Below are 115826 nucleotides of genomic sequence, written 5' to 3'. Positions count from 1 at the left end.
AGCTGGGTAAAGCCGTTTGCACCTGTCATCCCAGCTATGCAAGAAGGGTAAATGGGAGAATCAAGGTTCAGGCTCGCCCAGGCAGAAACATAAGAACCTATTTGAGAGAGAGGGGGAAAAAAAAAAGAGCTGGGGAATGACTCGGGTGGTAGAACATCTGCCTAGCAAGCACCGGGCCCTGAGTTCAAACCCCAGTGATGCCAAAAGTAAAAAGGCAGCACTGGGCATGGTAGTGCATGCCTGCGATCCCAGCATTTGGGAGGTAGAGACGGGGATTGGGAGTTGTAGAGCAGCTTGGGCTACATAGAGAGACCGCATCTTAAACAAAGAAAAGAGACAGGCAGGAAGGAATGGGATGTGGTGGGGGCGGGTGGGGCTGGCCTTGCTCAGACCAGAGGCCACCTAAGCCATGGGGAGCCATGTGACCACAGCTGCTCCCTCCCCCCCCCTCCCCCACCACTGCCCCCCCCCCCCCTCCCGTGACCAGGCCTGGCAGATCCTCCCTTGAGCCTCTGATTTCACACAATGATGCCAATCTCGTTTCTGGTCTCCAGCACTGCAGGAGAACAAATTTCCGCTGTCACCAGACACCGAATGTGTGGTAATTCGTTCTGGCAGCTGCGGGTAGCTCAGAACACAGAGCACCTGTCTGTACCTGAGCATTTCTCCTTTACTGTGCAACACCCCTCCCAGAGCTGAGTGCCAGTGGGCAGGGCATTCATTTCTGCAGGTCAGTGGAGGGGGGGGGGTCCTTGGAGAGGGGGCGTGACTGGCAGGTGCTGGGGAAGGGAGGGAACTGCTGGGAGGGAGGTCTGTGAGCTCTGGGGGAGCTCAGTGGTATGTGTCTGTGTCCCTGGGCGTGGGCTACAGATAAGCAGGTACAGGCACACCTGGTAAAGACTCAGCAGGAAACGCAGTTGTGCCAGCAACAACCAGCTTCTTTATTTTCCTTAAATGAACTTATACCCACTCTCCTCAAGCTCCCATATTTCCACTGGCTGGTGAGAGAAATCAAAACCTCGGGCATTATTTCAGTCTCCATGATTATTTTTTATCACCTTGAGCCATGCAAAGGTCCTGGGGTTGCTTCCTCTGGGAGGACTAGAGAGCAGGAGAGATGACTGCCCCTTACTGACAGGGAGGGGCAGAGAACTCCCTTAGGAAGGTATTGCAATGGGCTAGAGCTAGAGGAGGAAGGAGGTGGGGAACAAAAGCAGAATTATTATCTAGTAATTAGGAACCCCAGAACTTAGCCCCTCAGTATGACTGTCACATGGGGCCCCTTACATTCCAATACACTAAAGTAGATGAAAGTTGAAAATTTTAGTCATACGAGCCACACTTCCAGAATTTAAGAGGCACATGCAGTACACTGGGGGCGGGGGTGGGGGGTGGGTGGGGGTCACAGAAAGTTCTATGGTCTCATGGCCAAGTCTCCTATATTGACCAGCATGGGGTGTGTGTGTGTGTGTGTGTGTGTGTGTGAGAGAGAGAGAGAGAGAGAGAGAGAGAGAGAGAGTTGCAACTCAGAGTCATTTTTTTGGGGGGGTCAGTCATGGGGCTTGAACTCTGGGCCTGGGCACTGTCCCTGAGTTCTTCAGCTTAAGGTGAGTGTGCTACCTCTTGAGCCACAGCCCCATGTCTGGTTTTCTGGTGGTTAGTTGGAGATAAGAGTCTCACAAACTTTCCTGCCTGTGCTGGCTTTGAACCATGATCCTCAGATCTCAGCCTCCTGAGATCCCTGGGATTAGAGGCGTGAGCCACTGGCTCCCAGCTTCAGAGTAATTTTAAGACCAAGATCTAGCCCAACTTCCTGCCTCCTGCTACGTGAGCCTTTCCACCATTGTTGGCAGTCTTCACTTGAATACCACTCAGGATGGAGACCTCATTGTCTGCTGCCTGCTCCTGCTGGGAGAGGGAAAGCAGGTAGACAAGACAAAGGGAAGACCCGAGCAATCCCAGATGAGTCCTGGTTTAGATCTAGGGCAGGCAAGTACAGGGGGGGCCTTTCTCGGCCCAGCAGACCTGGGTTCAAATTCAACCCTGTGGGCAATTCATTGTATGACCCTGAGAAAGGCAGCTTTCATGAAGCCTCAAATTTACCATCTGGAAAATGGGTTTTCTGGCAGTAGCCCTCTGATAAGGACATCACAAAGGTGAAGCATGGATGAGGTCCTCAGTATACTCAAGACCCCAGTCTTCATGCAAATGGTGGAAGCAGAAGTTCCAGACACCACAGCTGCTGGCCAGGAAAGTCTGTGAGATTCTTCTCTCCAACTAGCCACCAAAAAAAAGCTAGAAATGGAGCTCTGGCTCAAGTGAGTCAGCACCAGCCTCGAGTGAACAAAGCCAAAGTGAGAGCACAAGGCCCTGAGTTCAAGCCTCAGGACTGGTGCATGCACACACACACACACACACACAACACAAACCACACAAAAAAGTTCCACACACCACTCAGACGGGTTAGGGGCCGACGTGGGGGCCGCTCCACCACACACAGTTGGCTTCCATCCTTCCCTCTGGCTGGCTGTGCTCATAGTCAGGAAGTGGGAGCTGTCTGTTGTCATGACAACAGGGGCTGGTTGGGACCCTGGGTCCATCAGTCACTGAGCCAGGCCCACTGTCCTGGGGGCTGTGTCCACCATGGAAGTGTGGGGAGACTTTCCAGGTGTGCTAGGTCACACCCGTGTGTGAGAACAAGATTTTTAGTTGTGCGGGGGCTGTGCTGGTCCTCCAGTGTGAATGGGATTCCTGCCCATGCACAGCTGGTGGGCCTTTGCTGTGGGCATCAGTCTGTGGCTGTGGTGTGTGGTGTGTGTGGTCTGCGTGTTGGTGGGGTTGTGTGACACTGGCACAGGGGCAGGGTGGGTAGAGGGTGGCCTGGGGATAGAACATGGCCCTGGGTGGGCTACTGCACCTTCCGGTCTCCTCCTCTGTCATCACAGTGACACTTCATTTCATCTTCCGATGAGTCCAGCAGTTATTCATTTACCACACATTTGTTGAGGTCTAGCTGTGTGCCAGGCCCTGGGGTGTAGCCGCCAATACAGTTCCCTCCCTTGGGGATCTTGGGTTTGGCAGGAGATAGATGATACACAAATCAGTAAGTCAAACCAAGAGAAGCTGCGTGATTGTTGTGAGCAAGAACCACAAAAGGAGGGCAGAGGGGCTGGGGTGTGGCTCAAGGGTAAATGCTTGCCTAGCTTGCGCAAGGACTTGGGCTCCATCTCTAACACCACCTAAAAGAAGAGAGAAGTTTGACGCCTGTCATCCTAGCTCCTCTGGAGGCTGAGAGCTGAGGATCAAGATTTGAAAGCCAGCCCAGGCAGGAAAGTCCTTGAGACTTATCTCCCAGCCAAAAGTCAGAAGTGGAGCTGTGGCGCAAGTGGTCGAATGCTACCCTTGAGTGAAAAAATCAAGGGACAGTGCCCAGGCCCTGAGATCAAGATCTAGGACTGGCACAGAGAAGGAGAGAAGTGCGGGGAAAGGGAGGGGGGAGAGAAGGGGAGAGAGAAGGACAGAGGGAGAGAGAGAGAGAGAGAAAGCTTGGAGCTACTGAAATCCCAGCTACTCAGGAGGCTGAGATCTGAGGATTTTGGCTTGAAGCCTGCCAGGGCAGGAAAATCCATGAGACTTTTTTTTTTTTTTTTGGTTGGTCGTGAGGCTTGAACTCTGGACCTGGGCACTATCCCTCAGCTTTTCAGCTCAAGGCTAGCACTCTACCACTTGAGCCACAGTGCCACTTCTGGTTTTCTGGTGGTTTATTGGAGATAAGTGTTTCATGGACTTTCCTGCCCGGGCTGGCTTTGAACCATGATCCTCAGATCTCAGCCTCCTGAGTAGCTAGGATTACAGGCGTGAGACACTGGCGCCCAGCTTCCCTGAGACTTTTATCTCCAATTAACTAGCAGAAAGTTAGAAGGGGAGCTGTGGTTCAATGATAGAGTGCCAGTCTTGAATGAAAACATCAAGGGACTCAAGCCCTGAGTTCAAGCCCTTATACAAGCACAAGAGAGAGGGAGGGGGCATAGAATGTGGTGTGGATGTTAAAAAGGTTGTAGGTGTGTGGTCAGAGTAGTTGTCTATGGACAGAGCTTGGAGGAAGAGGAGACAGATCATGGGCAAAGAGCACTTCAAGCAGAGAAGACAGTAAGTGAAAAGGCCATGGGATGGGCCTGGATGCAGGGCATCATGGAGAGGTCATGTGCTGGAGGAAGTTTGCCTCCAGCATTTGGATGATGGAGCTGGGCCTCAAGACCAGGTTTTCTGGATGTGGCTTCAGGGAGATGGAAGGAAGAACCGTCAGGATGGGAGTGACAGCTTAAGCCTGGTTTCACTCAGCCATCACCACGCTCTTATCTACTGAGCACCAGGCTCTCAAATGGGCTCTGAGACACAAAGATGGAGGAGCCAGAGCCCTACCATGAGCTAGTGTGGGAACAGGGAAGTGTGAAAACTCATGGACTATGATCCTCCTACCTTCATCCCCTAATAGTTGAGATGAAAGATATGCACCATCACATCGAGCTTTGAGTCCTGATGTGTGTGTGTGTGTGTGTGTGTGTGTGTGTGTGTGTGTGTGTGTGTGTGTCCTAGGGCTTGAACTCAGGGTCTGAGCACTATCCCTAAGCTTTTGTGCTCAAGGCTAGTGCTCTTCCAATTGAGTTATAGCGCCACTTTTGTTTCTGTGTTGTTGTTTTTGTTGCTGTTGTTTTGTTTTTTTGCCAGTCCTGGGGCTTGAACTCAGGGCTTGGTCACTGTTCCTGAGCTACTTTTGCTCAAGGCTAGCACTCTTTCACTTGAGCCACAGCGCCACAGCCTTTGTTTATGCGGTACTGAGGAATTGAACCCAGATCTTCATGCATGTGAGGCAAACACTCTACCACTAAGCCAAATTCCCAGCCTTATTTCTGGCTTTTTAGTGGTTAATTGGAGATAAGAATCTTTTGGGTTTGTCTGCCCAAGCTGGCTTGGAACTGTGATCCCCAGTCTATAGCCTCCTGGGTGGCTAGGATTGAACCACCAGCTCCTGGCTGACTCCTGATCCTTTGTTTGAGATTTTATCCTTCACTTTATCCCCCTCTTTGGGAGCTCCAAGGAGTTTCTTTGTTCCCAAGAGTCAAGATAATTGCACTTGGATATGAACCTGTTTTCATCCATTGTCTGGGTTCCCATTGACACTTTCAATGTGTAGTCTGGAGCCAGGCGATGGTGGCTCAAGTAATCCTAGCTACTGAGATCTGACGATCATGGTTCAAAGTCACCCAGGCAGGAAAGTTAATGAGACTCTTATCTTTAATAAACCACCAGAAAACTGGAAGTGGTGCTGTGGCTCAAGTGGTAGAGTGCTAGCCTTGAGCTGAAGAGCTGAGGGACAGTGCTCAGGCCCAGAGTTCAAGCCCCATGACCGGCCCCCCCCCAAGAAAAACAAACCCCTTCAATGTGTAGTCTTTTTTTTGTGGTTGTGTAGTCTTGTCCTCTGTCCTGGAACATCTTGAATGAAATGATTGGCAATTCCTCCCTTCCATCTTCTCTGTTGAACGTGAGAACTCGGTGATATTGGGCTTTCAAAATGGATCTGTCTTCTTCTATTTTGTAGTTCATTTTTTTTTGGGGGGGTCCAGTCGTGGGGCCTGAACTCTGGGCCTGGGCGCTGTCCCTCAGCTCTTCAGCTCAAGGCTAGCGCTCTACCACTTGAGCCACAGCGCCACTTCCGGCTTTTTTTCTTTTTGCTTATGTGGTGCTGGGGAATCGAACCCAGGGCCTCATGCATGCAAGGCAAGCGCTCTACTACTGAGCCACCTTCCCAGCCTCATTTTTCTTAAGATCCCTTTCTTCCCTTTCTTCCCTTCCTTCCCTTCCTTCCTTCCTTCCTTCCTTCCTTCCTTCCTTCCTTCCTTCCTTCCTTCCTTCCTCTCTCTCTCTGTTTCTTCTTTCTGTGTATGTGTATGTGTATGTGTATGTGTATGTGTATGTGTATGTGTGTGTGTGCTTGTTCTAAGGCTTGAACTCAGGGCCTTGTGCTGTTCCTTGGCTTTTTGTTAAGATTGATGCTCTACCACTCGAGCCATAGCTCTACTTCTGCCTTTTGTGCTGGTTGGAGATAAGTGTCTCACAGATGTTTTCTACCCTGGTAGGCTTCAAACAAGATACTCATTTTTTGAGTAGCTAGGATTACAGGTGTGAGGCACCAATGTCCAGATCTTCACTTAATCTTAACCACTTCTTTAAGGCACTGTCTTCTTACGCAGGCACTCTCTGATACACTGAGGGCTAGAACCTCAACATAGGAATTTGGAGGGGAGACAGGAACACTTCCCATCCTCCCTAACCCCCCAGTTCCCACCTGATCCAGTTTCCATCGACTCATCCAAGTCACCAGTGATTTTATTGTCTCCTGGCAAGTTGTTTTGTCATCTCATTTGGGTAGAATAGGAAGGGCCTGACCTTCCTCCAAAAGGTGTTTTCTGTTGTTGTTGTTTGGTTGGTTTTGGTGCTGGTATTGGGGCTGAACTTTCTGGGCCTCATGCTCTTACTTGACTTCTTCCACTCAAGGCTGGCACTCTACCACTTGAACCACCACTACGCTTATAACAATTTTGTAGTTTAATTGGAGATAAGAGTCTCATGGACTTTCTTGCCCAGGTGGGCTTTGAAGCACCATTCTCAAATCTCAGCCTCCTGAGTAGCTGGGATTACAGGCACATGAGCCACAAGCATCCCGCATATGGGTAGTGTTTTTGTTTTGTTTTTGCCTTGTTTTCCTTGGAAGCAGGTCCATTGTGTGGTTGGCCCAAACCAGTCAGGGCCAGCTTTGTCCCTCACCTGATGGGCATCCCCCTCAGTCCCCAGTGTGGGCTGCCTGTGGATTCTGGCCATGGGGCAGCAGGAATGGGGCAGAGAGGCCACATCAGAGACCTACATTTCCTGACCAGGCCACCTGTGCTGCTGGGGGAAATACTGCCTCCCTCCCCCACCCCATTCAATATCTTGGTCACTGCTGCTTCTCCTTGGCCATGGTCTCTGGTTAGCAGCGGTATTTTTTCCCACAGCCTCTGTGGAAGGACAATAGTAAGTCCCCTTGGACAACATTCCCTCCTCCCCACCCCCAGATGCATCTGAAGCAAAGAGCTTCATGGTGGTGCAGAAAGCCTGAAGGCTCACACCAATAATCCCAGCTACTCAAGATCTGAGGATCTTGGTTCAAAGCAAGCCTGGGCAGGAAAGTCCCTGAGACTCATATCCAATTAACCACCAAAATGCTGGAAGTGGAGCTGTAGCTCAAGTGGTAGAGTGCTAGCCTTGAATACAAAAGCTCAAGACCAACATGCAAGTCGCTGAGTTCAAGCCCCAGGAGCAGCAAGCAAGCAAGCAATCTCAAAGAACAATGCCTGCCTGTCTCCTTTGCACCTCCGGGAGGATCTGTCTGTGCTGTGCGCCCTGCCCTCCCCACCGCCCCCCTCCTTCTCTTAGAGCTTGAGCCTGAGTCTCAATAAAGCCTAGTCTAGATGCTGCTGCTTTGCCTTTCTGTGATCTATGTCTCAAGGAGAGCAGAAGAGCCTCTGTCTGAGCTGGAGGCACTGATGGCTGATTAGAAGAGCTGCAACTTGCTTTTTTTCTTTTCTTCTTTTTTTTTTTTTTTTTGTGCTTGTACTCAGGGCCTCATGTTTCACTTGGCTTTTTTGGCTCAAGGCTGTGCACTTTACCACTTTAACCATGCTTCCATTTCCAATGCAGCTTGTATTTTGAATGGAGCAAGATGCAGCTGATGACAATACTTTTGGAGCCACTTTTCTCTCTCTCTCTCTCTCCTTACCTCTCTGCTCTATCCTACTCACTTGGACTTTGTATCCTCAGCTCGTTCCTGAAAATCTGGGCATTTTCAGGACTCCTTGGTCTCACCCCTCCAGTTCTGCTGAAGGTCTCTAGCTCTCTCTAAGCAATCAAAACCCAACCCCCTAGAGTATGTGTATGTGTGTGTAATTATTTATTTATTTAGTGCTGGACTTGAGGCTTGAACTCAGTGCCTTGCATTCTCACTCAGCTTTTTTCACTGTCGGGGCTTTACTACTTAAGCCATGGCTCCAGTTCCAGCCTTTTGGTGGTTAATTAGAAATAAGAGACTCTTAGATTTGTGTCTTTCTGGGCTGATTTCGAGCTGTGACCCTCAGATCCCAGCCTCCTACATAGCTAGGATTTCAGGCGCCTAGCTCTCCTCCCCACCTCACTGCCCCTTGGTCCTCTAAGTCCTTGGACCTTTCCCAACCTCCAAATCCTGCCATGCCATTTCCCTGCTCCAGACACACCATGGCTGATGTGTTGGCATCAGATCTGATTCTAAATCTCTCTTCTGGCACTGAACCACACACCAGCCCTCTCTCTTTCCAGCCAGTTCAGAAAGACCTCTCCCTGCTTCAGGCTTGAGCAGCTCCTCCTCCTCCCTTTCTCTTCCTTCTTAATGGAGATGAGACTCATCGGATACAACATTTACCATTTGAATGCGCACGAGTCAGTGGTTTTAAGACAGTCGCAGTGCTGTGCATCCAGCATTATGGAGGTTTGAGAATGAAAGGGAGCCTGAACCTCCTCCCTCTCCTCCCCTTCTTCCTCCTGCCGGTGCCCCCCTTCCCCCCAAGCTCCTGGCAACTACTAATCCTTTTTCCATCTCTGCATTTGCCTCTTCTGCGCGGTTTGCGTGAATGGAATAGTGCAATACACGACCTTTTGTGTGTGAATTTTCACTTAGGAAAAAATGCTTTCAAGGTTGCTCCACTGTCACAGCCTGGATGGGGGACTGCATTCCTTCCTCCTGCTGAGTGCTGTATCCATTGATCGCTTGGTGGCCCTCCACCCCACCCCACCAGGAACTGTCATGTCAAATGCTACTGTGGACACATGTTTTCTGTGCTTATACCCAGAAGTGGAACTGCTTCATAAGGTAACTCTGGCTTTAGCTTTTTGAAGAACCAATGTGTGTGTGCACGGTGGCCCCCAACTAACAGCCCCCTCCTTCAGCAATTCTTATTTTCTAGGTTTTTTTTTTTTATCATCAGTATCTAGTGGGTGGAAAGTGGTGTATTCCTGTGTCAGGCAACGCTTCCTTCTCCTCCAAAACTTCAAGCTGGTGGCTCACGCCTGTAACCCTAGCTACTCAAGAGGTTGTGATCTTGAGGACTGTGGTTTGAAGCCAGCCCAGGCAGGAAAGTCTGTGAGACTCTTAAATCCAATTAACTAACAACAACAACAACAACAAAAGGCAGAGAAATGGAGCTGTGGCTCAAGTAGAGAGCAATAGCCTTAAGCATAAAAGCTAAGGGACAGCACCTAGACCCAGAGATCAAGCTCGCACTAATACCAACATACATACACACACACACACTCAGCTCATTGCTAGACCAAATACCTTCTGATTCTTGTCCTGAAGTCTTTTTCTGCACAGTCCAGTGGAGACACAGCCCTACCCTGCCCCACTGTGACTTGGTTAGGGTCAAACAAACAGATGCAGCATTTATGGACCATCTGCTATTAGCTATTGTGCCAAGGGACCTGCACTCAGCAGCCAGCACAGCAAACAAAGTCCCTGACCAGAGAAGTTCATGGTCAGGATAGAGTAGTGGGTAGGAAAGAAGGGATGAGTGAATGACCACATCCCTGGCTGTGTCTGTCAGTGAGCTTTAGCCCTGAGTGGTCAGGGAGGGCTACACAGAGAGGTGGCATCTGAGCTGAAATCTGACAGTGAGAAGATTCCAGGCATGGCAGGTGTTGGGGGAAGAACCTACCAGCTGGAAGAAACTGCATAGACTTGTCCCTTTCCTTCACATTCCACCCTCTATTATCATCTCTCAAATGAATCAGAGAGACCCAGGCTGAGGAGCCTTGTGGAAAATGACCACTCTACTCTATCCCAAGGGCAGTGATGAGCCGCTGAGCCTGCAGGAGACTTGTGCCATCTCTTTTTGATCCTGAGGGACTGACTGAAGGAAAAGGAGATCGGTAAGCTCTTCCTGAAGTAGGAGGAAGAGCAGACCGTGGCTATTGCAAGGAAATAGGAGGAAGTACTTAGAAATGAACACAGTGAGTGATTCTGCCTTTGGCCTTGAATTTCTTAGGCACTTGGCAACCATTTCCCATCAATAAATGGTGATTCCTGTACTCATCGTGTCCTCCACCAGGTGGCACTGTTTGCCTGGTGTTGGCTGACTCCCATTCCTTCAAACCTTTGTAAAAACTGATGGATTGGGGAGATAACCTGGATTCCCAAGGCCCAAGCATGGTGTGTGTGTGTGTGTGTGTGTGTGTAAAATCCTTGCAGTCCACCACCCATGTGCTCAGATGGTGCATGGGCATTTTCTGGCTTCAAACAAGGGTCAAAACCGACCAGTCTCCACCCTGACAGCTTCTAGTTGTGTGACATTGACAAAGTCATCTCTCTCAGTCTCAGTCCTCTCCCCATTCCACCCCCTAGGAAACTAGGAGCTGATTAATCAGGATTAAAAATAATCTGTAGCCAGGCACCAGCAGCTCATCCCTATAATCCTAGCTACTCAGAAGGCTGAAATCTGAGAATCATAATTCAAAGCCACACCTGGCAGTCTGTGAAACTCTTATCTCAAAGCAACCATCAAAAAGTCAGGAGTGGAGGTGTGGCTCAAATGGTAGAGCCCCAACCTTGAACAGAAAAGCTAAGCAAGAGGGCAAGGCACTGAGCACAAGCCCCAAAATGGGCATAAAACCAAACAAACTACAAATAACCACATGTCTGTGTCTGGCAGGGAGCAGCTAGTTAAATGAAACAGGACAGCTCTGGTTAATAGGTTAAGACCTCCCCACCTAAGTGGTTCCCAGGAGTCCTTGCTCCCTGGTCCCCGTCAGAGTTAATGGTGGGTAGATGATCAAGCCTCTCTTACTCCCTTTTGAAGTCTGGATGGTTCTCAAGGGCCAGCAGGCTCCAGTAAAGTTAGGGTGCCTTCTTTCCCATGAGGCTTCCATACTACGTTTTTCCTAGCACCAATTCCTTGGAAATCAGTGTTTTGGGAAAATGGCATATTTTCTCTTCATGACTTAGATTTCTTATTTGGTTGTTGATAAGGTCAATAAACGCTCTTAACTCCATCAAAGGAGGTGGCTCATCCTTGTAATCCTAGCCACTCAGGAAGCTGAGATCTGAGGATTTCGATTGGAAGGCAGCTCAGGCAGACAAACTCAAAAGATTCATCTCTAATTAGCAAAAAACTGGAAGTGGAGGTATAGGTCAAGTATCAGCTAAGCAAGAGCATAAGGTCTTGAGTTCAAGTCCCAGTATTCACACACACACTCTCCTCCCCCACCCCCCCCAACCTTCAAATGTGTTTACTGTAGAATGGGAAGGTGTAAGTGCTAGTAGGAATTGGTGTGGATTCCCTAGGATTTTTTTTTTCCAGTCCTGGGGCTTGAACTCAGGGCTTGAGCACTGTCCCTGAGCTGCTTTTGCTCAAGGCTAGCACTCTACTACTTGAGCCACAGTACCACTTTTGGCTTTTTCTATTTTTGTGGTACTGAGGAATCAAACCCAGGACTTCATGCATGCTAGGCAATCACTCTAGTACTAAGCCACATTACCAGCCTCCCTATGAATTTTTTTCTAAGCATATACCTAAGTCTACATTTAATTTTATTTATTCTTATTTTTTGCAGACCTGGGGTGTCATATGTGCTAGGTAAGTGCTCTACTACTGAGCAACCTCCTTGCTAAAAAACAAGGAACAAACATTTGTTTTTTTTTTTTTTATTTTTTTTTAAGTTTTTTTATTGTGAAAATACTGTACAGAAGGGTTACAATTACATGAGCAAGGTAATGAGTACATTTCTTTTCTTTTTTTTGGGGGGGGGGGGGTCCAGTCGTGGGCCTGAACTCTGGGCCTGGGCGCTGTCCCTCAGCTCTTCAGCTCAAGGCTAGCGCTCTACCACTTGAGCCACAGCACCACTTCTGGCTTTTTTCTTTTTGCTTATGTGGTTCTGAGGAATCGAACCCAGGGCCTCATGCATGCAAGGCAAACGCTCTACCACTGAGCCACCTTCCCAGCCCATGAGTACATTTCTTATCAAGCATTGTTGCCTCCTCCTTTCTTTTTCCCCTACCATCCCTGCCCTCCCATCTCCACAACTAGACCCCCGCCCTCCCCTGCCCCAAGCTGTAAAGTTCATTTTTCGACATAGCATCTTATACAGCTCATTGTTGCAATGATGGGTCCACCTGTATCCCTGTTTTTTTCCCTTCCCCTCCCCAAATTATAGCAACATCAAATACAGTGAAAGCAGGGGTTATACTGTGGGGGAGGGATTTTTTTTTTTTTTTTTTTAAATCCTGCCTCTTTCTCCTGAGTAGCTGCACACCACCATGCTTGGATTTTTTTTTTGGGGGGGGGGGGGGGCGGTCAGTCTTTGGGCTTGAACTCTGGGCCTGGGCACTGTACCTCAGCTCTTCAGCTCAAGGCTAACACTCTACCAGTTGAGCCACAGTGACACTTCCCATTTTCTGGTGGTTAATTGGAGATAAAAGTCTCACCAATGTTTCTGTCTGGGCTGGCTTTGAACTGCAATCCTCAGATCTCAGCCTCCTGAGTAGCTAGAATTACAGACATGAGCTACCTGCTCCTGGCTATGCTTAGCTTTTATATTAAAGTTACCCTTTTTTGAAAAATGGCCAAGTATTGATCCTTTTACTTTTTCTTTTGCCAGTACTGTGGCTTGAACTGTGGCTAGAACTTTCTAGCTCAGCTTTCTTACTTAGTGCTGGCACTGTACCATTTGAGCCATACCTTTAGTCCAGCCCTGCTGGCTAAGTGGATCTCACAGATTTTTCTGCCTGGCTTGCCTTTGATTTTTTTCCCCCTGGGGCTTGAACTCGAACCCTGAGTGCTGTCCCTGTGCTCCTCCCCTCCCCCTCCCCTGCTCCCCTTTCCTAGGGCTTGAAGTCAGGGCCTGGGCACTGTACCTGAGCCTCATTGTCCTCAAGGCTAGCACTCTATCATGAGCCACAGCACCACTTCTGGCTTTTTCTGTTTATGTGGTACTGGGGAATCAAACTCAGGGCTTCATGCATACTAGGCAAGCACTCTACCACTAAACCACATTCCCAGCTCTCCCTGAGTTTTTTTTTCTCTCAAAGTTAGAGCTCTAACACGAGTCATATCTCTACTTCTGGCATATTTGGTAATTAATAGAAATAAGAGTCTCATGGACTTTCTTGCCAAACCTGTCTTCAAACTGTGATCCTCAGATCTCAGCCTCCTGAGTAGCTAGGATTACAGGTATGAACCACTGGTACCTGGCTTCACCCTCTCTCTGATCTCAACAAAAGTAGCCAGGATGATAGGCACAAACCATGGGCTCCTGGCTCCATTCATTCTTTAGTCATTTGTACCTTCACTGCGAGGGCACTGCTAACTCAGTGAAAATCAAGGGCTGAAAATCCTGCCCTTATCTAACACAGAGTTTGTGTTCTAGGTGGAAATGATGTTCACAGAATACATGACTAACACACATGACAGTATTTCTAAAACAATACTGTTTTAAGTGTGTTTGTTGGGTTGGGGAATTGACTCCGTGGTAGAGCACTTGCCTAGCATGCAAGGCCCTGGGATGTTTCCCAGTACTGCAAAATAACAAGCTGTCACAAACAACAGAAATTTATCCTCTCGGTTCTAGAGGCCAGAAGCAGGGAATTAGTAGTACTGGGCAGAAAACAAGGTATCTGGGGCCTTGCTCACCTGTGGCTGCCCAGGACAACCTGCCCCAATTATCCAGTTTCCTCTGGCCACAGCCTTCCTTGGCTCCTGGCCATGCTGCTCTCCACTTCAAGGCCATCATCCCTGTAGCCCCTGCTTTCCCTTGAAAGGATGCAGGTGATTTCAGGCACCACATAAAGGAAACTTCTCAGGTTTCAGGATTAGTACATGGATTCATTTTTCTCTTCAGTGTGCTTGAGGTAGAAGCAAAGTATTCTACTCCTGAGCCCATCCCCATCTAGCACATGGACTGTGTGTGTGTGTGTGTGTGTGTGTGTGTACACTTGTGCGTACACACTGATACTGAGACGTGAACTCAGGGCCTTTTACTCTTTTTCCTCCCCCCCCCCTTCCTCCCCCCCCCCTTTCTTTTTCTTTTTTTGTCGGTCGTGGGACTTGAACTCTGGGCTTGGGCGCTATCAGCTCTTCAGCTCAAGGCAAGCACTCTACCACTTGAGCCACAGTGCCACTTCCAGTTTTCTAGTAGTTTATTGGAGATAAAAGTTTCATACACTTTCCTGCCCGGGCTGGCTTTGAACTCTGATCCTCAGATCTCAGCCACCTTAGTGGCTAGGATTACAGGCGTGAGCCACCAGTGCCTTTCTTTCTTTCTTTTGGTTCGAGACTGGGACTTGAACCCAGTACTCAATACTTTCACTTATTGGTTAGTGCTCTACCAACTGAGCCATGCTTCCAACCCAGGGCCTCTCACTTTCACTTGGCTTTTTTGCTCACAGCTGGAGCTCTACTACTTGAGTCAAACCTCCATTTCTGGCCCTTTACTGGTTAATTGGAGATAAGAGTCTCTGGGATTTTTCTGTCCCAAGCTGGCTTTTCAACTGTGATCCTTAGGTCTCAACCTCCTGAGTACTGGGATTACAGGCATGAGCCACTGGTGCTCCACTACATGGACATCTCTTTTTTTTTTTTCCTTCAGTTCTGGGGCTTGAACTCAGGGCCTGAGCACTGTCCATGAGCTTCTTTTGCTCAAGGCTAGCACTCTACCACTTGAGCCACAGTGCCACTTCCAGCTTTTTCTGTGTATGTGGTACTGAGGAGTCAAACCCAGGGTCTCATGCATGCTAGGCACACACTCTACCACTAAGCCACATTCCCAGCTCCTGGACATATTTTTAAATTGTTATTATAAAGGTGATGTACAGAGGGGTTACAGTTACATAAGTCAGGTAGTCTTTTTAGACAATATCACCTCTTCCTTTGCTCTCTCCTAGTTTTTCCTTCCTATCTCTACCCACAAGTTATATAGTTCATTTTCAACATAGTGCCTAGTGAGTACCACTGCTGCATTTGTTCACCCTTTGTCCCCTCCATTTCTGTGAACATGGATGTCTTTTGAGAATCATTTTTTCTGAGAGTGCCCAAGGTGAGAAGTACAGGAAGATGGAGGCCAGAGGCCTGCAGCCACTGACGGATGGCTGAGCAGGCCCCAGCCCAGCATCTGACACATAATGGTGATCACAGATGACAGTTTATTGCTTAATCAATAAAGAACAGGCTGCTGATGGATCTCTGAACATAAACACGTGCTGGGACTGGCGATGCCATACAGACTCACATCCCCAACAGCAAGGAATGCACAGCACAGCCAGGACTTGGTGCTGCTACGTTTTTCTGACCAGCGCCAAACACTTGATTGATTAGTCATCGTTCCCCTTCCCCCCTGCCCCTCACGCACACATAAATGTTGCTGCTTGCCAGTGGCTGCTCCCCACTGCCAATGGCTCCCCAACCTAATCTTGCACAGTAAAGCAGGTGCCCCCAGCAGGCATGCTGTGCCAGGGTAAGAATGCGTGAGAAGCCTGGAGCCAGGGGCTCACATCTGTAATCCTAGAAATTCGGGAGGCTGAGATCTTAGGATTGAGGTTCAAAGTCAGCCTGGGCAGAAAAATTCTTGAGAGTCCTAGCTCCAATTAACCAGCAAAAATCTGGAAATGGAGGTATGGCTCAAGTGGTGGAGCACTAGCCTTGGGAAAAAAAAAAAAGAAAACAAGGGAGAGTATGAGTTTTTGAATTAAAGCTTCCGTACTGACACTAGAGTGAAAGAAAGAAAAAAAAAGAAAGGAAGGAAGGGAAGAAGAAAGAAAGAGAAAAGGAGAGAGGAAGAAAGAGAGAGAGGGGGAAGACTTTCCCTCTTGGCTCTATAGTAAGAACTTTCTGGAACTTTCACCTGATTCCCAGGGATTCACTACTTCACTCAGCTACTTGCTTTCCAGGTAGCTTTCCTTTTGACAGGGACAGCATGTGGGGTGATGCTGGAGATGAACAGCCCAGCAGCTAGAGGGCCGGGCCAGCCTGTGACCAGTGTCTCCCTGCCTGCAGACCTTGAGCCTGGAGTCGAAAGCCAAGGCTCTGCCCTTGGGATGTGATTCCCCAACTCGCTTCCAGCTTCTCTTTGCCAGTGTCACATGCTTGAGCCTGTAGCTTTGGCTTATCTATGGTTTTTTGGGTTATCATAAAAGCCAAGATGTATTGGCCATAACAGGCAGACATAATGGGCACTTTCCATGGGCTGCATTTTTTCTCACTGCAGCTGCTCTCCTAATCCAGGCATCTGCGATTTTGAAATGAAGAAAGGGATGTGAAAATGGTCACTTCTTTACTCACTGTCACCAGGCAGGATGTGCAGAGTTGGAACTTGGCTCTGGGCCTACCTGGGTCCAGGGCTCATCTGTAACACAGTCCCTCGAACCCATCTGTGCACCTGCAGCTCTTTCCTGCTGTGGGAGGGACAGATTCAAGCACCCCAGGCCATGGTGGGTGGCTGACGGTTGTGTTCCACACTGCCCTCTGCTGGCCCACTGTGGGTAGATTTCCCCCAATTGCTCCCAGCAGTACCTGGCTTGAGGACAGTCCCCTTCCGTGTCATGTTTACTGATGCTTGGGAGCAGGGGTTGCTGGGGCACCTCATAAATTGACCACTGCCCTGGAATTATCATCCTAGCGTCTGTTCCTGGAGACTCCACTGTGCCTACCATGAGCCAGGAACTGTGATCCCATATCTGTTGGCTGTTCACTTAATCATTCATGAACCCTGGATGGGAGCATTTCTCTCCTTTTGTTTCACAGGAGGAAATGTCCTGAGTTCCTAGCTGGACTTGAGTCACATTGTTGGGCCACCCTTTGTTTGCTGCTGGTCGTTGGATAGGTTTTCCCAGAATGTGTCCGGAATGCATGGCTCAGAGACCATCTTCTAGCCTAGTGAGCGCTGTCTATGCAGGACCATGGAGTAAACCCACTGAGTTTCATACCCCTGAAGGCTGGGCCTTCCTGTCCTGTCCAGGTCAAGCTATCCCAGGGCTCTGAAAGGGGTGAGACCTGGAAACCCATGTTCCACTTTCTTCCAAGCACCTCTTGACAGGTGCTTGGAGGCAAGGGCAGCCCAGACAACACTGAGGATGAGTCCCGAGCCTCCCCTCACCACTTGTGGTTCTTGGGCCATCGCATTCCAGCTGAGAATCATTCTGCCATCCCTGGCCACCATACTCCACGGCCCGTCACACAGAGCCCTGGCCTCTTGGCTCCATTGGTGCGAGGTTGCAAGTTGCTGCTCTGGAGGTCTGCTGAGCCTCTTGGGAGCAGAGTTGTTAGAGCAATTCCCAAGAGACCCCAGTCCTATGCCACCTTGCCCTGAGCATCCTAGGGGATGCTGGTGGTCAACACTCACCTGGGGATGACCATGAGAACACAGAGAAGAAAAAGAAAACACCATGGCTGAGTGCTGGTGGCTCAAGCCTGTAATAGTAGTTACTCAGAAGGTTAAGATCTGAGGATGGAGGTTCAAAGCCAGCCTGGGCAGGAAAGTTTGTGAGACTCATATTTCTAATGAAACACCCTAAAAGCCAGAAATGGAGCTGTGGCTCAACTGCTAGAGTACTAGTCTTGAGTATAAAAGCTCAGGGAAATCATCCAGGCCCTGAACTTAAACCCCTGGACCAGCATCAAAAATAAAAAACAAAAACAAAACAAAACCTACCACAGGGCTCCAGTGGTTCAAGCCTGTAATCCTTGGTACTCAGAGACTGAGATCTGAGGATCAAAGTTTGAAGCCGTCTAAAGAAGTAAAGTCTCTGAGACTCTTATCTCCAATTAACTACCAAAAAGCTGTAAGTGGAGCTGTGGCTCAAGCAACAGAGCACTATCCTTGAGCAAAATAGGTAAAGGACAGAACCAGACCCTGAGTTTAAGACTCAGGACCATTTTTCATATTCTAGATTGAAAAAAGAATTAAGAAGTCTGCTAGGCATCATTGACTCATGCTGAGTCAACTTAGGAGGCTGACAATAACTGAGGTTTAAAGTCAGGCCCAGCAGGAAAGTCTATGAGACCCTTATCTCCAATAAATTACAAAAAAAAAAAAAGAGTCAGAAGTGGAGCTGTAGCTCAAGCGGTAGAGTGCTAACCTTGAGCACAAAAGCTAGGACTGTGCCCATACCTTGAGTTCAAGCTCTAGAACCACCCTTCCCTTCCCAAAAAAGTGGAGCTGTGGTTCAAGTGGAAGGACACTAGCCTTTAGCAAGGAAAAAAAAAAAAGGCCAGGCAAGAGTGCTTCAGAGCAAGCTCCCCAACTTTCCCCCACCCAAATCAGCTGTATAATGACACGATGTTTGTTCCCTCCAGAAGGCACAGCATCCAAGACGCCATCTTGGAAGCAGAGCCCAGGACTTTTAACAGACACCAAAGCTGCAGGTGCTATGATCTTGGACTCTCCAGGCTCCAGGGCTGAGCGAAATCAGTGTCTCCCCTCTACATATTACCCAGTCTCTGGTGATCTGTTATAGCATCAAAGGGCTAAGACAACTATGGTGGAAGTCAAACTGGGCCTTTACTGAGTGTGGCTGCAGCTGTGCACTTCTGCTTCTAGGCATGGAGCCCAGTGCAGGATCTGCCGGCAAAATTTGCACACGGTCTCTTGGGAACCTTGCTGAGATTTATGTCTTTTGCCACCAGGAGGTCTCAGTAAGCTGGAGTCATTGTCCCTGAGCTGATGGTTTGGGCGCTGGGATTTCCACACAGGTGCCCTGAGTTCCATCTCTAGGGTCCATACAACACTGCTGTGACAACACAATCTAGAAACCATCTGAACTGTGCCTCAGTTACACAATGGAGTGCTGACAGCCAGAGAGGGCCTGGCAACATGGCAATCTCTGATGAGCTGGGGAGAGAGCCATGGGTCAGGCCAGCTCCCCTCTAGGCTGGAATCAGCATACCCCTTGTGGCCCACAGAGAGCCTAATGGTACAGGGTAGAGTCCCCAGTAGAGGTGAGACCCTGTAACCCTGCCAGCCAGGCTCCTGGTAACGGCAAGATCTGGAACATTCTAGTTGCTCATGGTTGCTAGGTAAAGGCTGACTGTGAGGGTCTTCAGACCACCCATTGTGCTAGTGACCCTCCTCAATGGCATCTTGGTTCGAATCTTTGCTCTGCTGTGTGACTGGATACAAGCTGCAGGGTGCAGTTTCCTCATCTGTAAAATAAGGACAGTTGAGCTAGGCCCTGGTGGCTCAGGCCTGTCATCCTAGCTACTCAGGAGGCTAAGATCTGAGGATCATGGTTCAGAGCCAGCTGGGGCAGGAACATCTGTGAGAGACTCTTATCTCCAACTAACCACTAGAAAATTTGAAGTGGAGCTGTGGCTCAAAGTGGTAGAACATTAGCTGTGAACAAAAGGACTCAGGAACAGCACCCAGACCCTGAGTTCAAGCCCCACAACAGACAAAAACAAACACACAAAAACTGAGGACAGTGTATTCTTTTTTATTTGTGGGGCCTGTCACATAATGGACGTTTTCCTTAGAGACAGATACAGTGTCTCAGATGTCTTTATACAGGGGATCCAGGCACAAGCTGAATCCTGGGCTGAAGAGGCCCTGATGGGTAAACTGAGGATTGTGTGCATAGAAATGATGCACCAAAGTTTCTGGGCCTTCTTTGTTCCCTTGTCCTTAGGCTGGGTGAATTTGGGCATCAGAGCCCGTGGAACAGCCTGGAAGCCGTAGGGAGCTAGGTTTGCTGTGAGGAGGACCCCACCTCCCCCAGATGACCTCTCAGAGGGAAATGGAGATCAGCAAGGAGAGTGATGAACAGAGACTCCCCCCCCCCCCCCACTTCAGGGCAGATTGGCTGGGGTTATGGTTTCCTCAGTGGTAGTTACCTCCTCAGAGAGGTTTTCTCTGGTCATCTGCCTCAAGCTACCAGCTAGTCCCAACTGGAAAAGCAGGTTGGGGGAAGAGGGGAGAGGGAGTGAGAGTGAGAAGGAGAGAAGGGGAGAGGGTCTGGGCTAAATTCAGTCAACAGGAAGAGGGCAGGCAGCTGGGGTGCCAGGCTGGGTCTGAGAGGGATCATGCCCTCTAGTGGCATGTTGGCCAAGGCTGTAGACTTCCTGGCAGCTGCAAAGGAAGGGAAGGGGCAAGCATTTCATCACTGGGCCTGTCTGGGGCTGGGGCTGAGCCTGGGCTTTTGGCCAGCATGGCCACAGGGAAGTGGTATAGTCTGGTCAGGGCTTTTTGTGTGGGGCTGGCCATGTGGGGGTAATGTAGGGGAAAGATCCCAGGCCAAGCAGGAGTGTCTAGGGGCCCACTGGGGAGAGTTGCCAAGTTGGCCCTTCCCAGGTCCCATTTCAACATCCTGGTTCCCGAGGTGCCATTTCCCAAGGAAAATGAGTGCTGGTGTGATTTCTCACTCAGGGGCATTGTGAACCTTCGTCCCTATTGGGGCATATAAGAAACAGCCTTGTTCACCCAAATCCGGATCCTCCTGTTTGAGATCTTCAGACTCCTGTCTTGCATTTAGCTGGAGCCCCTCTTCCCAAGAGAGGCTGGGCTTCCATTTCTTCCTTAGGCCCATGCTGGGGTTGAGTCTTGGCCACCTGTCATTACTGATGCATTTGGACCTGCTTCTCATTTTATTTGATTTTGCAAACGTCTAGTCTTCACTCCTGTCCCTTCCCACACCAAGGCCCTGTTCAAAGGGTCTAATCCTACCTACTCAGGAGTCTGAGAGCTGAGGATCATGGTTTAAAGCCAACCCTAGCAGGAAATCCATGACACTCATATGTCCAATTAACTAACAGAAAACAAACAAACAAACCAGAAATGGAGCTGTGGCTCAAAGTGGTAGAGTACTAGACTTGAGCAAAAGAGCTCAGGGATAGTGCCCAGACCCTGAGTTCAAGGCCCATGACCAAAAAAAAAAGTGTGTGTGTGTGGGGGAGGTCCAGTATTTGCTGGATGTTTTGTAATATTCATGTCCTTTGAGGATGTGCAGTATGGCTTAAAGCCACTTTTGTGCTTGGTGTCATGATGGCTCTGCCCCTGGTACTGGTAGTGCCCTGGCTTACTGTCTCTTGCCACTACAAGGAACCTGCAAGGGTCACCCCTTCTGACCTCTCTACTCACCTAGAGATGGAAATCTTGTTGGGACCCCGGACTAGGGAAGGATGGTTGGGTTGATGATGGTGATGGTTTGCTCTGTGGGCAGGTAGTGGACCTCATCTCTCACACACACAGAGGTGAAGGAGGAATTCCAGTAAATAAAGATCTAACCTCACGAGATAAAAGAATATCTGAGATAAAGCAAATAGGAATAACTGTTGGCCCATATCTATGAGACCATTGGGAGAAAAAATGTCTGAAGTGATGTCACATGTCCCATACATAACATGTAGTGTAAGTTACATGCGTAGAAGGAGAGAACTCTGGGCTAGACCATACAGATATGAAGGGTTTCTGCCTTATGAAGGATGTTACATGTTGAGGTATGGATAACAAAGGCCCATATGTTGAAGCTGCAGTGAAATCCGCTTTCTTTCCCACTGGGATGGCTATAATAATAATTATCTTCTCAAGACAGGATCCTGTGATGTTGCCCAGGTTGGTCTTGATCCTCTTGCCTCAGCCTCCTGATTGCTTGTATTATGGATGTATGCTACCACGACCTGCTTACAAAAAGGAAAATAGCTAGGTGCCAGTGGCTCATGTCTATAATCCTTCAGCTACTCAGGAAACTGAGATCTGAGGATCATAGTCAAAGCCAGCACGGTGCGGGGGGTGGAGGTGGGGGACTATGAGTCTCTTATCTCCAATTAATCATTGAAAAGCTGGAAAATGGAGCTGTGGCTCAAGTGGTAGAGCGCTAGCCTTGAGCAAAAAAGCTCAGGGACAGGCCCTGAGTTCAAGCCCCAAGACGGGCATGCACAAAAAATAGTCCTCTCCACCCCCATCTTCATCCTTTCCCACACCTGTGACTCCCATGGTCCTCTGGCTTGAGAGGTAGACCTTGCTCATGCTGATCAAATGGGGTGCTTTAGGTGGAATCACCACAGCTGGCTACTACCACCACCTGCATTCAGATGGGCAACACCTGGCTTGTTCTAGAATGTTCCTGTGTGCTTATGATTATTCCTAACCTGAAGGTCAGGCTATTTGTGTTCTAGTGCTTTCTGTGGCTGCTTGATACTCCTTCAAGGCTTTACCCACAAGTTACCTTCTCATGAGAGTGGCCTTGATGCTGAAGTCAGCCCTGCTTCCACTGACTCCCCTGTCTTATTTTTTCCAGAGCAATAAAAGCCGTCTGACATCTTCAATGCTTTAACAGTATTTGTGTCCTGATGAAGAGAGGAAGTCTGTGCTCACTCTTAGAGTGACGTTTTTATTTTTTATTTTTGTCATTCCTGGAGCATGAACTCTGGGCCTGGGCTCTGTCCTTGAGTTTCTTTTGCTCAAGGCTAGTGTTCTACCGCTTGAACTTCTGGCTTTTTACTAAGTAGTTTATTGGAGTTAAGTCTCATGGTTGCCAGGTGCTGGTGGTTCACACTTGTAATACTAGCTACTTAGGAGGCTGAGATTTGACAACCATGGTTTGAAGACAGCCCAGACATTAAAGTCCCCATGAGATGCTTATCTCCAGAAGTGGAGTTATGGTTCAAAGTGGTAGAGTGCTAGCTAGCCTTGAACAAAGGAGCTCAGGGACAGTGCCCAGGTTCTGAGTTCAAGGCCCACAACCAACAACAAAAAGAAAAAAAAAAGTCTCACAGAGTTTCCTGCCCAGGCTGGTTTCGAGCCATGATCCTCTCAGGTCAGGTTTCAGCCTCCTGAGTAGCTAGCATTACAGGCGTGAGCCATCAGCACCCAGATAATGACACCTTTTTTTTGCAGTGGTTATTTTTGGGACAGGATCAAGACCTAGCCTCAGCCTCCCAAGATGTTAGGATTGTAACATGAGCCTGTAATCTGCCTACCAGTGTGTGTATGTGTGTGTGTGTGTGTGTGTGTGTGTGTGTGTGTGTGTGTGCATATGTGTGTATGTGTTGCTCCTGGGGCTTGAACTCAGAGCCTCAAGCTCTTGCCAAGCTTTTCCATTCACTGCTGAGGATTCTGCCACTTAAGCCAGGCCTCCATTTCCAGCTGGTTCATTGGAGTCTCCAGTATTTATCTGCCCAGGCTAGCTGTAAACCTAGATCCTTAGATCTCAGCCTCCTGAGTATTTAGGCTTACAGGCTTGAACAATCAGCATCTGGCTTTAAAAGACAAAAATAAACAAAAAAAAACCCACCCATAACCAAACCTTAGTTCCTTAGGATCATTGAAAAGGTCTTTGAGAAATCCTGTTCTCCAAATTGGCACACTTGCACACACACACACACACACACACACACACAAATGCACACATTCATGTACACACATGTGCACACACACAAACACACAGTGGTCCAATTAAGGCCCAGCACTATAATCTGTTGATGAGGGTATGTCATTTAATCTACAGTCTCTCTGTACATCTCTCTTTAGTTCCTTGTCATTTGCTTGTTGAGGAAGTCAGCTTTCACTCCTGGAGCCCCCACTATTGCATTTATGCTGGTTGTGCCCTGTGGTGCTGTTTCTCCTGCTCCTCTGTCTCCTGTATTTCCTGAAAATAGGTGGTGGTTCAGGTTCTTGCCCAGATGCAGAATGTGTTGTTGTTGTAGCTTGAGGTAGTGCCATGTCTATTCACCAGGGGGCGCCCAACACCTGGATTTTCTCTCTGATGTTTGCCTCCCATGCCTTCATTCCTGCCCCTTGACTGTAGGACCCTGGGTACTGCTGGCTGTAGGTTCCTGCAGGATGGCAATAGGGCAGGTTTCTAGAGGCAACGTTGTCCCATCTTCCCACCCCTAGTGTTGCAGATTTCCAAACTTAGTGACCAGGATAGATGGTAATGACTGTGCCTGCTGTCCTCTTTCCCTGTGTTCTGGCCTTGCTTTTACCTCTGTTATCCTAGTGCCCTTTGCCCTTTACGTTGGTGGCTTCCAGTGTTTTGATCTTCTTGGAGAGATGTGGCTTTGAGCCCCATGGTAGGAACCAGTATGCAAGTGTCACATGCAGGAGAGAACAAAGAGGCAGGTGACCTAGCATCTTAACAACCAGTTCTCATGGTAACTAACCCAGATCTAAGAGACCTAACCTACCCCTACAAGAGTGGCATTAATCCCTCCAGAAGTGCACCTTCATTGACTGAGGAACAGCTCACACAGTCACTGCATGTACAGGACTGGAAACCAAGGCAGACACTGTTAGGGTTCCTACTTTTGGTTTCTTTGTGTTAACACAAAGGGATTCTTTGGCCAGTTACCTTTCTAAACCACTCTCATTTTGTTACCAAATCTCTCAGCTTCTCCTGTTGGACCTTTGACCCAGTTCCAGCCAATCAATGGGACAATCTGGGGATTGCAATGATAGGTTTTGTGTGTGTGTGTGTGTGTGTGTGTGTGTGTGTATGTGTGTGTGTGTGTGTGTGTGTGTGTGTGTGTGTGTGTGTGTGTGTGTGTGCTGGTACTGGGTCTTTTTTTTAAACTCAGGGCCTGGAAGCTATCCCTGAGCTTTTTCTTTCTGTCTTTCTTTCTGTTGGTTGTGGGGCTTGAATTCTGGATCTGGGTGCTATCCCTGAACTCTTTTGCTCAAGGCTAGTGTTCTACCACTTTGAGCCACAGCTCCACTTCCGGTTTTCTGGTGGTTAATTGGAGATAAGCGTCTCATGGACTTTCCTGCCAGGGCTGGCTTTGAACTATAATCCTCAGATCTCAGCCTCCTGAGTAGCTAGCATTATAGGTATGAGCCACTAGCACCTGGCTTATCACAAGGTTTTGAGCTGAGTGGTTATCTGTTGCTGAGTGGAGGACTCTTTGGAAAGGTGGCAGCTGGGGAGGCCAGCTGTTACAGCTGTCCAAGTGGGATTGGATGAAACCCAAACTATTTCCAGGGAACTATTATGGGAGTTGACCACTGGTAAGATTTGGCAGGAAGGGAGAGGGAGAAGGGAGAGTCCCTGGTCTGGCATGGATGGCTAAGACCTTGAGGGAGGGCAGGGCTGGAGTCACGGAATGGAGAACCTTTTCCCCTGCTAAGAGCCATTTAGTACTGGCCATAGGCAGTCTATGAGAAGCATCCATGTCTGTCCTGTCCCTCACCCCAGCTAGGGAGTAGAGGGGATTGGGTAGGAGGATGGGGGGTGAGGGGACAAGGTGCCATGACTGGAAGAGCCAGTAGGTAGATGGAGCCAGTAAAATGAGGGAGGAATCTGAGCAGGAAATAGAAAATCGGGGGTGGGGTGGGTTTATGTGTAGTGACAGAGGGAATAAAATACATCACTCAGGCCGGGTGTCAGTGGTACATGCCTGTAATCCTAGCTACTCAGGAGGCTGAGATCTGAGGATCTCAGTTCAAAGCAAGCCCAGGCAGGAAACTCTGTGAGACTCTTATCTCCAATAAACCACTCAGAAAACTGGAAGTGGCGCTGTGGCTCAAGTAGTAGAGTGCTCGCCTTGAGCTGAAGAGCTGAGGGACAGCACCAGGCCCAGAGTTCAAACCCATGACCAACCAAAAAAAAAAAAAAGTCACTCAGTTCTTAAGAAACTGGCTGTCACTGTGTCCGCATAGACACAGGTAGCAACAGTGATGTTTGTGGAATAAACTTTAAATGTCCTTGACCTGGTGAGGTCAGGCATTAGGGTTGCCTGGAAGCCACTTGGCAAGGGAGTGAATGCCCTGTTTTCCCCCTAGATGGGCATAAGGTCACACTGTGCTGTGAAAAGCAGAGACAGAGCCTCTGCAGGTGATAGGAGATAGGCCAGAGAAGCTATGAGGTGTGCCATTCCTGGTTGTGTGTGTGTGTGTGTGTGTGTGTGTGTGTGTGTGTGTGTGTGTGCATGTGCACGTGCTGGTAGTAGGGGTTTGAAATCAAGACCTTGAGCTTGCAGTTGGCACTCTACCACTTGATCCATTCTGGCTTCTTGCTAGTTGATTGGAGATAAGAATCTCTTGGATTTGTATGCCCAGGCAAGGTTTTGAACCTTGGATCTCAGTCTCCTGAGTAGCTAGGATTATATTTGGGAGACTCTGGCACCTGGCTTATAGTTGTTTTCGTTTTACCTTGTACCTGGATCATTCTCCAACATGTGCTTCCCCATGTGGCTGGGATGCCAGTCATGTGCTACTGCACCCAGTCCTCATGCTTTCCCCATAGCTTAGATAACAGATATGTGATACTGTGCCTAGCCATTGGTTGAGTTGGGGGGAAAGGTTCCCTCTGAACTTCTTTTATTTTTTTTTGGTCCGGTCATGGGGCCTGAACTCTGGGCCTGGGTGCTGTCCCAAGGCTAGCGCTCTACCACTTGAGCCACAGCGCCACTTCCGGCTTTTTTCTTATGTGGTACTGAGGAATCGAACCCAGGGCCTCAGGCATGCAAGGCAAGTGTTCTACCACTGAGCCACCTTCCCAGCCCCTCCCTCTGAACTTCTATGCCAGGCTAGCCTGGATTTTTCCATTCCCCAACATCTGCTGCCTAAATATCTAGAATTATACCACTGTGCCTGGCTCCTAAAATTCCATTTTAAATATTACTGAAGGTGTGGGTTGCCCTGCTTTTTTGGGGGGAGTGGGGCAGTTGTGGTGCTTGAACTCTGGTCCTGGACGCTGTTCCTCATCTCTTTAGCTCAATGCTAGCTCTCTACCACTTGAGCCACAGCGCCACTTCCTGTTTTCTAATGGTTACTTGGAGATTAGAGTCTCATGAACTTTCCTGCTTGGGCTTTGAACTGTGATTCTCAGATCTCAGCCTCCTGAGTATCTAGGATTACAGGCATGAACCAACAGTGCCTGGCTGCCCTACATTTTAGAATGTAAGAGTCAAAAAGTAAATAAGCCAGTGACAAATGGACAAGGCATGGAGCAAACATTTCTCTTAAGCTACTGAGACGGCCAACAGTTCAGGGAAAGACTTTCCATGTATTAGCCACCGGGAAGGAAGTTGGAAATCTGGGAGAGGCCATCTCTCTTCTGAAGGATGGTTGGCTGTCAAAGAGGCAAAAGATGAGGATTTTATTGTGGCTCGATGATTGGGCCTTCCCTTGTATGCCTGAGACCCCGACTTCAAGCCCAGCATTGCAATAAAATAACTATAAATATAAATATAAGCAGAAGATATCACAGCCAGAGAGGATGTGGGAAACACCCCTATGTGTGTGCAAACACTTCCTGTGGTGGGATTGTGAGCTTGCACAGTCATGGGGGAAACCAGCTTAAACATTCCACCAGGGCTGAAGAACACTTGTGACTCAACAATCTCACTGTTGAAGAATACCTTGAGAAATGAAAATGCCTGAGATCTGGAGGCCAGTGGCTCACACCTTAATCCTAGGAACTAAGGAGGCTGACTTTTTTTTTGTTGTTGGCCATGGGGCTTGAACTCGGGGCCTGGGTGCTGTCCCTCCGCTCTTCAGCTCAAGGTGAGCGCTCTGCCACTTGAGCCACAGTGCCACTTAGATTTTTCTGGTGGTTAATTAGAGATATGATTCTTATGGCCTCTCCTCCCCAGGCTGGCTTTGAACCACGATTCTTAGATCTTAGCTTCTTGAGCAGCTAGGATTACAGGTGTGAGCCACCGGTGCCTAGTCAGGAGGCTGAGACTTGAGAATCAAAGTTTGAAGCCAGCTTAGACAGAAGAGTTCATGAGTCTTTATCTCTAGTTTACCAGAAAAATTCCAGACTGGAGGCATGGCTCAAGTGGTAAAGTGACAGTCATGGCGGGGAGGGTGTGTGTGTGTGTGTGTGTGTGTGTGTGTGTGTGTGTGTGTGTAACTAAACTAAACTAAACAAGATGTCAAGGCTTCAGTCCAAACCCTGGTTCTAGTACCCAAAACACAAAGTATATTATCTGTATTTTATTATACTTTTTTTTGTTTGTACCTATCTGGGTCTTCAACTCAGGGCCTAGGTGTAGTCCCTGAGCCTGTTTTGCTCAAGGCTAATATTCTACCACTTGAACCACAGCTTTATTTCCAGCTTTCTTAGCTGGTTACCTGGAGATTAGAATCTCATGGGCTTTCTTGCCTGTGCTGGCTTGGAAGGTGATTCTAAGATCTCAGCTGCCGGAATAGCTAGGATTACAGGCCTGAGCTACCAGCTTCTGGCTCTATCTATCTATCTATCTATCTATCTATCTATCTATCTATCTATCTATCTCTGTTATTGTACAGAGGGGTTACAGTTAAATAACTAATGAATATATTTATTTCTTGTTTCTTTTTTTGGTGCCAGGTCTGGGGCTTGAACTCAGGGCCTGGGCATGGTCCCTGAGCTGCTTTTGCTCAAGGCTAGCACTCTACCACTTGAGCCATAGTGCCTCTTCCAGCTTTTTCTGTGGTACTAAGGAATAGAACCCAGGGTTTCATGCATGCTAGGCAAGCACTCTACCACTAAGCCACATTCCCAGCCCATGAGTACATTTCTTTTTGGACAATGTTACCCTTCTGGGCATATACTCTCTCCCAGTTTTTTGCTCCAGTCCCACAAGTTGTATAGTTCATTTTCAACATAGTGAGTACCACTGTTGCATGTATTTGCCCTTTGTCTCTCCATTCCTGTGCCTCCCTTATTCTCCTAAAGATAGATAAATGAACAAATGAAACAAAAAGACACCAAAATGACAACAAAGAAGAAACCATCCATTTCCATATTCAATATTATTTTATATGCTCAGAGGCACATAGGCATTGTGTCTTTGTCTCCTTCCCTAAGAGTATCTTCCTTTGGTCTCACTGTGCATGAATAATTTTTTTTCCCCAAACTTAAAATGCTCTAAGGGATTGGAAGCTTGGCTCTGGTCATAGCATGCCAGACAATGAATGAAAGTAAGCATCAGCACAAGACACTATGTTGAAAAACTTTACAATTTAGCAGCGAGGGTGGGGGCTAAGTGTAGTTGTGGAGGTGGGTGGGAGGGAAAGAATGGTAGGGGAAAAGCAAATGAAGAGGTAACAATGCTTGATAGGAAATATACTCATTACCTTGCTCATGTAACTGTAACCCCTCTGTACAGTATTTTTACAATAAAAATATTTTTTAAAAAGTAAGCATCAGATATCAAGTTCAAGCCCCAGTCTCTAACAATAAATAAATAAATAAAAAAGCAAGCAAGATCTAAAAAAATAGGTTTAATAAGGAAAAGAGCAAAACCAAAGCCGGGCACCTGTGGCTCATGCTTGTAACCCTAGCTACTCAGGAGGCTGAGATCTGAGGATAGTGGTTCAAAGCCAGCCCAGGCAGGAAAGTCTGTGAGACTCTTATCTCCAATTAGCCACCAGAAAACCGGAAGTGGCGCTGTGGCTCTGGGCCCCACAGCACCCTCTGCAGGCCATGTGATGTTGGGATGCTCCGTGTAAAATTCCCACTTGCTGCCATTTTGCCCCTCCTCTCCTCTGTCTGACCAAGGACTCCATGCTTCTCACAGAGTCAGTAGAGGTCACCTGCCAAGACGAGGTCAAGAACTGGCTGCCTTTAGCCCTCATGACATCCCCAGGAGAAAACAGGGGCTCTGAGAGGTAGGCACAGTTGTCAAGGTTGTCAGAGGCAGAAATGGAAGGGAGTGCAGGTGTGCAGGGTGGAGTGCAGGTAGGGAGCAGGGTAGTGGAGTCACCTCCTGGTTGGCAAACTTTTGTGTATCTGAGGATACACACACTGACACAGACACGCACACATATTGGATACACACATACACAGGTACACACTGACACTGAAGGGCCCAGAGAGACTGGCAGAGTGTTGCACACTGACAGGTAGAGCCAAATCCTGACTCTCAACTTAGCAGGGCTCCTTTGTTAAAGCATCACTTACATAAACCCTGAGTTGCTGGAAGGGAAGCCAGTTGGAAGGGGCAGGGCTGGTTTAGTGTTTCCTGAGCCTTCTGGGTCACTTTGACCAGGCTTGACATCCCAGTGAGGTACTTGGCCATCTGGTGCCCAAATCCCATCCCCGAGGGTGGGTGGGGCCTGAGCCAGTGTGAGTCAAGGGACAGAGAGAAACTCTGGGACCAGGGCAAGGTGCTCCAGGGCCAGCCCCCTTAAGGGCTAAGTCCCTTACATTCAGTCACATGGGACCATCAGAATTTTTGAATGGAAGTGGTATTATGGGAAATTCAGCACAGCTAATCAACATCCATTCTGGCACAAGAATTCAGGCAAGATGAGAATGTAGTGAAACTGATGGAAAAGTTCATTTGGGGAAAAAAGTATGGGCTGGGAGCCGGTGGCTCAAGTCTGTAATCCTAGCTTCTCAATAGGTAGAGATCTAAGAATTGAGAATTGAAGCCAGCCCAGGGCAGAAAGTCCATGAGACACTTTTTTTTTTTTTTTTTTGGGGGGGGGGGTCCGGTCGTGGGGCCTGAATTCTGGGCTTGGGCGCTGTCCCTAAGCTCTTCAGCTTAAGGCTAGCACTCTACCACTTGAGCCACAGCGCCACTTCTGGCTTTTTTTTTCTGCTTATGTGGTGCTGAGGAATTGAACACAGGGCCTCATGCATGCAAGGCAAGCGCTCTACCCCTGAGCCACCTTCCCAGCCCCTCCATGAGACTCTTAACTCCAATTAATCAGCAAAAAGCTGGAGTTAGAGGTGTGGCTCAAGTTGTAGAGTACCAGTCTTGAGTGAGAAAGCTAAGGGACAGCATCTAGGCCCTGAGTTCAAGCCCCAGTACTGGCATACACCAAACAAAAGGAGAGAGGGAGACAGAGAGACAGAGAGAAAGAGAGAGTGGGGGGTGGGGGAAGAGAGAAAGAGAGAGATTATTTGACATGATGCCACAGAAAGATGGCCATCTTCAGCCACCTTCAGGGTATGGGCATGAGCATTAGAAGAGAGGCAGGGGTCCAAGTTATGCATAGTCTGTTTGAGTTCCAGTTACTACTGTGGCCTGCCTGGTCATCATTTAATTCTTATTCTCCTGTGCTCTGGAGAAGTTTTTGTTGTTGTTGTTGGGTATGGAGCTTGAACTCGGCCCGGGTGCTGTTCCTGAGCTCTTTTGCTCAAGACTAGTGCTCTACCACCATAGCTCCATTTTGTTTCTGAGTAGTTAATTGGAGGTGAGTTTCAAGGGGACTTTTCTGACTAGGCTGGCTTTGAATTGCAATACTCAGATCTCAGCCTCCTGAGTAGCTAGGATTACAGACAGGAGCTACTGGTGCCCAGCTGGAGTAGTTTTTTTTTTTTCAATTGTTATCATTACTTGAAACAGCAATCTGGTCTCATGAGGTGGCTTCTCTAGCTTCAGGGTACAGCCTGTTCACTATAACTATCCTCATTTGGGGTGATCTGTCCTGTAAGGCTCTAGTCCTTGGCATAAAGATACTATGGATGTTTTTATTTTTTATTGGAACCTAAGGTGATTGCATAGTGCTCACACAAGGAACGGCTTACAGCAAAGTCAGACACAGAATGGAGGCAGAGATGCCAGGCATTTCTCTTGCTTTTAGTTAATTTATGGCAGCAAAGTCCCAGCTTAAGTCCCTCTTACAGACACACTCTCAATGGATTGAAAATGGGTTGTCTCTAGAGTGAGAACAGCATCAGCCTGGGGGGTCTGTGTATTTACTGAGATTGCCTGTGAGAAAGAACTATCCCCAGAGACAGTCTATAGGGCTGAGGTTACCTATGAGTTGGGAAGTTTAATTACAATATTTTATCTCAGAGACCTTGTGATCTCACCCTCCATTTCAGTCCTCTCTCCTTTTTTTGTGCCAGTCTTGGGGCTTGAACTCAGGGCCCGGAAGCTGTCCCTGAGTTTTTGTGCTCAAGGGTAGAGCTTTAGCACTGAGTTACAGCTCTACTTCTATTTTTTTTTTTTTGGTAGTTAATAGGAGATAAGAGTCTCACAGACTTCCCTGCCTGGGTTGGGTTGGAACTGCAATCCTTAAATCTCAGCTTCCTAAATAGCTAGGATTATAGGCGTGAGCCACCGGTTCCCCTTTGTATTTCCCATCAATCAGGGCTGGTTGCTACCTGGACCCTGAGGTGAGGAGGAAATGGAACAGGAGCAGTGTGGTGATGGTCAGAAGACTTTACCAAGTACTTTGCATGCCAGGCAATGCACTATGAGCACTTGCCCTTCCTGTCTTCACCACAAGCCAATCAATGCCACTATTGTAGCAAAGCAACCCCCTCACCCAGGCTCCGTCAATCAGGAAGTGGCCGTGCTGGTCTCAGGACTCAGGAGCAGTTTTATCAGTCAGGTATCAGGGCAGTACCACTGTGTAATAATCCCTCTCCCCACTGGCTGACAGCAAGTGTTTATGTTCATGCTTATGGGTCAGCAGGGTGAGTGGTACTGGCTGATTGACTACAGGCTGCATAGCGCTGCTGTGCTTGCAAGCCAGCTAGTCTCCTCACAGTCTTGTTCTGGGTGCAGGCTACAGGTACTGTGGTCACTTGGGATATGTGCTCCTCCTGGAGGTCTCCAGAGCACAGATGCCACACCAACCCCACTAGTGCATCTAAAGCCTCAGAATGAGGTCAGGTGCCACTGGTGCACACCTAAAATTCTAGCTGCTCAGGAGGCTGAGATCTGAGGATTGTGGTTTAAAGCCAGCCTGGGCAGGAAAGTCTGGGAGACTCTTATCTTCAATTAACTACTCCAAAGCCAGAATTGAATGTATGTTCAAAGTAGAGGAAAGATAGCCATGTGCAAAATAAAAGCTAAGGAACAGCACCCAGACCCTGAATTTAAGCCCCAGTAGTGGCACCAAGAAAAAAAAAAAGTGTTGAGCTGGGTGCTGGCAGCTAATGCCTGCAATCCTAGCTACACAGGAGGCTGAGATATGAGGATCGAGGTTTGAAGGCAGTCCGGGAAGGGAAGTCTAAGACTCTTAGCTCCAATTAACCACCAGGAAATCTGATGTGGAGTTGCGGATCAAAATGGCAGAGTGCTAGCCTTGAGCAAAAAAGCTCAGGGACAGGGCTCAGGCCCTGAGTTCAAGATGTTGCTCAAATCTGCAGCCTTTAAACAGATACCTGTAATCCCAGCCACTAGGGGTGGCCCCAGAGAGGCAGAGGCAGGAAGCCATGGGCACTCCCATCCTCCTTCCTTCCTTCCTTCCCTTCTTTTTCTTTTTATGACGCCACTGGGGCTTGAACTCAGGTCCTGGGCACTGTCCCTTGGCTTTATTGCTCAAGGCTAGTGCTCTAGCACTTGAGCCACAGCTCCACTTACCACTTTGTAGTGGTTAACTGAAAATAACCATGATCCTCAGATCTCAGCCTCCTTAGTAGCTAGGATTACAGGCTTGAGCCACCAGTGCCCAGCTCTACTTTTCTAAACTCCCGTTTCCCTCCAACTCATCCACCTCTATCACTACTCAGAGCTCACCAGTGTTTTCTTCACTCCCGAACTTCCCCCAATGCTGCTCTATCTCCTGGCCTTTGCACATGTTATCCCCTCTTCCTAGTTTATCATACCCTGGGCATCTCCTCTGAACATCCTAGGACAGTGTCCCTTGACATAACCTGATCGACTTCCCGTCGTTCCCATCACAATGCTTATTTCTTTCCATCTACATTGGAGACATGGAGGCAGGGGTCTGGCATTGCTGTTCGTAGTACCCTTAAGTTTACAGACATGCCCAACAAACACTTGGATGTGAATGAACGAGAGAATGGATGATCGAGTGAGGACAGGGTCACTGGCTGAGCGAAAGGTCTTGTGGGCCGCAGGGCAGGAGCTCAGCTTTGCGGGCCAGAAGCTGCACCTCAGCCTGCACTACCTTAATGCGAATTTCAGAAGGGGGCAGAGGGCACTGCCTGCGGCAAAATCCGTGACTGCCTGGGGGTGGATCGGGAAGCTATTTAAAGCAGGTGTCTGTCAGATTCTATCCCACCTCCGACAGCCCAGGGATAGGAGGCCAAAAGAATTAGGTGGGAGAGTGAGTCCCAGGGACACTGCCTTTCGGCCACCTCGCAACCTGCGGGTTCTCCCGCGACCGGCACTGGGACTTGTAGTCCTCGGTTTCTAGACCTGCCAGTGTGGGCCCCGCGAGGAAGGGAATGGGGAACTACATTTCCCAGAAGACCAAGAGGAACTGGAGTCACAGAGAAAGCGTTCCGGCCGGCTGCGCTTCCCCAGCGCGATGGAACCGACTCTGGGGCCGAGTGGCAGCGCGAGTTACCCGCGCGGTGCCTCCTGAGTGGCCCATCGGGCGGAAGGAACTGCAGACCGGGTCGCCGAGCTATGATCAGCTCGGTGGCGGGGCCAGACTGCTGCGGAGGCCTCGGCAATATCGATTTTAGGCAGGTACTGGTTATGCGGATGCCTGGGTGTGTATACTCTGAGAGGAAGGGGTAAGACCGGCCGAGTGCGACAGGCCCCGCCCACCAAGCGTTGGAGGCGGGACCACTCTGTTGCCCGGCAACGGGGCGTGGTGTGCCCTGGAACTCCCCATTGAAGTCGTGTGTGTGTGTGTGTGTGTGTGTGTGTGTGTGTGTGTGTGTGCGCGCGCGCGCGCGCGCACTCTGGTGGGTATCTGGGATTTTTGCATGTGGGTGAGGAATTGGGTGGTTACAGTTGCTCTGGGAGTGTGTGTGACTGCGTGTGCAATGAAGGAGGCTGAGCTGGCATAATTAGGGACATGCTGTGTGGATGTGTGGGAGCCCTCTAGGCCTTCTGTGTTTGCACTTGGTAACTTTATTTATTGTGAACACGCAAAGCGAACAGCCCCTGGAGCCTCCCTGAGGACCCTGCCTTGGAAGGATGATCTTGTCTCTAGAGCTGATGGAATCTTTAGCATTTTCTGCCCTCCATGGTATTAAAGGAAACGCTAGACCCAAATGATCAGCATCAAGGCTGTGACTCATGTTTCCCTTCCTTCCTCTCTCTTCTTCTTCTTCTTCTTCTTCTCCTTCTCTTTCTTCCTCCTCCTCCTCCTCCTCCTCCTTGTTGTTGGTTGTGGGGCTTGAACTCTGGGCCTGGACACTGTCTCTCAGCTCTTCAGCTCAAGGCTAGCGCTCTACCACTTGAGCCACAGTGCCACTTCTGGTTTTCTGGTGGTTTATTGGAGATAAGAGTCTCACAGTTTTTCCTGTCAGGGCTGGCTTTGAACTGCGATCCTCAGATCTCAGCCTCCTGAGTAGCTAGGATTACAGGCGTGAGCCACCAGCAGCCATCTTTTCTTCCTTCTTTTTTATTGTCCGTCTTGGGTTTTGAACTCAGGGCCTGGGCCCTGCCCCTGAACTCTTTTGCTCAAGCATGCTATCACTTTGAGCCCAGCACCACTTCTGGTTTTCTAGTGGTTAATTGGAGACAAGAGTCTCATGGACTGCCCTGGACTTTGAACTGTGATCCTTACAGCCTCCTGAATAGCTAAGATTACAGGTGTGAGCCACCAGGGCCCAGCTCCCTTTTGTCTTTCTTTCCTTTATCCCTTCTTTTTTTCCCCTCCGATTCTCTTCCCTCCCCTCTCTGCCCCTCCCCTCTTTTCCGAATTCCTTCCCTCCCTTTTCCTCCCCTCCTCTCTTCTTCCCTCTCCTGAGCCAGTCCATATGACACACGTTTTCTATCTTAGTACCTCACATATGGAAAAAGCCCTGGCTTGGAAGGGTAGGTCACCTTGAATTTGGGTGTGCGGAGGAAGAATGGAAGTGGACAGAGCCACCAGCACCATCAGAGGATTATTGGCCGGTCCCTGGGTACTAGGAACTAGGACTTCCATAGGCCTAAAACCAAGAAATGAGAAGTGCAAGTGGTGAATGGGAAGGTTACCTGGGTGTGTGGTGAGGACTTTCCTGCTTGCTCTTCCCATTTAGAACCTGGCAACAGGACAGCTGGAGGACATAGGTTAAGATGACCCTTGTTGGCTAACATTGTTTTTCCACTGCTGTCCTATTCCAAGGGATCCCTTCCTTCCTTTCTTTTCTTTTTTTTACCCCCTCTTCTTTTCTTTCTTCAGTATTGCGTGGGGCAGCTAAGGTCACTTTCTCTTTTTTTGCTCAAGGCTGACACCCTACCTCAACTCAATTTTCATCTTTTTTGGTGATTAATTAGAGATAAGAGTCCTTTCTTTCTAAACAACAACAAGAGCCGAGCACCTGTGACTCCCACTTGTAATCCTAGCTACTCAGGAGGCTGAGATCTGAGGATCACAGTTCAAAGCCAGCCTGGGCAGGAAAGTCTGTGAGACTCTTTTTTTTTTTTTTTGTTGGTCGTGGGGCTTGAACTCTGGGCCTGGGCGCTGTCCCTCAGCTCTTCAGCTCAAGGCGAGCGCTCTACCACTTGAGCTACAGCGCCACTTCCATCTGTGAGACTCTTATCTCCAATAAACTTCCAAAAGCCAGAAGTGGACTTCTGACTCAAGTGGTAGCATACTAACCTTGAGCAAAAAAAAGCTCAGGGATAGAGGGATAGTGCCCAGGCCCTGAGTGCAAGCCCCAGGATTGGTGAGAGAGAGAGAGAACCAAATCTGTAAACTCAGCTACTTAGCAGATAGAGAATGGAGGAATTGGTTTGAGTCAGCCTGGACATAACGGTTTCCAGACCTGCCTGAGTCCAGTGGCTCACTCCTGTAATCCTAGCTAATTTAGGAGGCTGAAATAAGACAATTGTAGTTTGAAGCCAGCTGGGCAGGAAAGTTGGTGAGATCACCAAACAGCTGGCAGTAGAGCTGAAGGCTTACATGGTAAACCTTGAACAAAAAGGATAAGAGAAAGTGCCCTCTGCTGTCCCACACTCTGAATACTGAGTTCAAGTCCTGGTATTGGCACACACACACACACACACACACACACACACACAAAGATTTCCACACTCTATCCCAATGGATGTCATGGTTGGACACAGTGGCAGGTACCTGTCATCCCCAGTGACCCAGGGAAATACAAATAGAATTACAAGCCAGGCCAGCCTGGCCATAAAGTGAGACTCTACCTTGTAAATAATCAACAGAAAAAGAGACTGGAGGTGTGATTCAAGTGGTAGAATGCCTACCTGACTAGCTCCCCACAAACAGAAATCTAAAAGAAACCCAATAACATCAATATACAACCTTATATGCGCAATTTGTATAGTTGTTCTCGTCTCTAAAACAAAACAAAACAAAACAAAAAAACCTCTGGGTTTTGACCAGGTGCTTGTGGCTCATGCTTATAGACAGAGCCAGGATTGGGGCAGATAAATCCAAGAGACACTCATCTCCAATTAACCAGAGGTGGAGGTGTGGGCTCCAATGGTAGAGGGCCAGCCTTGAGTATAAAAGCTAAGGGACTGCACTCAGGCTTTGGGTTTCTGAGTCTAAGATATGTCAATTTCTGAGTTTCAGGACTTTTTAAAAAAATGTTAATTGAAGATAAAGAGTCTCATGGACTTTCCTACCCAGGCTGGCTTTGAACTTGTATCCTCAGTTCTCAGCCTCCTATATAGTTAGGATTACAGGCACGAGCCACCAGCTCCTTTTTAGTTTAAAACATATATAGATATATTTTATGGTCGGTCATGGTGCCTGAACTCTAGGCCTGGGTGCTGTCCCTGAACTCTTCAGCTCAAGATAGCTCGCTCGCCACAACTGGAGCCACAGAACCACTTCTGGTTTTTTTCTGCTTATGTGGTGCTGAGGAATGGAACCCAGGGCCTCATGCATGCAAGGCAAGCACTCTACCACTGAGCTAACTTCCCAGCCCAGTTCAAAATATTTTTAAATTTCTCTTGAAACTTTCTGTTGGTCTAGTGTATGAATTTCTCATTCAATTCTGCTGTGGTTTGAGAATATCCTTTGCAGCCTATTCTCAATTTAAGACATGCTTTATGGTAGAGAAGGTGATTTCTCTTTGGTGAATACACCACCTTCCTACCATAGGCATGCAGTATCAGCTAGGCTGAGAAGTTGAGGACTTGCTTGAGTCAACTGTGCCCTGGGTTAGTTTTTCCTATTTGCATCTACTCATTACTGAAGGAGAAGTATCAAAGCCCCAATTTAGATGTGTGGATTTATTTCACCTTTACCATTTTGTTTTGTTTGTGCCAATACTGGAGCTTGAAGTCAGGGCCTCCTGCTCTCACTTCGCCTTTTCGCTTAAGTCTAGCATTCTAGTAGACTTAAGTAGAACCATAGCTCTACTTCTGTGAGACATAAGTTTGAGATGACAAATCTGAGACTGATTTTGAATCCCAATCCTCAAATATCAGCCTTTCAGCTCACAAGTGTGAGCTATCAGTGCCTGGCTTTCATCATTTTGTTCTCAGTTTTAGAATTTTTTTTTTTTTACAAGATGGGATGACTGTGTTGTTCAGGCTGGATTTAATTCTTGGGCTCAAGTGATTTCCTGCCTGAACTTCCTAAGTGCTGGGACTACAGGCCCTGCACCTGACTGGCCACACCTGTTTTTGATTCATGCTTCAGCCTTACGGGTGTGTGTGTGTGTGTGTGTGTGTGTGTGTGTGTGTGTGTGTGTGTGTGTGTGTGTGTGTGTGTGTGTGTGTGTGTGCGCGCGCGCGCACGTGCATGGGCAGACACACGCGCACGCACATGCATGTCTATACTAGGGCTTGAATTCAGGGCTTTGAATTCTCTTGGCTGGCCCTACCCCTTGAGCCATACTTTTGGTCTTCAGCCTCAGCTTTTAATCTGAAAGGTGGAAAACCTCAGTGGGTCATTGTTCAGAGTTAAGATGGACCCAGCATGGCTGGACGCCAGACCCCATACCTGGTACTTTCCTGCTTTCATCTCCTTTGATCTGAAGGCATCTTCAGCATAGATGTTATTCCTGACTCACAGATACCTGGTGAGATTTGCCTGCTATGGTGCCCTGTCCCATGACCATGCCATCCTGCCATATCACATCCTATGCCAGGCTTGGCAGGTGGTTGATGTGTGTTTGAGTGAAGGCCACTGGGCTATTGTACTAGACTGCAACATGTGGTGGTATGTGGTTAGATATGTGTGGGGAACACCATCCACATAGGTTCTGCTGGGCCCTGGCAGATGCATCTGCTGAGATGGATTGGCGTCTCCAGTGCAGAAGCTGCTCATGGAGGGAGGTCAAGTTCCACCCATGTGTCCTATCCTAAATACTGTGTGGGCACCTTGTGAGGAGCCAGGATCTGGGAGAGCCATTTGTACTCCCCAGGGCACATTGTTGAATGATGAATGAAGGACTCAATATGCCTACCTTCCTGAGATGAGAGTTGTAGAGATTTACAAGTCAGAAAAACAGTGGCCATTTCTAGTTTTTATTTTATTTTATTTTTATTTTTTTTGGGGGGGAGTGCCTCATGCATGCTTGGCATCTACTATTGAGTTGTACCACAGGCTTAAAACTTGTTTTTGTTTTCCTCCCTCCCTCCCTCCCTCCCTCCCTCCCTCCCTCCCTTCCTTCCTTCCTTCCTTCCTATCTTTTTCTTCTGCATACCAGTACTGGGGCTTGAACTCATGGATTGGGAAACATCCTTTAGCTTTTTCTCTCATTGCTGGTTCTCTGCCACTTGAGTCACAGTTCCACTTCTGGCTTTTGGGTGGTTAATTGGTAAAATGATTCTCAAGGACTGTCTTGTGTAGGTTGGTTTGATCTCTAGGCCTCAGCCTCCTGAATAACTAGGATTACAGGTGTGAGCTACCCGCACCTGGATGGTTCATTAAATTTTTTCAATTGTTATCATAAAGGTGATATACAAAGGGGTTACAGTTATGTTGTCAGGTAAAGAGTACATTTCTTTTTTTTTTCTTTTTGCTTATGTGGTGCTGAGGAATCGAACCCAGGGCCTCATGCATGCAAGGCAAGCACTCTACCACTGAGCCACCTTCCCAGCCCCAAGAGTACATTTCTTTTTAGACAAGGTCATCTCTTCCCTCACTCTCTCCCAGTTTTTCCTTCCCATCCCCACCCACAAGTTGTATAGTTCATTTTCAACATAGTGTCTAGTGAGTAGTGAGTAGTGTCTAGTTAGTGCCACTGTTGCATTTGTTTACCTTATGCATATTTTTTCTTACTATTGTGGGGGATGGTCCATTTTATTGTGGGATTTAGGATCACTTCAAAGCAGTTTTTATCTGGACCTACCTGATGCCCCTGAGCTTTCATACCTGTCCTCACTTTTGGCCCTGCATGGCATGTCCCATCACCCCATTTCAGGGGAGGAAAACCTGGGCTGGCTCAGATCAGCTCTGGGCAGCTTGCCTGCTGTCCCTCACAGGGTAGAGGTAGAGCCTGCTTTCAGCTCAGACTGTGACTGCCAAAGTCCAGAGCTCTTCCTCCAACCAGATGGTTACCTGGTGTAGAATAAAAGGGGAAGGGTCTTGCTTTAATATCAAACATCATTCCCCACTCCAACCAGAGCACAGACCTAGAGGAAAGGACACCATGAAGTCATTCTTCTGGCTTGTTCTCTCTCTTTCTTTTTTTTTGTTGGGGGTTGAATTCTGGTCCTCGAGTTCTTGTTTGGCTCAAGACTGGCACCCTGCCACTTGAGCCATACCTCCACTTCTGGTTTTTTGCTGGTTAATTGGAGAGGAGAGTCCCATGGATTTGTCTGCCCGAGCTGGCTCATTTCTCAGCTTCCTGAGTAGCTAAGATTACGTGCCCACGCCACCAGTGCCCTGCATATCCCGTCACTTTCCACACCCAAGGATATTCCCAGAGTTACCTATTAGATGTCCCCTAGGACAACACTACAGAAGGGGTTATGCCGGTGGGTCCTGCCTGAGACCCTGTCCTCTCTCTGGACAGCCCTACCTTGTCCCATCTGTCCTTTGATGTATATGATCGATGTGACTTTGATGCTCACGGGTTCTATTTGTTTGGATGTCACAATGTGTCCTGCACCCTGGGTGCTATTGACTCCCTGCAAATCATTCCCTAACCACAGGGCACTGCTCCCAAGAGCCCCCAGGTTCCCCAGTGACGTGAAACGGCGATGCGCCTCCTCCTTAGCGGCCTTTGGGGTGTTTGTCGCTGAGCCCATTCCTCAAACCTGGTGACCTGACCTACCCCTGGAGTTCAGCTGACGATTTCTTTTGGCTCTGGTAGGTCGCTCCTCTCCTCTCCTCTGCCTCTGGCAGATCTGTAGCCCATGACTTTGGGGGTGTCTTTTCTTAGAGCTATTGAGTGGCAGGAACCCAGAACTCCAGCTGCTTGTGTGAGGCAGACACCAGACAACCTCTAGATTACACTGTGTATACCCTGTGGGGTTTCCTGCTGGGAGCTGGAGGGGCTGGGCTAGATGACTACCCCTAGAAGCCACTGGTTTCCTCATCTGCAGTGTAGGCTAACAACAGAATGGCTTTTTTAGAGTGGTTGAGGAAATTGCAATAAATAAGGCTTGTGATCAGGCACTGACTTCGATAACTGGTGCTAGTGGGGCCCTAAATCTGGACTATCTTGTTGGGCTCTGACCCTCACCCCCCTTCCCCAAGTAAGGAAAATCCTCCTACATGCACAGCATTCAGCCAATGGCACTGAGTCAAATTCTTTATAATCTCCCAAGGATTCATAGCTGTGGAGCAGTTTTCTCCCCAGAGCCTGGGGAAAAGAGGGGGAGAGTTCCCACAGCAAAGGGGCCAGACAACTCTCTTGTCCTGAAAGATGCCCTTGTTCCTCCCTGATCCCCAGACAGTCATCTCTGGGGCTGAAGCCTTTTAAAGGACCCTCCAGCCCCAAGTCAGTGTCCTCAGGCCTTTCCCGCCGTTCCCCCCTCTGCCATGCCCTCCACTCTCCCCTCTTTTCCTCTTTGGCTTGGATAAGTGCGTTTGGTCCCGGGGCTCAGTGCCCAGGGTACAGATCCAGCCTTAGACCTTGAGGGCTAGCTCAGGACAGCTTGGGACACAGGTCCCCAGGGGTGCATTTGCTCAGCTGCCACTAGATCCATAGATGTCCACAAATCTGTGTGATCGCCAGTACCAGCTGTGTTCTCAGCTAGAGCCTGGCCTGAGTAACTATTCAGCCACCAGGAGCAGTACCCCAAAGACACCCCCCCCCCCCCACGCAGAGACTCTGGGCCAGCTGCTTCCCCTTCCTCTGTGTAATATGGGGTGGGGTAGGGGAGCCTCTGCTTCACTGGGTTGGGGGTGGTATGAGAACACAATTTACTTCTCTGTGGCTGCACAACTGTGGACCCTGCATATGGCATTGTCCATCATCCCAAACACTTGGCATCTTGTAAAGAACTCAGGGGCTGGGAAGGTGGCTCAGTGGTAGAGCGCTTGCCTTGCATGCCTGAGGCCCTGGGTTCGATTCCTCAGCACCACATAAGCAAAAAGAAAAAAGCCGGAAGTGGCGCTGTGGCTCAAGTGGTAGAGTGCTAGCCTTGAGCTGAAGAGCTGAGGGACAGCGCCCAGGCCCAGAGTTCAGGCCCCACGACTGGAACCAAAAAAAAAAAAAAAAAGAACTCACCTTTTTTTTTTTCTTTTTTCCTTTTTTGTGGTCTTGGGGCTTATTGCTGTTCCTGAGCTTTTGTGCACATGGCCAGCTCTCTATCACTTGAGCCACAGCTCCACTTGTGTCTTTTTTGCTGGCTAACTGGAGATAAGAGTCACACAGACTTTCCTGACTGGGCTGGCTTTGACCTTCCATCATCAGATCTCAGTCTTCTGAGTAGCTAGGATTACAGGTATGCTACTAATGCTGGGTAAGAACATACCTTTGAAGGGCATCTGTTAGTAAAATCTTACCTGTAGAGGGATCACTAACTCTTCTGCTGTGGGAATGGCTTTTTTTTTTTTTCTATCTGGGGGGAATCAGTGCTGGACCCCAGTGCCTCCAGCATGTACTGAGCCACACTCCAGCCTGAGGGTTTTGGTTTTTTTCTTGTTTGTTTGTTTTTTCTTTTGTGCCAGTACTGGGGCTAGACCTCAGGGCCTCACACTCTGCTTAGCTTTTTTCCTCAAGGCTAGTGCTTTATCACTTTGAGCCATACTTCTACTTCAAACTTTTGGGTAGTTAATTTGAACTCAATCCTCAGATCTCAGCCTCCTGAGTAGCTAGAATTACAGGAGTGACCTACTAGCACCTGAATCTGAATTGTTTTAAAAGTTGGTTAAGAGCTGCTCTGTTGAGAGAGTGAGTCCAGGTATTATGGAACCTCCAGCCACAACACACAAACCCTAGTTGTCCTTTCCTGGGAGATGGGGAGTAGAGTCGGGGATGGGGGTGGGCAATGGGATTGAAGGCCAACCCAGGCCCTCAGGACTGTAGTTCTAGCTGTGTCTCTGTGTCTCTCATTTCAATATATCTCTCTTTCAATATATCTGCCACCTAGCTGCACACCTAGGGGCAGACAGGCCCCACCCAGGAACTTCAGGTTGCTGTGGGAAGCCCTACACATAGTCAGGCCATCCACCCCTGCCAATGCTTGGAAAGCATTGCTTCACTTGTCAGCCCTCCCCCCCAGGACCACAGAAGTGAATATTTATGAAATCCAGCATCAGGCTGGCTGGAGGTCTCACAGAGGGACCTGTTTGTGATGGCTGGTGTCCAGCTGTTTGGCTACTTGCAGAATTCCCACAGGGGCTGCTTTGGCAGTTTCTTACCTCCTTCCCAAGGCAGGCTGGAGGAGGCCACAGGGCAGCTTAGCTGAGAGACCCTTAGAGAGACTGCTAGCCCTGGAGTCAAACTGATGATGAAATGATAGCCACGTTTCACTTAGCTAATATTTACTCTTTGGGCCAGCCCAGGGAAGAGGGCACTGGATATTCAAAGACCAGGAAAGAAATAGTCCCTAGCCTGAGGAACTATTATAAGATAGGAATAATAATAATAATAATGGTTTCAGGCCCTAGTCAGTGAGCAAAAGCATTAAGTACTGAGTTCGAGTCTGTCTCAGACCAAAAATAAAATAAAATTGGGCAGGAGAGGAAAGCTCCAATTGGATTTTGAGGGGAAAATATGAGTTCTTTAGTGGCGTGCAGAATGGCAGGAGGCATTTCATGCGTGCACAGAAGCCTTTCTGAAAGTGTCTGTACGTGACTGGGGTGGCAGATGAGACACTGGCCAGGTGTGATGGTCCACCCTGGGAGGAGGTGTGAGCCCGTCTGCCAGTGCCGGCTGAGGTGAATAAGTCCTTGTAGGTAAGGAGGCCTAGATGAAGGGGGCCAGGTGAGGCCCCTGGAGCTTCTCCTGAAGACCATAACAGGGAGTCACAGGATAGGAGGCCATTGAAGTCGTTACTGTGTGGGGAGGAGTCTTGGTCAAAGAGTAGGTGTGTTCTGTAGGAGGTGGAACTGGACAGGAGAAAGAACAAGGCTGGGATTTGACTGAGGGATGAGATGGGAATGAGTTGGGGTGAGGGAGGACTTCTTGTTGGCCAATGGTGTGCTATCCACATGGAGGAAGGCAGCTCACCTCAGTGTGCTCCAGAAGCGGCACACAAAACCTGGCCTTCCGTGTCAAGCTAGCTAGCCTCCTTCCATCTGTCCTTCCTCCATAGCACTGTCCCTCCCTGTCCCCATCCCAATCTCCAGCCTGTCAATGCACAGGGCCTTGCAATCGGAAGCTTCATAAATGTTATCATCACATAGAAGGTTCTAGAAGCATTGCAGCTACACAGCTAACTTCCCTTTTTTTTGAGGGCAAGGTAGCGGGTTTTGAGGTCTTTTCCAGTGGCTTTGTCCTTTATGAGTGGCTCATAGCTCTCTACCCCCAGCCCAAGGCAATGCTCAAGAAGCAGCTGGAGAAGCCTTCCTGCAGCCTGCAGGGCTCTGATCTGCTGGGGCCTCCAAGGGGCTGTGACGAGGGGAGTTAGAAGGCCAGGTAGGTTTGCCTGCTCATTGCCATGCCACATGCTACACAGCTTGCAGCTCACCCCTGCTCACTTGCTAGTACATCGTTGGTCTGTTGTTGTCGCTGCTCTCAATGGGGAGAGGGTGCCTAGATAGCAGTCCTCTCTTTTACAGTTTCTCCATGGTTTGACTCAGCCATGATCAGCAAGAAGGAGGCTGAGTGCAGTACCATGTGTGTGTGTGTGTGTGTGTGTGTGTGTGTGTGTGTGTGTGTGTGTGTATGTGAGAATACATCTTTATGTAAACTTATTTCAGTATAAATTGTTCTACTTGATTAGTTACTTGTTAACCTCTTACTGTACCTCATTTATACCCAGTTGTTGTTATAGGCCTATGTGTACAGGAAAAGCCATAGTATATTCAGGGTTCAGTACTCTGCAGTTTTAAGCACCCACTGGAGAGTTTGGGATGGTTCTCTGTGGATGAGGGTTATGACCGTATTTGAACATTTAGCATCTATGTAGCTCTATCCTTGGCCCCAGAGCAAAATGAAGGTTTGTGAAGCAGGATGGGCATCATGGCACACACCTATCATACCAGCTACTAGGCAGGTAGAAAGAGGCTCAAGATTTGAGGCTGTCCTGGACCAAAAAACCCAAACAAACAAACAAACAAACAAAAACCCTTCCTTATCTGAAAAACACTGAATGGAAAGAAAAGGGGGCTCAAATGTGAGGCCCTGAGTTCAAATCCCCAGAGCAGGCTGGCTGGGTGGGGAGGACACAGTAGGAAGCAACTTTGTATTGATGCCTTCTGAGCCTAGTAGTTTTCCAGACCATTCCCCTGTGTCACACTTGGCTATTTGGTGTAGATGGGAGGCTGAGTTTCTCCAGGAGGAGTTTCCTCAGTGAAGCAAGGATTGGGGTGGAGATTGCTTCTTGCCCTCCAGGATAAGAGTGAGCTGGGGAGATAGGTCAGGGATTACTGACTCCTCCTCCAAATGAGAGGCAAAACACTTTTTGAAAGAATTTACTGTATCCTGAAATGAAATGGAACAAAGCATACCACCAAAGTTGATCTTATAGAAAAGGTCACTGCTGATGCCTTGACCCTTGTCTTACAATTTAAATGACATTTGAGTTACATCTGGAGAGACGCCATGGTATTTTTAGTGCTTGGGGCCTCTGGACTCTTTCAAAGTAAGGGAAAGTTTAGGGAAGAATTTGAGGACTCATTAAAGCCCAAAATGTCAGCAGTGCCCTTCTGAAATCAGGGCCTTGGGCTGTCTCTCAGTCTCTACCACTTGAGCCACAGCTCCACATCCAACTTTTATATTGGTTAATTGAACATTAGTCTCATTGACTTTTCTTCCTGGGTTGGCTTTGAACCTTGATCCTCAGATCTCAGCCTCCTGGTAGGGTCACTACAAGCATGAGCCATCAGCACCCAGCAGCAGTGCCCTTTTTTATACAAAGGAAGCAACTGTTGAAAGTGGCTTGCAGTCCCCTCTTCTGGAGCAGAGGTTCTCAGCTGGGTGGGCTGTTCCCAGGGAACATTTGGAAATGTCTGGAGACAGTTTTGGATGCTGTCACCTGTGTGTATGGAGGTTTTGTGTGTGTGTGTGTGTGTGTGTGTGCACATCCATGAGCTTCCAACTGTGCTAGAATGCATAGCCCAGACCACAATGGACAGATATAGCCCAAATATCAACTGGGTCCAGCCTGTTGTCACATGACTTGTCACACAGTTGTTGTTTTTTTCAGTCATGGGGCTTGAACTCAGGGCCTGGGCACTGTCCCCGCTACCACTTTGAGCCAAGCTCTACTTGCAGTTTTTCAATGGTTAATTGGAGATAAGAGTCTAATGGGGACTTTTCTTTCTTTCTCTCTCTCCTTCCTTCCTTCCTTCCTTCCTTCCTTCCTTCCTTCCTTCCTTTCTTTCTCTTTTTTTTTTTTTTTCTGGTTATGAGGCTTGAACTCTGGGCCTGAACGCTGTCCCTCAGCTCTTCAGCTCAAGGGTAGTGCTCTACCACTTGAGCCTCAGTGCCACTTCCAGCTTTTTTCTGCTTATGTGGTATTGAGGAATCGAATCCAGGGCCTCATGCATGTGAGACAAGCACTCTACCACTGAGCCACCTTCCAATGAACTTCCTTCCCAATGGGGACTTTTCTACCTGGCTGGCTTCGAACTGTGATCCTCAGATCTCAGCCTCCTGAGTAGCCAAGATTACAGGCATGAGCCACCAGTGCCCAACAAAAAAATTCCTGCTTTTTTTTTTTTTTTTTGTCAGTCGTGGGGTTTGAAGTCAGGGCCTGGGCACTGTCCCTGAGTTCTTTTGCTCAAGGCTAGTGCTCTACAGCTTTGAACCCCAGCGCCACTTAGCTTTTAACTTCTATGGCTTTAGCTATTTGATATGGGATTCATTTGGGTTCTCTATTCTTCCAGATTTTTTTTCACCAATGGGTATGGGACCCAGGGCCTCACACATGCTCCACAAGCATGGTACCATGGGGCCACACCCCCAGGCCCTCCTCCCAAGTTGTCTAATTGTTACTGACCATTACGGCACTGGCTGACAGTAGCACTCTTACATGAGCTCCTTTCACTGTGTGATAGTACAGGTGTAGGGACACATCTGGGCTGATCAACCCTGCCCACCACCCTGCAACAGTCCTCATGGCTTGTGGTTGGATATGGGTGAGCATCTTTGCTTTCACTGTTCCCTTGTGAGGCTGGGTACTTTGACTTATGTGGCAGTTTCTGAGGCCCCCTCATCCTGGAGGACCCCAGTCACATTCGGCTTTAGTGTCACTTCCCTTTGAGAGTTCCAGGTTTCCATCTTCAGAGTCACTGACCTTGTCCAGCGCCATGCACACCTCTGCGGCTGCCCTCCTACGAGGGCGTGACACAGCTGACCAGTTTTCAGCTTTTTTTCTTTTTAAATCTTTCCTTTTATGAGACTTGGATGTTCCTGAGCCTCCTGGCGTGTTCCCAGAGGGCAGATTGATCTCTGAGTTCTGGGGGCTCCCCCAGTCCTGGCAGCTGGGGCCGTGCTGGATGAGTCTCCTCCTGACTCTGCTCTGTCCCCCACAGGCAGACCTCTGCGTTATGACCCGGCTGCTTGGCTACGTAGACCCCTCGGATCCCAGCTTTATGGCCGCTGTGCTCACCATTGCTTTCAACCCACTCTTCTGGAATGTGGTGAGTGAGTACACCCAGTACCATCAGCCGGCGAGCCTGGCATGGTCTATGGAGGCTTGCTGTTGCTGGCCAGGCGAATGCATGGGTAGCTGGCTAGCTAGCTCTGCTCTGTCCTCCCATTTGTCGCCATTTTCTTCCCTATCTCCCGCTTGTGGTGGGCACCCTGTGAAAGCACACTGTGGGAAGTTCCTTGCCTTAGGGGGGTCTCAGCAATGTCTGGGCACCAGTAGGGCTGATGTCAGGGTGGTCCAGGGCGGCAGAGGCTGGCCCTGCTTGGACCACAAGAAGCCAGGCTGGTGTGCGGTGGTAGAGTTTCCACACCAGGAGCCTTCTGGTTCAGGAAGCTACTTGCCTGAGCTGTCAGGAATTTCCTTCCTCCACTGATCATACCAGCAGCCTGTTTTCTTGTGAGGCCCCCACCCTACCCTATCCTGGAGGGTACTCCATATGAGGCTTCCTGCAAACAAGCTTGCATACCAATCCATAGGCTGATAGGCTGGCCTGCTGGTGGCAAAAATCAATGTCAGACTGAAATCTGCAGGCAGTGGTGCTCAGCTCATTAATGGGCACAAGGGGACATTTGGAGTCCCCAGAACAGAGCTCTATGTTGGTCCTGGAGCTGCCAGGGTAGTAGGCTCTAGCCTTGAGAAGAAGAGACTAGAGAGACTGACATTTGATTTCTGCAGAGGCTTTTCTTCCTCTTCCTCCTCTCCCTTTTCCTCTTCCTCTCATCTTTCTCCTCTTCCTTTTCCTCTTCTTCTCCCCCTCCTCCTCCTCTTCCTTATTCTTCTCCTTCTATCAGTCTTTGGGGCTTAAACTCAGTCTGGAGTATTATCCTTGAGCTTTTGTGTTCAAGGCTAGCACTCTACCACTTGAATCACAGCTCCATTTCCAGCCTTTTTTTGATGCTTAATTAGAGATAAGAGTCTCATAGGCTTTCTAATCCAGGCTGGCTTTAGACTGAGATCTTCAGATCTCAGCCTCCTGAGTAGCTAGGATAACAGGTGTGACCCATTGGCACCCAGCTTTACAGTGGCCTTTCCATAGGGCCTACCATCCACTGATTGTAGGAGAGGCTGAGGTCTCTGCCCACTGGCCGCCATGGCCAGCTCTGCAGGGTGCTCTTAGAGCTGCTTCCCAGCCTCCTTCTCAGTACAGTCAAGGCGGGGGTCCAGCTGAGGTCCAACTGGGGCTCAGCCAGTGTTTGGGCTTGCTGAGGCAGAGCATTGGACAACCTGTGATCACCCTGGAGGCCAATCTTCGGAAGACTGAGTTCCACACTAGCGGCATGCTGTTCCTGGCTGTTTTTTCTTTCTTTCTTTTTTTTTTAAATTAAAGGTGAGCCCTTAGTCCCGGGGCAGAACATGGCATGGCTTATGACTTGGGACTTTTCTCCCTGTGGGGGTAAGCACAATGGGGGCAGGGACTGCTCATCTCAAAGCAGCAGCTGCATTCTGGATGTGCTGCCCCCACTTCCCTGAACACACTGGACCTATCTATTCAAGAGGGAAGGGACGGGTCTTGAGGTGGCGTCAAGGCCAGGGAGTAAGGGAATAGGCAGTGATTGCTCCTTGATCTTGAGAAGGCTGGGTCTCCAAGTGTGAGGCCTGGGTTTTGTCAGCACTGGCCCTGACCCACTGACATGGCCTCTCAGCAAGTATGGGCATCCAAAGTACTTAGTGCTGTCAGCTTGACCTTGTCTGTGTCCATTATCTCCCATTTCCACTGCATGTACGTCCTATGCACCCCCACGGAAAAAGGCACAGGCTTCAACCTAATGGCCACTAAAACCATGAGAGGATACATTTCTGTTGTTTTAAGTTTATGGCAATTTGTCACAGGAGCCAGAGCAAAGCAATGCAGGGTATTTATTGAGAAGGCCATTGGTCCAGGGTATGTATGCTGCTTCCTGGCCTCAGGCTTCTCCATCTGCTATGCTTACAGCTAGATAGATCCTGTTCTCTGGACACCTGACTCTACCTTCACAGCAGGTCCAGGGGATGCTTTCCATCTTGCACAGCTCCTTTGGTCATTTCCTGATGGCCCTTCCTATCATATGTTTTGCACTAAAAAAAAAAAAAAATCCAGGGGCTGGGAAGGTGGCTCAGTGGTAGAGCACTTGCCTTGCATGCATGAGGCCCTGGGTTTGATTCCTCAGCACCACATAAGCAAAAAGAAAAAAAGCCAGAGTGGCGCTGTGGCTCAAGTGGTAGAGTGCTAGCCTTGAGCTGAAGAGCTGAAGGACAGCGCCCAGGCCCAGAGTTCAGGCCCCATGACTGGACCCAAAAACAAAACAAAACAAAAATCCATTTTATTTTATTTTCCTCTCTTAAAAAATCCTGCCAGGCGCTGGTGGCTCACACCTATAATCTTAGCTACTCAGGAGGCAAATCTGAGGATCATGGTTCAAAGCCAGTCCAGGCAGGAAAGACCGTGAGACTCCTGTCTCCAATAAACCACCAGAAAACCAGAAGTGGCGCTGTAGCTCAAGTGGTAGAGCGCTCGCCTTGAGCTGAAGAGCTGAGGGACAGTGCCCAAGCCCAGAGTTCAAGCCCCATGACCGACAAAAAAATAACAATAAATTAAAAAAAAATCCTTCATGGTGGGGGGAGTGGGGTGGGGGAAGAGATGGGAAGGGACGGTAGGGGGAAACAAAGGAGGAGGCAACAATGCTTGATAAGAAATGTACTCATTACCTTGCTCATGTAACTGTAACCCCTCTGTATGTATTTTCACAATTAATAAAAAAACCTTCATAGCTATAAAGGGGTTTCATTTTGTGAGTACAGTGCGTCTGATCAGTGTCACCCTTCCACTGCATACTTCATGTTGAAGCCGCATCTTAGCCCTCAAGGACGTACAAAACAGCCCCACAGAAAGACTGGGAGAGGGCTCTGCTTGACTTTCTATGTGTGCCGTTAGTGGGATTTTTTTCTTCAGTCATATGTTTTTGATTTGCCTCACTTTGAAAAAAAAGTTTATCGTCATAGTGGGGGAAAGAGCAAACCCTTCAAAGTCATTTCAGAATGAGAAGAGCAACATAGAATTGCAGTTTTGTGGCTGGATGCCCAGGGGAGCTGCAGACAGCATCTGGAGGCAGGGGAAGTGGGATGGGGGCAGGCGTGGGGGCGGGGGTTGGGCGCTGGTTGTGGGGGTGACGAGAAGCTTCACTAGGAGCAAGAAAGAAGCCCTATCTGTGAAAGCACTTACAGAACAGTTATGAAATTTTACTGATTGTTGGTATTGGACAGATTACCATACACATGCCTTGTACAATGCATATTCATGAAGTATTTCAATGAGTCTCCACAGCAAAATGTTACTCTTACTCCCTTTGGAAACTGGGACTTGAAGAGTATATTGGTTTGTTATTGTTCTATACTAGAAGCTGGATACTTTATTAAAAAAAAAAGGGGGGTAGTTAGCTGGCTCACCTGGTAGCCAGTGTCCAAATAACATAGTGTCCTGGGAAGGGCCCCCTCCTATCTACAGAAAAATGAGCTGGAGAGGCTGGGTACCTGTGGCTCATGTCTGTAATCCTAAACTACTCAGGAGGCTGAGATCTGAGGATCACAATTCCAAGCCAGTCCTGGCAGGAAAGCCTGTGAGACTAATTTCCAATTAGCCAGCAAAAGCCAGAAATGGACCTGGGCACCAGTGGCTCAAGCTTTTAATCCTCAGGAGGTTGAGATGTGAGGATTGTGGTGTGAAGCCAGCCTGGGCAGGAAAGCCATAAGTTTCTTATCTCCAATTAACCACAAAAAAGCTAAAAGTAGAGCTGTGGCTCAAATGGTAAAGAGCTAGCCTTAAGGGGGAAAAAAAAAAGCTCAGTACCTAGGTCCTGAGTTCAAGCCCCAGGACTTCTCCCCAACGCTCCCCCCCCCCCCAAAAAAAAGCCAGAAGTGGAGCTGTGGCTCAAATGCTAGAGTGCCAGCCTTGAGCAAAAAAGCTAAGGGACAGTGCCCAGGCCCCAGTATAGGCATAAAAAAAAAAAAATGTGACAGAGAAACAGAAAAGGAAATGGTCAACGGAGAAGGAGGCAAGTGCAGGGTGACCCATTGTTATGAAAACTAACTCAGTCCAGTGAGATCAGCATCAGTTGCTTCCCCGGGCAGCTCTCCATGAGCTACCACCTCGCACAAAGTCCCTCTTGGAAGTCCCATCACCTCATGATGTATCTTTGTGTGTGGGGGGGACACACTTAAATCACGAGCAAACCAGAGCAAAGAGGTTCATTCATGTATTCTTCAAATATGTATTGAGGCCTTAGTGTGTGCCAAACCCTGCTGGTGGTGAGGAGGATGCTGGCTGGTCTCCGAGCTGGGCCATCTATTCTAGAGCCTGTCTGGGCTATAGCTGGCAAAGTGCTTCAGTATCTTTAGGCCGGGTGGTGCCCACTGTGGGTATCAGAGTTTACAGTTGAGATAGCTCCTCCACTTGTTCCTGAGGGACCCCACCCCCAGGGGGAGGGGGAGTTTTTCACTGTGGCTTGCTGTCCTTGATGTCGGCCTCCCTGGGTTCCCTTGCAGCCCTCCTGGCTCTCTTCTCCATGTGCTTCTCTTCCTCTGTCTGACACCCACATAGTTGGCAGATACTGAGGCCTGATGTGTTCCAGGCGCTGTGCTATATGCGCACATTCTCTTGGAGCACACATCTGTGTGCAGTGAAAGCTGTGATAAGGGTGGGAGAAGGTCAGATGTTACGTAGGGAACATAGAGGGGCTCTTCCCCTTGTCTGAATTTCTGTCTTTGACCAGAACCTTGGTCCAAGCCCTGCAACCCTGCCAGGAATCTTCTGTGATTGTTGTCCTGCTTTCCCTTGGGAGCCCAGCCCCTCTCAAGGACAGTGTGCAGCACCCTCCACACCTTGCCCTGCTTTCCTTTCCTGAGGGGCATACCAGGGGCTAGGGCAGTTCTTTAGGTACTCCTGGGTGAGGAGCGGAGTAGCTCCAACTCTCACACCACAGCAGGATCCAGCTTTGGCCCTGGTCTCTTTCAGGGCAGTTAATCTGTTTACCAAGGACAGTTTGCTTGTTGTTGTTGTTTTTTATGTAGCCAGAGAATCCTGCTAACCTATAGCCCCTCAGTCCTGGTCAGTCCAGGCTAGTAGTTACCTCATCTGGATAGCAAGTTTGGGAAGAGGATAATTTTCCCTCTGGGAGGCCAGATTATCTGGGATGGAGGTATCTATGGTGGGGTATTTGACTCCCAGGGCCCATGGCTCCTGGGCTGGTGGCAGCTACCTTGGAGGGAGCTTCAAGGGTGGCTGGTCAGTAGATGGCGCTGTGGGCAAAGGACAATTTGCTCTCCAGACTCCCAGGAGGAAGTAATGGGGAAACAGAGGACAGGCATGAGGAGGTGAGTGAAAGGGAGAGGTGAGATCAGGAAAAAAAGAAGTGACAGCAGGGGAGAGGAGACAGGGAGGGAGCACAGGCCCAAGTCCAGTGGGTCCATAGCCATACCCTGGGAGCCAGATTTGTAAGCCCAAGGGAAGATAAAGTCAGAGCATGTGTGAGGTGGCAGGAGAACCCTGGGTGCTGGCCTGCCACCCAGATTGTGTGCTGGAGGCTGCAGGTGTATGTGTTGTATGTTGCATGTGCATGGATATGGGTGTATATCTGCCTCACTCCTGCAGCTAGGGAATTCAGGCTGGGGTGTGAACTAAGAGCTCTATGGATCCCTGCTCCCCTCTGACTTACGAACCTGCTCCCAGGGCATAGCCATGGATCCATTGGGCTCTGAGGCAGTGCTTGGGACCAGAAGACACCCTTCCCTGCCAGGCACATCTTGGATTGTGTGGGTGCTGACCTGAACTGGGCTGGCTGGCATAGGCTATGTCAGCCAAAGACTTTTTCTCTGAGTGAAGCCAGCTGGCTCACTAGGCCCGACTGAGACCTTGGCTCTGAGGGGACAGTGTTTTCTAGCCACTTGTCCTTTCTGACCAATGCCCCCTGAGGCACCATGGTACCCCTCTCCAGCCCCAAACCTCTAGCTCTGATCATGCTATGCTCAAAGCTGGATCACTCAGAACTAATGGCAAGTCTAGCCTTAGACCATGGCCAGAGAAAGTCACTTCTGGTCAAGAGAGACCCAGGCTGCTCCTCTTGGCCCTTGATGTTGGCTCAGGTGCAAAGATCTCCCAGGGCAGATGAGCCAGAGCCAGGCAGCAAAAGTGTGTTTTTAGCTGGAAACAGCCCGGCTTGCCACCCCATGACCCCTCCCACCTGAAAACGAGCCAGTGCCGGCCGTCAGCACCAGGGCTAACTTTAGCATTGTCGTGTCCCAATAATGGAAGGATGAAGTATGATGACAAGGTGTCTCAAACTGGGTCAGCACACAGCTTTTTTTTTTGGCCAGGATGGCTCATAGTGACATAGTCAAGGACAAAAGGAAGTGAGGGAGAGAGCTCTCTCCTCCCTCTAAGCCAGGCAAACCTTAGGGAGCTGGTGTTAGTCTGCCTCCTCCTGCCTCCAGGTCCCTGATGGTTTAAACCTGCACTTGCAACATCTTGGGGGAAGTGCATGTTGGGTGGAATAGATTCAAGTATGTCTTCCCTTCTGACTATTTTCGATTCTGGCTGGCATAGGTAGCTACCCCCTACAAGAGCATGTGTGGAGTCAGGGGAACTGGAGTCGCTTGGATGTGTGTAGATGATCTCTTGGGATCCTTCCTGTGCATAAGGAGCAAGGGAGAGGAAATAGGGGGGTCAGGGGAGTTTTGGTTTTGTTTTGTTTCTCTGTGCCTGTACTAGGGCTTGAAATCAGCACCTGAACACTATCCCTGAACATTTGTGCTCCAGGCTAGCGCTCTACTACTTTAAGCCACAGCTTCACTTCTGGCTTTTTGGTAGTTAATTGGAGATAAGAATCTCACAGACTTTGCAGCCCAGTCTGGCTTTGAACCACAATCCTCAGATCTCAGCCTCCTGAATAGCTAGGATTACCAGTGTGAGCCATCGGCACCAGGTGAGGGCCTTTTTTTTTTTTTTAATCCTCTGTATTCCCAGCAGACCTTGACCTTTCCCTCCATCCTTCTCTTCCTATCTCCCTTCTCTCTCCTTTTCCTTTCTTCCCTTATTGAATTCAAGGCCTCACGCATGCTAAGCAAGCCATTGAGCTACATCTCTGCTTTTGAGCTTCTATAGATCCTGGTCACCTTCAGTTTAGGTGTCCTGGTTTGAAAACTACTTTCATGACCCAGGTCTGCATTTCTTGTGACATCTCCCAGAACTCTAGCTACCTGATTCACTCCCATTCTGCATGTGCCTCCATGTCTTTGCAGATTCTGTTCCCTTTTCCTAGAGAGGCTTCTACTGCCCTACCTGAGAGCTGCTTGCCCCTCCTTCAGCTAGGCTTCCCTGAGCCCTGGTTTTTGGCTGAGCCCTTACACTGCCTACCCGTGCTTCTGGGCACTCCTCCTGGCAAATGTATGTTTACTTCCTCCCAGTCTGAGAGCTCCTGGAAGCTAAGGGAAGGATCAGAACCACTCATAGATGCCCTGAGCTGGGCCCTGTGTCAGAAGGGAGGACTGGGTAAAGGTGCCTCTTTCCTGGAGGAGGAGCATAACATGGCTCCAGGGAGTGGTGGTGCTGGGCCTGGTCAGCCCCTGCTGTGCTGGGATCACACATTTCTGCCTTTCTGGAGAGCTCCTCTAGCTGTAAAGGGAGATGTTTGGAGTTAAGGAGGGATACCCACCAGAGTCTTGACAGAGCCTGACCTTCTGTGTTCTTTCTTATCCCAGTTCGGTGTTCTTTTCTTTTTTTTTTTTTCCGGTCGTGGGGCCTGAACTCTGGGCCTGGGCGCTGTCCCTCAGCTCTTCAGCTCAAGGCTAGCGCTCTACCACTTGAGCCACAGCGCCACTTCCGGCTTTTTTTTTCTCTGCTTATGTGGTACTGAGGAATCGAACCCAGGGCCTCACGCATGCAAGGCAAGCGGTCTACCACTGAGCCACCTTCCCAGCCCGCAGTTTCGGTTTTCTTGTAGTCAACACATAATAACTGTACATATTTATTCGGTAGAGTATGATAATTTGATACAATATATTCTGTTTGTCAGAGTAATGAATGATTCTATCTCCTTATATACTCATCATTGCTTGTGTTGGGAGTCTTCCAACTCCTCCCTTCTAGTTCCTGAGAAAATGTGCAATAAACAGTTATGGATTATAGTTACTTTCTTATGCTGTAGAGCACCAGAACCTAGTGCTTCTCCCTGTGTGTGTGGGTTTGTTTTTTTTTTTGTCAGTGGTGGGGCTGGAACTCAGGATCTGGGTGCTGTCCCTGAGCTCTTTTGCTCAAGGCAAGCATTCCACCACTTCAAGCCACAGTGCCACTTCTGGTTTTCTGGTGGTTAATTAGAGATAAGAGTCTCATTGACTTTCCTGCTTTGAACTTCAATTCTCAGATCTCAGCCACCTGAGTAGATAGGATTACAGGCATGAACCACCAGGCCCAGCTCCTAACTGTTTTGGTAGTTGCTTTTTCTCCTCTCCCCTCTTCCTACCTTCTCCTCTCTCCTTCTCCACCTCCAGTCATCTTTATTCTGCTTTCTATTCCTATGACAGAAATTCTGTCAGGTGAGTGCCTTTCTGTGCCTGGCTTCTTTCACCAGTTCTAACCATTCTCCCATAAGTGATAGGATTTCATTCATTTTTTAATGGCCGAATAATATCCCATAGTTTATATGTCACATCTTTATCCAATTGAGCTGAATCCCTATCTTAGCTGTTGTTCATAGTGCAGGTGTCTCTTTGACCTACTGATTTCATTTCCTTTGTCTGTGTACACAGTAGTGCAATTACTGAATTATACAGTAGGTCTATCTTTAATTTTTAGCTTCTTGAGGAACTTCTACTGTTTGTCATGGCAGTACTAGTTTATTTTCTGATCCTGGCCTACTGTGGAAGCCAATTTTGATTCTACAGGAGAATTTCAAGGAGGGGATTAAAAAAATATTGGCTTATGTTAGTCATGATTTCATTCTTACATCACCATACAAGTCAACACTGTATTCCTATCAGTTTTATCCCCAGCCAGGCTGTCCTAGTTATGATGTGTCCAGGGCGGGAGTCTGGGCCACCAGCCTTCTCTTCCCCCAAGGCTTCCTTCCCGTAGAAGGGGAAGATGTTAAGATGTGGTGCTTTTCTTCTGGGAAAGGTGATGAGAAGTTGCTGTGTGTGTGTGGCTGTGTATAGCTGTATTTGCTGTCTGTCGCTTGTCAGGTAGGTGAGGCTACCTGGGAAGCTGGATGCCAGCAAGGGGACTGGTTGAACTCAGTGGGCCTTTCTTGTTCCTGGGCATCATCCCCTCTGCCTTTGAGGGTGGGATGGCGGGGGGGGGAGGGAATCCAGCCTGTGGTAAAGGGGCTAAGCAGCCATATGAACAGGGGCAGAAGACAGTGGCTTCCCCAGTGCTCTGTGATGAATAGCTCTGCCCTGATAGTCACAGTATGTCATTGTTATGATTCTCTGCTAACTATGTTCTTGTTATGATCAGAGCCAGTTCCACTTGACTGCCCCCAGAGGGGTCCACCCCAAGTTTTACAGAAATGGCCACTGTGGATCAGAGAAGTTACTCCATTTGCCTGGATCACACAGCTGTGAGTGCAGAGCTGGGCCTAGCAGTTGGGCTTCTGATCTCTGAGCTTCCCCCTCTCACCTGCCCTCTACATACTCCCACGAGAGCATGCTCATGCACAAATGCACACCTGCACTACCTAGGGCATGAGTGTGTTACGTTCTCCCACGTGGCTGCATGGCCTGCCCTGGATGCCAGGCCCTGCTGGCAGAAAGATCATGCAAGCACTAGCTGCCAGTTTCCCCATCCCATTCCCCTCTGGAGCTTGATGTCTGCATGTGCCCCACAATAGCTTTCCAACAGTCTGACTTCCAGGCCAGTATGCACTTGCCTGTGTCAATATTTTGACCGCACGTGAGACTTCCTGTGGGAAGTGGCTCACGTGGGCTGTCCACGTGAGGCAGCCACATGGAAGGGGTGTCTTTATGTCCTTCAGGCTTCCGAGTCCTTCCTAGTCATCCTCAGGAGCTTGATGCAGTTGTAGGTCTTCTTCCCATCCCTCCGTTGGCTTTTGGGCACACACAGGTCTGTCCTGCGGATGGGCCTCTGAGCAGAGGGCCCCAGGCAGGATTCCTGGCTTCTCCTCTGCATGAGGGTTTGGGAACAGCAGTTCCCCACAAAGGTGGCGGAGGCTGGGGTGAGGTCTGTGCCTGGAGCCAGATCAGCAGCTTCTACACTAGTCTGTTGCCTCTTCTCACATCAACCTAGCTGTCTGGCTCCGGCTGTGGATCTCACCTGTGTGGTTCTTCTGAGGAGCCTGCCCAGGCCTCTATAGAGAGGACTTAGACCAAACAGCAGGCCAGCCATCCAGCCCCGGACCTTGCCTGTCTGTGTTTCACTTCCAGCTTCTTCTGGGCTTAGTTAGCTAGGCTGCTCCTGCTAGGGGTATGATGAAGGTTGGGCATGAAATGTTTCTTTAGGTGAGTGCCTGTGGCCCATGCCTATAATCCTAGCTACACAGGAGACCGAGATCTGAGGGTCATGGTTCAAAGCCAGCTGGGGTGGCAAAGACCCTGAGACTTAGGTCCAATTAATCAACAGAAGGCCAGAAGTGGAGCTGTGGCTCAAGTGGTAGAATGCCAGCCTTGAACAAAACAAAACAACAATTAAGATACAGCACTCAGGCCCTGAGTTCAAACCCCAGTAATGGCACAGAAAAAAAAGGAAAGGAAAGACATGCCATTTGAACAGTACTCAGGGTAGTACCATGCACAAGGGTGAGCGTTGCATGGCTGTTGTCCCCAGAGTCCACCCCATGGGTGCCAAGTAAACATGTGGTGACATGGGTCCTGCTGATGCTGTGAGGCCTCTGTGGGTAAGTAGGATCTGACTTAAAGAGAAAGGAGAAGAGGGGGTCAACAGGCTCCCTGTATCTGGTTACTGAGTCCTTTACTTTGTACCATGCCCGGCCTGGACTCAGGGTTGGCCAAAGGCAGTGAAGGGCTATATGCAGGGAAGGGGTGGAGTTGGAAAGGGATGACAGGGTGAGACTGGCACTGCCTTGCACCTGGCATTGGGCAGGGTGGCCGAGTGTGGGCATGTTGGTATTCTGGAGATCCCTCAGCCAATCACTTCATTGCTTCTTGGCACTGCCAGGCTTTTCCTCAGATGCTGTCTGGTTAACAGCTGACGTTTGTAGGATTTAGCTCTGAGCTCCCCCCACCAATCTGGGCTCTGTACCCTTCTTCTCCCGGTCTTTCTCTTACAATACCCTGGGCTCCATGTGGTAGCTAGTAACGATGTGGGTTTGCACCAGCCAATCTCAGTCCAGTCTGCACTGCTGATTTACTGTGGGGCTTGGGGCAAGTTAATGTCTTTCTCTGTGCCTCAGTTTCTTCCCCAGACAATTGCCACTTTTGTTAGAGCTTGCTAAATAAGCTGTGATCTGAACCATGCCTCTAGCTTTGTTTTACTTTAGTTATTTTTTTCAGATAAAGTCTCTCTCTCTCTCTCTGTCTCTCTCTCTCTCTCTCTGTCTCTCTCTCTTTCTCTCTCTTTGCTTGACAATGGCCTCTGACCTCAATCATCACAATCTTCATCTCCTAAGTAGCTGAGATTACAGGTGTGTGCCACCATTCTGGGCACCCACCTTGGTTTTTGTTTGGTGATGGATTCAGATTGTGTATATACCAAGGGCAGGACCTAGGTCCTGGCCCACAGCTGGGGATGGCATGGGTGGGGTCAGTTACTATGCTGGTGCCTGCCTTCCACATAGGCCCACATAGCCCAGGGCTCATCTGTGAACCTTCTACCCCTGCCTCCCCTGGACTCAACCATTTCCTCTCATATGCTGGAAGGTTTCCGGTCTGCCTTTATCAGGAGCTAACTAGCCCATGGCCAGGTCAGGTGCAGAAGCTGCTGGACAAGAAACACAGCTCAACCACAGTCTCCTAGGAAACTGGCCAGGTAAGGCCACATCTCGGCCACGCGGAGCTCCAAGGGTCTGAGCTGCCTGGAGGAGAATATAACTGCTGTGATGACCCCAGAGGGTCAGAGTTGCCTGGTGGAGAGCACTGGACAGGGAGTCTGCAGTTGGCTCCAGCCCCAATCACAGTTCTGGCTGGCTGGGAGCAGCCAGCTCACCCCCTTAGCCTCTCTCCCTGTCTCTTGACTGGAGGGGTAGCTACATGGGAGCTCATACCCTCAGGCTTCTGTGGCTACACTGTGCTTAGGTTTACCTGGAAGTTGTGCCCCTACAGTGACCAGCATCTCCCAGTGCTTACCCATCCCAGCCCCTTTGTCCCCCCACATGCCTACCTGATTCCTCTTCATCCACCAGATCAATCTTCATCCTAACCCCACCCTCCTCTGAACAATTGCAGCATCTCACTCCCAGCGAGGACACCCCCATCCCTCTGTGCATGCCAGGACCTTTCCTCAGCATTGGCCTTAGATAGGCTGTCTCTGTTCAGTCCTGGTGCTGCCTACCCTCAGCCTCAGTTTCTTCTTCTGAGAAACAGGCACAAAGATGTTGACCTGGAGGCAGGGCCTACACACATAGTTCCCACTCAGGCTATCCCTAATAGTTCCGGTCCTGCCAGGAGGGTGTAGAGGGGGCAGCCTGGCCTGAACCATGTGCTAGCTGTGGCACTAGGTGGGTCATGAGGCCTCTGGAGTGTGTGATAATGGCTGCCTGCTTTACTGAGGCTGTGAGGACACAGGGTGAAGTGAGCGAACAGGAGCTGCCTTCAGTCTCAGGAAGAAGGTCTCTACAGCCATAATAGGGATTCACAGGATAGCTGGGCAAGTCAAGACACATTTGGAAATAGCAGAGGACCTCTGATGGACAGCTTTCTTGGTGGGCACCCAAGCCCCAGGCACACAAAAGAGAGGCTCATCATCCTGTCATACATAAAGGACCAGAGACCTTTGTGGGGCAGGAAGTCAGCCTTTTGCTCAGCTGGGCTTTGGTCAGGGTCTCCTCCTGCTCCTCTGATGGTTCTGCATGCATCAGGAAGCCAACTGAGGTGCCACTCACCCACTTGAGGCTCTGGTGCCTGGCCCAGCCCACCAAACACTGTGCTGCCCTGGACCCATCCCCAAACCTCAGTCCTACTGAGATTTGCTTTGGTGCTTTGTTTTGCTTGTGAGACAAGATTCTCTCACCTCAGCCTCCTGAGTAGCTGACACTGTAGATATGCCCTACCATGGCTGGCCTTTTGCTTTAGATCTTTACTCATTCAGCAGCCATTTCCCCGGTGTTTGCCTGGGGACAGCACTGTTGTGATGGGAGCTACTAGCGTTAGAGATGCCCAAGGAGCCTGTGTTGCAGTCTGCTGACCCGTCCCCGTTGGCTTCCCCTGCCTGAGTGTCCATGGCTACCTTGGTCCCTACCCTGCATGCCCTGCAGGGCTCTTTGTGCACCAGCATTTTCTGCTTCTCTTCTTCCTTTGTTTACTGTCAGCTCCTCATCTCCTTTTAATAAAGAAGCTAGGGACCAGGAAACAAAGACTACCAAGTGTAGTTCAGGGTGATTAAGTGGGCTTGTGCTTCATGCAGCAGAATCCCAGGAGGAAAGGTGGCTAGTGCTGGATATGTCTCAGGTGGGGCACAGTGGGCAGGTAATAAGGGTCAGCTGCAGGCTGTGCAGAGGCCAGGAGGGGCTGTGGGGAGGGCAAGGGCTCTGAGAGAAGCATGGCTGGAGGGAGGTGGAGGAAGACCCAGTAATGCCTCTGGCAGGGTTCTGAGATCTGCCAGGACTGAGGGATTCCTGGCTGTCTCCCTCTGTCTTGCTCTTAGGTAAAGATGAGAGCCCGCTGTGCAGGTCAGCACTATGAGTCTGTGTGTCTGCAAATGTATCCGAGGCTCCCATTAACAGCATCACCCCTGGTCCCCAGAGAATCTTTTTAGCAATAAAAGGCCTTTTATCTTCTCAGTTCCTGCTGCTTTGAGAGGAGGGAGGAGAGGCTTCAGGGTCTGTGTGTGTGTGTGTGTGTGTGTATGTGTGTGTGTGTGTGTGTGTTTAGAGGCCCACAGGACCCACTTCAAGGAAGTGATTTTCTAGTGGCTCTGGGCCCTTCTCTCAAGCAGTGGGACTCCTGGCAAGTTACCCCAAATTAGTGCCTTGAGGATCAGAAGGATCAGGAGTTTTTAGTAAACTTAGGGTCTGGGTAGAGCTCTCTTACCTGCCTCTGAGCTCCTTAGTCATTTTCTTACCCTGTGCTGAGGTCTAAGCCCCGCCTGCCTCTGCCTTTGGCATGCGTGGATCCTGCTTGTGTCTCGCTTTCTCTTGGTGAGGGAGTGGTGTTAGTTAGGCTCATTGCTGAGCTTGGGCGCCTGATACTTCTAAAGCTCAGGAACTGTTTGCCTAATACCACATGGAATTGGTCCTCTTTTTTTTTTTTGGTTGTTGTTGCAGGACTTGAACTCAAGGCCTAGGTGCTGTCCCTGAGCTTTTTTTTTTTTTTTTTGCTTGAGGCTAGCACTTTACCAATTTGAGACACAGCACTACTTCAGGTTTTCTGGTGGTAAATTGGAGTTAAGAGTCTCACAGAGTTTCCTGCCAGGGCTGGCTTCAAACCATGATCTCAGATTTCAGCCTCCTGAATCGCTGTGGTTATAGGCGTGAGCTACTGGCACCCAGCTAGTCCTCTTTTGTATTAATAACAACTGACTGGGTCCCATGAGAGCTTCTGAGGGCATGGCTCCAATGACCTAAGTACCTTCCAATAGGTCCCTCCTCTTACAGGTCTACTACCTCTCACATCACCACTCTGGGCCCTAAGCTGGCAGCCTTTGAACCCTTGGGGACACATCATGCCCAAACAATAGTGCACATCACCTGTAGAGAACCAGGTCTTCAGCACCCACAACTCCTGGGCAAAATGAGGAATGGGGTCAGTCTACCACCTGTTGACCTTCCACCCAGAGAACATGAGGTAACAAAACATACCTGACTTCAGCCAGAGAGCACATACTCCTTTCCTTACCTGCTCTGTTGGGGCTCCTAGGACATGATGATATCAGTGGTCAGTGTGCACAGTTAAAAGCTGGGTGGGCTTTCAAAGATACCCAGAACACTGAGTAGAGTCCCAAGGGCCAAAGGAGAGAGAGGTTCAGATTCAAACCCCTGGCCCTGGAGCTGCCCAGTCCAGGCCTGGCCAAACAGGCCACTACCCTTCCCTCTTTGGTGATGCAGGCCTAAAAGGTGGCAGTTCTAGAAAGTTCATCCCCATATTTTAGAAGAAAGAATTCCAGGAGGAGAGCATCTGTCCAGGGTTACCCCAGCAGCAAGAGGTAAGATACCCCCAGGGTCTTTGTTAGTGCCAGACTTCTCTGGGTGGGTAGGCATTCCTACATGTCTACAGCCAAGCCCAGGGTGCTGTTCTCTGAGCCAGGATGGCCACCTGGGGGCACCTCCTTGCTGCCTGCCAGGTAACAGGTAAAAGAGGTGACTGGATTTTAGGTAGGGGTGGGGGTGCATGTCTGAAAGTTGGAGCTCTGACCTTGACCTTGTTCTTTGTCCCTGTGTCTGACTTTATGGCCTGGATTTCAAGAGGTAGTGCTATTAGCCTCTTCCCATGGTACTGGGTCTGCAAAGGATACCATGTTTGGGGACATTAAAGCCTTTCAAATCCCCCACCCACCAGGTGCCCTCCCACCTGGGTGAAAGCTGTGTGGTCCTGGTATATAAGAAGGAGGTTTCTAGCCCCAGTCTGAAGGCCTCCACTGAATCCCCAGCCCACCTCTGTAGGTGACCCACACCCAGGGATCCTGGAGGGGAGTGAAGGGGAACAGGGCAGAGGGAGCAGCATGTTCAGAAGACAATGTCCCTGAGTGAGGATTTACACCTCTTCCACTGGGGAGCTTGCAAAGTCAGGTGTGAGATGCTAATTTTAGACCTCAGGTGTCCCTCTCCAGATGGCAGCAGGATAATTAAAAAGAAAGAAGAATGACAGCATGGCCTTGACCTCTGGCGATTATAGGTAGAGCACCTTTCCATGTGAGAAAGGACACATTGTCCAGTGGGGCCACCATGTTTGTATTTTGTCCCTGGGGGCCTCCAGAGCATAGTGGCCCTGAGACAAGGCATGATTCCATCACCACCCAAGTTTGTCTAAGGTCCCTACAGATGAGGTATGTTTTACTCATAGGGGCTGTCTCCCCATGGGGCAGAACACAGAGATGGAGGATTAGAGAGGGACTGTGGTAGCTGTTTGGGTCACAAGTAAATGAGAGCACTGCTTATCTAGGACCTTCAGGAGTGATGTTTTGTACCAGACAATTTTCCAGCTTTTAGTGAAACGTCCAGTGTCCCACATTATTTTGTTTTGTTTTCTAGTTTAGTCTTTCAAAGTCATGCATAGGTTCCCTGACCTCCTCAATCCAGCCACATCATGATGATGTGGGGGTCACCAGCAGCAGATCCATCAGGACCACTGGGACTCAGGCCCTGGCACCTGCATGAGTAACCCTGATGTCAATTCCTTGAGCCTTGTGTGTGTTCTGTGATTCTGACCTGCCATCAGCCACCATGTCTCGATGCTCACAGGGCCCAGTGCCTACCCATCCTCTCTCCTTTCCTGCTGCTGCGTGTCATATTTGGGACATCCATGTGGTTAGTAGAACCTAGTGTAAAGTGAAATCACAGATAGATGGAACAAGACAAATTCTCCTGCATCTCATTTATGACCTTTGGTGGGGCTAAGAGCATGGAGACCATAGCCCATGTTGGCCACACTTAGCTAATGGACACCTGCCACCCTCTGTAGCCACCTGCCTGTCACCAGCAGGGACAGAGTTGTTGGTTTCTAGTTATTCCTTCAGTAACTACAATTTAAAAAAATTTTTTTTTGGTCAGTCATGGGGCTTGAACTCAGAGCTTGGGCACTGTCCCTGAACTCTTTCACTCAAGGCTAGTGTTCTACCACTTTGAACCAAAGCACCACTTCCAGTTTCCTGGAAATGGTTAATTGGAGATAGGAGTCTCATGGATTTTCCTGCCTGGGCTGGCTAAAAACCCGCAATCTTCAGATCTCAGCCTCCTGAATAGCTAGGACTACAGGCATGAGCCACCAGTGCCCGGCTTAAAAATTTTTCAATAGGTGATATATGGGTGTGATGAAGATTCGACAGTACTACAAAGTGCACAGTGACCATGTCACAACAACTGACATTTACTAGTGTTTCCTAAGTGCTAGATCATGTTCTGATTTGGCCTTGAAGGTATGCCAAGCAAGGGCCCTTAGTGTATATGGAGATTTTTCTACATTGACATCTGCAGATCTTCATTTCATGGTTATGTAGCACTCTACCATGTCTATTCTGTAACTCAGCCTGCTAAAAAAAAACAAAAAAACAAAAAAACAAAAAACCAGCTGAAGTAGCCACCTTATGCTATTCCTTTGCCATGTGTACATTCTATGCAGGGTCTCCCTTTAGACCTGGAACTTCTAATACTGTGACAATGACAGAATAGGGAAGGGACTGTGTTCCTGACGGACTAAGACCCTGTGACCTGAAGCAGGCTGTCCCAGCATGGTTTGTGAATGTGATGCACGCGCCGGAGTACAGGGGCTCCACATTCTGTTCTAGCTTTGCACCTGCAATGCTTAAACCTGACTAGTTCATCCCCAGAGACCCTGAGCTGCAGTGGCCTGGAACAGGCAAAGAGCATGCTGTTCTCCTGCCCCTCCCTCAGGCGCCAGAGCCTGAACGCCCCCGTCCTCTGAGGGTCACAGGAATGTTCTGGTGGGGGAGGAGACAAGGTGCACAGAACACAGTATTTGGAAGCCAGGCTGTACCCAGCAAGGAGACAACGTCCCTGTGCCCAGCGTGCTGTCCTCTTGCTGTTTTCAGGACAGTGACACCACACTGTGAAAAGTGGGTGGGATGATCAGATTTCTTTGAGCAGGCTGTCCTTTCTGTTCCTCCATTACCCCCACCCCCCGCTTTGCACAGTCTCTGAGGAGTCTCTGGGGAGCCTCTGAGAAACTGTGAGCAGGTATAGACAAGCAGGCATTGGGTGGCATGGCTAGATGGGGTTGCATCTCCCATCTGTTGGCCTAGAAGACTGAGAAACTTCCACATCCAACAGAAGAGCATTGCTTTTGCTCCTAGGATGGATGTATTGTCACTGCTGTGGTCCATGATAAACAGCCTGTGGATATGTGAGGCACTACCTGTAAGGAGCTGGGTAGAGGCCTATAAGGCCCCTGTGTGTCTCTTTCCAGCTCTTCAGGAAATTGCAAAGTATTCAAAAATAAAAAGGCGCTAGGCATTAGTGGCTCAGACCTGTAATTCTAGCTACTCAGGAGGCTGAGATTTGAGGATCACAGTTCAAAGTCAGCCTAGACAAGAAAGTCTGTGAGACTTTTATCTCCAATAAACCACCAGAAAACTGGAAGTGACACTGTGGCTCAAGTGGTAGAGTGCTAGCCTTGAGCAGAAAAGCTGAGGGACAGTGCCCAGGCCCAGAGTTCATTCAAGCCCCATGATGGACAATTTTTTTTTAAAGGCTTTTTTTTTTTTAATGTTGTTGTTGGTCATAGGGCCTGGGCACTGTCCCTGAGCTCTTTTTGCTCAAGGCTAGCACTCTGCCATTTGAGCCACAGTGCCACTTCTGGTTTTCTTGTGGTAAACTGGAGATAAGAGTCTCACAGACTTTCTTGCCTGGGCTGGCTTTGAACCACAATCCTCAGATTCCAGCCTCCTGAGTAGCTAAGATTACAAATGTGAGCCTCCAGTGACCAGCGAGGCTGTTTTTAAAATGTGACAGGCCATCTGCTTATTGCTGCAGAGGGTCAACCTCAAGATATAGCTAGAGTTTGCTAGAGAAGGCTGGCCTGCTTAGAGGGCTACTGGTGTCAAATACACAGCACTTAGGCATCTATTAGGTCAGGTTTTCCTTAGCCTGTTGTTCAATGCTGTACCCATTGTAAATCTGGAGGGACTCTGCTTCAGCATCCTTACTCCTTGAGCCAGATGGGATAGGCACCCCTCTAGCGCAAAGCCTCTGTAATCCTTACTACTTGGATCCCAGGTATGGCTCTTGACTGCCACGCTGCCCACACACACTTGACCCTTCCCTGTGGATGGAAGGCAGCATAGTGTGGCCCAGCTGGCCCAGCACAGGACACCCAGAGCTCTAGACTTGGCCAGGTTTAGCCATACACAGCTTAGCCAGCTCCTTGGCTCCATTTCCTATCCTGCTTTGTCTGAGCCATGAGGAGAATGGAGATGATTGTGGCCTAGTACGAGGATTGGGGACATGGTGACCCCAGATTTCAGACGTGAGATATGGTAAAATGTAGATTTTTCTGTTCTATCTTGTCACATCTCTCTTAAATACAAAGTCTGAGCTTATTCTCCGCCCCCTCCTCTTCTCCCCTGCTTCAGCTGCCCATGCTCTGGGGAGCAGAAACATGGGGAAGAGAACAGGGTGACATGACAGCTAGATTGGAGCAGCTGGCAGAGCCCTCATGTCTGTGTTCTGTGTGACATCCGCTGTTCACTCCTCAGGCCTTGGCCTGAGCATCAGCCTCCCTGTTTGTCCCTACTCCAAGTTACCTTTCTCTCCTTCTTGGGCAAGCAGATCTCTACCAGCATAACAGGAGACCTCCTGAGGACAGAGGCTCCTTCTCACTTGTTCTCCTTTGCTCCTGGTGCCTGGCCTGTGTCCCACATTGCCTGACAACAGCTATTGGGGTGCCTGAGCCTGGTGTTGGCTTGCTGTTGGGTCTAGGCAGTTGGCAGATGCATCCCTTCACCTCAGCAGGTGTGAATGTGCCAGGGGAGCTCCTCACCCGTGGAATGCCTTCTCCTGACTTCATTATCCTGCATTAACAGTGGAGCTGCTAATAGGGAACATTGGGTGCCAGGAAGGGGAGGAGGAGGACGAGGAAGAGGGGGTTACTGTGTTTGAGCGTGCTGGAAGCATGGAAATTAGGAGACTCTGGGTGCTGCAGAAGAGCACGTCCTTAGTTTTGTTCTGCAGCTGCTGAGATTCCTGCAAACTCAGGGTTACATCTTTCTTTTCTGTCCTGGGAAAGGACAGGAGCACTAAGCTCAGTGGTCAGGTTCACAGTAAATGGAGCCACGCCAGCCTGGCTGGGGCTGCTGCTGGGTGGATAATGAGATGACCTGCTTCAGCATTGAAACTCAGCAGTTATTAGGAGCTCATTGGCAATTCATGGCCTACTTCTAGATTGAGAAGCCTGCAGGCCCCCAAGGACCTACTCTGTCCCAGGTTCTCCTTGGCCTTGCTGTTTTGCTGGAGAGCATATTTGAAGCGTAGGGGGTGGGGGGTGCCAAGTCAGCAGCAGGGCAATAATGTACCCCCTGCTCCCCCACCCCTAGTGCTGGATACACGTTGCCTACTGCAGACAGGACACTGTGGGCGGATGGGCAACTAGGTTGTGTGGGCACCATCCCAGTGTTTCACATGGCTGCTTACAGCCCTGGGGGTGTTGTCTTCTCATCTCAGGATTTTCTTTCTCTGGCCTTGACCCATCCAGCAAGTGTCTGAGCACTGAGATTGTTCCTATCTTCTTGCATCCATGGCCCCCATACTGGATCACTGGACTGGCTCCCAGGTGGCTCCAATTTGATGCTGGAGCATCCAATGGACTAGGGTTCCTAGGCCATTAGAGCCAGCATCTGAAGGGACCCAGGCTGTGGAGAAGAGATGAACCTGGCAAAGCTAGGGCAGGGTGGCATCAGTAGGTCTCTTTCCCACCCTTCCCTGCCCTGTAAGGCACGCATTCTTTTCCTTTCCCCAATAGTGATGGCTTTGGTGGCCTTAGATGACATCAGCATCTGTTGCAGGAGACACAGTACAAAGTGGCATTGGTTATATGAACCCTTCAGTTGTTAGGGATTCAGCCAGTGCATCTGTAGAGTTCTAGAAGGTCATGCAGGGCCTGGGAGGTGTGATGAGTATGGAAGTGCCGAAGATGCTGTGCTGCAAGCAAGGCCCAGGCCAGGAGGCTGAGGGGTCTGGAGAGCGGAGAGGTGGAGGAGCCAGATGCCCCGAGAGAAGAGATTGTAGCAAAAAGGGTGAGCCTGGGAAGGAATGGGTACAGGCACCAGGGGGCTTCTTTTCATGGACAGATTTCAAGCCAACAGACAAGTAGGGAAGACTGTCACCAAGATTCCAGAACATCTTGTATTTGCTGACATCACAGATGTCAGGACATGTCCCCCTTCAACACTTCATAACATTTCTAAAACTAAGGACATTTCCTACTTCAGCGTAACTTCATTATCACAAAAGAGAACATTCTGAGCAAAAGTTTGGGAGCAGGAGAGAGCAGGGCTTGTTCTGGAATGGAATGAATGAATGAGTCATGAATGTATCAGCCCTGGGAGGGGCTAGAGGAGTCTGTCCGGGCCTCAGCTGCAAGTCTGCTGGAGGAAATGAGGCCAGGATAGATTGGGTGGCTTGTGCAGTGTCTGGCTCTAGGGCCAAGACCCACCAGGACAGGTGCACATGTGGAGGCTGATGAGCGTTGCTTGACCACTGTGCTACGTAGGCATCCAGAAGGCAGGGGGCAGGGTCCTCCAGGGTGCAAGTACCAGAGACCATGGGACATCTAGCTGTCAGAGCAGGTACAGGTACACCAGGACACTCGATGATGAGATGCCTGGAGGACCACAGTCCTGTAAGATAGCAAAGCTCTGTGGCCTACAGCGTGACAAACAATCTGACTCCATGCGCAAGGACCTCATTGGCCCTTCCTGACAGGCCACATGATGCCTGACTGGCTCTGGAAGTCAGCCTTTAAACACAGGCAGTGGTTTGGCTAACTATTTCTCAAATAATCTCCCATGTGTTAAAAGTTTGACATGATGTGCCACCACAGACCCAAAGCAACCAGGTCAACCAGATAGGACTGAAACCTCTAGAAAAATGAGATGAAATGAACTTTCTCTTCATGCTGGTACTGGGGCTTGAACTCAGGACCTTGCACTCTTGCTTGGTTTTATTTATGTAAAGGCCAGCACTCTACCACTTGAACCATACCTCTACTTCTGATGTTTTGCTGGTTAATAAGTCTCTCAGACTTGATATTTGTCTTCCTGGGCTGAGTTTGAACCACAAACCTCAGATCTCAGCCTCCTGAGTAGCTAGGACTATAGGTGTGAGCCATGGCTACTTTTTCTCTTTGCAAATAGATGATCCAAGTATTGAAGATACTAATGGTAAACTAACACAATGGGTTACTGCTTGATAAGGACACAGGAACAGGCTAGTCACCCCCATGGTGGCTCTCCTTACAAAGAAGCTAAAGACACTGAGTGACCTTCTGGAACAGGAAGTACCTTGGCCGCTCAGGAGATGGAGGAGGACTGCCTCAGGAAGAATTCATCTTTCATCCCCAGGACATTCTGGCTGCTCCCTCCTCCCCAAATCACAACTGTAGGTAGCTTGGTGGAAAGACTGCAGCTGGAAAACTGTCTTGGGCCTGGAGCTGGGTGGCTGAGATGTCAGCGCTTCTGCCTAATATTCACATGGGTGGAGTGTCTGATGTAGTAGAAAGGGCTCTTGGACCCACACCTGTTGATCAGAAGTGGAGGGAGAAATCCTACCTTACTATGGTTTTGAAATGTTTCCTCTGTACTGGGAACTGTGGGAAGAGGAGAGCTATGGTGAGAATTCTTCAGAACTTTATGGCCCTGAAAATGGTTGTAGGATTATGAGTCATGGAGTATGTGAGGCCCTTATTGCTTGGAGGAATGGCGGCTAGGCTCTTCTTAGCAAGCCCTGGGTTCTGGATAAAATGGAAGTTTTAAGGCTGGAGCCTCTGAATGTCAGGGCCTGAGAGTCTGCATTCTAACCTGCTCTCTAGGAATGCCTGCCTGGGAAAGCTCACTGAATGTAATGGGTTTTGAGGAAGCAGGGAAGCCACCAGGAAGAGCAAAGTTGTTTTCCTAGGCCCCTCCCAACATCAGAATCCTGCAGACTGGGTGGTTGCTGTCATTTCTGGAAGGTTCCAGCTATCCGCTCCTTCTATGAAAGATACTCCCACCAAAACACTGGATATCCCTGCTCTGCATCTGTTTGTGTCCTTGTTGCTGTTCACCTGGCTTAGCTCTCTCTAGGAGGCGTCTCCCAGTCTGTGGGTACCCAGAGCTGTGTGGAAAGCATCAGCTATGTCCCAGGGATAATATCAGGAGGCTGAGGTGGGCCAAGGGCACGGGGCACACCCCTGAGGCTTACCTGAGCTGGCACTCATTGTCCCAGGCCAGGGTCCTGCTGGTTGTCACATCAGCCCAAAGACACTGCACTGTCCCTGTTTCTAGATTAATTTTGAGGAGCTCAATTAGGTAAATCGCTCTCTCTGGCATAGTGCTCACCTTAAAGAATAACAAGATTAGCTGTGCCCTTCTGGCCCAGTGCTAATATTCAGGGAGCTTCACTGGCCTGAAAAGACCTTTTTGTAGGTAATACCAGGCAGGCGATGCTTGGGCCTCCCTAGGTGGCCCTGGCCTATCTGGCTGGCTTTGGAGCTGGACCTAGAATCAGCAGTGGCAGATCAAGCTGCACCCAGGTCCAGCTGGACCATGAGGCTACAGGTTCCCTGGACACAGTCCCCACCTTGTTTCCAGGGCTGTGCATTCTTGTACTCCATTTCTCTGAAGCACAGAGCTTTTACCTGGGAAATGGGCCCATGCTAGCTACTACAGCAGACCCAGATTGGGCAAAGTCTGTGAGCTACAGGGGATGAAAAGACCAGGTCACTGGGGATGAAGGACTAATGCAGTGGCATGCTTGGCCACACCCCCACGGCCACAGCTGGTGATCCTGGCCTCCTTCCAGCCTTTCCACCTGGGAGCTGGGCTTCACCGGCCTCTGTGATACCACAGTAGTGACTCCTGCTTCCCAGATGACAAGTAGTCTGGGAGGTAGGGATTCAAGTTACTGGGGGAGCAGGAAGAACCCAGGCTGCATCAGGGGTTCTAGGAGGTGACACCTTGGCCAGTACCTGCTCCACATAGTGCTCTACACTGTGGCAGGGCTGAGCACAGCCCCACAGACATCAACAATAAGCCTGCCACAGGGGCAGGAATAACCATTTAGCCACTCCTGTGGCCCCACAGCCCTCCTCAGTGGTGCTGTCCCTAATTTAGGGCAGCCCTAAGCCCTGTCAGGACTTCTGTGCTTAGCAGGTGCTGGGGGGAGATGTCTGTTGCTCTCCTCTCCACCTTCTTGTATTCCTACCTCAAGTCCTCCATGTCCTTCTGCTGCCCCACCCTGCCTGGTTGCTGACATCACTGGGCATTCTGGCCCCCTTTTGCATGTGGGTGCCAGTCTCCACTCAGATTTTCATGAAGGGTGTCTCTGACCTCTGTGCCCAGCATTGGTTCATCACTCTCCTCTGAAGCTTTTCCTGGCCCTGGTCTGCCACCTGCAAAGCATATGGGAAGCAGGCAAGGAGTGTGGCATATTTTAGGCTTCCTGTCACCTATCTGGTCACTCTTCCTGTAAAGCCACCCAGGTCTTTTCTTCTTATCCTCCTGGGAATGGGGTGGGGGTAAGGCTTGGACAGCCAATGGATGAATAGAGCTCAAGGACCTTGGCAGAGAGGATATAGAGTCTGCAGATCAGCATGAGTGTGAAGGTAGCAGATCTCTTGCACAGCCAGACAATACAGCTTGGGCAGATGGCCATCCACTGGCCCAGTTGGCAGTCAGTAGCCTTGTGGAGGGGTGGTAAAGCTGTGTGCCCACAGATGTGTGCTGCAGCATTATCTCATGCAAAGCCTGAATGCTCTTCAGACAACCTCCACACTGAAATCTTTCCCGTAGCAAGCTTCAGAGCCACTTATACATCACAGGGGCATCAGGCTTAGGAAAGGGGTTTCCTACTTCTATTCCAGTTCAAGAGAGTGGAGCCCAGGCATCCAGGGATAGGAAGGGAGGGTCTGGTGGCCCAGGGCTTTTTTTTTTGTCAGTCATGGGGCTTGAACTTTGGGCCTGGGTGCTGTTTCTCAGCTCTTCAGGTCAAGGCTAGTGCTCTACCACTTGAGCCACAGTACCACTTCCGGTTTTCTGGTGGTTTATTGGAGGTAAGAGCCTCACAGACTTTCCTGCCTGGGCTGGTTTAGAACCATGAGCCTCAGATCTCAGCCTCCTGAGTAGCTAGGATTACAGGCATGAGCCACCAGTGCCCGGCTGGCTCAGGGCTTTTTAAAGGATGGACAGGTTTGTTCTCTGACTTGGTTGGCAGTGTCTGCAGTAGTAACTGCATTCATTTGTCAAAACTCAGAATATATTTGAAGATGTATATGCCTATGATCCTAACACTTAGGAGGCTATGGCAGGAAGAGCAGAAGTTCAAGGCCAGCTCAGGCTACGTAGTAAGTTTTAAGCCCTCCAGGAATACATAGTAAAATTCTGTTTCAAAAAAAAAAAAACAACCCAAAAAACAAAAACCATCAAAAACAACAACTTTTTTCATATATAAATCAGATTATTTTTTTTCCCTAAAGTTCCAACTTCTAAAATCCACCAATCTTCCTTTAAGAACCAAACACAAACAAATAAAACCAAACGAAGCCCAAAGTGGGTTGAGAATCGGAGCTGCCAGCATGATGATGCTGGTGATGAATGTTGGTTCTCTGCCAAGGGATCCAGCTGGGGTAGGGGTTACCCATAAAAGGGCCGATGGATGCCTGGCCCCAGCTGCTTATCGGGGGACCCTGTGTATCCAGACAACCACTCCCCGCTCACCAGATACTTTGAAGTTTCCCTTCTGAGGCAGGCTGAAGTCCATGTCAATATTGACCACAGAAGGCTGCCCTGGGTTTGCCATGTATTTGATTAGCAGTCAAGGAGTCACCCCCAGCCTATTTTTTCCAGTGGCTTTGAACAGGTGGGCCTTGCTTCTTTTTAAAAAACAGAAAAGGAAAAACTTAAAATCTCAGACAAGATAAACCAATAGAAAGAGCCCACAGAGATAAATAAACGTGTCTCAGAGCAAATGATAACACAGCCAGCTCCCCTTTTCCTTTTATTGTGTTTATGAAGCAGATTTTTAAAATACACATTTTATTAGGTGGGTGGGGTTGTGACTTGAGGGATCCACAGTCCTTGAAATGCTGATTGAGCCCCACAGATCTCTAGACAATTCCCTGCCTCTTTGACAAGGGGAGCCAAGCACTTGTCTATGCCTCCTCCGTCTAGCATCCTGGGACCAGAGGAACCTGAGGGCTAACGAAGGCCCTGGACTGGAGCAGATGAAGTTAGGATGAGCTACATTGTGGGTCCCAGGAACCAAAGTATCCCCCTCTTTTTCTTCTTCTCCCTTTTCCTCCTCCTCCTCTTCTTCCTCTTTGTGTGTGTGTTTGTGTGTGCGTGTGCACACGTGCATGAGTGTGTGGTGTGGGTGTGCGCGTGCGCGTACATGCACATGTGCACCAGTCCTGGGGCTGGAACTCAGGGCTCGGTACTGCCCTGATGCCCTGAACTTTATTGCTCAAGGCTAGCACTCTACCACTTGAGCCAAAGCTCCACTTTCAGCTTGTTTGATGCTTAATTAGAGATAAGAGTCTCATGGATTTCCTTGCCTGGGGTTGGCTTTGAACCACAGTCCCCAGATCTCAGCCTCTAGAGTAGCTAGGATTATAGGTACGCCTAGTCTATTCTTCTTTAGGTTTTTGCTTACTGACCACTCCCTGGCCCTTCTACCCAGATCTAAGTAAGCACCATTATATGAGCCCCCAGAAGGCTGAGTTGGGAAAGTCACTTGTCTTGTCCCTGGCCAGGTACCATTTACACCCCACCCCACCCCCAGAGATCAAAGCATAGGGAGGGGCCCATCCAACCCAGCTGTCTGCTGTCCCCATTCCTCCGGCTCCAGGACCAAGGGAGCCACAGATGTATCAGCCTGTCTACCTTGCCAAGCCTGGGCCAGAGCTTTGATTCCTGGAGCTTCTAGGAACAGAGTATCCAGGAATATAATTTTCCTTCACCTTCCCTATCTTATCTTTCCTTCTATTTTCTACCAAAGATGGAAAAGGTGGTCATGAGGCAGAGTGTGTTAGGCAGAGAGTTAGCTGGGTGAGCAGGCCTCAATGGTCCTGCCTGAGGACAGCATTGGGAGATCCTGCTGAGGGCTGTGGGGCCAGGTGAGGATTCAGGGAGGGGAAAGTGTGTCTGATCTGCAGCATTCCCAGTGGCAACAGGGCAGCATCTCCCCTCATGGGGGAGCCTGGGTTTGATCCAGTTTCTCACTGTATGTCCTTGGGTAATTTCTTATGTTTAAGGCTTTAGGATGTCCCTTGGGTTCTGCAGGACCCATGTCACAGCAAGCACTGAGACTGCATACTCAGTGGGCATTATGATCCCATTAGTGTCCTCCATCCCTGGCAGGTAAGGGGACTGTGTTCACACTAGACATGTATGACCTATGATCACACTGGACAAATTGGAGTAACCACCACCACTTCCGGTTATTTATCCAGTCACTAAGTTAAGGTCTCCCCATAGAACATGGGGAAGGGTGGATATTCTGGCTCTCCAGTGAGGACCCCAACCCTGAGAGAAGCTCACCAGCAGTAAGCAGCAGAGCCCACATTGTTCTTCTACTCTTTATGATAAACAGTATCCTGTATGCATAAGATGAGATGAGCCTGATGACCTTTACACTGTACCTACAGCCCTGCTGAGAACTGGCTTACATGTCTCCCTTTCTCCATCTATCCCCAGCACGGCCTCCCCGCTCCTCTCTTCTCCCATTTTTGCTAGAGTGTTAGTATCATATCCACATATATATTTTTGTATGTGTTAGTATCATATCCACATATATATTTTTGTATGTGTTATATGCGGGCTTTTTTGAATTCAGAGCCTGAGCACTGTCCCTGAGCTTTTTTTTTTCCCCCCTCAAGAATGGCTCTCTACTACTTGAGCCACAGCTCCACTTCCAGATTTTTTTTCACTTATTAATTGGAGATAAGACTCTCACAGACTTTCTTGCCCAGGCTGGCTTTGAACCTCAATAATCCTCAGATCTCAACCTCCTGAGTAGTTAGAATTACAGGCATGAGCCATTGGTGCCCCTAGCATGACCATAATATTTTATCATATTCTGAAAATTGACTAATTTTGTTTTGTAATTGGAAAGTATGCGTGTGTGAAGTGGACAATTTAAGTTTTGGCATACTGTATACAGCTAGTAAATCACCTCATCCATTAGGAAGAGGAACACCCCCCCCACCCGACCCTATCCCAGACTTTCCTTGAGCCCCTTGGTGATCCTTCCCGTTATCCCAGGCTGCCTTTGGGATTTTTTTTCAATAAATGGAATTATTCAGTATATACTTGTTTCCTCCAGCTTCCTTCACCCTGCATGGTTATTTTATGAGAGACTGACGTTGCTGCATTATCGATAGCTTCTTTTTATTGCTGAGTAGTATTGTATCATATAGGTTCACCAAAGTTTGTTTACTCATTCACCATCAATGGCCATCTGGGTTGTTTCCAGTTTCTGGCTATTACAAATAAGGCTGCTGTAAACATCCATCTTCAAGTCTTTGCATGCACAGCTGCTTTCCTCTCTCGTGAGTAAATACGTAGGAGTAGAATGGCTGGGTCAAATTATAGGTGGTTTAACTTCATTTTTGAGGGGGAGAGGGTGGTACTTGTATTTGTACTCTGGACCTTGTGTTTGCTCTGCTCAACTAGGTTCTACCATATGAGCCATGACTCCTCCCCAGTTTTTTTGGGGGGGGTCCGGTCGTGGGGCCTGAACTCTGGGCCTGGGCATTGTCCCTCAGCTCTTCAGCTCAAGGCTAGTGCTCTATCACTTGAGTCACAATGCCGCTTCTGGCTTTTTTCTTTTTGCTTATGTGGTGCTGAGGAATCAAACCCAGGGCCTCATGCATGCAAGGCAAGCGCTCTACCACTGAGCCACCTTCCCAGCCCTCCTCCCAAATTTTTGCTGGGGAGTCTATAGGACTTTTCTGCCCAGGCTGACTTCAAATCAAGATCTTCCAGATCTCAGCCTACTGAGTAGCTAGGATTACAGCTGTGAGCCATCAGCACCTGGCATGTGTTTAGCTTTTTTAAGGAACTTCTGAACTACATTCTCAAGTGATTGTATTATCTATATTCTGAGCAGGGAGTGAGACTTCCAGTTACTCCCCTCTCTCCAAGGCTTGGTATGGTCAGGCTTTTCAGTTTTAGCCATTCTAATGACTTATATTTGTCTTGTTATTAGAGTTGGAAGAATTCTTTATATATACCTAGATAGGAATCCTTTATCAGATATGATTTATGAATATTCTCTCCCTTTCTTTGGGTTATCTTTGTATTTTTCATGAGTGTCCTTTGAAACACAAAAGCTAAAATTCTGATGAGGGAAGCAAGTATTAGAGTTCAAACACAGGGCTTTGCTAGGCAGGTAATCTATTGCTGAGCCACACCTCTAGTAAACATTTAAATCCACTTGGTGAAATCCAGTTTCTTTATCTATTTTGTTGTGGTGGTGGTTGCTGCTGCTGCAGCTTTTGCTTTTGGTGTCATAGCTGAGAAACCACCACTTACTCCAAGCTCATGAAGAGTTATACTAAGAGTTTTATAGTTTTAGCTCTTCTCTGTACGTTATCAATCTATGTTGAGTTAAATGTGTATATGGGTAAGGATCCAGCTTCATTCAGTCTTTTGCCTGTGTTCATTTAGCTGTCTATAGCACTGTTGGCTGAAAAGACTATTCTTTCCCCCACTCACTTGTTTTGGCAGCCTGGTTGATTGTGTGTGAGATTTATTTCTGGCTCTATTCTGTTTTGATGGTCTGTATGTCCATGCTTATGCCAGTTCCACATCTTTCTTGTACTTTGTTGCAAGTTTGAAATTGGGAAGACTGTATTGGTAATTTCGGGGACCTCTGAGTATCCATATGATTGGTAGGATCACCTTGTCCATGTCTGCACAGAAGCCAGCCATGATTCTCCTGCACCTGCTTTCTCACTGCACTGTATACCCTGCACATACTCTACATCCATAGGTAGACAGCTTCCTCCTTCCCTTTACTGATGAGTCATTCTCCAGGGCAAGCCTGCCCACCTCCTCCTGCTGAACCAGATGTCAGGGCTTGAGCATCTGCTGGACTTCCTCAGGGTTCTGTTTTTTCCTCTGTTCTTCAGGGCTGTTGGATTGTATTTGGGGGGGGGGGGGGCAGGGAGTGAGGGGGACCAAGCATCAAGAAGAGGCAAGAATGCAGATAATAGCAGACTCTTTTGATACCATAGTTCCATGAAAGGCCTGAGTGTTCCACCTGCCATAGACTTTCAGGGGGCTGTCTGGAAACTGTAGCTGGCTTTGAGTTAGTGAGGGATCTGTGCCCTGGTTCCCAAGATGTACCTTGGACATTGACTGATCCCCTCACCATGCTGGTAGAAGTGGCAGGTAATCATTGTTAGGAGACCACAGGCAGGCTGTGTCCCACCATAAGGCAGTGTCCTGTGCTGCTGCTGGTTCTGGGTCACAATCTCAGGCTGTGTCTGAGGAATGAGAGGTCCTCTGGCTATACAGGACAGGCCTTAAGGAACAGGTGGCACAGAGTATGAGGGGGAGGACAGGTGGGACAAGGGCTACACTGTGGTGGGAGGGACAAGGACATGGGTTGGCCAGGAAGACTGGGATGAGAGCTAATTCATGGGTCAGGAGCTGCTTGGCTCAGCAGGGACCAAGCCACATGTAAGGCTCTGCTAAACTTCCAGTCCAGGCCTTGCCAGGCTATGGGCAGTGTGCCCAGGTGTGTTTAATGATGTCCCAGGATAGGCAGGAAGCCCACTTCTGATGAGCTGTTCTCATGACACTAGACTGGCAGACGGAGGGATACCTAATGACCTCAGCTGCCCCTTCTGCTCCTCTGGCCTATAGACTACAAGACCCCCATTCCAGCTATAAAGGCTGGTGTGGGGGTTGGTCTCCCATAGGAGGTCTGGGTTGGGTTGAGGAAGAGCCAAGGGTCAATTGCTCTTTTTATTTTATTTATTATTTGTGTTTGGTTAGTTATTTTTGTGCTAGTACTGGGGCTTGAATTCATGGCCTACGTACTCTCCCTGAGCGTTTTCCTTCAAGGCTGAAGCTCTACCACTGGAGCCACAGCTCCACTTCTGGCTTTTTGGTAGTTAGTTGGAGATAAGAATCATGTAGCGTTTCCTACCCATGCTCATTTTGAACCTCAATCCTCACCTCTCAGCCTTGTAAGTAGCTAGGATTACAGATGTGAGCTACTCAGGCCAACTAAGCCAGATGCTCTTGGAGACCTCTTCATCTGTCTTTCTGTCCTCTTGCTCACCTGAGGAAGCATTTTGCACATTGTTTCATACTCGTCTTTTATCTGGGTGCCTCAAGGCCACTTCATTCTTTGTGCACTTATTCCTCATCAGTGACTCCTCACTCCCTCGCCTCTCTGGAACCCGCTCACTGATAAATGGAACCTTCTGGCAAGACCCACCTGGTCTCTCTGCCAGGTGGGAAGATAAAAAGGAGGAGATGTGAGAGGCAGCCTTGGAGCCTCAAAATGCTGACCACATCGTCTGAATGGAAGGGATAGGGCTCTATCTGCAGTTATTTTTTTTTCCCCTGTCCTGGGGCTTGAACTCCAGGCCTAGGTGCTATCCTTGAGTTTCTTTCACTCAAGGCTAGCATTCTGCGCCGGGCGCTGGTGGCTCACGCCTGTAATCCTAGCTACTCAGGAGGCTGAGATCTGAGGATCGCGGTTCAAAGCCAGCCCGGGCAGGAGAGACCGTGAGACTCCTATCTCCAATAACCACCAGAAAAACCGGAAGTGGCACTGTAGCTCAAGTGGTAGAGCTCTCGCCTTGAGCTGAAGAGCTGAGGGACAGTGCCCAGGCCCAGAGTTCAAGCCCCACGGCCGACCAAAAAAAAAAAAAAAAAAGGCTAGCATTCTGCCCCTTGAGCCACAAGGACAGTTCTGGGTTTTTCTGAGTAGTTAATTAGAGATCAGCATTTCACAAACTTTCCTGCCTGGGCTGGCTTCAAGCTGCAATCCTCAGATCTCTGCCTCCTGAGTAGCTGGGATTATAGATGTGAGCTATCAGCGCCCAGCTGTCTGCAGTTCTTCTGGACACTTTGACTAGCTAGTGGAAGCCCTGAGCCCTTCCCAGCAGAAGTCACAGACATAGCCTTTATTTGGAAATGTTCCCAGACCTTCCATAGCATATCTTGGGGCCCAGTGGGGACACCTAGGCTATTTAGTGGAACATGGCTTCTGCCTGAGGTGGGATCCCGTGACCACAACTGAGCCTTGGCTAGATTTTTGGCAGGAAGGAGGCTGACTGGGAGAAGTCACCAAGAGTTGACTAGAATGAGGACCATCGCCTGGCTCTGAGTACACATGGAAAGGATCCTTCACATCCCTCCCAGGGGACCACGCAGAAGCAGGCAGGCACAGGAGAAAGATTATTACAAGGTTTATTAGAGGAGCCATATTTCCCCTAGAGAAGGAGCACATGACACCCTACACTATCTAGGTAGCAGCAGGGTCTCAAGGTAGAAAGTGAGGTAGGTGGGAGCTCAGGTGGGTCTGGGCAGAGAGAGAGAGGGACCAGCTGTATGGTGGGAACTCCGGGACAGGGAGAAGCTCAGGTCTGGGTGGAGCTGAGGACCAAAGGTGGGCATAATGCTAACACATGTGACACCAGTGTGGCCCTGGTGCCTTGAAGACTCTGGTCACTACAGACTTTTTTCATCAGCCTTGCTACATCCTGTCAGGCCTTCCTCAAGCTTCTCCATTCCCTCCCACTTGTTCTTGCCACAGTGAAAACAAATGACTTGGCCACCAGGAAAGTGTCACCTTCTAGACCCAAGAAGTATGCAGTGATTACTATGCAAGAGACTCTCAGGCAGTACATTGTTAGCTTCATTTTGCAGATCAGGAAACTGAGGCAGAGAGAAACAAATCACCTGCCCAAGGTTGTAAGTAAAGACACAGAGGCCAAGCAAGACCTGTGCCAACCTCTGCAGATCCTGGCCCTCCCCAGTTCTGCTACTACCACTGAGTTGTCAGTATCCCTGGGAAAGGGCCTCCTAAGGACACACCTTTACTGGGCAGTATGATTAATAGTCAGTCACTGAGCCCTTATGTGGCCCTGGGCTGAGCACAGCTTGTAGATCCTCTGTAATCCCACAGTAGCTCTCTGATAGGTTTGATTGTTATTTCAAGCAGAGGAAATGGTCCAAGGTCACCTTGTTTCTAAAGCCTGGCTCAATGATCCGAGCAAGTTGCAGTCACCTGCATGTATTCTTGTGTTTGCACCACAACCTGTTGTAGGCCTTTTCCTAAAAGTCTGGCAGTCTCAGGGGTTGTGTGGAAGGCCAGGTCACCACAGGACGCTGCTGGCTCCTGGCTCCAACACATTGCATACAAGTCCAAGCCCCTGTTGTCTCGGAAACTTCATGAAGGCAGAGCCCTTTTTTCCTGTGGGCACTGACCACTAATTAATTGGGCATTGCTTAAGGGTGCAGTGACAGAATGCTGGGTGCTCAACACTGAGGCTTGGGGGTGGGGGGGTGGGGTGGGGAAGGAGTGAGGCCACTGCATGCCTCCTGCAGGCTGTGTGTGTCTGGTGTGGATGCACACCTCCCTGATAGGCACGAGAGAAAGAGGCATCGCTGGGGGCCCATTACCAGGCTCTCCAGTGACATGAAGACATCCCTCCATGCTCTGCCTCTTTTTTTTTTTGGCAGGTTGTGGGGCTTGAATTCAGGGCTTGGGTGCTATCCCTGAGTTCTTTTGCTCAAGGCTAGCACTCTACCACTTTGAGACACAGCTCCACTTCGAGTTTTCTGGTGTTTAATTGGAGATAAGAGCCTCACGGACTTTCCTACCCGGGCTGGCTTTGAACCACGATCCTCAGATCTCAGCCTCCTGAGTAGCTAGGAATAGAGGCGTGAGCCAACCAGCTCCCAGCTGCTCTGCCTCTTAAAGGCTTTGCCACCTTCTGATAGACCTAGTCTTTGGCACATGGCCTTTTAGGGACACTTCTGATCCAGACTTTAGCAGTGAGTGAAGTCTATAATGACAGGGAAATTGCACTGCCCCTTCTGCAGGGGTAGGCTGCCTAGCATTGGCCAGTGGTACAGGCCATCAAAGAGCCTAAGACCAGGCCATCTCAGACTTCTCACCATAAACTAGAAGTCTGGATTATTATTTAATTCCATTGCTGGATCAAATATATCTTTATTGTACTTTACTGATTAATTGGTTCATTGATTGCAGTGCTGAGGATTGACCTAGTGTCTCTTGCATGTAAGGCAAGGGCTCTACCACTGAGCCCCAAATGTTCATGTGTGTATGCACATGCACAAGTCCAGTACTGGGATTTGAACTCAGGGCCCTGAATTCTCACTTGGTTGTTTTTTTTTTTGCTCAAGGCTGGTGCTCTACCACTTGAGCCACACCTCCACTTCTAGGTTAATTTGACATACTTAACTAGATAAAGTCTTTCCTGTCCAAGCTGGCTTTGAATCATGATCCTCAAATTTTAGCCTCCTCAGTAGCTATAAGATTAAGTATAAACCACCTACTTCCTAACCTCAAATATATATATATATATTTGCTTCCCCCCTTTCTCCCCTCCCCCCCACAGTCCTGAGGCTTCAACTCTGGGCCTGGGTACTTTCTCTGAGCTCCTTTTGCTTAAGGCTAGTGCTCTACCCCTTGAGCCACAGCTCCACTTTCGGATTTTTCAGTAATTAATTGGAGATAACAATCTCACAGACTTTCCTGCCTGGGCTGACTTCAAACCATGATCCTTAGATCTCTGCCTCTTGAGTAACTAAGATTACAGGTGTGAGCCACTGGTCCTGACCCAAATATACTTTGAATTCTATGAGTTTGGCCAGATCACATCTTGAACTACCAGTTAGGATCCCTGTCTGAGCTCAAGTTTCAGGTCCTGGGAGGCCAAGGGCAGAGCCAGAAACTGCAGGGAGGGAGTGTATCTCTTGTATGAAATGGCAGGTACATTGACCACAGACAGAGCACACAGCTAGGCTGGCACCATCAGCACAGCAGGAGGCCAAAAGTAAACAGTGTGCTGTCCCTGCTCCCAAGAGACCCACAGAACCAAAAGAGATGACAATCATACACCTTAGACAACACACTTGTGCTAAAAGGTTCTATCCATTGCTGCCTCTGATCCTCTCATCATACTGGGAAGGGTGGGAGGGAACTCAGGGCTGTGGTGACAGCTGGATGATCTGGCCTTCAAATGTCAAGTGGATGATATCCTGGGCTTCTGCCTCATTGCACTTTTCCTCCTACTCCACTGGCTTGCCCTTCCTTCCCTGTGGGAGAGAGACTTGACCAATCAATACATGGAGGTAGAGATCTGTGTGTGACGGAGCTGAGCTGCTAGCCCAGGTCTGGTGTAGAGATAGAGGGCTGCCAGAGCAAAGACAAACACAGGGCCCTGGGGAGTGTGAGTTGCAGGTAAATAACCGTAGGAAGAGAATCCCATGTGACTATTGGGGTGACACAGTCTAACAATTACTCTGCTATCTTTGGGACATTCTAGTTTACCCCCCAGGGGCTCCTGTGTCTGTCTGGCAACCCTAGGAAGTTCAGGACAGGGATGGGATCTTTGGAAATCTGGAAACTGAGCAAAACCTGAACAGTGACAGCAAATGCCCACTCTCTTGCTTCGCGTCATGCTAATGGCCCCTGCGTCATGACGTCATGTGTCCTTGGCCCCTTGCTGCAGCCCCGGTGTCTCTCTCACTGCCTGCTTCCGGCCCCTTAATTGGATAAAGCCTGCAGCTGGGCACCAGAAGAGGGGCGGCCGAGCTGTCAGGCTGGGAGGGAAATCACCTTGGATCCAGAGAGTTGAGCTGGCTGCTGATTTATTGATTGCCTTGAAATAACAGTGATCCAATCAAAGCTGGCCCTTTCCTCCTTTTCTTTCCCACTAGGTTTTTGCTTGTCATCAGATTCCTCTGAAAGTACCGTCATCCTCAGCCCTTTGTCAGGCTGAGGGATATGCAGTGCTCTCGTGGGGGCTGACAGAATGGTCTTGAAAGCTCCCAGCCCCAACTGTTGGGGAGCTGTGCCAGACCAGGGATTACAGACAGACCTGCCTTGCCTGAGCTTTTTCTAGTCCCTCAGTTTGCTTAGCTGCAAATCGAGAGACCTTCCCTCCCACTATACAGGATGAGGCTGTGAACAGGTACAGTGAGGAGTATGGGCTCAGCTTGCCTGCCATCCATGGTTGGACATTCACAGTCCCATCCCAGAGCCCTCATTAAAGCAGGAGGAGACTTGCTTTCAGGGAGCGAGGGAGGACCCTCAGGTACTTGACATTGGCAGGCCTTCTCCAGACCTTAGAGGTCAGGTTTAACAAGGATGGGAATTTTAGCATTTGGAGGTGTGCTGTTCGTGCCATAAAACACTCATTTTGACTGATATCTGCACCTATGTCACAATGACCCCTATCAAAATTCATGACACTCCATACCCACAAAGTCATTCTGGCTCCTTCTAGGCCCATCTCTCCCCAACTCCCTTTCCCAGTGTGAGTAGATCATGCTTTGTTTGTTGGTCCCGTTCAGCAGGGATCTTTCTCTCTGCCTCTCTCTGTCTGTCTCTTTCTTTCTCTCTCTCTTTTGTGTATGCCTGTACTGGGTCATGAACTCAAGGCTTCACATGTTCTGCTTGTCTTTTTCACACAATGCTGTTGCTCTACCATTTGAGCGGCAGCTCTTCTAGTTTTCTGCTAGTTATTTGGATATAAGAGTCACAACCGGGCGCTAGTGGCTCACGCCTGTAATCCTAGCTACTCAGGAGGCTGAGATCTGAGGATCATGGTTCAAAGCCAGCCTGGGCAGGAAAGTCTGTGAGACTCTTATCTCCAATAAAACCACTAGAAAACCGGAGGTGGCGCTGTGGCTCAAGCAGTAGAGCGTTAGCCTTGAGCTGAAGAGCGCATGGACAGCGCTCAAGCCCAGAGTTCAAGCCCCACAAACTTTTCTACCCAGATCCAACTTGGATCCTCAGATCTCAGCCTCCTGAGTAGCTGTGATTACAGGCATAAGCCACTGGTGTTTGGCTCTGCTATGCCTCTTTCTGACTTACCCTAGAGGTCCCTCATAGACCTCAGCCTCTGTGTAAGAATGGGGAGCATTGCCCACACTTCTGGGTAGTTTTGAGACCAAATGAAGTCAAGCAGAAGCATTTGTGAACTACACAAGATGAATCCATGGTGTCACTTTAATTAGTAGTGTTTTACATGTTTGCTGTCATGACTCAAATGTCTTCAATTTGGATACCAGACCAGGTACTCAAAGACCAGGGTTGTTACAGGTCTGAGCTACTATTATAGGTGGGGTGTTCCTAAAGGGGCCTTTCTGTACCGCTTGGTTGGGCTGCTTTGGAGAGTGGTTATGTTTCCCAGGGGTTCCCCAACAAGCCCTATAGCCTGCACATGAGTCACTACCCCATACCTTCCCAGATTTGGGGCCAGTCCATCTGGCGCTGTGATACAGGGTACACATGGGTATAGTCTTGGTGGACTGAGCCCTTCAGACAGCTCGACTGGTTTTTCCAGAACCTTAGCAACAGTTGGTGCCATGCCAGGAATACACCAGTAGGCCAAAAGAAGAATTGGCTGAGTTGGGTTGAATCTTAAAAGGTAGAATAAAGCAGCCTATCTAAATAAAAAGCTTTTGTATATGAAAGACATTTTTTATTGTATGGCAGCAGTACTGGGGATTGAACTCAGGACCTTGTGCTTAATGGGCAAGCACTCTACCATTTGAGCTACATTTTTTTTTTTTTGCTTTAGCTTATTTTTCAGATAGGATTCTGCATGTTGTGCCCAGGGCTGGCCTTGGACCAAAATCCTCCTGCTTCCACCTCATATGTAGCTTGGATTATAGGTATATACTACCACACCCAGTAAATGACTTTATTAAGAAACGGAAAAGACAACACACAGAATGGGAGGAGATGTTGACAAATCATATATCTGCTAAAGCATCTTGTCTCCTGAATATATAAAACTCAATTTTAAAAGTGGGCAAAGGAACTAGGCACTGGGAGCTTATAAACCTTTGACCCTAGCTACTTAGGAGGCTGAGTCTGAGGATCATGGTTAGAATCCAGCCTGAGCAGGAAAGTCCAGGAGACTCTTATCTCCAACTAAACACCAAATGCCAGGAATGGAGCTGTGGCTCAGGTGGTAGAACATCAGCCTTGAGGGGAAAAAAAAACAAAAAACTAAAGGACAGTGTGCCCAGGGCTTGAGTTCAAGCCCCAGTACCAGCATTAAAGAGAAAAAAAATTAAAAGTGAATGAAGGACTTGAGTACGTATTTCTCCAAAGAAGGTGTACAAATGGCTAATGAGGTCTGAACAAAATGCTCTACATTGTTAGTTGATGAGGAAATAAAAATGATAGACAAAAGTGTTACAAAAGGTAACACTTCACACTAGTGAGGGGGGCAGTGATTATGACTTTGAAAACTGGAAAATAACAAATGTTGGAGAAGATGGGCAGACATCACTGCTGGGGGTATGCACGATGTTGCAGCTGCCAGGAGAGCAATTCATTTGTGATCTAGTGATATCATTTCCAAAGACCCCAAAGAACGACAGCACATGTCCACACAAAGCCTGGATATGAATGTTCACAGCCAAAGTCCCTGACATTTGCTTCCTGGATAGACAAAATGTAGGATTTTGCTATAATGGAATGATAGCCACCAAAAAGGACAGAAGTCCACATTTGTGTAGTAGCATAAATGAATCTTGAAGATGTCATGCACAAAAGGCTACATGTTGTAGCATTTTGTTTATATCATATGTCTAGAATAACAAGTATATATAGACAGAGCAGGCTAGTAGCTGCTAGGGACAAGGAAGGGGAGATGGAGGTGAGGGACAGACTACTAATGAATACAGGCTTCTCTTTGTGTTCTTGGAGGGGGTCTAAAATGAGATTGTGATGATGGTTATACAGTTAAAAGGCTCTTCAAGTTTCAAGTGTCAAACATTAAAAATAGAGTCAGGGACTGATAGCTCAATGCCTATAACCCTAACTACTCAGAAGAGGCTGAGATCTGAGGATCATGGTTCAAAGCCATCCAGGAAGGAAAGTCTATGAGACTCTTATCTCCAATTAAATCATAGAAAAAGCAGGAAGTGGTAGAGTGCTAGCCTTGAGCAAAAGAGCTCAGAGACAAGGCCCAGGCCAAGTTCAAGCCTCAGGACTGTTTAAAAAAAAAAAAAAAAAAAAGCTGGCCAGGCATTGGTGGCTCACACCTGTAATCCTAGCTACTCAGGAGGCTGAGAGCCAGCCTGGGCAGGAAAATCCATGAGACTCTTATCTCCAATAAACCAGTCAGAAAACTGGAAATGGTGCTGTGGTTCAAGTGGTAGAGCACTAGCTTGGAGCTGAAGAGCTGAGGGACAGTGCCCAGGTCCAGAGTTCAAGGCCCATGACCACCAAAGAAAAAAAAAAAAGCTGGATGGAGGTAGAGGTGTGGCTTATGTAGTAGAGAGGCAGCCTTGAGTGGAAAAAGCCAAGTGAGAGTAAGAGACCTTGAATTCAAGCATCCCTAAATTAAAAGTTAAAAAAAAAGAAAAGAAAAACAAGAAGCATCCCTAAGGAGTGTGCTGAGTGGAACCCTGGACTCTGTAGAAGGCCTTTCGGCATTAGGGCCCCCTGCAACTCCCCCAGACCCTCTGATCATCCCTCCTCCTTCTGGGAGAGAGGACTGAGCTGCCCACCAGGCCAGCAGATGCCACCTAGCTGACAGGTCAAAGGGCTGTTTACCTTCCAGGAGAGCTGTAGCTGTGTAGACAGATGAATTAAGGGGAAGGCCCAGAGCCCCTCCCTGGCCTTCCTTCCTGCATGCCTCTGTCTAGACCCCTCCCCGCAGTGCGACTGCCCAGATGCTCTGAGGGCAGCCCACCAGCACAGGTGGCTCAAGCTCCTAGGATGTGCTCAGGAGCTGCTTCTTGGTGGCCTTGAGCAAACTCTTGGGTAGGACCTGGAGCTGGTGGTTATAGCATCCTCCCCCATCAACTTCCAAGAAAGGCTGGTCCTTCTGAGAAGCCAGGCTGGGCAGCAGACAGTCTTTGTGAGGCCAGAATAATGATAAATAACCTCACTGACATTATGGAACCCCAGGACAAGGGCTAATACCCCTCTAGTACTAATAATGTACTAGAGAGCTTTGGGATGCTTCCTATTGATACTCAACTTACAGTGGGGTTCTGACCTGTTAGAGCCATTGTGATTTGAAAATATATATAGTCAAAAATGTATTTAGGGGCTGGGAATGTGGCTTAGTGGTAGAGTGCTGGCCTAGTATGCACGAAACCCTGGGTTTGATTCCTCAGTACCACATACACAGAAAAAAGTAGGAAGTGGTGCTGTGGCTCATGTGATAGAGTGCTAGCCTTGAGAAAAAAGAAGCTCAGGGATGGTATCCAGGCCCTAAGTTCAAGCCCCAGGACTGGCAAAAATGTATTTAGGATGTTGGAGGCATGGCTCAGGTGGTAGAGTGCCAGCCAATAAGCGAAAGTCTCAAATAAAAGTCCTAATCTTGAACAAAGAAAGAAAGAAAGAAAGAAAGAAGGGAAGGAACATAGGAAGGAAGGAAGGAAGGAAGGAAGGAAGGAAGGAAGGAAGGAAGGAAGGAAGGATGGGAAGGAATATCACAACTCAGCCTCATTTGTTCTCAACATGCCAACAGCATCCATGTTAGCCTACATACAGTCCAGCAAAATCATAGCTTAATTGTTTATATTTCACTCTACTTTTACTTTTGTGCAGGTACTTGGGACTTGAACTCAGGGCACTCTCCTTTTAGCTTTTTCTGCTCAAGGCTGATACTCTACTGCTTGAGCCCAAGCTTTACTTCAGTTTTTGGTGGTTAATTGGAGATAAGAGTCTCACAGACTTTCCTGCTTAGACTGGCTTTTGACCCCAATCCTTAGATCTCAACCCCTTGAATAACTAGGAATACAAATGTCAGCCACTGGTGCCCATTTTTTAAAATGGGCATGTGAATTCAGGGCCTTGCAGCTTGTTAGACAGGCGCTGTAATGCTTGAGCTGTGCTCTCAGCCTATTTTTGCTTTTGTTTTCTGGACAGGGTCTCATGTGTTTCCCAGGCTGTCCTCAGACTGCAGTCTTTCCTATTTCTGCCTCCAAAGTAACTAGGATTACAGACTTGAGCACTATGCCTGGCTCATAGCCAGATGTGTAAATAGAGAATAGCTTATGTAATATATTGACTACCTGATTCTAGAAAGTTCTGGCTGCATAGCACACTGCAGAACACTGCCTGTTACTTTCCTTTGTGATCCAGGGCTGGCTAGGAGCTTTTGCTGCCCACAGTGGTAAGAGAGGGTCAACCTCACAGTTGGTTTATTACCCAGGAGAGAACCAAATTCAAAATTCAAAGTACACCTTTACTGAAAACATACTGCTTTTTTAAATTCTATTGTTATTATTAAGGTGTTATACAGAGGGCTGCCATTTCATAACTCAAGTGATGAGTATATTTCTTTTTTTTTTTTTTTGGTCAATGTCACCTCTTGCTTTTTTTTTAACCACAAAGTTAAAAAGAAAATTAAGTTGACACACTGTAAGTTGGGAACTGTCTGCAAATGCACATATGGATTCATATCCAGAGCCCAGATAAATGACTTGTATATTAGAGCCCCAGACTGTGTGTGTGCTCTTTTGCATTGTCCCTGTCTTCTCCCTCCCTTCTGCAAATACAGTCCTATACTTGCCCCACTCCAGGGTCAGGGCACTGTGTAGGAGAAGCCCCTCAGGGCAGAGCAGCCTATCTGGGATATGCAGGGACTCTGGGGTGGTGGAGCTAGCTGAGAGACTAGAAGGAGAACCACCTCTAACCTCCCAGCATGTTTGCACATGAAAGTTGAGGATTAGGATATGATTCATTGGAAAACAACAAGAACAGGATTCTGATGCTAAAGTTAGGCACTTGCATGTCTATGTCTTCAGGAGAGGCTCTGGCAGTGTTGGGGGTACGGATGGGGGCTTCCCTTCTTCTACCCTTTGGATGACCACTGTGGGAGAACCCCCAGCAAGAAGGAGCAGACCCTGGGGTTCAGATCATGGCACAATCTGGAGTTCCTTTTGTTTCTTTTGGCCACCCTTTGCTTCTTCTTGCCTGCTGGGGCATTTCTGGATCTTTTTTCCCCCAGTATGAACTCAGGGCCTATCATACCTGCTAGGTTTTACCACCTTCAGCCCTTTCTTTGCTCTGGTTATTTTGAGATGGAGTTTCAGTCCCCCCCTAACCTGTTTGTGCCTAGAACTTAATCTTATTTTCCACTTCCTGCCATAGTAGATGATAAGCATATACCACCACTCTCAGCTATTGGATGAGAAAGGGGCCTTGCCTGGGGCTGGCCTCAAGTAGGTAGGATCCCAAGTGTGAGCCTCCTTGCTCTGGCCCCTTTTGTAAGTGTATGCAACAGGATGCTGTGGCTCCAGGATGGGCCTGAGAGTCTACTCTATCTCCCCCCACCCTGCCCCCAACCCAGCCCCATATTGGCCTGGGGATGTGCTTCTTAGTGGGTACAGGCTCCCCCCCCCCCTCCAGTTGTGGGGCTTGAACTCTGGGCCTGGGCACTGCCCCTCAGCTCTTCAGCTCAAGGCAAGCACTCTACCACTTGAGCCACAGTGCCATTTACAGTTTTCTGGTGTGAATTGGAGATAAGAGTCTCATGGACTTTCCTGCCCGGGCTGGCTTTGAACTGTGATCCTCAGATCTCAGCCTCCTGTATAGGTAGGATTGCAGGTGTGAGCCACCAGCACCAAGCTACACAGGCTTTTTATCAGTGGTTATTTGGCTGATGGTGGGTCCTGCTTATCCAGTCTGAACCAAGAGAGGATAGAAGTCTCATAAAACTGGCCCTCAGACCTCCCCAGCTTCCTGGATAGGTATAGGAGCTGCACCCAGACAATTCTCCTTCCTTGGAACTCAGCTTGAAGCCTAGTAATGCAGAGATACTTGCTCATTGATTTTCTGCCCAAAACTCTCCAGGCAGCACCTCAGGTCTTGTTCTCCGATCGTCATGTAGGTGGCAAGATGGGAGCAGAGAACTCACAAGCTGAGCAAGTCCTTCGGGTCCCCCTACCTGGCCTGCTACTCCCTGGGCTGTGTCATCTTGTTCCTGAACTTCTTACGCTCATACTGGTAAGTCTCCCTATCAGATTGGCCACCTGATGTAGCCCCTGCTCCTGTGAGAATGCATAGCCAGAGACGGAGGGCCATAGAGAGGCCCAGTGTCGGATGCACAGGAACTCGACTCTCAAAGACCTGGTGTCATAGCCACCTGGATTTCTCTATTCCTCAGAGGAGGAGCTCTCAGTGACCTCAGGAAGGGGTGGTATGAATGCCACTTAGCCAGGGGGGCTGGGAGGAGCACAGAGGACCATCCCAGATAACCATTATACTTCCATCCCTGGAATCCCCTGTGACAAGTGCTGAGATAGGAGGCAGAGGCCCTGGTTAGGATCCTCTAAGGACCTAGCCTTCTTCGTAGGCTTGGACCAGTGCCACTCAGCCCATCTTTGGACCCTCCTGCTATGAGCAGGGGATGGATTCTAGGTGGAATACAGATGCTGACCGGCTACCAGGCTCCACAGCCCCTGGGAACATGTTTTTCATCTGTCTTTGTCCACACAGAGAGGAGGCTCAGTGTGCAAGTGAAGACAGTGAGACTTGGCAGGACACAGTGATCTGCCTGGGGCATCACAACTTCATGAGGGAAAATCCCATCCAGTTAGGCCAGAAGATTGCCAGCAGTGCTACTGCGCCAGGCTCATGGGATGAGGATCTCTAGAGGGGAGGGAAAGGGACCTATTTCCCACCCTACCTCCTGGAGGTGGGTCATCTGTGCAGTGTTGCATCCCGCCTCATAGAAGACAGGTCCTTGGGTTGCATCAGTAGGACAGAGGACCTGTACCTTCCTGGGAAATGGGGAAAAAAGGCTGTCACTGCTTCCAAGTAGATGTTCCTCATGGGAGCACAGAGGCTGAGCAAGCACAGAGTACTGGACATACATACAGCTCCAGGCCAGGCAGGCATCAGGAGGGGTGGGCTGAGCTGGGCCAGATCAGATGAGCCCAGTTCATGCCTAGCTGACCTTTGACTTCTGCTCTCTAAGGCCCCCTGATTAAACAAGTTGCCTGGTTGCTCTGGGCCCTTCTTCTATCTGCTAGGCCTCATTCCAACTGTTCATCCTGCTGGGGCTTCACATGGTTTTCCCTCCCACAATGCAAGAGAACCCCTTCCCAGCAGAGTCCAGGCACACAGGAGGAAGTGGATGGCTCCCATGCTCTTCTACATAGACCTTGCTTCCTGGCCTAACCCTGCCTCAGGCTCTGTATATCTTCAGCAGGTATAGCTCCTCAGAAATCACCTCCACACCCCTACACCCCACACACCTGGGGCCAGCAGCAATCAGTGCTAGAGCAGTGGGGTGCAAGTTAAAAGCAGAGTGCAACAGCCCTCCGTGTGCCTCATGTTACCCGCCCAGCAAACAAGTATTTAATGTATATAAGATATCGAAGAACATGCATGGGGAGCGTGGGCACCAGGGTGATGTGCTACCCACATCTCAGCTGCCCTTTTGGGAATCAGTCTCGACTGAGGCCTGGTATGTGGTGTCTACAGTCTTATGGTTGCACTTAATGAAAGCTGTTCCCCAGAAATGGACAGATTCCTTTCATCCCTAGAGCTCCAAAGCATGGTGCACCCTATTTATTCTTCCCCAGCCCTGCACACACAACACTCGAGCTGTTCCACTTCTTCCATGTTCCATGCAGTTAGAACATATACTCTCCTGCGCTCCTCAGTTGTTCCTAACCTGCGTGCAACCTTGCCGACTTGTGACCTGGGCCCAAGGGCCTCATCTAAAATGGGGAGGGGCCTGCCTCCTTCCTTTGCGCATACACCCCAGGTAAACCTTGATGACTCCCACCTGGGCCTGCTACTGAGCCAGAGATGAGATGGCTTGTGGTAGAACTAGCCTGGATAATTCAGGGGGGATCAGCTGTTGAGCTAGATGTGGTGAGAAATAGAGAGCCATGGAAAGTTGGGGAAGCGGGAGGGAGGTCAGTGACCCAAGCTGGATTTTGGATGTGTACAGGGTTTCCTTGCCTTTCTGAGCTAACCTCACTTACTTGCCCTGTTCAACTGACAGACCCGCTTCTAGAGGGAGGACTTACCGGGGTGGCAAAACAGGGCAAGTAAACAACCCCGAATGTGAGCCCAGAAGCAGCTGTGCAGCTTCAGATAAGCCCTGTGTCTGCTACCCCACAGCTCGGTGCTGGTAGCTGGACAAGGATGTGGTTGTTTGTGCTGTAAATCAGCCTTCCTCTTCCAGACGTTGCTCCCTGAAAACTCAGCTGTGAGAGACAGGAAGCCAACTGGAACCCAGCAGAGCTGCTCGGCAGCTCCCTCCACACAGCAGTGCACACTGCTTCCCCATGGGGCATTGGCTGGGCGGGCATAGTACACTCAGGGTTTTCCAGGCCCAGGGAACTCAGGGAAGGGTGTATGGTAGAGGCGAGGTGTGATGTGGACAGGCCTCCATGGTGGGGGCACAGTGAATGATGGGTGCAGTGACCACCACTACCATGGCACACACCTATTAAGTCTCAGCTACTCAGGAGGCTGAGGTAAGAGGATCACTGGGAGCCCAAGGAGTTCAAGGCCATGATAAGCAATATAGTGAGACTCCATCCCAAATCAAAATGAAATTTTTTTTGCCACATCTTCCAGATGAGTAGGCTCCTGGGGCCTCCGCTTCCTCCTCTACCACCTCTTCTTCCTCTTCCTCTTCTTCCTCCTCCAGGCTCCTGCTCGTGTGTACCATGGAGAGCGAGGCCACAGGCACACCTTTGGTTGACTCAAACAAGAGCCTAGCATAGTCATACCTTGGCTGTTGGGCTCCCAGCAGGAGGATACTCTCCTTATAAGCATCACTAGGTTTTGGGGATCTGTCTGTCCAGCAGTCCATGACTTCCTTCTCTGTGTTGAACTTGTCCCAGGAAACCAAGGAAGACAGAAAGCAGGCTCATGTCTAGCCACAAGATGTATGTCTTTCTCCCGCCTTCTACACAGATGCTACAAGTCCCATCTTCTGCTAGGACCAGTTCCCTAGTCCCTGCCTGCACTGCCCATTCCTCCCACAGCCCTTGTGCATTGGCAGACAGGCCATCATCTTCTTCCCTGTGCTACCTAGTGGCTAGTGAGTTGATTCAGGCACGAGGGTGGGATTGGTAGTTAGAGGAAGGGCTGGCAAGAAAATCCTGTTGGGGCAAACTCTGCACCCCACAGCACCCTGCACCCTCCTCCTTCAGTCCCCCCCTAGAGGTATGTGTTCTCCATGTGTTAAAGTACACATAACAAAAGTTACCATTTTAAGTACACAATGTGAAGTGCTGGGGATCAAACCCAGGGCCTCACACATGCTAGACAAGTGCTCTACCACTGAGCCATACTTCCAGCCTCTTTTCTGGACATTTTAGATGTGTCTGTTCTCACTTATTTTCCCAGAAAGATGCAAGCCGCAAAGGACAGGGACTGTGTGCCCAGCACACAGTCGGGACAGTGGACATTTGAACCCAGTCAGGGTCACAGCTAGTTCAAGAGACCACTCAGCAACTAGCCTGCCTGACCAGCTCTATGCCACAGCCCCGGCAGAGGCTGGCAGGTCGGAAGGAGCCACTGCTAGCTGGTGCTGGTTAGTGGTTTGGAGGCCTGGCAAGAGGAGCTTGTGAGGATGGTTACTGGAGGCTGATGGTGCTAAGACAAGATTCAAGGGGGCAATTAATACAGACCTGTTTGCCCTGGCTGTTGGCCCAGTGTGGGGAGGGAGTCTAATATGTGGTGGTGGGGGGTGGGGCATCTGTTTAAACCCGTCCCCTAACCAGCTCCCTTCCTCCTGCCCAACAGGCCTGGCTGGATCTAGTAGTCTGGGCTTGCTGCCCTGTAATGAACCCACAGGACTTTGCCTATGTCACACATAGGAGATAGCTGTCTCTCCCCACGCCCAGCTTTTGCCTGGACAGAGAACTTCTGACAGCTAGAAAACTGGAGAGGGGAAAATGTAGGCATATTAGACTTTTCTGGACCCTAGAAAAGGGAGAAGGACAGGGCTTCATCTCAGTCATTGAGGCCAGAGTGGGGCTCAGGGGCCAGGTAGTTCTGCAGCTGTGAGGATAGGAATTGGACGTGCACCCCACCTCCACCCCCAGGAGCTGCCCTCTGGCCTGAAGCCCCAAGAAGCAGAGCAGCCTGGGGTTCCCAGGCCTAGGAGGGTGCAGAAGATGGTGTGCGTGCAAATCTGCAGGCTCTGTGTCCCCTGGAGGCTATGCACTGGTCATGGGGAGTCAGAAGAGAAACCCTTGGCCTGACTCCTGCATGTCATACTCCCCACCTTTTACCTCTTACCTCACTCGTGACATTACACAGACCCTGGACTGTAGGTAGGTTTTGGAAACACTTGGAGGCCTGCCTGGAATTTGAGTTGTATGGGAGCCCCAAATTCAAATTTCAGGTAGATTGATGGGAAGGGAACTGCATGGATGAATTGCATGGGTTATTGTTTTTTGTTTTGTTTGCTTTCTGGCCAGTCCTGGAGCTTGAACTCAGGGCCTGGACACTGTCCTTGAGCTTCTTTTGCCCAAAGCTAACACTCTACCATTTGAGCCACAGCACCACTTCCAGCTTTTTCTATGTATGTGGTACTAAGGAATCAAACCCAGGGCTTCATGCATGCTAGGCAAGCACTCTACCTCTAAGTCACATTCCCAGCCTGGGTTATTGTTTTAGTATTTGTCCATTGGAATATGAATTAGAAGCCTGTCATGCATAGTCTTGCCATCTGAGTTGAAGGAGAGAAAGCATAGGCCAGGCAGGCCTGAAGCTGACATCACGCAGACGCACTAGAAAGGCTGAGTTTGGGAAGTGTTTTCTTACAGTCATACACAGGAACAGAGGACAGGCATGTCTCCAAGCTGTGGAAGCTGTGGGGCCATATGCATGTTGCCTGGTGTGAGGTTTCCAGGATTTCAGGAGAGCGGAACACAAGTATCCTCAAGTCACATTGGTGACTGAAAGTTCAATCTAAGTTTTAAAAATAGCCCCTGAGACACATAAACCAACCTCCACCCACTTCCAGCCCAGCGCAGAATATTTCCAAAGGAAATCGCTCCTATTACTTCATCTGCCACTGCGCGCATGGCCACAGAACTACTCATCCCCTGTTAATTCTGCCTGTGGAATGGACTGTGCTTTCTTGGCTCAATGACGAGCTGGAACAGTGGCCGCCTAATTGGGCATCGATTCCAGTAAACCTGCCATGTGTCACCGAGCATGTGTGGCCCTGAGCCCACATTAGGCCACTAGGGAGGAGCTGCTGCTGGAGTAAATAGACTCTGGAGCAGATCTATTGAGCTCTGGCTGGACCCTGACCTTGGAGGGAGATTGAGCTCCTTCAGCTAGTGGGGAAAAAGAGAACTGAGAGGTTCAGCCCTGGGCTGGAGCCACAGGCAGAACTGGGGAGAGAAGCAGGTAGCTAGCAGGCCACTTTTGGGTCTCTTCTGTCTACCTACTGTCTGTCCTTGACAGGAATCTCCTTCCTTCCAAGCAGGGTGGAAATGTGCTGGGCTTTAGTTTCAGCCTTGTAGAATTAAGAAGCTCCTCTTGTATTGTCTGTCTGCTTTCAAGATGCATGTGGAAGGCTGGATGCTGGTGGTTCATGCCTGTAATCCTGACTACTCAGAAGGCTGATACCTCTGAGGATCATGGTTTGAAGCTAGTCAGGGCAGACAAATCTGTGAGACTGTTATCTACCGTTAACCATAAACAGCTGGAAATGGAAATTGGCTCGAGTGGTATAGTGCCAACCCTTAGTTCAAGCCCCAATACCAGCCAAAAAAAAAAAAAAAAAAGGTGGGGGGGATGCAGGTGGATCCAACCAGCAGAATGAGGTGCCTCCATGTGGAATACCAAAGCTAGGCCTAGCAGCTAGGCTGGCTTGGTCCTCTTACCCCAGGGTAGGAGGAATCAGTTTAGGATCTCCCTCCAAAATGGCCCTCTAGCCTCTAGGCCCTGGCCTGCCCCAGCTTTCACCGTGGTTTTGCAGCCTGGCTGACCTGTGCTCTGCTCTCCTTCACGTAGGCAACCCGAGTTCCTTCTAAACCCACCAGGCCCCAGCCTCAAGGCATCCAGCCTTGGCCATTCCTGTTTCTGAAATATTCTTCCTACCCATTTCCCCTTTCCCCTTGCTAAATTCTTCCTTCAGCTCTTGGCTGAAGCAGCTCTTCCTCCCTTCAGCCAGCCCCCCCCCCCCCCCCCCATACCACTGGCTAATAGCCAGTGGTCAGTATATTTCCTTTTCCTATAGCACATGCTTCCTCTTCCAGAGTCTGCTTTGGCTTACTCCTGTCTACAGTCCCAGAGCTGTGGACTGCTTCATGTGTGCAGCCACTCAGCAGCAATGTTGTACAAGGAGGCAAGGGAGGAGGCACCATCACCTCTCAGAGGAAAAACTGAGGCTGGGGACCCAGGTCTGTTGGAAGCCTATCTCCCTCTTCCTCCAGGAGCTAGCACTTTCCATGTGGTCATTGGGGACTCTAGAAAACTCAAGTCAGGCCTCCTGCCTTCTGTTGAGGCAGATGAAACCCAGAGGCTGGCAGCCCGGGTCACCCAGGCCCTAAGAGCCTCACACACACTTCCCTCCATGGGCTCTGTTACAGTGTAGCCAAGGAGCTGTGTGTGACTTCATCCTCAGCAGGACTCAACCCTCCACCTGGCTGAGCTTCTCCTTTATCGTTCCTACCCCTTAATATTTGCAAAGGGGACAATGGGGAGGTGCTGAGACCAGGGATCCAAGCTGCATGGAGCTCTGCAGCAGGGTCTGCGAAGTGGAGAGTGCCTGGGTTGCACTGCTGGCCAGAGGGCTGGACATGGTTGTGGCAGCTGTGACCCTGAGCCAATCCCAGCAGGGTGACCCTGAGCCAGGGCAGCAGCAGCAGTGAGGGAAGGCGGTGGTGGGTGGAGAGCCGGGGATGTGGGCAGCCTAACCAGTGGCTGGGTTTGCCCTGACATCATGTGCTGCTCTGGCAGGTCACCTGCAGGCTTCTGTCAGTGTTTGTTCCCAGGCCTCTGTTCTCTCTCTTCTGCTCCGACCCATCTGCTGGCCTGTGTTGGGTGCCAAGGAGATGCCTGGGGAGATGAGCCGGAAGGGTAGCTGTAGGGAAGAGGTCCAGGGGGGTGATGCTTATGTAGCTCAAGAATAAAGTGATAGCAACCTGCCCTTCCCAGTGAGTGGGTGCAGGAAGATAGTAAAGGAGTTCCATCTGGAAGAGCCTAGCCAACAAAGATCACTGAGATAACTGTGGTGAATGGAGAGGTGAATGGATGGGGTAGAAGAATAGATGGGTATGTAAGTGGATAGATGGATGGATAGGTGGATGGACAGAATGGCTGGATGGGTAGATGGATGGGTGAGTCGATGCATGGTTGGGTAGATGGATGTATAGGTAGATAGGAGGGTAGATGGAAGAGTAGTTAGGTAGGTTAGCTGGGTGGGTAGGTAAGTGGGTAGACAGATGGGTAGGTAGATGGGACGGTGGTGGATAGAGAGGTGGATGGGTGGGTGAAAGAATGAATGAATGGAAGAATAGGGATACATAGGCAGGTAGGTAGGTGGGTATGCAGCTGGCTGTCTAAACAGGTAGGTGGGAAGGTGGGTGGCTAGATAGGTAGATGGAAGTATAGGTGGGTGGACAGGTAGGTAGGACCAATGGGGGGTGGTGAGCAGCCATTGCCGGGAGGAGGCTGGTACAGAGTGAGTGTAAGCAGCTGCTCTGTGTGAACAGTACAGCACCAGGGCTGTTCTAAGCGTCACAGTGGGTAGAGTGGGAAAAGCGTGGTTTGCACATGCATGTTGGCCCCACACATCCTGCCCTGTGGTGTGCCCCTCGGGTCTGCTGAGTGTCATTCCTCTCACCAGTACCCACTCCCTCCTAGTAAGGCTCAGACCCACAGCCAGCCTGTTCACCTGCAGGCCCCCTTTCACCACCACCCCCTCCTCCCCCATACAGGGGATCACCTGGAGAACCTGAATCCCCACACCTGTTCATCTGCCATCAGTCATGGACCCTTGGCTCAATCTTTGAGCAAGACCTTCAATCATTTGGCCCAAAGGAAGCCCAGCAGAGGATTTTAGAGGTTAAGGGGGACATAAAGGGCCTTTGAGGTAACTTAACACTCAGGTCAGCTGCCCTGGTGTAGCCTTGAAGCCACCCGAGCAGTGCGGAGCCCAGCCTCAGACCATGCATCTGCTCAGAGATCGGGGTTCCCATAGCTACATGGACACTCAGTAGGCACAGGTTGCACGTAAGTCAGCCCTTCTGGCTTCTCTTGAAAAAAATCAGACACCCTTGCAGGCCTGGACTCTCCTATTTCTGTCCCTTCCCTTGTGGCCGGGACAACAGAGGAGTGCTCTACTCAGACCCCACTTGCAGTCTCCTGAGCTGCTTTTGAATGGATGAGCCCTGGGCCAGCTACTCGGAGAAGAGCAGACCCCTGAGCCACGCACTGTGACATGCTGTCTCTCCCTGTCCCCCACCCACAGCTTCACACAGGCAATGTTGAAACAGCCCAAGATGGAGGGCCTGGATAACCCCGCTGCCTACTGCCTGGGCCTTGTGCTCGTGGGTGCAGGTGTCGTGTTTGTGCTGTCCAGCTTCTTCGCACTGGGGTTCACCGGAACCTTCCTAGGTAAAACCCTGGGCGGGAGTCTCCTTGGGCAGGTACACTGGAGTTCAAGGCAGAGCAGGGCACAGTAGCTACCACCTGCTGTCTGTGACGTACCCTGAGGAGCACTGCAGACCCAGCATCTCCATGGTTAGAACAGCAGTCTGGGTTCTACTGTCTCACCTGGCTCTGAGCTCCTGGTTGGGGACAGCTCCTCTTATGGGCCTGTGGGGCAACACTTACTCCATTGCAGAAAGCTTCCAGGCCCTGTTTGCCTGGAGAGGTGAGCCACCCAAAGGCCCAGCAACAAGACCCCCTGTCCTCACAGCCACCCCTGGGTCTGCCCTAGGAAGCTCCCAGTACCCTTGGCTGCTGAGCTAGGTAGGATCTTGGTTTGCTGTGGCTGGGCCACAGGCAGGGCTGCTGCAAGTCTAAGGCAGGATACAGGAACGAGAGACAGTGTCTTTTCTCCATTCCTTGCTGCTTGTGGTGTTTTCATCTGGGAAGACCAGATGCCACCTCACTTTACAACAGTAGGAAAAGAGGAGAGGACACCAGCAGGGGAGGAGAGCTAGGGAGGTATGAGAACAGGCATGAAGAGAAGGTGGCAGCTGTAGTCTACTAAGGGAGCCCCACACAATGCCCAGGCTGACTGCATAGCATAGCTGCCTGGCTCTCCCTCTGCCTCTTCCTCAGCCCAGCCTCCCAATGTACAGGCTCAGGGCTCTGTTGGGGGGAGGAGGGTAACTCAGGAGCGCAGCAAGCCGTGTTTGATTTTAGCTTTCTGGGTCTGTGGCTGAAGGGCAATGCTTTGCCTTCAGGTAAGAACCGACCTGTTAGAGAGGTACAAGCCTGGGAAGAAGATGAGAGCCCTTGGACCTGCCAGGTGCAGGCAGGAGCAGACAGAAGGCAGCCTGAAGAGCGGCAGACTTGCCCGGAGAAGTGGCAAGGACCCTGGCTACAGTGACTAGTCCAGGGCCGAAGGTCAGGCTGAGGCCCTGAAGTACATGCAAAGGCTGAGATTTCATTCCCAGAAAACTGGGAGCCATGGGAGGGCAAGGCAGAGTGGAGACTGCTAGGACAGAGGGCAGAATTAGAGAAGGGCAAGGAGCAACAAGGAGAGACTCCTCAGGATCTGTGAGCTGTTCCTGTCCAGAGTCCTGGAAGACAGGTGAGCAGAGGGAGGGCTGCAGGCAGCAGGGCCCAGAGCCCCTGAAGTGATGGGATATTAGGAGGACAAGCATGGCAAGAGGCAGGACTCCCAGACCAGGGAGTAGCAACCACAGCTTTGGGACCACCCTCTCCCATAGACATGGCCTAGAAACTCCAGAGTGGCCCAGCAGTCTTGGGATGTAGAGCAGAGCAGTCACTCCCCTGTGAGTCAGAAACCCCGAAGAGGGGTTTCTATGCCACCCGCCGCCCGGCCCCACTGCCCCTCTTCCTGCTTCCTGGGAAGAAAGAGCCTCCCAGCAGTCTCGCAAGTGGCTCCTCAGGCCCCCTGCATCTTTTATCCCCAACAATGGGCAGCACAGCACCCAACAAGCCCCTCCTGCCGGTGGCTACCCATTGTAGGCTGTCTGCCCTACTTTCTGCCAGGATGGATGAAGTGCCATTGTCCTCCCAGCCTGGCAGGAGACAAAGGAGGGAAGGCTGCGGAGAGGAGGGGCGCAGTAGCGTCCCTTGTTGTGTGGCCCTAGCAGGCCACCTCTTCCTGCTGAGAGCGGCCATCATGGCAAGGCCTTGTTACTCTGGACGGGTGGGTGGCTGACCTGCTGTCTGGTGGTCTCTTCCCACAGTGTCAGCTCTGGGCTGCCAGGTGGGAGACAGTAATACTGTGGCTGATCTCCCAGGACTGTGGTGGGCGGGCCTGGAAAAGAGGGGACAGAGCTACCCTTAGCAGCCAGCTTGCCCTAAGGGTGAAACCAAGCCCCCTAGGGGTGAGCAGCTGACCGGGGGGAGGAGGGAGGAGATGGGGCAGGCCAGCTTCTGGAGGCAAAGTTGGGCTGAGGCTCTAAAGGAGGGAGAAGTGCCCATGAAGGAAAGGAATTCTGTACAGAGAGCAGGGAAAGGCATCCCAAGAGAGGGAACAAAAGGTGAAAGGGTACCGAGGTGGGAAGAAGTGGGGGGAGGTAGCTGGAGGCTGGAAGCAGGTGGTGGTATGAGGGGCAGAGCTCAGTGCCCCAGCCCCTGGGAACTCTCTGACCCACTGTGCTATTGAAAGCCCTTGCAACCTGTTTAGAGCCTACTGGGGGGCCAGGACCCTGTCTCACTCCCATGGGGAGCCTCCCTCAGTTACAGCGCGCCTCTGCGGACAAATGGTCAGGTGACCTGCCCACCCTGCCCTGCTCCATCCACAGGTGACTACTTCGGCATCCTCAAAGAGGCCAGAGTGACCACATTCCCCTTCAACGTCCTGGACAACCCCATGTACTGGGGGAGCACCATCAACTATCTGGGCTGGGCCATCATGTGAGTACCAGGCCTCCTGCCCCACCCTGCTGGCCACCTGGGACCCCAAGTCAAAACTAAGCCTTCCCCCACCTACATCCTTCTTGTAGTCTCTGGTCAGTGAGCGCCTCTACCTACATGCTACACATGTATGTGTACACACACACACTGACACACACAGACACACAGACACACACACACACACTGTCTCCTCTACTGCCACCACACCTGGGCCTTCCAAACGCAGTTTGAGACAAACCCTTCCTCCAAGAAGCCCTCCCTGACTGCCTCTACTCCTCTACCCCTGTGTTGGAATTGGTGATTAGCAGCCCATCTTCACTTTGAGGTCATGAGTCCTTTCTGCATCCCCAATGTGCCCAGTGACAAGCACCCCAGGCTCACAGTGGCCAGGCCAGGGCTCTCACGAATTAGTGGTACCCTGAGTTGCTTCACACTGGCCATGTGGTGTTGAAGACAGCTGCTTGTGTTGGGGACGGAGTCTCTATCTGAGGACTCGTTAAATATGGGCCATTACCCTGCCTCCCACAACCCATCTGTCTCCTGCCTCCCAGGCCCTCTGATGGGGCCTGAGCACCCAGACATGGGACCATGGTAGGCCAAACAAGGGATTCCTCGGCAAAGCTGGCACAATCCTCAGGATTTTTCCTTCTAGCCCTCTAACACAGCATGGTTCACACTGGGCTTAGGGTCCTCATGTGCCAGCAGGGCTATCATCCCTACCTGGTGTGTTAAGAGATCCAGCAAGACAGGGTAAGAAGGGAAACTTCAGGGTGCACACCCTTCCTCTACAGGCCCCACCCCATTCCACCTCCCCACCCCACAGCGGAGGACTGAGCTAGCTTTGACTACTGCTGGCTGGGAGCTGAGAAGGTGGGCACCCTGCTCACTCTGCTGGCCTGGGGCATGGCCACGTGCAACTGTGGGAAAGCTGGTACCACAGCCCATTGTCCCCAGGTTCTTCTTCCTCTCTTCTGGGATCTTGGATCAAGGTAGGAAAGGCTTTTAGGACCAGTCACTGTCTTAGTACGAGGGGGGGGGGGGTGGTCTGCTTCAGTGGGGAATCATGAAAGGTAGTAAACGTCTGTCAGTCCAGCCCCACTGTGACAGACGGAGAAACAGAGGCTGAGGTCTGAACTCACCCCAGCACAGCTGCATGTCTGGAGCAGAGGTAGCCTTGGTCCCCAGTTCCCTGACTCCTAGAGCACAGCTTCTTGGCTTTGTTTGCTTGCTTTTTGCGTGGGTGGACTTTTCAGAAACAGGAAGTGATCCGTGGGATCAGGTGGGCCCCTGGTGACTAAATGCTCACATGCCAGCCAGCATGGCAGGGTTTGGCGTTTTCCTGGGGATCTCCAGCCCCCAGTCAGGTGACTGATCTGAGCCTGGGGCCTGTCTGCCAATAGGCATGCCACAGGAAGTAGGCTGCCCAACATGGATTGGTCAGGGTGGACCTGCCCCACCAGCAGAACCTCCCTACACTGTCTCTCACAGCCCCATGTGTTCTCAGGAACCCTGTGTGGCTGAGACTATGGCTGAAGGACAGGCTTCTCACAGAACCCTTGCCAGGGGCCAAATTCCTCTCCCACCAGGAGGGATAGGGGTCAGTCACAGGTTCAACTTGGCCACACACACACACACACACACACACATACACACGCATGCATGCACACGCATACTCACACATACATACACACACACATCCTAACAGACTAGGACATAGGTTTTGAGAGCTATGTCTGCCAGGATGAAGAGGGTTGAATCCCAGCCCCAAATTCTTTCCACTGTTTCAACTTAGTCTTTGAAGAACGCTCCACTGCACCTGTAATCCTGGCTACTGGGGAAGCACAGATAGAAGGATGATTGTCTAAGGCTGCCGAGACAAAACCTCAAGATCCAGTCTGAAAAATAAAGGAAAAAGCAGAAGAGCCTGGGAATAGCTCAAGTGGTAGAGTGCCTGCCTAGCAGTTTTGAACCCCAGTGCCACCTCCCCAACCACACACACACACACACACACACACACACACACACACACACAAGAAAAAGTCCTCTACAGGTGTAGGGACAATGAGGACAGAGTCCTGATTTACAGCCTGCTGAACTCTTGGGGCTTGTTTTTCTGTGGAGACTTACAGCTGAAACCAGCAAACTCAATGCAGGGCCTACCCCCTCATGGAAGTTGCTAGGGTCAGATCCATCCCTGCGCATTGTGTCTCTCAAGTAGCTTTGCTTCCTCTCAGGTCTGGAGGACTCTGCCACAGTGCTCTAAGCCAGACACTGTTGGTTCAGGCCTGTCATCCTCGCTTTGTGGGAGGCTGAGAATGAGAGGATCAAGTTTCTAGGCTGACCCAGAAGAAGCTGGGTGTGGTGGCAGTGCTTGTCAGCCCAGCTCCTATGGGAAGTCTAAAATAGGCAGATCGTGGTCCATACACACACGTCCTGTCTCACAAACAATAAGCACAAAAGAGGGCTGGAGGTATGACTATAGTCATGAGTGTGAATCAGCTCAAGCAAACATGAGTCCGTGAGTTCGAATACAAGAACTGCCACCAAAAAGGAAAAACCAAAACATCACAGCCCTTCAGGATCACAGCAGGTCCCCTCCTATGAGGGGCCAGCCTGTCTTCTCCCTACTCCTTGCGATGTGTGACTCTGACTCACGCAGGCTTCTTGTCTACCCCAGAAGGATCTTTGGTTACATCCCCGCTTTGGTTACACTGCCACATCTCCATGTGCCAGTGGAGCTGGCTCAGGGGCCATGGTAAATTGCGATGGCAGCTGGGCTATCAGGAAGGTGAGTTTCTTGTTGTGTGTTGTGGAGAGGAAGGGTCTTGAGCCCCTTATTGCCCACAGAGAGGATACAACTGGACACCATGCCTGTGTCTACAGGCTAGACTCGCCTTTGCTGTCTTTGGGCCTACTCTGCCTCTGCCAGATAACAGACTAGACAGTGTGAGGTCCAGAAAGCTGTTAGGTAGAGAGCAGGGAAGAATCTCCACAGGGCACACATGTCCTCTTGCCCTCTGTCCTAGGACAGGGCAAGGATAGCAGAGTCCCCTGTGGCTCAGAGGCCTGGCTCCAGCCATGGCCCCGGGGCTCTGGCTCTTCCTGCTGATGTGGACGTGGTTGTCCAGCCCCTGCAGGAGCACAGATCCAGAGGTAACCATAGAAATAGATTGGGGGCCAGCTTGACAGCGGCTATTTCTGGAAGCCTGAAGCACACGCACGCGTGCGCGGGCTCCTCAGTGCCGTCACTAACAAGCTGCCTGTATTTGTCCGCACAGCAAGGTCAGAGACTGGTCACCAGCAGAGAGCTATGACAGATGCTCTGCCCAGCTCTAAGCCCACTGCACACACCGCCTGGGCTTCTTGTCTTCTAAGTTAGGGCTACTCAGGTTCCTGGAGCCCATACTGCCCAGGCTTGGCAGGTAGGCCAGGCACAAAGCCCTCACCAGGACTGGGGAAGGGAGAGATCAGGATGGTGGCCCTGGGGCTGCACCCATGGACAAGGACCAGGGATCAGGTGGCAGAGCTGCCCACAGGACGTATATTCATGAGACCCCTTTCCAGGAAAGCACAAGTCCAGGCACCGATGACTGCACTCCTAGCTACTCAAGAGGGTGAGATCTACTGATTGTGGTTCAAAGCCAGCCCAGCAGGAAAGTCCATGAGATTCTTACCTCCAGTTACTCACCAACAATCTGGAAATGGAGCTGTGGCTCAAGTGCTACCAACCCTCTGCAAAAAAGCTAAGGGACAGTGCTCTGGCTGAGTTCAAGCCCTAATATAGACACAGAAAAAGAAGCAAAGCACATGGACACATGGTGTCTGGTGGGCAGAGAAGCATCTCCTGCTGCTTAGCTGCCTCCTGTGCACAGAATAGCTGGATGGCAGGACTGTCCTGAGACCCTGAGCTCCAGCTGGAGCTCAGGACAAGGAGTCAGGGTCTCTGCTGCATCCAGTGCTCATGAGATCAGGATCCTAATGATGAGACCCTCACTACGAAGCCAAGCTCAGTCTCTGCTTATCCCAGCAGGGGCTGCACTGTCAGCCACTGCAGTGGCAGGAGAGGGCTAGGCTCCCTGACCACTGTCTGTCTCTGCAGGCACGCCAGTCCTACGGGCCTGCTGCTGACGGCGCTGGTAGCCCTGGTCTACGTGGTGGCCGTCCTGTATGAAGAGTGAGTAGGGGCTGTGACAGGGTGAAGGGCGTGGGCATGGCAGCGGAGCTGAGCCAGCCTCTCCTTTGGAAGCTCAGCCAGGTGCCCCGCACACCTGGCAGCTGTGGGACTGGGTCGGAGGACAGCGGCAGACGGTGGCTCTGTCCTCTCCAGGCCCCCAGTCCTGTTTTTGGAAGGCTTCAGGCCGTTCTGGGGATGGTGGGGCGGCGAGTGCCCTCTCTTCTGCGGGAGAGGTCATTTGTGTTTTAGTGGCACAGGACCCGGGACGGGCTTGAGCACGTGAGGTGCTGTCACCTAGTTAACAAGGCCTTCTCCAACCCCACAGGCCCTTCACTGCAGAGATCTACCGGCAGAAAGCAGCCGTCAGGTCACACAAAAGGAGCTGACTGGGCGGCCGTGGACCCATCCAGGGCCCTCATGGCCTCTCAGCCCGCGCCAGGCTCCCAGCTCTGCTCAGGGAGAGCGTTGTTCCCTGCTCCTGGAGCATGCCTGGCACAGGCCACTCCAGTGCCTTGGAAACCACTGCCTTGGGGGCCCCAGGCTGCTGTGTGGCCATCTCGCCCCCCTGTCCTCAGTGTGCCCCATTTACCAATAAAGGCCCCCCAACCCCAGCACCCTTTCTGGGCTCTGTCCATCCTTGTCCATGGGGCTTCAGGAGGGTGGGGCAGGGGAAAGGGAGACGAGCTGGCCTCAGTTCTAGCTCCCATTAGAACCTCTCAGAGCTGAGTGGTGGCACTACCTTCGAAGAAAAGGGACTCGAAAGGCCACAACAACTGGCCAGGCCCACAGCCCCTTACCCAGGTAGCAAGCAACCAACTTATAAAGAGGAAAAAAAGTTAATTGGTTGATAGTTTCAGAGGTTCATGGTGGGAGTGGATAGTTGGCCTCACCTTATGGCCAGGAAGGAATGAGAAAATCTGGAAGGGATCAGGGTCATACAATGATGTTCAAAAACATACACCAAAGCCGGGCACCAGCGCCTCACGCCTGTAATCCTAGCTACTCAGGAGGCTGAGATCTGAGGATTTCAGTTCAAAGCCAACCAGGGCAGGAAAGTTCCCTTGAGATTCTTACCTTCAATTAACCACCAGAAAAACAGAAGTGGCGCCGTGGCTCAGTGGTAGAGCGCTAGCCTTGAGCTGAAGAGCTCAGGGACAGTGCCCAGGCCCAGAGTTCAAGCCCACAACCGACCCAAAAAACGCGCGCGCGCACACGCGCACAGAGAGAGAGAGAGAGAGAGAGAAATAACCTAAAGACCTCTCACCAGGCCCTACCTTTTCAAGGCTCTACCAACTTCCCAAAACACCATCCTAGGGACCAAATAACACATGAGCCTCTGGGGACATTTGACTTCCTAACTAGAGCAGGTGATAAAATCTATCGTGGTCCTTGCTAAGTGAAGACTCAGCAGAATATCAAGGTGATGCAAGGAGTCAGATGGAGAGTTGAACATCGTGCCTCACGTCTCTACTGCTCTTATACCAAGTCATGGTCCCATTAGACTACTCTCCCCCTTAGGACCTCATTCAACCTTTATCACTTCCCAAAGGCCCCATCTCCAAACTCCATAGTTGACTAAGTTTCCAGCCTTTAATACCTCCCAGTGGGGATTGCATTGCAGCATGCCTGGATTTCATGTTTAAGCCACCCCGCTGTCTCCTTCCTTTTCAGTACTGAACAGTGTTCTACTGGGTAGGCAGACCAAATCTCTGCACATATTCATTCATTCATTCATCAGCCAGTAGCCACTTGGGTTGTTTCCACCACTGGGTTGTTGTAAATAATAAAGTATATACTAGGTTCTCATTTCTTTTTTTTTTTTTTTTGGGGGGGGGGTCGGTTGTGGTGCCTGAACTCTGGGCCTAGGCACTGTCCCTCAGCTCTTCAGCTCAAGGCTAGCGCTCTACCACTTGAGCTACAGCACCACTTCCGGCTTTTTTCTTATGTGGTGCTGAGGAATCGAACCCAGGGCCTCGGGCATGCAAGGCAAGCGCTCTACCACTGAGCCACCTTCCCAGCCCTAGGTTCTCATTTCTTTTGCACCTATACTTAGGAGTGGAATTGTCTGGCTGTATTTGACATATTGAGTGCCCTGTAGACTTTTTTTCCCATGATGTCTACATCATTTTGCTAGCAATGTCTAGGTGACCTGGCCCAGGTAGCAGGCAAATGACTGAGCACAACATCTGCTCTAGGATCAGGTCTGTCCTCATACCTACTTCCTGTCCCTTTAACACACACACACACACAGAGTCAGGGTTAGTGTGTGAAGAAGAGGGTGGTAGCTCCCAGTATATCCAGGAGGGCTTCTTGTGGAGATCCTTACCACACTGCCCCCAACAGTGGCTTCTAGAGTCTTCTGGCCAAGCCACCTGTAGAGCCCTGGGACAGAGTTTTCCTTCTCTTAGCTGCAGCCTTCCCTCTCAAACTGTGAACCCTCTGAGGTCAGCTTACTTATGGTCTCGTTGGGAGACTGTACCCAGCTCTGGGAGCCTTGGCACCCCCATCTGTAAAATGGCCATCTGAGTCTCCTGCCTGCCCTGTGCATAAAGCAGGTGCTTGGGCAGGGCTGCCCCTGCTGCCCAGGGAGCTCCTTAAGGTTTCTCAAATCTAGAATCTACTTCAGGGCCTGATGGCCTCCGGAGGCATCTGGCCTTCCTGACAGTGTTCTAGTTTCTCTCTGCTTGCGTGCTGCTAGGCAATGGGAGCTCCCTCCCTCCACTAGCCTCTCCCATGGCCAGAACAGGGCCGTGCAGCTCAGGGCACTGTGACCCAGGCAGACCTCACAGGTGCTCCCAAACTATCCTCAGCTTGATGGAGGAGCCTAAAGAGGCTACATGGAACTGGCCCCTCTGTATAGCCCCTCTTCTCAGCAAGTGGCCATGGACTGGATCCTGGTGAACAGCACATAGTACCTGAGCCCATGGGTGTACCTGTCATTAGAGGTGTCCACACGCTTCCATGTGGACTCTGGCTCAGCATGGCATCAGGTAAATCCCTGATGGACCTCTCAAATCCAGCTTCCAGAACATTCTAAATGTGTTTTTGCCCTAAAGCCAGGCTGTAGGGCTGACACAACTGCATATGGGCCTGCTGTCCACTCCTCCTACCTCCATCATTTGGTCAGATGTTCACAGTTCTTCCATTCTGACCAGGAAAACTGGTGCACTACAAGTAAATTACATTTACAGACAGGATCCTAGCTTCCAAATGTAGCTCATGGCCTCATTCTACAAACATGAGAGAAACAGTTATTAGTTGTGTAATGACATGAGCCGTCATGAGTCTGGACAATGTAAAAGCATCACTGTAGCCGATGAGACATGAGAAGTAGGTGGCCGCTCCCCAGTGTGGGGCCAGAGTGTATGTGGGGACAGACAGGCCGGTTATTCCCACCTCCAGTACTCTGATGAGTCAAGCCGGGCTAAAGTCAGAGGCAGACCCTGGAAGAAGGAAAAGCAGACAAATCAACAGCCGGCGCTGGGGGGAGGGTGGATGGTAAACTTTCTTTGTCTTGATGGGAGGCTGGTAAGGGGGAGGGGGGACAGATCAAGTGTCCTGGGGTCAGAATGAGAGAGGCTCTCTCATTCTTCCTGAAAAAAATTAATTTTCATAAACACAAACATGTATTACATTTGTGATTTAAAAAAAAAAGAAATAGTCCTTAAAGAGAAAAGGAGGTCCAGGTGCCAGTGGCTCACACCTGTAATCCTAACTACTCAGGAGGCTGAGATCTGAGGATCACAGTTCAAAGCTAGCCTGGGAAAGTCCATGAGAATCTGACAGCCAATTAAGTACAGAAAAAGCTGGAAGAGGAGCCGTGGCTCAAGTGGTAGGACATTTTGAGTGAAAAAGCTCAGAGACAGCACCTGGGCCCTGAATTTAAGCACAAAAAGAAGAGACGAGAGGCAAGAGAAGAGGGCCAAAACAGGTGTTCAAGCTAACAAAAACATTGTCCCACCTGCTGTGGGATGAGGTGCCAGGGCCAAAACATGGGGTAGCACGTGTCTGAAGGCATTTGGAATGGGGATTACATGACAGGCTGAATGAACTGGGTGGCTCAGAGGATGAGGTCTTCAATACTCGAGAAGCACTGTGCAGTGAGCGAGTTACTCAAAGGTACCAGGAAACACCATGGCCACCCTGTACCTGGCCAGCTGGTCATTGTCAGGCTGAAATGACTGAGGTTTGATGTCAGGAGAGAGGCTCTGCTACCCTGGATTGCCAGAGCAGTTCTGGGCCTGATCCTTGACCTTCCGCTGCCATGCTTGCATCTCTAGTCTTATCAAAAGGACTCTCCTAGGACTGGAAACTTAGAGGACTGGTCTCATGTGTCCATCTTCCCTCCAGCCCATTGAAAGGTGGCTTTCAGAATTCACCCTAAGCCCAGAGATCCAGCTGTCTCCAGGGTGCTTTGTGGGAGGCAGAGGAAGTAGTCCTCAGTCTGGCAACTGACCAACCCCTTTCCACAGTGAAGACCCTGTGCCACTCATAGATCAAGGCAGACCCTCACCCCAGGTGCAGGAAGGAGACAAAGGGGGGAGCAAGGACCAAAGATGGTGAGAAGACCTGGACCTTTGAAGATAACTTTTTTTTTCTTTTTTTTTAATTTTAATTTTTTGTGAACATACTGTACAGAGGGGTTACAATTACATGGGCAAGATAATGAGTACATTTCTTATCAAGCATTGCAGCCTCCTCCTTGGTTTACCCTTCACATCACTTCCTAGCCTCCCCTCGCCCCACCCCAATCCCCCCCCCCAGAAGATAACTTTTTTTTGTCAGTAGTGGGGCCTGAACTCTGGGCCTGGGCACTGTCCCTGAGCTCTTCAGCTCAAGGCTAGTGCTCTACCATTTGAGCCACAGTGCCACTTCTGTTTCTCTGGTGGTTAATTGGAGATAAGACTCATGGACTTTCTTGCCCTGGCTGGCTTTGAACTGCAACCCTCAAATATCAGCCTCCTAAGTAGCTAGGATTACAGGCATGAGCCACCAGTGCTGAAGATAACTTCTGCATAAATTATACTAGGACCAGAGCTGAGTCTGGACCTGGACAGATCCTAGATCCAGCTGATGTGGCCTTAGGTGTCCACTCTGTGACACATATATTTAAAATGTCTGCCAGCAAAAGCAAGGCTGGCAGAGAAGTAGAAAGAAGCCAGATGCTCTGAGGAGTGGAACCCAGCTTGAGAGAGGGGCTGGACATCCCACAGTGGCCTCTATACCTGGTACCAGTGTGTGAGGGGTGAGGGGGAGTACAGGGGCACAGGCACAGGCAGAGGCAGAACTGGAGGTTAAGGGCTCAAGCCCCACATCTAGTTCCTAATTATGGGACCCTTGCAGGTCACTGCTCTGTGCCTCCGTTCCTCTGTAGAACACAGTACCACCTCCTTGCCATCAATCAGACTGCCTCAAGGGTCTTACCTAGAATGGACTTAAAATAGGGCCCTACAGAAGATCATGAATTCAAGGAGAAAGATTAAACATGAAAAAAGAAAAGGACCAAGGGTTCAGCTGGACAAGTAGAGCTGGTGCCCCTTGCCCTGCCCATGAGGTACCAGGACTGTGTGGATGGGGGAGTAAACTTAGCAAATGGCTCCCTATGTTGCTCCTAAATCAAAAGAGACCAAAGTAAGGTGTGAGGCTCTGCCACCACTGGCAAGGACTCCCTTGCTAGTTGGGGCTGCAGTGAATTAGCCACGGACAGACTATATCTGTGCCTTTTGCCCCATTGTGGCTGGCTCCTAGTTACTGATCAACTTTCCCCCAGCCTCCTTCTCCTTCTCCTCCTCCTTCTCCTCCTCCCAGCCCTCACAGGTCATTTACTACGCATGGTTATTGTTTTGATCAGGCCTTGTCATCCTAAGTGGTTTGTACAATCACAGGACCATAATCACTATCTTCCTGCGGGGAAACTGTGGCCCGGAGAAGGCACGAGTGCTCCCAGGCCTCCTCTGAGGCTTCCAGCCCTATCTTCCTCAATAATGAAATGAAAACTTCACCCATGGGACACTAAAGGTCCAAAATGCTGTGGGATGAGGGCGGCAGGGACGCTGGCCTCCGTCCTTAAACCAGAGCACAACTCTGGGCTTTCTTGAGAAGGACAGGGCTCTCCTTTCCCCCGAGGCCACAGAACATCTCTGGTTGCGAGTAAGGATTAGGCCGAGGTCTGCAGTGGAGTGCGGGAGGGGGTGCCGGCTTCTGCGGGGTCTCAGCTGGGCTCCCCTTGGACCCCCACCTATACTGCCCCCTGCCCCTCCAGTTCCAGCCCAGCGACCCGCCCGCCGCCGACCCGCCCGCGGGTTTCTCTGCCGCCCTCTAGCGACCTGAGCGGGCAGCACGGACCTCGGCGCAGGAAGCCCGCAGACACCACGGCCCGAAGGACCCCCGACCGACCACCAGCCGGGCCTGGGCACCGAAGGGAGGTTGACACTGGGGGGCTGAAAGAGGTAGTTACGCGCAGGCACCCAGCCGCTCCTATTACTGGATTACGATCTTACTTTCTGCGGGAAACTGAGGCACAAGAGTGTAGGGGGCGCGGGCGTGTGGCGAGGGCCCGGAGTGCTGGCCCGAAGCTAGAGGGTCAGTGGCATAACAAGGACCAGGCCAACCGCTCCTCCTCACCCCTCCCCAGGTCCCTGAGGCCGCGGCTGTCCAGCACCACCACGGGCTCAAGTTTCCTTCCCGCCGCAGCGGCGGGCTGAGGTCGCGGCGGGCCGGGGCGCAGGGAGGGCGCCCGCGGGGCGTGACGCACTGAGGCTGGGAGGGCGCGGCGCGGCGCGGGGCGGAGCCCGCGGGGAGGGCCCGGGCGGGCGGGGCGGGGCGGCCACGCCGGCAGCATATAAGCGGTGGCTGGACGCCGGGAGTCAGAGCGAGCTAACTGAGCCCGAAAACTTGGAGACACCCGCCCTAAGCTTGAGCTCGAGCCCCGAACCCCCAGCCCCAGCCGGAGCCCAACCGGAGCTCACTCAGCCGGGCCTGAGCAGAACCCTCCGGCCGCTCGCCGACCCCGCCGCTCCCGCGCGCCGGGCCGCCCTCTGCGCTTCTCTCGGCCCGCCTCCGCCCCTGTGGCCCCTCTGCCCAATGAAACTGGCCGCGATGATCAAGAAGATGTGTCCGAGCGACTCCGAACTGAGTATCCCGGCTAAGAACTGCTACCGCATGGTCATCCTCGGCTCGTCCAAGGTGGGCAAGACGGCCATCGTGTCGCGCTTCCTCACGGGCCGCTTCGAGGACACCTACACGCCCACCATCGAGGACTTCCACCGCAAGTTCTACTCCATCCGCGGCGAGGTCTACCAGCTGGACATCCTGGACACGTCCGGCAACCACCCGTTCCCCGCCATGCGGCGTCTGTCCATCCTCACAGGTGAGAGAAGTCGGAGGACTTTGGCGGGCCGGGGGAAGGGGTGAGGGGAAGGAGAGAGAAGGGTTGGTGTGCTCCCCACCCCTGGGCAGCGCGCTCACTATCTTCCCCTGCCCTCTTGTCCCTCTGTAGGAGACGTTTTCATCCTGGTGTTCAGCCTGGATAACCGCGACTCCTTCGAGGAGGTGCAGAGACTCAAACAGCAGATCCTGGACACCAAGTCGTGCCTCAAGAACAAAACCAAAGAGAACGTGGACGTGCCGCTGGTCATCTGCGGGAACAAAGGGGACCGGGACTTCTACCGCGAGGTGGAGCAGCGCGAGATCGAGCAGCTGGTGGGCGACGACCCCCAGCGCTGCGCCTACTTCGAGATCTCGGCGAAGAAGAACAGCAGCCTGGACCAGATGTTCCGCGCGCTCTTCGCCATGGCTAAGCTGCCGAGCGAGATGAGCCCGGACCTGCACCGCAAGGTGTCGGTGCAGTACTGCGACGTGCTGCACAAGAAAGCCCTGCGGAACAAGAAGCTGCTGCGGGCGGGCAGCGGCGGCGGCGACACCGGAGACGCCTTCGGCATCGTGGCCCCCTTCGCGCGCAGACCCAGCGTGCACAGCGACCTCATGTACATCCGCGAGAAGGCCAGCGGCGGCGGCCAGACCAAAGACAAGGAGCGCTGCGTCATCAGCTAGGAGCCCCCTGCTGCACCCCACGACTCGATCCAAGGAGGACCTTTTTTGTTTAAAAGTCAAATCCGACGCCCTGGTCAGCCCCGTGCATTCCGGGCCCCCGCTAGCGCAAGCCGACTGGCGTCTTCCTCCCCTGCCACCCGGGTCCCGAGCGCTGGGGAGGCGCCTCCGAACCGAGAAGGGACGGTCATCTGTTGTGGAAGGAAACGAGTACTAGCTGAGACTGGGACTTCTCCACTTTGAGCCTCTCCATTAGTGTCCACACCCCGGCGACGGCGTGGGGGCCCCGGGGGCCCCACAGAGAGGGACATTGACTTTTCCCCTCAGAGACCTGAGCATGAGTGGGGAGGGAGGGGTGTGGGGTTCATCAGCCATGTATGAGGCTTCAAGTAGCGGCCCTGTGCCCACCTGAGGGTCAGGACCTACAGGCATTAGCGTGTGTGTGATGGGCGTTGTCAGGACAAGCTGGAAGCCGCCTCTGCCCTCGGGACACCGGCTGGGTGTGGGTCCAATCATAACGAAGTGAATTGTTTACATGTGTGTGGAGTCGCACAAAGGAAAAACAAAACTTGCACTTTACTAGTAGTTCTGGTGTCACATGGACACGAACAAAATCTCCAGGTGTTTCTACTGTGTGAGGTCTTTAACGTTATTGTTGTTTTTTTATTATAAAATAAAATAATTTAAAATGGAAAACTTGGCTTTGTCTTGCTTTTAGAAATGGCTGGCACGGTTTTGGGTAGGGGAAAGGGATGCGGGCAAGAGATGGACAGGGGAGTTCAATGAAGGTACACTGTAGGCATATAAGGGTTTGTTAAAATGAAACCCAGAGTACAAACAAGTGGTGCTAATTTTAAAATGTGGGAGAGGCTGGGAAGGTGGCTCAGTGGTAGAGCGCTTGCCTTGCATGCCTGAGGCCCTGGGTTCGATTCCTCAGCACCACATAATCAGAAAAAAAAGCTGGAAGTGGCACTGTGGCTCAAGTGGTAGAATGCTAGCCTTGGGCTGAAGAGCTGAGGGACAACGCCCAGAGTTCAAGCCTCACGACCCGACCCAAAAACAAACACAAAAATAATAAAATGTGGGAGAGCCTGGTCACTGGTGGCTCACACCTACAATCCTAGCTACTCAGGAGGCTGAAATCTGAGGATTGAATCCAGCCCCAATAGGAAAAAGTCCGTGAGACTCTTAGTTCCACTTACCCACCAGAAAACTGGAAGTGGAGCTGTGGCTCAAGTAGTAGGGTCTGCATCTATGGCCCTGAAGAACTAGAAAGTAACACTATCATCCCCTTTTGGAAATCACTTGAGGATGCATGAGAGAAACAGCTCTAAGCAGACCCAGGTGATCAGG

The 115826-nt window shown here is 50.1% G+C and overlaps 2 protein-coding genes across 4 annotated transcripts; both read left to right on the top strand.

The window, feature by feature from the left end:
- Positions 1-34191: 34191 nt before the first annotated feature.
- Positions 34192-107038, top strand: Pemt (phosphatidylethanolamine N-methyltransferase). 2 transcript variants are annotated; one of them, XM_042673958.1, is made up of 7 exons: positions 34192-34370; positions 47870-47973; positions 91086-91201; positions 99660-99805; positions 102139-102250; positions 106350-106424; positions 106750-107038. In XM_042673958.1, exons 2-7 carry the CDS (start codon positions 47881-47883, stop codon positions 106808-106810), a joined length of 603 nt encoding a protein of 200 aa, XP_042529892.1. In that variant the 5' UTR covers positions 34192-34370; positions 47870-47880; the 3' UTR covers positions 106811-107038. The 2 variants fall into 2 exon arrangements, with proteins under 2 accessions (XP_042529892.1, XP_042529891.1); XM_042673957.1 differs by having other exon boundaries at positions 47866-47973.
- Positions 107039-113316: 6278 nt separating this feature from the next.
- Rasd1 (ras related dexamethasone induced 1) lies at positions 113317-115156 on the top strand. 2 transcript variants are annotated; one of them, XM_042673955.1, is made up of 2 exons: positions 113317-113793; positions 113923-115156. In XM_042673955.1, the coding sequence occupies exons 1-2, from the start codon at positions 113508-113510 to the stop codon at positions 114474-114476; spliced, it is 840 nt and encodes a 279-aa protein (XP_042529889.1). In that variant the 5' UTR covers positions 113317-113507; the 3' UTR covers positions 114477-115156. The 2 variants fall into 2 exon arrangements, with proteins under 2 accessions (XP_042529889.1, XP_042529890.1); XM_042673956.1 differs by having other exon boundaries at positions 113997-114304.
- Positions 115157-115826: the final 670 nt, after the last annotated feature.

This window comes from Dipodomys spectabilis, unplaced genomic scaffold (genome assembly GCF_019054845.1).
Source record: "Dipodomys spectabilis isolate Male_0828 unplaced genomic scaffold, ASM1905484v1 ptg000018l, whole genome shotgun sequence".
NCBI lineage: Eukaryota > Metazoa > Chordata > Mammalia > Rodentia > Heteromyidae > Dipodomys > Dipodomys spectabilis.
The sequence above is the reverse complement of the archived record's forward strand: the minus strand, read 5'-3'. Positions and strand labels throughout refer to the sequence as shown.

Coding starts and splice junctions, on each gene's coding strand:
- Pemt (XM_042673957.1), top strand. CDS start 34,308: ATGATCAGCTCGGTGGCGGGGCCAGACTGCTGCGGAGGCCTCGGCAAT. Junction 34,371..47,865: donor GCAATATCGATTTTAGGCAG/GTACTGGTTATG, acceptor TGTCCCCCACAG/GCAGACCTCTGCGTTATGAC. Junction 106,425..106,749: donor GTGGCCGTCCTGTATGAAGA/GTGAGTAGGGGC, acceptor CCAACCCCACAG/GCCCTTCACTGCAGAGATCT.
- Rasd1 (XM_042673955.1), top strand. CDS start 113,508: ATGAAACTGGCCGCGATGATCAAGAAGATGTGTCCGAGCGACTCCGAA. Junction 113,794..113,922: donor GCGTCTGTCCATCCTCACAG/GTGAGAGAAGTC, acceptor GTCCCTCTGTAG/GAGACGTTTTCATCCTGGTG.